This window comes from Eleutherodactylus coqui, chromosome 1, assembly GCF_035609145.1.
Source record: "Eleutherodactylus coqui strain aEleCoq1 chromosome 1, aEleCoq1.hap1, whole genome shotgun sequence".
NCBI classification, from domain to species: domain Eukaryota; kingdom Metazoa; phylum Chordata; class Amphibia; order Anura; family Eleutherodactylidae; genus Eleutherodactylus; species Eleutherodactylus coqui.
The window spans coordinates 506267180-506411358 of NC_089837.1; the positions used below are offsets into that span (position 1 = coordinate 506267180).

The window sequence follows — 144179 nt, forward strand, 5'->3', positions numbered from 1 at the left end:
ACTTGTACCACAGCGAGGCCCCCACACTGCACTTGTACCACAGCGAGGCCAGCACACTACACTTGTACCACAGCGAGGCCAGCACACTACACTTGTACCACAGCGAGGCCCCCACACTACGCTTGTACCACAGCGAGGCCCGGCACACTACGCTTGTACCACAGCGAGGCCCGGCACACTGCAATTGTACCACAGCGAGGCCCGGCACACTACGCTTGTACCACAGCGAGGCCAGCACACTACACTTGTACCACAGCGAGGCCCGGCACACTACACTTGTACCACAGCGAGGCCCAGCACACTACACTTGTACCACAGCGAGGCCCGGCACACTACACTTGTACCACAGCGAGGCACGGCACGCTACACTTGTACCACAGCGAGGTCCGGCACACTACACTTGTACCACAGCGAGGTCCGGCACACTACACTTGTACCACAGCGAGGCCCCCACACTGCACTTGTCCCACAGCGAGGCCAGCACACTACACTTGTACCACAGCGAGGCCCGGCACACTACACTTGTACCACAGCGAGGCCCCCACACTACACTTGTACCACAGCGAGGCCAGCACACTACACTTGTACCACAGCGAGGCCCCCACACTGCACTTGTACCACAGCGAGGCCCCCACACTACACTTGTACCACAGCGAGGCCAGCACACTACACTTGTACCACAGCGAGGTCCGGCACACTACACTTGTACCACAGCGAGGCCCGGCACACTACACTTGTACCACAGCGAGGCCCAGCACACTACACTTGTACCACAGCGAGGCCTCGTGTACGTTGAGATGAATAAATAACTTTGTGCTACATGTACCATGTGAGCTTTCAGGTTTCCTTAGATTGCCCATCAGATGTAGACAGCAGCTGTACAATGTTTGTGCTTCTCACTGAACCTTCAGCGTTTTCCATTTGCACAGCAAATATCTACAGTAGTAAAAATATTGTAATAAAACGGATAATGACGCCGCATCCAGAATGTAACCTTAAAGTCAAGATGTTTTACTTCTGTAACCCTTTTATGACCTGGAGTGCTTTGGACCTTTGTAAATTTTCTTTTGTTTCTTCGGCCTCCGCGACATGAGCTGCTTTTAAGTCTTCTTTCCCATGAGCATATATTGGCTCGTCGTTTTCACGAATGGCCAATATACGCTATGATCTGCTGCATTGGGTTGCAATGCATCAGATCACATGGCCGTATTCCCATGACGCAAAAGCGACCGACCAGCCAATATAGCGCCAGGCGTTTTTACGTTGGGCCCCATAGATAGTCCTGGAACTTTCTTTTGGTTCGGAATACGTTGGCCACTATACGTTGATGCCTACTGTATGACAGCGGCCGGAGAGGGGAGAGAGTTTAGCAGCGTGGCTAAGCTAAGCGTTGCCCCATCCCGCCTCCTCCTATTGGTGTCTGTGGGCAAGAGGTGGGGCGGTGGTGGAGCAGTTTGCAGATGAGACTTATCCATTGAAGTCAACGGCGATACAAAACAAACAGATGGCACGCAGATGTCTTCCGTGTTTTGTCTGTTTTCTTAAGAGATGCAGAATAAGAGAATTGTCCATTTCATTCTTATTTTTTGCAAACATGAAAAACAGATGGCATACTGACCGGAAAATACTGAATGTATGATTATTTAGGTTTAATCTTATTTGAACCCCTTGGTGACCACCCATATGTGTTTTCACAGTAGTCAAAGTAGAAAAAGCGCCCGCACTTGTATGCACTTAGGGTAATGTGAGTGACATAAATCCAATGATAGGTATAACTTACTTTGTAGATGAGCCCTATAGGCATATGGGATTCCTCTCAATCCAGGGACATCCTTACTAAGCCGAAGGAAGCAGTCCTGTGAAATTTCATGTAATGCAGTACCAGCAACTCAGACCACCATATTTGTGCTTGAAAAAGGAGCCTGCTTTGTTCCGTAACACATTGCACTCCATTGTTTTTTCCCCTCTATTTTGTTGCCTGTTTGTCTTTCAATCACTAAATTAGTTGAAATCAAAATCTCACAGGACTCCTTCCTTTGGATGCAACCCTTCTAATTAGCTAATGATGTGACATAAGATGTAGCCCTCAGGCCTCTTTCACACCAGCGTATATCGGCTGCTGTTTTCACAGTCGACTGATATATATGCTACGATCTGATGCATTGGATTCCAATGGATCAGATCACATGGCGGTATTCCCATGGACAATATAGTCCCGGACACTTTCAGGCCGGCCCACAAAGGTAGTCCTGGAACTATCTTTCAGGCCAGAATACATCAGCTGCTGCATGGGTTCCTATGGGAGCCAGTGACAGCAGCCGATGAAGGGAGGTGGGAGGGAGTTTAGCAGCGGGACTGCTAAACTCCCTGCTTCTTCTCTCCTCCTCTCTGGCTGTTTGCAATGGAAGAGGGCAGAGCTAAACTACATTGCGGGCTCGGCCTGTATGTGCCAGCGCCCATGCCATCTGAACGGGCGCACAAACATTAGATTTGTGTGCCCGTTCACGCCTTTTTACGGCGCTGGCTGGCACACGTAGAAAACCCCTACGGCCATATGACAGAGCACTTATATTTACCTATTGATGTAATATAAGATGTTGCCCTTATAATTAGCTAAAGATGTGATATACTGTAAGATGTAACCCCTAGGCCTCATGCCCATAGCTGGGTCCAATTCCTACTGTGAAATCTCACAGCAAAATCAGACCTGGCACCCCCCATAGACACATACTCACCTGTCCGGATCTGCTGCGAGTGTCTCCGCCAGCAAGCCAGTGCACATGGGCAGTGCAGCGCATGATATGCTGTTGCTGGGCTATGATACGGATTGCCGCAATATTTCTGCAGTGCTCACAATGGAAATATTGTGGGATGGACAGCTTGCCTTCCATATTGTCGTACTATTTTTAAAGTGCCATCTGAACCTTAAGTCTTGCTCTTTGCAGCAATACACATACTAAAGTAAAAAAAACGGACACATGGACTGCAGAGAGCTTGTACACATACATAGAATTCAATTAATCGCTAAGCAAAGCCTGTGATTGGCTGAGTGCTCAGGCAATCAGATACAACCCTTTCAGCAGGCTAGAGTTATAAATCTCTGTCTAATAGAGATTTAGAGCAGTGCAGGGAGAAGACAGGCTAGACGGGCCTGAGCCCGGGTAGCTGAGGAGAGGTGAGTATAATTTTTTTAAAATTTTTAACACATCTTAGGGATGATTTTAAGGGAAGAGCTTATATTTAAAGCCCTTCCCCGAAAATCCCTGCAGGGCTTGCCGGCAGCCCATTGCTTTTAATGGGACTGCAGAAGTACCGGTCCCATTGAAAGCAATGGGTGAACATCGCGATCCTCTGCCACTGTGGCAGGGGGTTCTTTACTCCCTGCCGGGAGTCCCCTTATCACTGAACACTGTGACAGTGCTGTCACAGTGCAAAAGAAAAGAGGGCAATACTCATGTATGCTTTTAGCTGTGGTCATAGCAACAACAATGCTGAAAAGAGTGTGGCTACATAATTGTACCGTGTTTATTAGTTCGCATTGAGGTTAGTTCCCTTTATGGTTATATCCACATGGGACAGAATTTTCTGCGGAGTATCTGCAGTTGATCTACAGCACAAAATTCATACTATTGATGCCGACTTTGGTGTAGATTTTACCCCCTCATTTGAAGAGGCAGAATGTGTCCCACAAATCGGCTGCAGCTATTTCATCTGCTGAAGGTTTAACCCTTTCCAATCCACTGTCTGACCTCTGAAGACATTATGATTTAAGCTTGTACAGCTCCAATGTTGGAAGCCGTCCGTCGGGGTTCTCTTACTGTATATTGCCAGCTTCTCTGCTGTTGGAGCCTATCCAACGTCTCACTTCATGCAGTACTGGCTTTAGCCAGCTGATAGCGCCGCTGTATAATGGCAGAAAAAGAGTAAGCCCCCTAGGAAAACCAGGATACAAATTGGATTGGAGAGGGTTAAATTCTGCACTCTTTTAGGGAAATTTTTCCCACAGCAGTAAATGGGATTTTGAGAATCTCCTCCACACCGCTGTGACTAAACCTGCCTTCCTATTCACACATCTGCATGGGTTAACTAACAGACTGTTGGTACTTCTGTGTTTTGGTATATTGGTATATATAATAGCTATTCATGAATGCAACTATAAGTGAGATGACCTAAGGTGCGTTTCAGTCTATAGTGATGCGGGACTCCGAGATTTTGTGATGTGCTGCGGTGAGGCTGCGAGGTTTGTTTTTCCATCAACCTTAATTACCGGTTTGTTTGGTAAAATTTGCAGCCACATCATCCTGAAACTGTCGCATTACGACCCCCGGCACTTGTTTCACACTGCTTTACCATCTTCTGCATTTCTTCCTTCGACTTGCTTTTGGCGCACTTACTGTTTGCTGCCTGTGCTGACCCTCTGCCTGATTTCATGGTTATGCAAGAATTCCACCTGCTCTGACCTCAGCACTCTATTATGATTGACCACGTTTCGCTCCACTCTTTCAGTATTGCATTATGGTAACCCTGACCAGTTAGTATCAGCTACATCCTACAGACACTACTTCTAGCGTGAGAGATTAGGGTTCCATCCAATGAAGGCTCGATCTTGATTGGTGGCATTAAAGGATGAAAACAGAGAACACCGGGTGCTGCCCTTGGGTTTTGTTCTAAGCTAAATTGGTTTTGTGGCCCAGCAGACTCACATCCAGGGTCTTACCAGGGTTAGCTTTTCTGTAGAAGGGTGAGGGCTCAGTCACACAGGCATGTGGGGGCTGCTTTTTACGTGCACATTGTTCAGGCACCTAATACAAACTGTATACAGCAGATATACATGTACATGCATGTTTGCTGCGTATGTTAAATCCGCAGAGCTTATATTGATATGTAATATGCACCAAAAAAGCTGAGTTTTTTTCACGTGCATAAAAAAATGCAGACATGATTGGGCCGATAGAAATCAATGGGCTTTTATCATTGCATATTACTTGCGTAACACTCTGGACGCATACGTTTGTGCGAGTGGGCCCTAACTCGACTGACCCTCCCAACAGTGCAAATATAATAGCAAAAAGATTATTTGAGGACGTGATGATAGTTTGGAACTAAATAAGTGAAGAGTTTTCTTGAGTTCATGAATTATTGAAATAATGTTTGTAGTAACCCCTTAGTGACCAAGCCTGTTTGTGCCTGAATGATCAGGCCAAATTTTGGAAATCAGACGTGTGACACTTTAACATAGAATAGCTCAGTAAAAGTTTTGCATATCCAAGTGATTCTGACATAGTATTTTCGCCACATATTGTACTTCATTTAGGTGGTAAAAATTGACGGATAGAAATTGTGTATATTTATTATAAGTGCTAAAATTGGGACAATTTAAAAAATATATTTTTTCACATTTTCAACTGCAATATCTCAAATATTTGCAAACATACTGTACAAAATTTTAATAAAAAATATATATTTCCATCTGTTTACTTTATTCTGGATGAACATTTGAAAACTTTATTATTATTTTTTTTAACCATTTAGGAGATGTACAAATTTAAAATTAATTATCAATATTTTAAAGGAACACTTTGTTTTTCTACCTCAAGCCAAGATTGCAAAGGTTCATAGGCATCAGAATGATAGTTCTCCCCACAAATGACCCCATTTTAAAAAATACACATCTTAATGTATTCGTTGGGTCATTAGTATTTCGACCCCACAATTTTTTTTAGGAGTTAATGAAATCTAGAGGAGAAAAAATAAAGTTTCATATTTTTGCAAATATGTGATTTTAAAGACAATGTTTTTCTATAGTGCATATGAAAATTAGGATTTTCACCCCAAAATGGATACTCCTGTTTGTCATGTGTGCAGAAACATACCTATTGTGGCCCTAATCTTATGTCTGTATGCACAATGGGTCTGAAACCAAAATGAACATCCAATGGCTTTCAGAACATTTTGCTTGAAGCTGATTTAGGCCCCTTTGCCCACTTGTAGAGCCCTCGAGCGGCCAAAATGATCAAGAACCCCCACAAATGACCCTATTTTGAAAACTTGACTCCTTAACACATTCATCTAGGGGTGTACTGCATATTTAGACCCCATAGTTTTTGAATGAATTTAAGCAAAGCAGAAGGTAAAAAATTATGATCTTCGTTTTTTTGGCAATTGTGTCATTTTTTTAAAACTCTTTTTTATTAGCATTTTAAGAAAGCATACGTTGGTGAATTCCAATTGTTACATAAAATCTTGACAACTTCTGTATGTAACACGGTATTTGTCACACATATATGTCATTCCTTTTTCTTTTATTTATTCCCTTTATCCCCCTCTCCTAAATTCCCCTTTTCTATTATTTATTCCGTTTATACCCCTCCCCTAAATTCCCCTTTTCTTTTATTTATTCCATTTATCCCCCTCCCCTAAATTCCCGTTTTTTTTAATTTATTCCCTTTATCCCCCGTCTCCTAAATTCCCTTTTTCTTTTATTTATTCCATTTATCCCCCTCCCCTAAATTCCCCAAATCTTAATACTTTAATATAGAACTGAAATAAAACATATTTTATTTTGTCATGTGATCTTTAGAACTCCCAAATAGTTAATATAATTTTGTTCATAGTACCATGTCATATTAGTGAATTGTTGCATACATTCCATAATCTCGTTAGGGTCAAGAAATTTTACTATAAACTCTCTCCATTTTTTGAAAAATTTTGGGGCTTGCATCTCCACACATCTCTCTATCTCTACTCTCTCCATTTTCATGAGGTATTTTAACTGTTGGATAATATCTTTTACTCCTGGAGGTTTGGCTAGCAACCAGCTGTTCAGAAGATACCTTTTGCTAATTAGTAGGATGTTATGGGTCATTTTTGCCTTTCTCGGGTTTTCTGGTATTTGATGGAATATGAAAATTTGCGGTATCAGTTGCAAGGCCTGCCCCCCATATCCTGAATCAGCCCCTTCCCAGTATTTCTTAATTTTTGGGCATTGCTAGATGCCATGAAGAAAATAAGAGTTTGTTAGGGAGCATCTGGGCAAGCTTGTAATCTAGCTGGGCCAGCAGGGTTCTGGGGTTTATCAAACCCATATATTGCCCTGTGGATTATTTTGAAATATGTTTCTCGACAACGTTCGTTCAATACTGCCTGCCTCACAGCATTCCAACTCTTAATTATTCCCTCTGGTAGATTTGGATCCTGTAAATCTCGTGCCCACTTTTTGAACAGTCCAGCACCACTTTTCTGTAACCACCCATCTCTAAGTCTGGTATGCTTGAAATTGATTGCTTGCATGTAAGATTTTTAACCAAGAAATCAATCGAATTAACTGCCATTTCTCTTGATATATCAGCTAGTCTTTCCCATAGGAAATTCCGCACTTGGGCAAATGACAAAAAATAGGATGGGGGTAAGTCGTACTTTGCGCACAACTCTCCAAAGGTCTTGTATGTAGGAATCTCTGGGTGAAGAAGATAGTGGACTTTCATAATCCCTCTCTGTCTCCATATTTTGAACATTTTATTTTATCTCCCCTGTTTGAATTCTGGGTGATTCCATATGTCCATGTGTTTGGAGATTTAAAATGACCGACCGCACGTCTTGTAAGTTATTTTCCAAGCAGGTATGGTGTCTTTTGCCATGATAGAGTCTTTACATTCAACCAGGAGATTAGTGTAGGTTGTATGTATGAGGGCATTGAGGCTCCATGGATCAAACAACTTCGCTTTAAGGATAGTATTTGAATAATTGCTGATGCCCCATAGCCAGTCCAAGGAGTGTCTCATGAGACTGGCGACATTGTATAATCGAATGTCTGGGAAGTTGAGTCTTCCTCCGCTCTTGGGAACCATTAGTTTTTTCAAGGCAAGGCGCGGTCTCTTGTGTGACCACACAAAAGCCAAGAATGCCGTTTCGCCAAATCACGTCTTTGGAGCAAAAGTGGTATTGTTTGCAACAGATAAAGGAGTCTTGGAAAGCTAATCATTTTAATTAGGTGGCATCTACCTGAGAGGAGAGTGGAAGATTACTCTATCGGTCTAATTCTTTTGTTATTTTAAATATTGTTTGGAGATAATTTAAAGCGTAAAAAGATTCTGGCCTATTGCCTATGTTTATGCCCAAATACTTGATACAATTTTTTGCTATGGCTACCAGGCAGACCCCCAGGTCTCTGACTATAATTTTACCTCAAGGAGAAATCTCCAGTAGTTCACACTTAGTAGTATTAACTTTGAAACCTGATAGCTTTGCGAAGGCCTCAAGCAAAGCAAAAACTCACGGTAGATCTGATTTTTGTTGGGCGAGCGCCAGTAAAATATCTGCGAATAACATGGTTTTTACCACTTTCCCCCGAACTTTTATGCCTGCGATTTCTGTGTTGCTTTCCAGCACACAAGCCAACAGTTCAATTGCCAAGTTAAATAAAAGTGGGGATAAGGGGCATCCTTGCCTAGTACCTTTTTGTAGGGGGAATCCCAGGGAGAGAAAACACGGAGTATTAATTTGCACCTGGGGGGAGGAGTGAAATTTCCATAAATAAGCGCAGAAGGGGCCCGCAAAACCCATTCTGTCCAATGTTTCCTTCAACCATGACCATGAAACAATGTCGAATGCTTTTTCCGCATCTATCATGAGAAGGGCCGGAGAGGGATGAGCCGCCAGGCGTAGTTTAATGTCGTCGAGGATTTAAAAGTTTTCCTTATATTTATAATGGCAGAGCGTCCCTTTGTAAAACCTATCTGCATTGGTGAAAGCATGTGAAGCATGATATTGGCTAAATGATCTGCCATACTTTTGGCCATCAATTTTAGGTCGGTATTAATTAAGGAAATCGGTCTCCAAGATTTTGCGTCAGCGGTGTCTTTGACAGGTTTGGGTAATAGTTTAATGTATGCTATGTTCTTGTCTAAGGGAATGGGACTTTCTCTCATATATCCATCAAACAAAGTTTCGAGCAATGGAGTAGTCTGGTCTTTTAATACTTTGAAAAATTCACCTGTATATCCATCTGGTCCCGGAACTTTATTTTTTTCTAACCCTTTGATACCGTCTTTAATTTCCATTTGGGAGATTGGCGAGTTTAGCATTATCCGTTGCTCATCCAAGAGTGTAGACAAGGATATATCTGATTGTGTTTGTGAGTAAAGTTTTGAGTAGAACTCAAAGAATATTTGGTTAATTTTTTTTGGTAAGTTTGCAGTAGAGATGAGCGAGCACCAAAATACAAACACAGTCAAACTTTTCGTAATGCTCGAGAGCTCGTTTCAAGTAATGAACCCCATTGAAGTCAATGCACGACTTGAGTATTTTTGTATGAGACCGATGCTCCGCGTAGGTGATGACTTGTCAAACACCAGAAAACATCAGAAAGTCATGAAAAAAACTCCACAGAAATGGATAGGGAAGGGCAAGGGCAGCATGCATGGCTGCATCAGAGGCTCCCAGGTCCCACTATTAAGCCAAAATGGGGGCAAGAGTCTGGCGTCACCCCCCTAACAATTTACTGTGGACAAACCTTCATTGGCAAGGCACATGCGCTGGCACATCTTAGCTAAGCACCACACTATCTGCAACCAAGGACAATCGCTGCCTGCGGGTGACCCCGCTGCCTCTTCTCCTGCGTCCACAGCACACATACAAATTTCCCTGTGCGGCGTTCAGCTGCCCTCAACATAGCCACACCACCCTCATGCCTATTTATAAGTGCGTACTGGATGAGGTGGAACTGGAGGCACACACTGCAGAGGGTTGGCAGGGCAAGGCAGTGACCCTCTGAAAGTTTGGGCGATCTAATTCCGTGCCACCTCCATCACAAAATTGTCAGGAGCCGCAAACGTGGGCATAAAGGGGACTCAGGTGCCAGCACTTCTACACATCTCGACAATGCAGCAATACTCTGTGTGAAAAGCACGTGAGCGGGCCCAGGGTCAGGCCCAGTCCCAGTCTTAGCCTCCACCTTATGTGACCCAAGGTGCCGCAAGTTACATAGCAATGGAAAATCCATGTGTCCCCACACAATTCATTCTGTGTAGGTGTCAGATAGCTTAACACCGCAATAGGAAGTTTTTGATTTCCTTGGGCTCGCCTATGTTGTCGGTGCACAAAGATAGTATTACACAGGAAGAAATCAGAGTGCCCAAACATGACAGAGTTTCACCCCGCCAAGGACCTCGGCCTCGGCTCACACCCTCATTAATGGTGGGCATAAAGTGGACTTGGATGCTAGTGCAGCTGTGACCATCTCATTAATGCAGTAACGCTCCTTGTGGTTGGCCCAAACCACTGTCTCAGATAACTGTGGTAACATGAGAGAAAATACATGTTGCCCAGCGCTGATCCCCAGGCCCCAAGCAGGAGGAGGAGGTGGCATAATAAAGCCGACAAACCATGACCGAGGTAGAACCCGCAATACTCTGTGTGAGAAGTACGTGAGTGAGCCCTGGGTCAGGCTCGGTCCCAGCCTCCACCTTGTGTGACCCAAAGTGCCGTGAGTTAAATAGCTATGGGAAATCCATGTGTCCCCACACAATTCATTCTGTGTAGGTGTCAGATAGCTCAACACCGCAATGGGAAGTCTTTGAGTTCCTTGCGATCGCCTATGCTGTGGGTGCACAAAGATGGTATTACACAGGAAGAAATCAGAGTGCCCAAGCATGGCAGAGTTTCATCCCGCCAAGGACCTCGGCCTTAGCCCACATTTTTGCCCAAGCCAGTCAGTGTATTTGTGCCAGATATGTAAAACACTGCAATGAGAAGTCTTTGTGCACCCACGGCATAGGCAGACCCCAGTAACAATTCTATAGCAAGAGTATAGGTGGACCCCAGTAACATTTCTATAGCAAGAGTATAGGTGGACCCCAGTAACATTTCTATAGTAAGAGTATAGGCGTACCCCTCAAACCATTCAGTAGAAACTGTATAGGGGAACCCCTGTAACATTTCTGTACCAAGTATATAGGTGGATCTCTGTAACATTTCTATAGCAAGAGTATAGAAAGAGCCCTGTAACATTTGTGTAGCAAGAGTATAGGTGAACACCTAAAAAAATATGGTTACCAAGAGTGTAGGCAAAGGCAGGAAAAATTAGTTAGATAACAGTATAGGCGAGGGCCAGAAAAATTGGTGTACCGAGAGTACAAGTGCACCCCTGAAAAATTGCTCAACTGCGAGGGCAGGTGAAACCCATAAACATTTTTTAAAGATACAGCTCGTTGTTGCTTATTTGTAACTGAGCCTGGAGGCTGCCTTGTGAAAAAAATTGTTTTCTGTTAAAGTATATATACTTGTAAAACTTTGAAAAATTGTAAAAAAACTTTAAAACAAAGCCTTTTGGTCTACAGAAAAATTGACAGTTCAGCGTGATGACATGCTGTTTTAGAAGGAGGAGTAGCAGGAGTAATAATATCCGAGAGTGATTGACAAAGCTAATTCCCCCTTTTTTGGGGTGATAGAGGATGCATTTTTCTCCTGTTGCAGCGAAAAGAATCTTTAAGATCCGCTGCTTTTTACCAGTGGAGAAGAGAAGTCTGCGGAAATCCAGCCTTTGTTCATCTTTATGAGGGTAAGCATGTCAGCGCTGTCAGTTGACAGGCGGGTACGCTTATCTGTGATGATCTCCCCAGCAGCACTAAACACCCTCTCTGACAATACGCTAGGGGCAGGGCAGGTCAGCACCTCCATAGCATACAGCGTAAGTTCGTGCCACGTGTCCAGCTTTGACACCCAACAGTTGTATGGAGCAGAGGCATCACGTAGGATGGTGGTACGGTCGGCTACATACTCCCTTACCATCTTTTTACAGTGCTCCCTCCAACTCTGTCTTGACTGGGGAGTGGAGACACAGTCTTACTGGGGAGCCATAAAACTAGCAAAGGCCTTGGAGAGTGTTCCCCTGCCTGAGCTGGACATGCTGTCTGATCCCCATGCCTCCCCTGCTATTTGGCCCTCGGAACTGCGTCTTCTGTTACTAGCGCTGTCAGATGGGAACTTTAGCATCACTTTTTCCACCAGGGCCCTGTGGTATTGCATCACTGTCGTACCCCTTTCCTTTTTGGGAATGAGAGTGGAAAGGTTCTCCTTATACCGTGGGTTGAGAAGGGTGTACACCCAGTAATCCGCGTTGGCCAGAATGCGTCTAACGCGAGAGTCACGGGAAAGGCAGACTAACATGAAGTCAGCCATGTGTGCCAGGGTCCCAGTACGCAACACATGGCTGTCCTCACTAGGAAGATGACTTTCAGGAACCTCCTCCTCCTCTTCAGCCCATATATGCTAAACAGATGAGAGGCAAGCAGCATGGGTACCCTCTGCAGTGTGGCCAGCTGTCTCTTCCTCCTCCCCCCTCCCCTTCTCCTCCTCCTCCAAAACGCACTGAGATATAGACATGAGAGTGGTCTGGCTATCAAGCGATATACTGTCATTCCCCGTCTCCTGTTCCAACTGCAAAGCGTCGGCCTTTATGCTTAGCATCGAACTTCTCAGCAGGCCAAGCAGCGGGAGGGTAATGCTAATGATTGCCACATCGCCGCTCACCATGTGGGTAGACCCCTCCCATGTTCCATGCCCACTTCTCAGTAAAGAATTGCCGAGGTTGACTACCACTCCGCCGCCCATATTGCAGCTGGTATTCTGACTCAGTCCCAGCCTCCACCAAGTTCTCCCAATGTGTCGTCAGGGAGATATAGTGGCCCTGCCCGCCAGTACTTGTCCACGTGTCCGTGGTTAAGTGGACCTTCCCAGCAACCGCATTCGTTGGGGCGCGATTTATGTTGCGGGGGACGTGCTGGTGTAGGGACGGCACACGGGAAAAATAGTGGCGACTGGGGACCGAGTAGCGCGGGACCGCTGCCGCCATCATGTTTTTGAAAGCCTCCATTTCCACAAGCCTGTATGGCAGCATCTCCAGGCTGATTAATTTGGCAATGTGCATGTTAAAGCTTGTGCATGCGGGTGGGTGGCAGTGTATTTGCACTTTCGCTCTAATGCTATATCCACCTTTAGAAGTTTTAAATGACAGAGTATTGCTCACTGTTTCTGGGGTGATCTAAGACCCTTGACATTTCAGGATATTATTTGCATAACAGCTTTGGTTATGAATTCATCTAACACTCAGTATGGGTTGTGCGCCTTAGGGCACCCCCGTGGGTAATCACAAATTTAAATTTTTAACTTTAAACTAAAACCCAATAAATTAGTTGTTATTCCCTTTCCTTGCAACCCATAGCAATTTTGTACGGAATTGGGGGAAGAAACGGGAAAGAAAATGCAGTCTCTTCTAGGATATAATGACAAGCCTCAGCCCAGAAGGAGCGCACATGAGTTGACTTCCCCTCATTCCATTTCGCAAGCAACGTTTGGGAGTGGGATCTAACTGGAGTTGCTTAATTGCGACCAAAGCTGCTCTGCTCCCTTGTGGATTGTGGTATGGAGTTGAGTGAAGCTTTGCTCCATCTCTAGATTTACAAATATTATTTCTCCGCTCCAGAGAATTTCCAGTACAGAAATTCAACAATCATAGTAAGTGTTAAGTAGTGTTTAAATTAAGCGTCCTGCAACAGCCTCTTTTACTATTCTTTCCATACTCACGAGAGTTGTATGGAAGAGTTGTCACGCCAGTTGTCGCGTGCTTCTGAAGGGGTGCAGCCTGCGCTTCTGTCTGGCGAGCCTTTAGGTATCATCGAAGTTAACTCCTGTTCTGCCTTCACCGGATCATGAAAGATAAGGGTGGAAACATTAGAGCAAAATACTTTCAGTCCAATAATATGAAGATTACTGTGTCTGGACCTATTTTCCAGATCCTCTAGACGATCCCAAATCTGTTTATTATCTCGCATCAGTTTTTCTATGCAATTAGTTGTAGAGCAATGCTCCGAGGTTATTGTCTCCATTTCATACTCGATTGAGTCTACCTGCTGGGACACTGTATCACGAAGCTCGCACAGGGAGTCGGCCACTGTGACAGCTAAAGGCTCTTGTAAATCTGGGCTGATAAGCTTTGCTACCTCAGTCACCAATGACCGCTGCATCCTGGGGGGGGGGGGGGGATTTCTTTGGAGATATCTTCCTTTTTGTAGCAGTGTTTTAGCCGTGGCTTTTGCAGGTGTCTTCATTTTTTTCCCTTTGGTGCGACCCATTTTAACGACAAACTCCTCCATGCAGCAATATAACCGTGGTTTGGAATGTGCTCTCTAAAAATCAATTGTTATGAAGATAAGCGGTTTTGAGGATAAATGTTTCTGAAGATGAGCAGCTCGGGAGATAGATGGTTCTGGAGATAAACAGTTCTAAAGATAAACAGATCTGGAGACAAGCGGCTCTGGAAAGAGGCGATTTTGAAGATGAACAGTTCTGGAGTTAGGCCGTTCTGGAGTTAAGCCGTTCTGGAGTTAGGCCGTTCTGGAGTTAGGCCGTTCTGGAGTTAAGCCGTTCTGGAGTTAAGCCGTTCTGGAGTTAAGCCGTTCTGGAGTTAAGCCGTTCTGAGGATAACCGGGTCTGGAGATAAGCAGTTCTGGGAACAAGCAGTTTTGGAGATGAGCGGTTTAGAGATATATGATTTTGAGGATAAGTGGTTCTAATGAGGCCCGCGATAACACTGTCTCCTCCTCAGGTGAGGTCTACCCTACATCAACCTTGAACTTGCACCATGCGCCCTCCAGATCCCTGTGCCTGCAGATGGGAGCAGTGCTAGCAAGATGTCCCAAGATGGTCGCTGTCCCCTCAGGGGGAAGGGGGACCATGTGCTTACCCGTCTCTCTGCACTCAGCCCAGCTCCCCAGCAGCGTTTTCAATGGATACCTGGCTCTCTGAACTGTGAGCTTTCTCCTCAAGACTCTCCTCTCTGTACACAGCAAGAGCTCCCCAACAGGTCAGTCCTCACCCCTGGTTTCCTCTCTCTGCGTCCCGATCGGCGGTCATGGCGGAGCCACAGCGCAGCTGTTTATATGGTTGCTGGGTGATCGCCGCTGCCTCTCCTCCTCACCCCGGAAATTGTGTCATTTTAAAAGCAGGTTGTTTATTTTATAGAACACATATGAATAAAGACTTACACCCCAAAATGGATACCCCTATTTGTCCTGTGCTTAGACACATGCCCATCATTGCCCCAATATTCTGTCTGTATGCCCAACGGGGCCCAAAGTGAAAGGAGAATTAAAATTCAACCCTCTTTAATTTGATTGCTATTAGCCATTGCTCACCGCGGCCGCAGGTCACTGCTCCAGGCTCTCGACTACCTTTTCTAGCCAGAAGCAAGAAGATTTTAAATTTTTCGGGACCTCCCTTTGTACTTGCGTCCACCATTTTGCCGATGGGCATATGTGCCAAAACTGAGGAAAGGTCCATGGATAAAGATCCCGTCCGGGGGCATCACCGGAGGTCTCAGCTTCCGTGACAGGGGGTGAAACTCTAACTTTTTAAAAAATCTTTTATTTGATCACTGGTATTTATTGGATATCAGTGATCATGTGACCAATGACTGCGTATGTTTGGTAGCCAGGAGCAGGGAGATTTTAAATTACCCCGGCAATCCACGGGCCTTAGGTCCGTAATGTCATCGGGGCATGGATGTGATTCATGAGTGGAGATGAAACAAACTTTTTTTTCACTTTACATCATCACCATTTTCCATTGGATAATGGGGTCATGTGACCGGGAACCGCATACAGCACTTTCTGCTTTAATCTTCCTTCTCTCAGCTACTCATACTAGCCGGGAGCTGGGAGTTTTTACATTCCTACACCTCCCGGCCTTCTGCATGTCACATAATGATGTCTGTCACGCATGTACAGACACCGGTGTCAGGTTCTGTAAGAACAGAATGCCATAGGACATTGCTGAGGATGGGGTGAGTATTCTTAGCTGAAGCTTTACCGTTATTTATTTTCTATTTACTTTCCAATGGCCCTGACAATTAAAGCCCAGCCAGCCAGGATGTAAAAACACTATAGGGTGGTCACTAAGGGATTAATCTGGAACACCTTACTTTATGGAAACCGATAAAGGGATGAGAACGAGGGGTTTATATTTTCATTTGAGTGTCGCCCAATAGCAGATTAGATATGATGTGCAATACGAGGGCACCGCCACATGCCAGTCAATGATCAGCACCTGAGAGGGTGGTCCAGAGAGATGATCTAGTGAGAAGTAGATGTAACTGTGGACTACCATCTTGTTGAAGTGACCCTCTGGTTTCGGAACAAAATGCTGTCTGGGGCCTGAAGGGCGGAGGGGTACCTGTGCTTAATCTTTTCTTCCCGAGACGCTAACCAGAGTATTTAGCATTGTATGTGATAGCTATAAGTGATTTTTCAGTTAGCTTACCTTTCCTGGCATCCTGCTATGCTGACAGTATATGTGATCTGACTACACCGGGTCATGAAAATTCACGTGTTTCTGTTTGCCCAGTATAAACATGGACAAAAAAATATATAAACTCTATAAAATGGAAGAGGAGGCGGGATACAGCGTGTGACAGTAAGCTCCAGGCATTTTACTGACATTTATGTGATTGAGGCAGCTATATATCTGCCATCTATACACAGCATTCTCCAGTCCCCCTTCCTCCACCTGCTGGCTCGCTGTGTGAAGGCTCGAGTCGTCTACCATTGGTTCCACCACTACAGATATGGCACAGCACAGCATTATGTCCATCTTGCTGTTTGTGTGCCTATCGCTCAGCTTTGGGGACGCACAGTCGCAATTACGGGTAAAGTGAATTCTGTATATCAGATTATGTATTTTATACATTGTATATTTGCATTTATAAAGATATTTCAGGCTTCTGTATTTAGATTATCTCTGTTAACAATAAGGGAAATATCTTACAATAAGCTAAAAAAAATGCTATTTTATAGATTTCTACTTTACCACGTTTAGCTGGCTGAGCAGGTAAGCATTTTTTGGATCTTTACATATCATTTGCTGATATGGTGCCACTTGGATGGTAGAAATAATATGCTAAAGGGTTCTGGTTGAGAGGTGGATGGCAGCACAGGGGTTAATGAGAGCTTCATGGGGGGGCTTATTGCATTTATACATGTTTGTACAGTTTCTTGGACTCTGTTTCCATGTGGCTAATGATGCGGGGGGTATTATGTCCAATGAGCGCTTCCCTTGGACTAACAGGAAGCAATCACTGGGGAAGGAAGAGTCTCACGGATGCTCCGCACGGGAAATCTGCAACATTTGCAAAAATTGTAAAGCGGATGACATTTTCAAAATCTAGTCCATATACTGTGGAAAAAGTTTGCAACAAACCTGTGAGGAAATTAACACGCTGCAGATTTAAATTCCGCACCACATATCAACTATAGCACTGGGTACAATGTGGAATCCACCTCTACTAACAGGAGGGAGACTTCTGCACCAAAATTCATGTTAAAATCTGCATCAAATTCCTTCCTTACCAATGATGAGGATTATTTTCATTTTTTTGATGCTGATTTTCTGCGGTGGAATGTCTGCTGCATACATTCCCCAACAAATCCACCCCATGTAGATATAGCAATCTATGGAAAAAATAAACTTAAGGGGGCTGTCCATGGGCGATGCGGTATCCCGCGGCGAAGCTCCGCCGCGGAAGCCGCCACCCTGGAGCAGGAGCTGCCGCTGAATCTGCCGTGGACGGGGGGCTAACTTTTAAGGAAAATGGGTTCTGCTTTTATTTAAAGCGTGCCATAAAATCAGGATCTAAGATACAGAGAACGCGTTTCGAGCTCTGAGTTCTTGTTCACCTCAGTAATCCTTACAAACATTGTTTCTTAAATAGACAAACTAAAAACAACTCCTGATTAGTTAACCACCTCAGTGCTGTTGATTACCACCTAGCAAACATATGTTCTGGAGCCAATCTGGTTTCATTTCATCACATGAATGATATACTTATATTTAATAAATAATGATACCATATAAGGTTCTGTAAGTAAACAATACATACAAGCCTAATAAATAATGACATATTATAATAAGTTCATATTGACCCCTAATCTTGATTTTAATTGAAATAAAATAGACAATTTATGATTATAGATCTTTGATATTTCGGTTTTTCATGGTCCTCATTACTTCCCTTTATTATTTGTTATTTAATCTCCAGGCTATAAACATTAATAACGCCAAACACTTAAGCCTAATCCCCATGGCCGGATTCGGACGGATTCTATTGAATCTAATAGCTCAATGTACATGCTGCGGAATTTCACCGTGGAATTCCGCAGCATGAAATTACCCACGGCATGTTCTATTTGCCGCGGGAGAAAGCGCAGACGGCTTCCAAAAAGTATAGCCCATCAGGCTATACTTCCTCTTTAGCACAGCGGAAGTATAGTGTGAATATGCGCCCCGCTCACCTCCAGCCGCGTCATGTGGGACTTCACACAGGAGATCCAGAGGTAAGTATGGGGTCGTTGGCAGGAAGGGGGTGCGCTGTGACTGACTCTGCTGCAGTATTCCGCTTGCCGAGCCCGTCACGGATGTGTTCATAAGGCCTTAGGTGGAAAAGGGTAGATATAACACAATTCATCTACCTTGCATGGATGAATTATTTATAAATCCAATAAAATAAGCTGAATGGAGTATTGAAGTTTCCCTTCCTCATTTTTTATTCATCATTAAATGATTAAAATAATATCAAATATAAAATTGATTAGCAAACATCGTTTTATATTAATATCACAATAAATAAATTTGACCAAAGGTATAAAATTGGCATTTTTATATGGTGAATATTTTTAATAGATATAAAATAGATCCGCTCTGGCATTCGTACCCTAAGCTAACCTTGCTTTTAATTTCATTATCTAAAAAGCCTCCCATTTGAGGATCGTCTTCTGCCTTATTTTGCCTCATGTCCGCAACCATTTCTATTGCATACCATTTGAAATTATATGTGTCTCCATTATGTTTTTCAATAAAATGTTTGGCTGTACCTGAATGAGAGGAAATCTCGGCCTTATTATGCCACCTCCTCCTCCTGTTTGGGGTCAGGGGATCAGCGCTGGGCAACATGTATTTTCTCTCGTGTTACCACAGTTATCTGAGACAGTGGTTTGGGCCAAACAAAAGGAGCGTTACTGCATTATTGAGACGTTCACAGCTGCACTAGCATCCAAGTCCGCTTGAGGCCCACGATTACTGAGGGTGTGGGCAGAGGCCAAGGTCCTGGGGGAAAGAATCAACTGCGCCAGGTTTGGCCTGTGGTTCATCCAGTCCTTGGAGTGATGAAAGCAACCGTAACTGATTTAATGAGACGTTCATAGCTGTACTAGCATCTGAGTCCGCTTTATGCCCACGATTACTGAGGGTGTGAGCCGAGATCCTTGGCAGGGTGAAACTGCCTTGTTTGGGTGCTCTAATTTCTTTATGTCTAATACTGTCTTTGAGTTTCATGGGCTCGCCTATGCTGCGTGTGCATAAAGACTTCCCATTGCGTTGGTTTGCCTGTCTGGCAGAAATACACTAACTTACTTGGTTAGGGTACAGTCGGATTTCCCATTGCGGTGTTTTACCTGTGTGGCACAAATACACTGACTGACTAGGGCAAAAATGTGGACCGACGCTGAGGCCCTTGGCTGGGTGAAACATGTTTGGGACTCTGATTTCTTCATGTGTAATACTTTCCTTGGGTTCCAGGGGCTCGCCTATGCTGTGGGTGCACAAAGACTTCCCATTGCATTGTTTCACCTGTCTGGTACAAATATCCTGACTGACTAGGGCAGAAATGTGTGCCAAGGCCTTTAGGAGGATGAAACGCTGCCATGTTTGGCCACTTTGTTTTCCTCATGTGTAATACCATCTTTCAGTTCCTTGGGCTCGCCTATGCTGTGGAGCACAAAGACTTCCAATTGTGGTGCTTTATCTGTCTGGCACAAATACACTGACTGACTTGGGCAGAAATGTGGGCCGAGGCCGAGGTCCTTGCTGGGGTGAAACTCTGCCATGCTTGGGCACTCTGATTTCTTCCTGTGTAATACCATCTTTGTGCACCCACAGTATAGAGCCCAAGGAACTCAAAGACTTCCCATTGCGGTGTTCAGCTATCTGACACCTACACAGAATGAATTGGGGAAACATGGATTTCCCATTGCTATGTAACTAACGGCACTTTGGGTCACACAAGCTGAAGGCTGGGACCGAGCCCGACCCTGGGTCCGCTCACGTGCTTTCCACACAGAGTATTGCTGCATTGTGGAGATATGGAGATGTGTAGAAGTGCTGGCACTTAAGTACCCTTTAGGCCCACATTTGTGGCTCCTGACAATTTTGTGACGGTGGTGGCATGAAATTGGAATGATGATCGTACGTCAATTCATCATCAATATTCAACAGCATTGTGGGCTATCACTCACACTTTCAAAGAGGGTCGCTGCCTGGTCCTGCCAACCCTCTGCAATGTGTGCCTCCAGTTCCTCCTCATCCAGTATGCACTTATAAATAGACATGAGGGTGGTGTGGCTATCAAGCGAGCGTGTGGCATGAGGGCAGCTGAACGCTGCGAAGGGAAAATTTTGTGTGTGCTGTGGACCCAGCATGTAACCCAGGAGAAGAGGCAGCGGTGTCACCCACAGACAGTGATTGTCCAGGTAGTGTGGTGCTTAGCTAAGATGTGCTAGCGTGTGTGCCTTGCTAATGAGGGTTTGTCCGAAGTAAATTGTTAGTGGAGTGACGCCAGACTCTTGCCCCCATTTTGGCTTAATAGTGGGACCTGAGAGACTCAGATGCAGCCATGCATACTGCCCTGCCCTTCCCTATCCGTTTCTGTGGTGTTTTCTGGTGTTTGACAAGTCATCAGCTTTGCGGAGCATCGGTCCCATACAAAAATGCTCAAGTCCCCCATTGACTTCAATGGAGTTCGTTACTCGAAACGAGCTCTCGAGCATTACGAAAAGTTCGACTCGAGCAACGAGCACCCGAGCATTTTGGTGTTCGCTTATCTCTAATCACAATTGATGTACTTTTTTATTTTATATTGCTTTCTATTGTTACTGTTAGCAAAACATTTTCCTTCTTGACAGTAAAACGCAGGCCCGGCATCTTAAACTACCGCACATAAAAAACCTTTTTTATTTAGCCAATATGTTTTTTATTGGATACAAACAGGCTAGGAGACCAATTATTACCGAAGCTTCTATTTTTTCGTGCAATTACAGAAACTCTGTTTTCAAGGATTTTGTAAATGTGAGCATCTTGTTTTAATATGGGCAGATAGGCATAAAAAAGTTTTTTTTAATCATAGAAACGGTTACTGTACTGAGTTGAAAACACTAGATTGTTATAATGACTATTTTTTTGTAAATTCATAAATACTTAGTGTTTTATTTTTCAGTAACTCCTCTCGGTTGCAGCACTTGACCTTATTACATTCTCTATTTAAAATTTGTTTAGAATAACCACAGTCTGATAATCTTCTACAAAGTGACATTTCAGTTTCCTTGTAGGTAGCTTCCTTAGAACACGCTCGTTTTGCGCTAATGAGCTCACCTACCAGAATTGCTTTTAGAGTATGTTTTGGAAAGTTACTACTAGCGTGCAAAATAGTATTCCTCGCAGAGGGTTTACGATAAAGTACTGTTATAATCTCCCCTGTTTTCCCATCACCACATAGGGTGAGGTCTAAAAATTGTGCTACCTCCTCGTAGTAACCAGAGGTAAATCTAAAGTTGCTTCCATTGTCATTAATATAGTTTTTAAAATGAACTACGATTAGAGATGAGCAAATATACTCTTTTCGAGTAATTACTCGATCGAGCACCGCGATTTTCGAGTACTTCCATACTCGGGTGAAAAGATTCGGGGGGCGCCAGGGGGCGGGGGAAGGCGTGGCGGAGCAGGGGGTAGCAGCGGGGAACAGGGGGGAGCCCTCTCTCTCTCCCTCTCCCCCCCACTCCCCGCTGCAACCCCCCACTCACCCACGGCGCCCCCTGAATCTTTTCACCTGAGTACGGAAGTACTCGAAAATCGCGGCGCTCGGGCGAAAAAGGGTCGTGGCCGAGTAGGTTCGCTCATCTCTAACTACGATGTCCCGATTTTTTTCTCGTTCCTTTTCTAAGTTTTTCTAAATAATAATGATGTCGTCTGTGAATCTAGCATACCACACCATGTGGCCAGCATATGGATAACTGACAGAAAAAAAAAAAACAAGCAAAAAACCCACTTTCCCACCAACTCATACAGTACATAAATTGGCTACTGTAGGTGAAAATCTGTAGATAATATTTAATGTTAAATGAAAAAAAGTTGTTTTTTAGCAAAAAATGCACATTCTGCAATATAAATTCTTAGAGTTCATTAGAATAACAACTGGATTCTTTCAAACGATAACTGACTGCCCCATGGCCACATGGTGAGGTATGCTAGAATAAAGACTCTCTACATCACACAAAACCCACCCAAAATTTTTTTGCCATTTCAAACTTGTCAGCTGCTGAACAACATCTTTGCTAACCTGTATGAAACCGGGAACACGTTTAACGAAAGGTTGCAGGCATTAATCCACCCACGAGCTAAGATGCTCACAGGTTGCTATAGTTGCTCACTGCAACTATAGGTCAGAGTAGAGGGGGGAAAACCCCTTTATGGAGCTTGGGGAGACCATGAAAAATGGGCATAGCTGGAAATTCCAGAAAAAGAAAAATTGCTTTCTTATCATTAAGACCCCATCCTCGTTCCCTCTTCTACTACTTTTTTTTAAATTTAATGAGACAATCTTGCATAGGGTTAAAGGTTAGTCTTCCATACACCATATCAATATCCAGTAAATTCTGAGCCAACTTTGCATATAAAATTGCATCCAATACAACAACATTACCACTCTTGTGGGATTTTTTTATAATTGAATTCTTATTACTTGAAAACTTCCTTAATTCAATGTTTTCCTTCTGGGTTAGTAGTTACTGAATTTATCTTTTTTTTTTTTAAATCAATGTTTATTGTAATTTTCTCAGGGGAAAACAGAAAGAGACTCATACATATAGTCATACACATAAACAGCAGTAACAACAAAGCCTATGAGTCAGTAGTCAGCAATGCAAAGCAATACAATGAGGCATGTACAACCTCTTTGGATTATAGGGAAAGGGCAAGGGGAAAAAAAAAATCCCCTTAAACAAAACCAAGAGGTCCTGACTCGGCTTCAATAATGAGCTATTAATGTAGAGATCAAATCGAGCAAGACAGTCTGTGGGGAGTGGGTGGGTGGGTGGGGGGGGGGGGGAGTAGACGAATGGGAAGGTAAGGGAGGGGAGGGAATGGGAAGGGGTAGGTGAAACTCAGAGCGTGAGGGGGCAAACGCTGTTATTAGGGGTCCTCTCATCCCCAACCCCCCAGCATCCCCAAGCACGGCGCCAGTCCATGCCAGGGGTGGGAGGGAGGAGGGGGGTGCATACAGCCCCCGCTCTGGCCACCAAGGCCAAATTAGGCCAGATTAGGACCAACTCTGTGAGCTGTGGTGAAACTGACTCTGCCCTGCGGGGAGGGAGAGGTGGAGCGAACAGACCCCTAGTGAGCTTTTGTCTCAGACCGATAGCTGCATGTTGCCGGTGTTAGGCAGTGCCCCTTCTATTTCGTTCCTAATAGCACGCCATGGGCTCCAGATTTTTAGGAAATTATCGTGTGTCCCTTTGGACGAGCTGGAGAGCTCTTCCAAATTTGCCAGAAGGTCCACTCTGTCCTTCCAGAGAGTTAGGGTAGGAGCCGCTTGCTGCTTCCACATCAGGGGGGATGTATCGAGTAAGAGGGCTATCAGCTTGTGCTTGCGAGGATGGAAGGCAGGGGATGGCTTCCACAGGAGGACCACCCCAGGTGAGAGAGTCAGGTTGGGAGAGAGTCTCTTCAGCAGCACCCCAATGTCTCTCCAGAAAGGTGTAATGACAGGGCAATCCCACCATATATGCAGAAATGAGCCAGTGGCAGATTCGCATCTCCAGCACCTGTCCTGCGAGGCCAGCTTATGGTCAAACAACCACTGCGGGGTCCTGTACCACCCGCCAGGAGTTTATAATGAGACTCCTCGGAGGTAACACATGGGGACAGACCGAAAGCATAATTAAAGAGGAGTTTAGCTTTGTCCCTGGATAGAGATATACTAAGCTCTCTCTCCCAGGAGGTGAGAAAGGCAGGTTTCGATGTGAGTGGAGGAGAAATATACTGCTTGCGAATATGAGCTATTCTCCTTGAGGCTATGGAGGATCCCTGGATTGCGGATTCAAAGGTGGTCAGAGGCCTGGTTGACTTGTGTGCCTCCAGGAAGTCCCCAAAAAGCCTTACTATATGAGTTGCTACGAGGAGGGGTATATTTCTGTTTGGAAGGAGGTCCTTCAATAAGGAAGAGGGAGGTTTATGGGAGAGGAGAAGAAGGTCTTGGAAGCATTTCCCTTCAAGGATCCTCCAAACTCCGGCTGAGCATGCGTCAAGGGTTATGCCCATGAATTTGTATAGTGCACATAAGGGGGCACTAGGGGAGGGGCCAGGAGCCAATGTCTCTCTCAGGGCCTCCCAGGTCTCAAACGCACCTCTTAATAGGGGGTTGTGTCCCCGACCCCTATGTTTTGTCCTACCTGGAAACCATAAGTCCTCTATAAAAGAGGGGCCGTACGATCTTCTGGCTAGTGTCTGGATGAAAGAGTCCCTGCTTGGGCGAAAAAGCTCCATCCAGTAACCTAATTGGTTGGTGAGGTAGAACTCCCGGACACAAGGGAGGTCCACTCTTCCTTCACTGCACCGTCTGACCAGGAGACAGTGGGCCAATCTCGGTCTCTTCCCCATCCACAGAAATCTAGTAAAGATTGATCTGAGGGTCTTTAAAAAGGAAGTTGGGATGAAGATCGGAAGAAGTCTGATCTTATATAAAATGATGGGGATGACGTAGGATTTTAGAATATTTTTCCTGCCCAGCCAGGAGATAAAGGGCAAATCGTAGGTCCGCTGCAGGTTTTTGATTTTAGTTATTAAAGGGAGGAAGTTCGCCGCGAAGAGGTCTTCCGCTTTTTTGGTGAGACTGATCCCTAGAAAGTCCATGCTAGAGTCGGACCAGGAGAAAGGAGACTTGCTACTAAGAGTCCTGTATCTGGAGGGAGAGATGGAGATATTAAGGACGGTGGACTTACTGAAATTGATCTTAAAATTAGAGATACCCCCATATTCCTCCAGGAGTAAAGTGAGTCTAGGGAGGCACTGTTCAGGATTCGTGATGAGGAATACTATGTCATCCGCGTATGCTGCTGTAGACAGGGTCTCTTTGCCGATTTTCAGACTCAAAATAGAGGGGTCTCTCCTTATCTTTTGAAGGAGCGGTTCTAGTGCGAGATTAAACAGGGTGAGGGATAAGGGGCAACCCTGACGAGTCCCATTGTTGATGTTAAAGGGGGGTGAGAGTGAGTTATTAATTTTAAGTCTGGCATGGGGCATAGCATACAGGGATAAGATTGCAGAAACGAACTTGGGCGGGATATTGAAGTGGAGAAGGACCAGTTCCATGTAGAGCCAGTTCACACGGTCAAACACTTTTTTGGCGTCTGTGCTCACTAGCACCAAGGGAACGTTGTGAGCTTAGGAATATCTAGCAGCATGGAGGAGTCTAAGGCAATTGTCCTTACCTTCCCTTCCCTTCACGAAGCCCGTTTGTTTTGGGTTAACTAGTTTAGTGACATGCTTCTCTAGTCTTTTTGTGAGCAATTTCGCCCAGAGCTTCATGTCAAAATTTATAAGGGAAATGGGACTGTAGCTTCCGCAGGACTCCGGATCCTTGTTTTCCTTATGCACTAGGGTTATATGGGCTTCTTGGGTTTGCTTGGGGAGAGGTACGCCCTGTAAGAGCGAATTGAAAAGTTCCGTGAGATGTGGGACTAAAGTGGCTCTAAATGATTTATAGTAAATTAAAGGGAGGCCATCTGGGCCTGGGCTTTTACCGGGAGGGTAGGAGTTGATGAGGTCCTCTATTTCCTGTGGGGTGATCGGGGACATAAAGTCTGTGGTTTCCTCGTTGTCTATTTTGGGCAGATTCAGTTCTCTGAGAAAGGATTCTATTTGGGTCTTGGCACTAAGTCTCGACTCCGGGGTTAAGGGGTCTCGGAGATTATACAAATGGGAATAAAATTGCTGGAATTCCTTAGCTATCTCCGAAGTGGAAGAAACTTTGGAGCCCGCTTGGGTTTTGATCGAGTTTATGAAATTTCTGGTGCGTGCCTTTTTAATGAGGGAGGACATATACTTGCTACCCTTGTTACCTTGGGCGTACACTATATGCTTAAGGTATAGGTGTTTCTTATTATATTTAGTTTCTAATAGAAGTTTGAGCTCCTTTCTCAGGGATATAAGTTTCTCATTAGATGTTATGCTTTGGGAGAGTTTTGCTATCTGTTCATGTTTGGCAATTTGGGCGAATTTGTCGTCAATCTCTTTCCGTTGTTTCCTCTTGACTCTGGAGCCCAGAGAGATCAAGAGTCCCCTTACAAAGGCCTTATGGGCTTCCCAGATCAAAGGGGTCGCCTGGTCCTCAGATTTGTTCAGTTGGAAGTATTCCTCCAGAAGTTTGTTTATTTGCGATCGCTCGCTTTCAGAGTCTAGAAGGGATGGATTTAATCTCCAGCGCCATTCACGACAGGCGAGGCTGTGTAGGCGTATGTTTAGGTGGACTGGGGCATGGTCAGATATGACCTAATAGGATGAACTAGGACACCACATAAAAGGCCGCAGATACCAGCACCGAGGTAGGACCCGCTATTCTTGGTGAGGGTAGGACGTGAGCGGTCCCAGGCTCTGACTCGGTCCCAGCCTCCACCAAATTCACCCAATGTGCCATCAGGGAGATATAGTGGCCCTGCCCGCCAGTACTTGTCCACTTGTCCATGGTTAAGTGGACCTTCCCAGTAACCGCGTTGGTGAGAGCACGATTTATGTGGCGGGAGATGTACTGGTGTAGGGCTGGGACGGCACACCGGGAAAAATAGTGGCGACTGGGGACCGAGTAGCGCGGGACCGCCGCCATCATTATGTTTTTGAAAGCCTCTGTTTCCACAAGCCTGTACGGCAGCATATCCAGGCTGATTAATTTGGCAATGTGCATGTTTAAAGCTTATGCATGTGGGTGGGAGGCGGCGTAATTCCGCTTTCGCTGCATCGCTTGTGTTAGCGACAGCTGAACGCTGCGCTGAGAGACATTGCTGGATGGAGTGGAGAACCGTGGAGGTGAGGGTGTGGGTGAAGGCTGGGAGGCGCTCGCGCCTGCATCCTGGGGGGGAGGATTGGATCTGTGTGGCAGGTTGGGGCACAGGGGAAGAGGCAATGGTGTGACCTGGAGACGGTGAATGGCCTTCGTTCCACCTTGTGGTGTGCTTGGCCATCATATGCCTGCGCATGCTGGTGGTGGTCAGGCTGGTGATTTCCTCTCATTCAGGTGCAGCCAAACATTTTATAAATAAAAAATGAGGAAGGGAAACTTCAATACTCTATTCAGCTTATTTTATTTGCTATATGAATAATTTATCCATGCAAGGTGGATGAACTGTGTTATATCTACCTTTTTCCACCTAAGTGTTTGGAGTTATTAATGAAAGAGCCGAGGCCACCGGGCGCGGGTGAGTACGAGCTCCTCCCTGCAGGCGCTCGGGTCTGGTCCCGCGGCGAGAATTCTTGCCGCCGGATCCAACCCGCCCGTCTGCAGGTGGCCTAATATGTCATTATTTATTAGGTATTTATGTATTGTTTACTTATAGAACCTTATATTGTATCATTATTTATTAAATATAAGTATATCATTCATGTGATGAAATGAAACCAGCTTGGCTCCAGAACATATGTTTGCTAGGTGGTAATCAACAGCACTGAGGTGGTTAACTAATCAGGAGTTGTTTTCAGTTTGTCTATTTAAGAAACAATGTTTGTAAGGATTACTGAGGTGAACAAGAACTCAGAGTTCGTAACGCGTTCTCTGTATCTTAGATCCTGATTTTATGGCACGCTTTAAATAAAAGCAGAACCCATTTTCCTTAAAAGTTAATCAAGTTGACTTTTTCCATGGATTGCTTTGCTGCCAGGACTGGGTGGGTTGATTTGACGCAAGGAGTGTTGCTGCGGTAGCGGTGTGGTGCAGGTTTTCTGACAGGTGGGCTTCTCTCTATTTTTTCTGTTCCATGTAGATATAGCCCTACTGTAGAGGCAAATGGCACATTGAGGGGAGTGTAAGCGCCGCAGCGGTCCCGAGGAGAGGTGAGGGACAGATATCAGTCAGAAACTACTGGGGAGAATGGGCCAGTTAGGAAGAAATATTAGATACACACATTGAAAAGTGCCCCAAACTGATGTGTATGTCATGCGCCACATTTATTATGTCTTTTAGAAACTTTTTGCACCTCACCGGATAGTGTTTAAAAACTGTAGAAAATAATTGTTAAGTGAGTCAAGAAATGTCTGTAAAGCAAAGTGTCTAACACATCTAGTGATATGCGCCAAATGTCTTATATAGTTTAAATATAATGCCGTTTATCCTCTAGTTTTTTGCTGTCTATCTTCAGGAAATGGGGAGAATTTATCATTAGGGAAAGTTTTGATGCCAGTTTTTTAGTAGCCCTTTTACCCTCTTCAGATAAAAATACAACAAAATGTATCAACGTTCAATGATGTTGTTGATTTGTTGTAGATGTGTAATCACTTTCTGTACCAACCAGATTCTGGAGCAAGAGTGCAACAAACTTTGTGTCTTTTTTTTTTAAACAATAGTTTTCATTAAAAGTTTTTTTTTTATTTTTTAAATCAATAGTTTTTTTATTGTTTTCAGGTAAAGGTTACAGAAATAGAAAGAAAAATCACGTTTCAAGTATTAGCAGTTTACATGAATCTCGTGTACATGGCATACATTTATGCATTTGACAAAGTTAACTATATTCGTAACCATTAGTATGCTAATATAAGTAATCAATACAGAATGAAACGGTTTAGAACTGGTATGCAATATGGTGTGAGTGTGTATTTGGATTGGGGGGGGGAGGGGGTAGGGTTAGGTGTACTGGAGAGAGAAGGGAGTGTAGAAAATGAGATGTTTATTAGATATAGGATGAAAAGAACAAATTCACCAAGAAGATTCTGCTTAAGGGTGGAATGTGTTGGTCCAAGGCTTCCACATTATTTCAAATCTAGTGAGGTCATTATTTCTTAGGGCCAGGATTTTTTCATAAAGGCAGTGTTCCGAAATTAGGCTGATGAGGTCTGGTAGCGTTGGAACAATCGCAGTTTTCCAACGTCTTGCAATGAGAGATTTTGTAGCTAGGAGTATGTGGCCCGCCAATTTTTTGAAATGTGTAGGCATTTTGATTGTGCTAATTAGCATCAGAGCCAGCTCTGGAGAGAAGGGAAGACGGAGGGCTGTGAGTCTATATGTGAGATTATAGACTTCTCTCCAGAATGGGGTCAAGAGAGGGCAAGACCAGAAGATATGAATGAGAGAGCCTTTATTGTTGCATTTTCTCCAACATCTGTCGTTGTCGGAGAGTCCCCTTCTGTTTAAAACCAGAGGTGTGAAATACCATCTTGTAAGAAGTTTCAAGTGGGTTTCGATTAAGTTAGCGCTCTGCGAAGATTGTCTCGCCCATTCAAAGGCCCCGATCCATTTATCTAGAGATATTTCCCTTCCGAAATCTTTATTCCAATTAATGAGGTGGCATTTGCCTGGCGGTTTTAGGGTTCCTGAGAAGATGTCGTAGAATGTTCGAGTGTTCATTTTGGTTTGTGGTTCCTCCAGGAATAGGTCAGTTATTTTATGTATTTTGAGGTTATCTAGTTGGTAGCTATGTAAGAAGGAGGAAATTTGAATGTATTTAAAGATGTCTGAGTTTGGAAGGTGGTATTTGTTGGTCAGGTCTCGAAAGGGGAGGAGTTTATTTGATGAGAAAAGGTCGGATATAAATTCGAGGTTCTGTCTGGGCCAAGACCCTATATTTAGGTTAGGAATTAGGAGTTCTAAGGTTTCTAGCGGTATTTTCAGAAGGGTGGAGGGCGTGGATTTGTTAAGAGTTCGTATTAAGTCGGTCCAGGCCTCTATTGATGCCTTCATAGGGAGAGAGAGGTGAGATCCTATTAAAGGTTTCGATATAGTAGGGTGAATGATGTCTAGGATATATGAGATTAGAAGATGTTTCAAAGGTTTTTGGTTGTTGACTTCCTTTTTCAAGGAGGACCAGCTTATTTTTGAGTTGTGTCTTGTCCATGCTCTCAAGTTATTGAGGATAGTGGATTTGCGGTATGAGTTAAGGTTGGGGAGTCCCAAACCACCTTGGCGCCTGTTTAAGGTTAAGATGGAGAGTGCAATTCTTGGTTTTTTTATTCTGCCACACAAATTTGGAGAGTTGACTTTGGAATCTATTAAGAAGAGTTTTAGGTATCGGTATTGGTAGTGTTCGAAAATAGTGTAGAATTTTGGGTAAAGTCATCATTTTATATATAGTGACACGGCCTAGCCATGAGAGAGGGTACGATTGGTAGGTGTCTAATTCTTTTTGAAGATCGTCTAGGAGCGGGGGGAAATTTGTCCCAACTGGTCGCGATGTGGGGAAACTTAAGTTTATGCCAAGATATGGGATGGAGTTGGGTTGCCATTGAAAGGGGAATTCTTTTTGTATATCTATTTTTTGGGGTTCCTGAATGTTTATGCCTAGGATTTGTGATTTGGTGATGTTTAGTTTATAGTATGATATATCCGAGAATTCTTTTAATATTTTTTGCGTTGTTCTTAGGGATGAGATTGGGTTAGAGAGCGTGAGCAGGATGTCGTCGGCGAAAAGGCTTATTTTATGTTGTCTTGAACTCGCTGCTATTCCCTGAATGTCTGGGCAGGTTCTTATGTACTCCGCCAGGGGTTCCATAACCAGGGTGAATATTAAAGGAGAAAGTGGGCAGCCTTGGCGGGTGCTATTAGTGATTGGGAAGGAAGATGATAGCATGCCGTCTGCAAAAATTTTTGCCGATGGGGTGGTGTACAGGGCTTGAATAGCTTTGAATATGTTGCCGGAAAAACCAAATTTTTTTGAAGTGGCGAAGGCATATTTCCAATGGAGCCTGTCAAAGGCTTTTTCAGCGTCGAGGGCAAGTAGCACTGAGGGGGTATGTGTGATTTCTAGTTTATGAAGGAGGTTTAGTATTCTTCTAGTTCCGTCTGAGGCCTGCCTGTCTTTAATGAAACTGACTTGGTCTGAGTGGATTAGATTTGGTAATATATTTAATAGTCTCAGTGCTAGAGTTTTGGCATATATTTTTAAATCGCAATTTAGTAGGGATATTGGCCTAAAATTGGAGGGTGAGGTGGGGTCTTTCCCTGGCTTGGGGATGGTTATTATTGTAGCTTCTAACATTTCGGGTGGGAAGGAGCCTTTCATGATTCCTTGGTTGCAGGCTTTCGTTAGGTGTGGGGCAAGGTGGGTTGAGAAGACTTTATAATAGTCATTAGAAAACCCGTCAGGGCCTGGGGCTTTGTGTGGTTTTAAAGATTTGATGTTCTCAATTATTTCATTTGATGTTAAGGGAGCGTTAAGATGGTTGAGTTGAGATTCTGAAAGTACGGGAAGATTTATTCCATTAAGGAATTGTTCAATGTTGTGGGTTTGGGGTTGGGGGGTTGAGGGGTCGTCTTTTAAGTTATATAGATCTTTGTAGTATTGGCGGAAGGCTTCTATTATGTGATTAGGGTGCTGAATTTTATTATTGTGGTTATTTGGGTCAAGTAGATATGGTATTTTAGTTCTGAAGATCTTTTTTTTTACCAAGTTTGCCATCATTCGTGTGGGTTTATTGTTTAAGGTGTAGTAGGTTGCTTTGGAGGATCTCATTTCTTTATCGTAGTTGTCTATCAGGAGATTTCTGAGGTTTTGTCTTAATTTGAATAGTTCGTTGTGTAAGGAGTTGGAGGGGGAACTAGACATTTGTTTTTCTTTGTCAGTGATTTGTGATAAGAGTTCGTTTAGTTGGAGGGTTTTTTCTTTTTTGTACCTTGCGCTTATTTTAATTAAGATTTCTCTAATAAAGGCTTTGTGGGCATTCCATATGGTGGTGGGAGAAATATCTGGGGTTGTGTTAATTTTAAAATAGTCTTTTATAGCGGAGGAGATGTCAGCTTGGTTTTTAGGGAGTGTCATGAGGAACACATTGTTTCTCCACGATTTTGGTCTATCGCTTGCTTGACCTAGATCGATTGTTATTGAGACGGGGGCATGGTCGGACCATGTGGCCGTGCCTATCTGAGCTGATTTAATGAAGGGTAGGGATAGTCTATCTGTTAGAATTAGATCGATCCTGGAGAATGACCTATGCCTCGAGGAATAAAAAGTGAATTCTTTTGATGATGAGTTGAGACATCTAAAGGTATCAAATAGGGCATTGTTGTGGAGCCAGGGAAGTAACGGCGGGGTAGATCTCGACGCCCCCTTTGTAGAGTCAAGTATATTGTCTGGTACGGAGTTGAAGTCTCCACAAATTAATAGGGTGCCTTTTTCGCATTTTCTTATCTTTTTTATAATCTTGTTTAGAAAGCGGATTTGGGCAGCATTTGGTGTGTAGATGTTGGCAATGGTGAACGGTTTGCCATTTACATGGTCTGACAGGATTTGGAATCTGCCTTTAGGGTCTACTTCTTGGTGTGTTATATCAACTTGCAACGAGTCTCTAAAAGCTATCAGGACTCCCGCCTGTTTTTTAGTGGCGCAAGCTTTAAAAATTTTGGGAAATTTTTTATTTGCTATTTTTGGGCACGCTGCAGAGGCAAAATGTGTCTCTTGCGCGCATATTATTTCAGCTTTTGAGCTGTTCGCCTCTTTCCAGAAGGAAGATCTTTTAAATGGCGAGTTTAGCCCGTTTACATTTAATGAAAGTATTTTTATGGACATTTTTGTTTACATAGGATTGATTTAATGGTCCGTGGAAGCCTTGTGTTTTTCGGTGAAAAGTAGAAAAAAAGGAAAACCTTAACCTGTAAAGAAGAAACCTCTGTTCTGCAATTGTAAAGGGTTACAAAGACATTTACACAAATGTGTGGGATCTTTAGTAATGCAGAATAGAAATAGAAAATTTTTAAACAGTAAACAAATCTGGATTTAGTAATCTTGAATAGGGTTGGGGTAGACGACATGAAGCACGTCGATTCAGCTGAGTACGTGTGCACGCTGAATAAAAGGGGGGATGAGAAAGTTCGCCTGTTAAGGAGCTTCTCAAGAGCGTAACCACCTTAATGGTTGTTCTGAATGTATGGCAAATCCGCTTGATGATTTACGTCTGGAGCCATTCTTGGGTTTGCTTTCCCTGTTTCCTTGGGGAAGGTTGGGATTGTTGAGGTGTTGGTAACTTAACTCCCCAGGACTTTGGTATTTGTTGGAAGTCCTCTGGTTTTTGGAGGACATGCGTGACGTTGTCCTTACGTATTATTTTTGCTGGGAAGCCCCAGCGGTAGAGGACATTGGCTTGGCGTAGGGCTGCAGTAATTGGTTGGAATTTTTTCCTCTTGTTCATGGTGACCTGTGAGAGATCTGCAAAAAGTCGGATGTTCGAGAAGGGTGTTGGAAGCTGGTTCTTTTTTCTAGCCGCGAGCATCAAGGCCTCCTTAATATGGAAAAAATGGATCCTGGCTATGGTGTCTCTCGGACTAGAATCAGGAAGAAATTTTGGCCTGGGGAGCCTATGTGCTCTGTCGATAGTTAAGTTGTATGGAGTGGCCTCCGGGAGGAGGGTAGACATAATTTTTTTTAGAAAGTTGGACAGTTCAGATGGCGCAATAGCCTCCGGAATACCACGGAATTTTATGTTATTTCGCCTATTCCTGTCCTCTATATCGGCGAGCTTGGTTTTGAGCTGGGATACTTCTTCTACCAGGTCGTAGTGCGCGTTGATTAAAGCATTATGGGATTGTGTTATTTCTCCCATTTTATTTTCGGTATGCGACACTCTACAATAGAATCAATTGTGTTTCTTATGGATGAGTTGAGAGATTTGAAGCTGGCTTAAAAGGAGTCGCTGAGGGCCACTACCATGTTTTTAATAAATGCTTCTGAGGCCGGCTGAGAGGTCGATGGTAGGGACGTTATGAATTTATGTAGTGATTCTGGTTGGTTGTCCGATACGCTCCCTTCGTCTGTTCTAGGGCGCTGTTTCAGTGGACTGTCCGAAGGGGAGTTTATTGTGTAGTGAGATCCCTGCTTTGCAGGCACAGATATGGTAGCAGCCATTTTGTTGTGAGCTTGTGAGGGGTTTTTCTGTCTTTTCCCTCCTGCCAGCATGTGGGATGGAAGAAGAGGGTTGACAGGCATTAAATCGCCTAGATCAGAGTCTAGCAGGCGTGCCTTGACTTGTTCTGGCTGGGACTGCTGTTTGGGTGAAGCAGCTGGAGCTGTTTCAGCATGGTGTAGGTGGCCATGATTTGTGGAGACTGGGGTGTCCGCCGCCATTTTAGTGAGGGGCTGTGATGGAGGGCTCTGTCTCTCCCTGTCTCTCTGGCCATGTGAGGGGGGTGAAGACGCTTCACTCACCAATTCCTGCAGTTCCTGGACCAGGGGCCGCTGATCTGCGTGGTCTGAATCATTGTCGGCGCTCTCCTCCTCTCTGAGCGCCGTTCGTGAGCTGGGAGAAGCCGGGAGGCTGTCGGCTCTCAGGCGCGGGACCTCCGACGGGGGGAAGAATTCCTCCAAGCATCTCGGCTGAGACCGGGATGGACGGCGGCGAGTCATCGCTGTGGCAGGGAGAACCGGAGGCTGCACTGCATAGTGACAGGTGAGCGGAGGGCTGCTGTTTCGGTCAGTTTTGCGGTGGTTACGGCCGGAGCGCAGGGACTATGCTGCCATCTTTCAGCTCGGCTAGGCCACGCCCCTCATTAAAAGTTTTTTGATACATAACAGAATATAGCAGTAGACAAAATGTTTACAGGTATAACACGAGGATATAGTGACAAAGCATTGTATATTCTGGCTAGGCTACGGTTATCAAAATAGCAGCAATCCAGTGTTGTCAGTTTTCTCACCTTACATTACTATTTTTCTTGTAAAAAAGTTTTGCAGTAAAGAATGACCTTCCCAGGGCCGAATCATATATATACTCCCTATGTTTTCCATGGGGCTAGTGCTGCTGCCACTGGCCCCATTTAAAAAACTGAGTGAAATCGCAGCGTTTTTCTTGCTCTGCCATGAATGGGTGTGAGTGAGAGCTGCCTCTGATTGGTCAAGCTGTGACAAATCAGAAGCAGCTCATTCAGCAGGCGGGGATTTTAAATCCCCGGCTGCTGAATACTACTCAGAGCAGTTCAGGAGAACTGAAGCCGGCCGCGGCTGAACTCCGTCTGCCGGGACCAGGGGAGTATATATTTTTTTTTTTTTTTACACAATTCTGGATGAATTGCAGGGAAGGGCTTATATATTTAAGCCCTTCCCGAAAATTCATCGTGAGATCGCCCGCAGCGCATTGCTTTCAATAGAGCCGGCTGTATTGCCGGCTCCATTGAATTCAATGCGCTGGACAGCTCCGGCCCGTTTCTATTTTTTTTTTTACACATTTTAGGATGATTTTCAGGTAAGGGCTTATATTTTTAAGCCCTTCCCGAAAATTCATCCCGCGCTCGCCGGCAGCCCATTGCTTTCAGCCGGCTCCATTGAATTCAATGGTCAGTGCTCGTTTAATCGAGACGAGTACCGCGTGGTGCTCGTCTCGAGTAACGAGCATCTCAAGCACCCTAATACTCGAACGAGCATCAAGCTCGGACGAGTATGCTCGCTCCTCTCTAGTGAACATACATTCACTGTGGAGCCTTGTTAGTAAGAGGGGGAGGTGATGGCACCTGCAGCTGAATATTAGTGCTGAGCATCCCAAAGGAGGGCATATTCCTCAACCCTGTTGTAAAATAATGAGTCCTGGTGAAAAGACCCCAAGTGGGATCATCTGCAGAACACACAGGTTCATATACACAATCGCAAAATCGCAATTTACCGCGAAATCACGATTCTGCGTGATCGCGATTTTAACATTACAAGTCCCATAGACCACTGCAGAAAAAAAATGCTGCGAATTTCGCAGTGAAAAAAACTGTAGTCGGCAGTCACCCTTAGGGTGCATTCAGACGACCGTATATCAGCTGGGTTTTCACGCCCAGCCAATATACAGCATCTATCTCTGCAGGGGGAGGAGGCTGGAAGAGACGGGAGCAGTGCTCTGAGCTCCCGCCCCCTCTCTGCCTCCTCTTCACCCAGCTGCACTATTTGCAATGAGAGGAGGCGGGGCGAGGGCGGGACTAAGTTCCAGGAATTAGCCCTGCCCCAGTCCGGCCTCTCCTCATTGAAGATAATGCAGGGGGGTGGAGAGGAGGCAGAGAGGGGACGGAAGCTCAGTGCACTGCTCCCGGCTCTTCCAGCCTCCTCCCCTGCAAAGAGAGATGCTGTATATCGGCTGGGCGTGAAAACCCAGCCAATATACGGTCATCTGATTGCACCCTCATTATCACTTCAGTGTTTAAGCATTAAAACAACATAATTAACTCAATACACTGCACAGCTCTATTCAACTTAAGCAAGCAGTGTATAGTTCCCACGAGAGACTCATACATCACACTCCCACCACAATATTTCCCCTCCCTTAAGAATGTGGACTCCAGTGTTTCACCAGTGGAAATGTAGTAAAATGTAGATGCATTGTAGGAACTTTTAACTATCTACATACAATAGCCTTTTCAGCACTGCTACATCTGAACAAGCAATTAGAGAGGATACAGAACTGATACAGCAAAAACATTACATGCCATATAACAAATGCAATGACAATGCCAGTTAAAACACATATGTATGTACTCATACACACATATGACTCTGCTCTATCAGTTATTCCAAGTTACCAATTCCAACCCTGCCAACCTTACCATACAGAACAAGGCTTCGCCTTGCGCAATGATGGCTACTAAGAAAAAGTCAGTTTTTAAGAGTTAATCGATCTCTTAATTTTACCGTACCAAACAGTAGGTCCCCTACCTTATACTCTATGATTTCCGTGCCTCTGACGGTTCCTATATGTCGCAGTTACAGTCTGAATCTTTGGGAGTGTGTTTTCCCGCTATGAAGCCAATATCTCCTTGGCACCCAAGTGGATCTTCACTCTCAGTCAATCAGTCTTAAAACCTATGAGATAGCAGGAGGTGAAATCACCCTCTTCTGACCCTCCAAATTCCGGATGATCCCCCAGAAATGTTGAAGAGTCCAATGACACCAGGCTGTTCTTCAGGAGGCATAGACACTTTATTGCATCCATATATATGTGTCCAGTTAGAATAGTTTACAAAAGACTGAACCAAAACAAAAGGAATCCTCAAAAATACATTCTTCTATTATCTAAAAGCAAACTACATTTCACTACAGTATTACACAGGTGCAGTAACTCTTTAACCCTACAATTGCTGTCTCATCTCCTACTCCTAAAATAGGCATACTTGCGCCCTTCTTTTTACAACACCTCCAGCTTACTTGCATTAACTCTTTCTTATCCAAATCCCAGCTATCACAGAAGCTGCCACAGGCTCAGCCAATAGGAAGTGCCGCAGGCTATTTAGTGCCGCTAGATGGAGAATGGAGGTTGTGTCGTTAATGTCACCAGCAGCTGCAGAGTGTGAGAAAAAACACGCAGGGAGCCTCCACTATAGGAGGCCGAGCTCCATGGTCAGGACTCTGAGGGGCTCTGTATCTCCTGTTAGTGTTGGGGAATCAGCCAACCAGGAAGGGGAGCAGGCAGAGAGCCGAGTGGGATCACAGCAGAGAGAGGCAGAGGCGCTTGGTGAGGTCACTTCAGAGTAAAAGACCCCACCACTTCTAGTCCAGAAAATACAGTATATGTCACACACGCATGTATACATATCACACACTGTATATACCATACACACATATATACCAAATAGATGTTGTTAAACAGCACTAAAATTGTATAAAAATTATGTTTCATAGGAGTCATTTACAGTGTTCAACCCCTTCCTAAAGTACATTGAACCCTATTATCAATGGCCGCGTCCCCACACATAAAGATTTAATGTAACTGGGGGGTTGAAACTTATTGACCAGAGGGTCATACTATAGATCTTGTGTTTTATCAACCGCTTTATACATAAATATACTTAACACTAGTATTACGTGCATTTATCATAATATATTACAATACCATACAATAAGTATAAACCAAATATGTAAACTCATCATAAAATGGTACACTATTATAGAGTGTAAGTTTACATATTTGGTTTACCCCCCCCCCTCCCCCACCGGCCACAGGTTTCGCCGCCTGCATCTCCGCTGTGGTTTTCTCTACCGATGGAGAGGAGTGAGGCCGCAGTGGAAAACAATAAAGAAATAACATGCTGCGGCTTGAAATTCTGCGCCGCAACGCCGGTTCCACCCGGTGTTGCCGCAATGAATTGGCCACCCCACGTGGACGATATTTTTGCAAAATCTTGTCATAATGGCTGGCTAATCCTGGGATTAGGAGCCGCAGCTAAATTTGCCGCACAACAATTCTGCACGGAATTACCGTGGCAAATCCATCCCGTGGGAACCCAGCCCAAGGGATTGACACGAATATGATGATTCAACACTGTGAAATATTACGGCTAAAATGTTTTCCGCTCTTTTTGTATTGTAATGTATAAAACGTCCAAATATGGCATTTTTTTTAGAGCCGCGCGTCGATAGAAAACCGAAAGTAGCGAAGACCTCGGGAATTGGCTGCAAGTCTTTTTGTCATTGGCGGACATCACTTGTCATCACCAGCCAGAAAAAGGACCAGAGTTGATGGTATGCATCAACACGATCTTTAGCGCTTGCAAGCTGCACGGGGGTGCGGCTTGGTGGTGTTACAACAAGGACTTTAGGCGGCGTATATCAGGTACTGGACATATCAGCTGGGCTTCCAAAGCAACCGATGTTTGGATCCAGCTTATATTAGCACAAAAAACAGCAAAAGAAGCCGCTTGGCTCCTGTTGGGCATTCAATGAGGGGCACTGTCATTTTTATGACGCTTGCAAATTCAGACATGAGCGCTTCACAAGAAAGCAGAGGCAAACCTGCCCAGGGAGGGGTTTTCGATACCGTTTGTCTACTAGCCATCGTTGAGGTTATGTTTGGACCTAAGATCGGCTGGGTACAACCCGGAAGTGGTTCGGGAAAAGTTAAGTAAGGAGGTGGAGTTGGGTCGCATGGTCGGTCCGTTTCAAGAGCCACCGTTTGAAAACTTGCGGGTTTTCCCATTGGGGCTAGTTCCCAAGAAGAAAGCGGGCAAGATTTGCATGATACATCATCTGTCTTTTCCCAAAGGGGAATCAGTGAATGATGGGTATTCAAAAGAGCAGGCCGCTGTTTCCTACACATCGTTTTATTGGGCGGTTCGAATAGTGCAAGTGGCCGGGGCGGGAGCGCAGCTGGCAAAGGCGGACATAGAGTCGGCCTTTTGGTTGCTGCTGATGCACCCAGAGTGCTTTCATCTATAAGGGCAGTGTTTCCCAACTCTGGTCCTCAAGGCACCCCAACAGGTCATGTTTTCAGGATATTTTATAGTAAGAACACCTGTGGCAATGTCTGAGGCACTGACAATAATTACATCGCCTGTGCAATGCTGAGGAAATCCTGAAAACATGACCTGTTGGTGTGCTTTGAGGACTGGAGCTGGGAAACACTGTATTAGGGTGTTGATTCGACAGTCAATTTTTCATAGATATGTGCCTCCTGATAGGATGCGCTATTATCGTGCTATTGTTTAGTTTGTTCCTGGAATGGATGGTGAAGTACGAGACCGGCATCTCATCGGTAATTCACTATCTAGATGATTTCTTGTTCGTGGGCCCACAGGCTAGTTCAGACTGCTAATTTTTGCTATACTCATTTCAGAGGTTGATGGGTCTTCTGGGAGTGCCAGTTTTGGAGGAAAAAACGGTGGGGCCCGTGACACAACTAGTTTTCCTGGGCATAGAAATTGACACAGGTGACAGTTTTTTGGCTACCAGTGGAGAAAGTGGCGTGCCTGCGACAAACGGTAATAGAGGTTGGAGCATCCAACAAGGTCATGCTCCACTAAATGCATGTTTTTGATGAGATTAATGAATCTAGCGTGCAAGGGGATGCCCATGGGGCGGGCTTTCACCTGGCGCTTATCGTTAGCGACCGCGGGGGTCAAGTCACCGCATCATTTTATTAGAATCACGAGGCAGATGCAAAGCGACCTTCATATGTGGCGAATTTTTATGCAGTCCTTCAATGGGCAGGTTATCTGCCCGAGGGAGGAAGTTTCGACAGGCGCTCAGCATTTCTTCGGACGCGGCAGGAAAATATGGTTTCAAGGTGATTTTTCAGGAGCATTGGTGCAGTGATGGATGGCCTGCAGAGTGGGAGGAGCGTGGTTGGCTGAAGAACGTTACATTGCTGGAGTTCTTTCCTATAGCGGTTGCGCTGGAAATTTGGGGTGAGGTGCTGGGGAATAGGAGGATTTGTTGATGGACAGACAATGAGGCAGTAGTACAGGTTGTCAATCGGCAGACCTTCTCTTCCTCTCCCCCCCCCCCCCACCCCCGGTGTTGGCAGTGCTGCGGCACGTGGTTTTGCAGTTGAATATTGGTTTGAGAGCAAGGCATATCCCTTGTATGGAAAATGGTATGGCTGACCGTCTCATTTCCAGATGGAGGTTTTCAGTGAACTCCACCCGACGGCAGACGCCGAGGGGGTACATTGCCCTTGTTTCTTATGGAGAGTGGCAGAGGAGATATGTTGAAGCTGGTGAGAACGTCGGTGGCTGAGGCCACGTGGAGAAGCTACCATGCAATCTGGAAGTGGTGGTTGAGTCATACGGGAGGAAGTCTGCCAGAAAAAGGAGCCGCTAGGTCGGCAGTTTTGGATATGATGGTGGAACTGCGCAGGGAAGGTGCATCAGTGGGGGTGGCAAAGAGAAACCTAGCCGGGATAGCCCTTCTGCTGAAGCTACATGGAGAGGTCGATGTAACAAAAGCGTTCGTTTTTGGTCAGATTATAAAAGGATTGCAAAAGGAGAGGGGCGAGTTTACAGTCGCCGCCCTATCACGTTTCCGGTGTTGGTGTCAATTTTGCAAGCGCAGGAAGAAGTGTGCAGGGATGCAGTGGAGATGCGACTGTTTTGAGCAGGTTTTTTGCTAGCATTTTTTGCAGCCCTCAGAATCGGCAAGTTGGTGCCAGCGAGCAAGCGAAAGTCAGGTGGCCTGTGCAGTATGGACGTGGTGGTGGAGGAGTTGGCGGTTAGGGTGTGTATCAGAAGGTCAAAAACTGACCTGTACGGCCGTGGTGATTGGGTTTCCATAGTGGCACTGGGGTTCACTTGGTGCCTGGTAGCGCTGGTGAGACAATACGTATCACTGGCAAGAACAGCGGACTATTTTTTTGGCACATGCAACTGGGCCCCCCCTTATGTGATTCCAGTTTGCAGCGATATTGTGCAGAGTATTGGGCAGAGCGGGCTTTCAGTCAAAAGAGTTCGGCACACACTCTTTCCGCACTGCTGCTGCGACGATGGCTTACGATTGCGGGGTTAGCGCAGAAAGCATTAAGAAGTTTTGAAGATGGAAATCAGATGCATATAAGTCATACGTACGGCCGGACCTGGAAGTAGAAGGAAGCATGATGCAACAGGGGAGGTAGGGGGGAATAGTATTAGCAGTAGTAGTATTGGTTAGAAGTTTGCTTTAGCTGTTTTTATCACGGGTTTTTGTTTGCAGCAGAAGACACGTGGCAAATTTGGATGTTGGGACATTATTATATTCATTGGGCGGAGAGACGGGCCCGAATTCGACCAGTCGGATCAGGACTGCGTCTTAAAAGGGCATCTGTACATTGGTGCGGCATCAAAGGTCTTCGGTGGCATAGCTTGCTTCTGGAGGTACTTCGGATTAGCAGACATGCACAACGCCGGGTCATCCTGCTTATTCATGCAGGGAGAAATGACTTGGGCCACAAAAAGATGAATGAGCTTCTAGTTATGATGAAGCAGGATCTACTCCGATTTCAAGAATGTTTTGAAGAGGTGCGTTTCGTGTGGTCGGACATCGTAAAAAGACGGATATCGAAGTTTGGGTGGGATCGCCATTCATCATTGAGAGCTGGAGGATTTGGCATGGAGCGCGCTTAGGGAGGATGGAGTTCATTTGACAGACGTGGGATTGGACATCTTCATTTCCAGACTACAGGACGGGTTAGAGGCAGCTATGGAGAGAGGTAATGGGGTGGGGTGGGATGCGTCATAGGCGGTATGACGCACCCTTAGTGGTGGATAAAATTCTAATGTCAACGGAGCAACGCGGTCTACAGCCCGACTCTAGCGGGGCTTATGTACGCCAATTTTGGGTAAAGAAGTGGAAAGGTGTAGAGAGGCATGGGAAGGGTATATTTGTTTTTGTAAACGTTTAAATGTTTTAAAATTGTTCATAAGGTTATTTAATAAGGCTGCGGCCAATTCCACTTTAATAGCCAGAAATGGTCAAGGGTGGTAATTTTAGATAAGAAAGGGAGTAGGTAACAGTAGAATACCTCCAGTCTATTTATTTCCTCTGTTTTACATTTAGCTGCTGGGAGGTTCATGTATGAATAGTACTGAATGTGAGAGCGGATGTGGCTTCAGACCTGCGATTACTGCCGTAATTTGAACACCACGGTAATTGTGATACAACACTACCATTGATTTCAATGGGGCCTCGCAGACATGCGCTTGAACGCAGCGCTTTCTAAAACGTGATTTTGGAGTGCTGATTGCTCTTTTTGGTGTGTTTTCACTCTTTTTAAACACACCCATCACAATGGCGGGGTGCGTTCAAAAATCACAGTAAAAAAAATGAACGTCATTTTTCCGATGCTGTGTGTAAGAGTGACCTTAAACTGTCAGATTGGTGCCATATTTTCCTCATGGGGCTCTGAACATTTAACCCATGGCAGCACTCAGACTGAGCTCTAGAACTCTGCTGCAGATTTTTGTGCGTGTTCGCACGTGAATGTAACCTCTGTTACGGGACAGATCCATGTGCGGCCGCATGACGTGGTTTCATCACCAAGAATTGACAGTGCGACCTGAAATTTTGCACAAGAAACATCTAAATTGTATGCCCTACAGATGAGATACGCAGAGCGATCAACTAACCCTACAGCTGTTCCTCCTTTACTCCTCCTGGAACTGCAGGAAAATATACAGGAAGAATGCGCCTTATGAAACAATTAAATCTTCATTCAATAGAAACAAAGTTTTGAAGGTGAATGAAAACTCACCTGGGGCTTGAAGGGTTAACCCTGCTCAGGGACGGCCCTTCGGCACCCATTGTCCAGGATAGCGTAAAGAATCACTCTATCCAAAATCCACCTGGTGATGGAGAGACGTCCAGGGTATACTAGCTTCTCTGGGTGACCAGGAGCTCGCCGTGAAGTAACAACCGATGTTGGAAAGACAATGTAGCCGGCGCTGCGGAGGACCACGAGTGAGCGGATCTTCAGTTCATAAAACTATCAGGTTTATTTTAAACGTAGTTTATTTAAACACATTGAATTATGTTTTAGTACATAACTGATTTTATATGCAGAGATTATTTAGTGACTAAGTAATGCACGTAACTGATGAATGATATGTATCCATTCATAAACAAAACGGTAGTAAAACGTAAGCTTCTCTCTGGCAGCTTCCAAGGGCGGAAATTCCCCAGGAAATCCCTCCGCGGAATTTTCGCCCGTCTGCAGGTGGCCGAACTGTATGATAAATACCCCCTCGGTGTGCCTGTACACATAGCAGTAGTGCGCCGCTCTTTACTGTAAACCATGTTTTGATGCAGTTTTGGGACTTCGCCTACACCATCATAATGCACCTGTGAGTGTTGCCCGAGTCTAAGTCCCATTTTAGCACATTGCGCATGTGTGAATCTGCTGTGGGAACTCTCGGACTACAGTTACTTACATCCAAAGTTAAATGTGTTCATCGTTTAGTATATCACCTAATTGACATATCGAGCCCCCTTCCTGGACTTGGGCTTAGTGCAGAAACATCCGTATGTGCCTTTTCTAGGTACATATTATAGACTGCACATACCAGAAATGTAAGAAAATGCTCGGCCCACAGACATAATCCATATACTATTGGCAATCTGTCAGTCATATATTAAGGGCCATATGCCTATACTATATCAGCTGTATGTTTTATTATGAGGCACATAGAAAAGGAGTTAAACCACCCCTAGTATGTTGAGCAGCATATATTACAAAATGACATATTCCCATATCTCTGTTGGTATAACAAACCATGCATTCCAAACCGTCCACATCACGGGAATTGTATATAGGCATATGGACTGCAATCGTGGTTAAAGTGTAGCTGACAATCTGTCAGTCTAATATGATAGATCATATATACTACATAATACAAATGTATATTACAGAGTACTTATATCAGAATTATACCACGAATAGTACATAAATCAACAAGGGCTTAAAGGGATCATACCGACATATCCCAACTGATATCGAAATCTGTTTACCTTAGGCTATATATATATGTGCATACATAAGTAGTAATGATACCAATGGTACCATATCCCATATATTAACAAATGGCCTAAAAAGGACTCCTCACTCCAATTGGCGTGAAAGAATACAATTTTTATTGTGATATCCAAAAAATTCCAAAAGAGGAACAACGGCAGAAAAAAAAAGCAAATCTGAGACACCGGAAGCCAGGGGCACGAGGCATATGCGCAAAACTTCATATCTGTAAGACAAACAAACAAGAATGTGATTAAAAACAAAACTGAGGATGGAATCGCAGTATTCTATTATTCAAGTATAGCATATATCAGATAGTCACAAATACATATCATCCAGCTGACATTGAATCAAAGAAAAGAAGATATTGGATATTCAATGTTAAGGCCTCTAGGGGACAGAGTATCGAGTTCAGAAATCCATTTTATCTCCTTCCGTTTGAGTAGGCCCACCCGATCACCCCCTCGGGGTAGTGGGGCCACCAATCAATGACTTTGAACCTGAGTTGGCTCACAGAATGTCGATGTTCGCAAAAATGTCTAGGAATCGGCGGACCAGTTTTCTTCGTTCGTATAGTACTTTTATGGTTTGTGATGCGGCTACGTACTTCCATCGTTGTTTCGCCAACATATCCTAGCCCACAAGGGCAGGTGATAAGATATATGGCAAAAGACGTGGAACAGGTAAATCTTTCTTTAAGAATATTTTTTTTTCCAGAGGTTGGATGTCTAAAATGGTCCCCCTTGTGCATATTACTGCAACAAGAGCAGGAAAGGCACGGGAAATTACCCTTCCTGCTCTGTGCAAGTGTCCATTGGATAAGTCCCCCAGTCGGGGTAAATAGGGGTCTGACCAATTTATCTCTTATGTTCCTACCCCTTTTGTAGGCTAGCATTGTTGGTTGTGTAAACTCAGGGATATTCTGACAGCAATTACTAACAATGGGCCAGTGTTTAAGGAGAATATTCTTAATCTTGCCACTCAAGGGGCTATAGGTAGAAATAAATGGAATCCTACGTGCCCGTGGTGTACGTTTTTTATCTGCCAAAAATCTCTCCTATCCACATTCCTAATTCTCTCACTTGTGGATTGCAACAAAGAGGGAGGATATCCCCTCTGCAAGAATTTTTATCAACCAGTCTATCATCTGTGATACGGCGGACACGCAATAATTGGGACCAAGGAAGTGAGTCGACCATAGAGCACGGGTGGTTACTACTGTAATAAAGAAAAGAGTTTCTATCCGTATCTTTAACCCTTTCCAATCCACTGTCTGACCTCTGAAGACATTATGATTTAAGGCTGTACAGCTCTGATGTTGGAAGACGTTCGTCAGGGTTCTCTTACTGTATATTGCCAGCCTCTCTGCTGTCTGAGCCTATCCAACCTGTCACCTCATGCAGTACTGGCTTTAGCCAGCATATTGCGCCGTTACATAACAGCAGAAAAAGAATAAGCCCCCTAAGAAAACCAGGATAGAAATTGGATTGGAAAGGGTTAATAAAAAGATCCATACTCAATGTGCAGCCCTCACGTATCACATTGACATCCAAAGAGTTTATACTCTCCCGTGAATAAGTTATGGTAAATTTGATTTCCGCATAGATGTTATTTAAAGTACCTTGGATGCTGTCAGTTCCACCTTAGAACCCTTCCATAATAGAAAAATATCATCACTAAAGCGATACCAACATATCACGTGGCGCCAATAGTCGGAGACATAGATATATTGTTCCTCACATGTACGCATAAATATATTCGCGTACGTGGGCGCCACATTAGATCCCATAGCGGTACCCTGTCGCTGCCGGTAGTACACCCCGAGAACATGAAGTAATTGTTCACAAGGATATACTCCAGCAGCGACAGGGCAAACTGTTGGCTACCCACTGGGAAAGAGGAATTTTTAAGATAGTGCTTTACAGCTGCCAAACCACGTGTATGGGTGATAGAGGTATATGGACTGACCACATTGAATGTAACCAAAATAGTAGCTTCTGTTATAGTACAATCACCGAGTTTCCTCAGCAAGTTCCCAGTATCTTTAGGATACAACTGGGATTTCTCAGCAAAGCATCTGAGAATTTTGTCCAAGAACCTAGCGCAGTTAGAGAAAAGGGAGTCGCAACTGGCTACTAAGGTATAGGCCTCCCGGGGGGGGGGGGGGGGGGGATGTAGATGTTTATGAATCTTTGGCAATGTGTAGAAAGCCGGGACTATTGGGTAAGTCACATCAAGAAATTTATGAAAGGGCTATCAATCACCCCCTCCAATAGTGCATCCTGCAGCATAATTCTCAATTGGACCTGAAATTTGGGGGTGGGGTCTCCCATCAATTTCTCATATACCTGTCGGTCAGCTAGTTGTCTATCCATTTCAGCACAATAGTCTGTGGCATTCATAATGACCACCGCACCCCCTTTGTCCGCGGGTTTTACAATCACAGACTGATCACATGATAGATCATTTAGAGCACGATATTCAGCATTGGTTAGATTGGGTCTACTCTCTATCCGATTTCAAGATGCATCCGATTTTAACTTTGAAATGTCCTTCAGGACCAGAGATGTAAAGGTCTCTATCGCAAAATTAGAGGTCGGTGGCATAAAGTGACTCTTATTGCGTAGGCCCACTCCCGTTAGGGTGAAACTCTCAGGGGGAGTAGCTGCCGACGCAACAGAGGTGACATCCTGCGACCCAAAATATTGTTTTAAACCAAGATTTCTAAAGAATCTACGCAAATCAAGGTCCAGTTCGAACCAATCTGATTGGAGGGGCAAAACGAAAGTCCCTTCGCTAGAACCGTGACCCCAGTATCAGTCAATGTTCTAGAAGAAATATTTACCACAATGTCGCGGTTCACGGCTTCTTCTGTGCTGGTGGTAGTTGCCAATGCGGAGGCCGAGTTGTCAAAGTCGTAGTGATCCAGGTTCCTTTCGTGGCTGGCACTTTACTATATGGTCCCACCTTTTTGGTTTTATGGAGCAGTGCTGTTTTGCATTACTTTTACATCTTTTTGCACACAGATGGATTTATCTCCTGGCGGCCGGACAAATCCGTGTTCGCCAGCAGATCTCGTCTCTGCGGGAATTGTCAGGACAATTATTTTTGCCGCATTAGAGATTTGAGGATCTACATAAAGAAAAATCTATTACATGAGCTACAGCACAGATCTGCGGAGCAGCGATAGAACGCTAAAATGGCGCATTTCACTGCAAAATCGGGTGCGGAATCTGTGCTCAATTTAGTGGCAACATTCTGCCATGAGAAGGAGACCCGAGAGCCGTCCGTCCGTCTGCAGACAGATCTAAGTAACTATTTGTATTGGCCATAAAATAATGATCCTGGAGGATCGTATATGATGATGTTCCTCTATTACTCCTCCTGGAAGTGTATGTATAAGTGTACACTCAGGGTACTTGTACATGTAACATTAGTGTTTGATGCTCTTTTCCTGCATGTCACATTTTCAATGCAGTTTTTGGGCACATGGCTATCACAGATAAAACATGTTATAACCGCGTGTTTCATCTGTACAAGCAATAAGCCGTAGTGTTAGCCAGCAGAGCAAAATGTGCTGCGATGTAACGTCAGGCGGGACATTCTCGGTAACAGGACCCCCGGCCTCACGCTGATATTACATTCTCCAAACAAAAGAAAACAACCAAACGTACTAATCCAGAGATAGAAGGGCGGGGACACCCCAGCTCCCCGCAGCAGGCAGAAATGGTATATGGGGGAGGGACACCGGTGCAGCATACTGATGTATGACCGCTCTTACACCGATCGTACACTGGAGGCCTGCTTAGTATTATACCTGCACATATATAAAGCTTGTATAGGGGGCCAGTCACACAGATTCGTGTAGTGCACCATGCAGGGTTACAACTATTAGTGATGCCCCTACTATTATATCAGGCGGGCTATCCTGTATATTCTAAGTGTACAAAGCACTAACACCCCGGGCCCTCCAGAATTTAAGGGCCAGGCTGCTGCCTGCATGATGCACTACATGTATCTGTGTGACTGGCCCCCTATACAAGCTTCATCTATGTGCAGGTATAATACTGCCCATCATGGCCGACCCCATTGAAAGCAATGGGATAGCATGCTGGACTTCTGCCACAGCTATGACAGCTGTGGCAGAAGTCCACAATATTTTCCCTATGTTTTCAATGGGGCTATCGCTGCTGGCACTGGCCCCATTGAAAACACTGGCGTTATCACAGTGTTTTTCTTGGGCTGCGAGGCGAGTGTTTTCCCTCACTCTCGCAGCACAAGAGAAAAAAAAACACCAGTGGGTGTGAGCCCTAAGACTAAATCTTTGCCCGTTTTCCGTACCAAGGGGCGTTATTGCGTATACATTTTTCTCATATTAAAGAAAAGTTGATGGAAACCGCTAGACTTCCAAACTTTTCGAGTGCAAATTATTGCACTCTTCGTAGACCTATCAGAAGAGACACTTCTGCAAAAAGAAGCATACACTACGAGCAAAAAATCCTCAGAGAACACGGCATCACATACATATGAGGCATCCCAGTGAAACTCATTATCACCGGGAATGGCACAAAATCCTATGCAAAATTCCCATAAGAAGCCTCCCTACCAGGGCTCACCTGGTCCACTAAGCTCTAATGGAAAGTGGAGCTCTCCATCTCGGTGGGAAGAAGCGCACTGAAGAACTTTCTTTGGCCAACTAACATAACTCCCTATGAAAAGACCATTACAAGGCTGGGGACTCTCCTTATTCAGATTTTCTTGTTCTTATTCCTAAAATTGCCATACCTGGCATGCAAACCATTCGTAACCGATAAATCCAGGCCACCTCAAGAACTATGGAAGTATGTGCCCCATTTATCCTGAGGTTTGTTTTCTTGGTCTTATAGGCCCATATTTCTAACCATACTGTTTGGTGTTTTGAGTTTTATTCTGTTCTCATTTACCAATAGGCCTGAGATGAGCTTGCATGTGATGGTGCTGTGGCTATATTGTAATTGGGGGGAGCTCCACAAAATGGAGATAACTCTCCTGGGTCCCCCAGGTCCCTTCCAAGTCGAATGCATCTAGCTTCTTGCATTATGGTAGTTAAAAATACTATCAATCATTGTCAGGGGCCTAAACTCACACTTTAGGTGATCAATGGTCTGCAGAGAGGCTGCATAACTGGTACAGACATACTATGCAATCAGGAAATGCATTTAAACAAAGTAGATGTATTTAAGCTAACACACAAGTGGTTTCCCCATATTTTTCCTCACCTGCCATACATAGAAAATGTGGGGGGCCATAGCTATCAAGGATGCAATTGCAATTTCTGTTCATAAAGCGATCTTGGATGACAATGGACGTTACGCTATACTAATATGTTTTATTAGCAGTAGAGATGAGCAAATATACTCGTTTTGAGTAATTACTCGATCGAGCACCGCGATTTTCGAGTACTTCCGTACTCGGGTGAAAAGATTCGGGGGGCGCTGGGGGGCGGGGGGAGGCGTGGCGGAGCGGGAGGTAGCAGCGGGGAACAGGAGGGAGCCCTCTCTCTCCCTCTCCCCCCCACTTCCGCTGCAACCCCCCACTCATCCACGGCGCCCCCTGAATCTTTTCACCCGAGTACGGAGGTACTCGAAAATCGCTGCGCTCGGGCGAAAAAGGGGCGTGGCCGAGTAGGTTCGCTCATCTCTAATTAGCAGCACTAAATACACTCTAGCCTCAATACATGCCCCTAATTCTAAGCAGCATACTATCATTAAAAACTATAGACCAGGTTAAAGTTAGTCCATTAGGACTATTGGGTGACTTCAATAAAACTCTATGGCCCTTAGTGGACACATCATCCACTACTCAGATTACAGACCAACCTGCTTCCATTGTTCCCCTACTAAACAGTAAGAATCTCTTTGATATTGGGCATCTACAGCATCCAACTAAGAGCAATTATACCTTTTTTAATTTCAATAAATCTTTGGTATGTTGTTGGGTAGCGTAGCATAGTAACAGTTTTACATTGTCATAGAGTTGTAGGCCTAAACATCACATTTTCCTCATTTTCCATACCTAAACATAAACATATCAAACAACATAAGGAGCAGGAAAGTAGGAAAGAGGGGTGGGGCAAGGAGGGAAGTATGTTCTGAGATCTGCATACATTCTAACCCAAGAAAGCTCTCCAATTGCCAAACCTTTATGGAAGCATATTGTAACAGGTCGGGGTTCACTCGCCTCTGGATCACTGTCCACATGGTTAGGAAGTGGCGCACCTCACATGAAAACATGCTCCAGACGTCTAAAATTTCTTTAAATCTGGCTCCTGCCAGCCTTCATTCGAAGCACATCACAAATCATAAACAGTCCATATAGGTGTAGGGTTCACAACCCACAGGGTCCTGTCACTAACCCCGCCTAGGGCATCTTGAGGGCGTCTTCCTCCATCAGACAGAGTGACAGACCCAACTGGTCCACACTGGACCCCAGGCTTCAAGTCCCTGAAGTGGCTCCCTTCACCGCCTCTCTGGCTCTCTCAGCCAACATCACCTTTTTCGCTTCTGGCAGGAACTGGCTTATATGCAACCAATTCCTGCTTCACCTATCAAGTGTTTACCATCTCTTTTTCAGGTATCAGACTGCCTATTTAGCACCCTCTATAGGCCATTCTGATACTGCCTTACTACATATCCCCCCCACCCCCTTGATAAAGGCTGTATCACAGCCTTTGGCCCTCCAGGGTCAAAACTCCTGGCTCGGGGGACTGTCGATAACTGGCACTTTCTCAGCTTCCACATTGGATACTTCAAATTGTACATCACTCATCTATTCAACTGTTGCTGGAGCCATTTCCTCAGTCTGCACTTCAGTGGCGGCATGTGCACTTATTTCCACCTGCGAGCCCTCTATCATAGACACTTTTATTTGTTTGCATAACTTCTTTATCTGGGACAGGAGTAATTTCTGAGGCCTTTTTCCCTTAGTCTCTGCTAGTCTCGTGGCATACACGTCATCACGCATACCACTATGGGTCATGTGATTGTTGGCGTTTGAAACACACCATGACATATGCTGCACGTAGCTACGGACTCTTTGCTCCTATCAGCATGCACGTTGGCTTACACGTCATCAAGTAAGCCGCCGTGGGCCATGTGACCATCGGCCCCGCCTCCTCTTTGCTAGGATCTTGCAGCTACCCTACGTCACTACATGTGACGCTGCTGGCCATGTGACCGCTTGTTCCGCCGACTCAATGCTAGGATTCTGTGGCAATCCTATACTATTGGCACATGCTGGCCAATTGGTACGTTTGCTTAATGTCGTCGGCCAGGCTCATTAAGTGACTTAATGGTAAGTGTATTTGACTTACTATTTAAACTTGGTTGTTATCTGTGATACTATACTTGAAAAAGGCTACATATAGCCGAAACGCATTGTATGTGTTCGGTCCCCCTAAGCAGGGACTTTTTTGTATCTGTAAATAAAAATCCTTTTTCATCATTGTATTGTCACAAAGTAGTTTTGATCCTGGTGGATGTGGATCTGGACTAGTCTTGTTTAAAGCTACCCTGGATTTTGAGAGGGGAGATTTGTTGCCCATTCCTTCTGGGTACCTACCCACCTCTCTTAAGGCCTCATGTCCACGGGGAAAATCAGGCCCGCTACGGATTCTCCATGGAGAATCCGTAGCGGGTCCCTCCTGCCCCGCGGACATGAGTGCTTAAAATAAGAATAAACTTACCTCTCGCCCGCTCCGGATCTTCCCTTCGCCGCGGCGTCATCTTCTCTGCGTCGCGGATGGATCCTCTTTCTTCGGCCCGGCGGATGCGCAGGGTGACGTCGGTGACGTGGCCCGCGCATGTGCCGGCCCGAAGAAAAAAGATCCAGCCGCGACGGAGAGAAGATGGAGCCGCGGCGAAGGGAAGAACCAGAGCGGGTGAGTAAATTCCGATTTTTGGCTCCCGCGGATCCGGACGGCTTCCATAGGCTTCAATAGAAGCCTGTGGGAGCCTTCCCCGCAGGAGACCCGCACAAAAATGGAGCATGGTCCAGATTTTTTCATGCTCCATTTTTTAAAAAAATCACTTTTATTGACCATCCGCGGGTATTTATCTACCCGCGGGTGGTCAATGCATCCCTATGGGATGCGGATCCGCGTGCAGGAGAAGAGTTAAAATCCGCTGCGGATTTTAATTCTTCTTTTGCCCGTGGACATGAGGCCTAAGTGTGTATTCTTTAATCCTGCATGTTCGTAGCGCAGCTTGGTTAGCATTTTTTGTGATTTCTCTGCTACCTTAGTGGCCTTCTCTGCTTCAGCAGTTTCACCTTCTGCCCTCTGTTTGGTAACTTGTACTTCAGATGATTGCTCACCTCCCATCTGTGGCTCAGCTCTGACTTTCTCAATGAATTTCACAATTTTTTTCTCCTTTTTAGAATCCTTTTCCTGTATCAGTGTTCTCTTTTCAGTGTCTGTCTTAGCGCTAAACCAGTCTTGCATTTCAGTGCGCATCCACTTATTAAGCCATTGTTTTGCAACAAAGGACACATTATGCAGCATTTTAACTACTTTGGCATCAATTCGTTCACTGTCAAATCCATACCGCACAGAACCCACAGTCTTTTTAGTGGCTCATCACTCCATGGAGTCTTTTCTGGAGTTCTGTCAAAGTCCTTTGGCGGGACACCTCCTGTTGTGCCCTCAAAGCCTTGCAGTCAGCCTCCAACCCAGACCAGTGGGGTTTTACCAGCCACTTTGCCACTGGACACTCGCACATGTACAAAGCCATTTGTAGACACCCGCGCAACTAAAGTTACTAAGGAAAACTGCAAAGAAACTCCCCCATTTGCTCTCAGCCAACGTCATCTCTTTTGCTTCTGGCAGCAACTGGCTTATATGCAACCAATTCCTGCTACACCCATTAGATGGTAACCCTCTCTTTTTCTTTTCCAGGTATCAAGACTGCATATTTAGCACCCTCTATAGGCCATTCTGATACCGCCTTACTACAATATTTCCTATTGATCCACTATTTATGAAATCAGTCCTTTTTTTACCTGTCTCTCCATGGTTGCCAAGTTTCTTTAAAACTGGATACTCTATCCTGTCTTATTGCAAATAGTTTTTCAAATGAACAATGCTCAGATATCATATTGATAAGCTTTTGAGTGGTAGATACACTAGAGGACTTCCATTCTCTGGCAATCAATAATTTGACACTGAGCAGAATATGAGTGAGAATCTTCCTATTCTGGGTGTGTGTGTGTATGTGTGTGTGTGTGTGGGGGGGGGGGGGATTCTCCCATGCCCATCAATAGCATAGCTGTTTGTGGTTTTAGTTTGAGTTTGATCCTCAACATTTGAAAAGTATTTAGAGAAACCGAGTTCCATAAATGTAAGGACACTCCCAAAATAGTTGCAAACGGGATCCAATTGCTGCACATCCTCTCCAACAAACTCCAGAGGAATGTCGAAAAAGCGTCGCAATGGCGAGTAGTGCCATCTGGTTAATACTTTTTGGTGAACTTCCAAAAATCTAGCACTAACCATACTTTTAAATGCCCATTTGCAGGTATTAGCCCAATAATCCGAATTATGCGAAATTTTCAAATCTCTTTCCCAATTGAGAAAATGTTTTGTTTTTTTCTGCTTATTTACCTCTTCTTCAGCTTCTCCATTGAAAAAATACCAATATTTTAGCTTAAGTTTTGAAGCCTCCTCAGCATATAATAAGTTATACATGTACCATTAATATGGGTTTCATTTTTATCGACAAAAAACTCTTAATTTGTAGATATTGAAAGAGGTTGCCACTAGTAAAGTTCCTTTCTCTACACAGCCTGTCAAAGGGGATGAGCTTGGAATTTTCCTGAATGTCTGATAATATGTCAATTCCTTTTTCCCTCCAACTTTTAACTGATAGGTTGGGGATAAATAGTTCTAATTTATCTATAGTAGAGGGACCTGTCGTCTAAGAGAATGAGAAAGTTTAAGCACATGTAACCATATTTGTATTGAGGCCTTAATGGTCAGGCGGTTGGAAAATTAAGTGTATGGATTAATTGAGGCTGCCAGCAAAGTTGTTTGTAGATTTCTACTGCCTCCTAAGCATTTTTCAATTGCAGGCCAGCTAATGTTATTTTGGGGAACGCACCAAGCTCTTAGTTGAAGTAGTATGGTAGCTCTATAATATGCATAGGCATACTACTAAAGAGAAGGACAATCTTTAAGCCCAGATATGGGATTGGCCCCATTTCCCACAAAAAAGGAAATTCTCTTTTGATCACCTCTTTAAGATTTTTAATTATATTAATTCCCAATAAATGAGAATTGTGGGAGGTAATTTTATAGTATGAAACCTGTCCAAAATTATTTATAATCCTTGTTACAGCCCTAAGAGAAGATATTGGATAGGTCATACCAACAATAATTGAGGTAGTGGCAGCATCAGAGGTGTAATAAAATCAGCTTCTCTTTATTGCTCCATGTTAAAAAGGCAACGTTTCAACACAGATGTCATTATCAAGCCTAAAGGCACCTCACCCATGTTTGGGATCTACTAAGGACTGCTGCAGGACACTTGGAATTTTGATCGGCTAGGTCATAAGCAGCGCAACATCATCACCAGCAAATAAGCTTATTTTATGTTGACGATTAGGGATTCCCCTAATTTCAGTATCTCTTCCTATTTTCTCTGCAAATGGTTCCATTGTTAAAATAAACAATAGAGGTGAAAGGGGGCAGCCCTGGCGAGTACCATTAGTCATCTGGAAAAAACTAGGAAGGGTTCCATTAACTAATAGTCTCGCAGATGGGGAGGAGTATACAGCTTGAATAGTTTTAAGAATCTCTCCCTTGAATCCCAAATTTTTCAAAACCGCAAACGCATAGCCCCAGTGAATCCTATCGAATGCCTTCTCCGCATCCAAAGTAAGGAGCAGAGAAAGTACCCACAAATCCGAGGCCTGAGCCAGCAGGTCTATTATTCTTCTCGTTTTATCTGACACTTGACGGCCCCGAGTGAACCCCACCTGGTCACTATGTACTAGTAATGGGATCATTTCCAGTAATCTTTGGGCTAGGTTTTTTGCATATATTTTTGTGTCACTGTTCAACAGAGAGATTGGCCTAAAATTCGCCGGGGAAGTAAGGTCTTTATCTGGTTTAGGAATTGTTACTACTGTGGCTTGAAGCATTTCCACAGGTAGTTTCCTATCTTTTTAGCTTCGTTAAAAATTTTAGTGAGATTTACCAACAGTTGTTTTCCAGAAATATGGTAGTACACGTAAGAATACCAGTCAGGGCCACGGGGCTTTGTCTTTTATAAGACTATTGATTATTTTTAAGGTCTCCTGTACTGTAATCGGGTTATTAAGTGTCTCTAACTGTTCCTGACTAATTGTCGGGAGATTAATACTGCTCAAAAATTCATTTATACTCCCCTCATTCGGTTGAATTGTTAGAGGTTCATCTTTTAAGTTATAAAGCTTTGCGTAGAGCCGATTAAAAGCTGCTGCTATATGTTTTGGGTTGCAAAGCTTATGCTCTGAGCCTGGTTCTTTTATAAATGGAATCTTGGATTTGATTCTTATTTGTTTTACTCTCTAAACCATATAAAATAAGAATCAAGACAGCGCTCCTCCCAATATTAAAATGACTCCATAAACTGCAAATAGGGTGCGGGTGGGAAAACCCCCCAAAAAAGAGGGGCCCCCACACAACACCTCCATGTCCCAGTAGGCGTGAAATCAATCCAATAGATGGAAATCCAATGTAATGGTTAAGTTGGACCTTGTATATACAGGGGGAGCAAGCCTCAGCCCGTCGTTCCCTAAGGATAGGGCTCGACTTATAAGATAAAGCTGAACAAGGTACAAAAGGAAAGAGGGGGCTCGGCGCTCCGCTAAACTAGTCCGGAAAGGTTATGGAAATGGTCCCAATAGGACCCTTTAATGCAACATGCAACGCATTTCGTCGCGGTAAAGATGTGACTTTTTCAAGCATATTAAATCACACTGACAAAAAGACATATAAGCATAAAATGTGGGACTTACAATGTCCGATGAGCCAATCATGTCGTTCCGCATATGTCGGTCCTCCCCTCACTTGGGGCCGTGCCACCGTGGCCGCCACATGGATGGAATGGAACTTCCGGGTGGTACCTGTGACGTGTCAGCGTCCCACATCAACACGCACTTGGAATGGATCTTCCGGGTAGCGCATGTGACGTGCGACGCATCAGCGCCCCACGTCAACACGTACCAACAAAAACCCGGAAAGATGCGGATACGTGGATGGTGTAACCACGTACCTCTGGACCTCACGGCATAAGGAGGAGGAACGCATACCAGGAAACCTATAATCGGGACATATGACTAAGAATTAAAACCACTTATTGTGTGCATAAATAACATATAAACCTATCAATGACCTAGTAACATATAATATTATAGATTATTTTGAAGAAAGCATATAAAAGAATAAGCTAAAGCTAAAGATCCTCTTTGGCAACAATGTATAAAGAGAAAAAAACAAAATAAACAAACTAAATGTGCACAAAGATAATGCATATAGATTACTGCCTAAAACATGCATGTTGCATTATATTACCTCTCCCTCTTTAGTAATAATTTTTGTTGTACCATGCACAATATGTTTACAACTTTTACACCTCTTTAACCCACATCTAAAAACTCCCCTCTTTTGATAGTTACAATCTTCCTCCAATCCCAGTTTTTTCTCGTTTTTGGGACATGATGGGGCTAAAGAGGGAGAGATTGTTCAAATAAAACAGCACTTAACATGCAAAAGTAGATGTTATTTATTTACTAGAATGTCCGTGCGAAAGGCGGTATATTGGAAGGACAATTAATAATCTTAGTATCATGATTGGCTCATCGGACATTGTAAGTCCCACATTTTATGCTTATATGTCTTTTTGTCAGTGTGATTTAATATGCTTGAAAAAGTTGCGTTTTTACCGCGACGAAACGCGTTGCATGTTGCATTAAGGGGTCCTATTGGGACCATTTCCATAACCTTTCCGGACTGGTTTTGTGGAGCTCTGAGCCCCCTTTCTCTTTTTGTACCCTGTTCAGCTTTCTCTGGACCATATAGCTATTAAATTTGTTGTTAGCTGTATAGTAGGTAGTTTTATAGGCTTTGAGTTGTTTGTCATGTTCCAATAGTAAGTGATCTCTCAGTTATTGTCTTACACAGAGTAGTTTCCTATGTATGCTATCTGTCGGATCTTTCTGTACTTTTAGTTCTAGATTTGATAATTGTGATATCAGGTCATGTAGGATTTCATTTTTTTTTCTTTTTTGTGTGACAATCCCAAGGATAGAAAACCTGGTGCGTGATCCGGCCAGGAGGTAGTTCCAATCGAGGCCTCTTTCACTTTTGGTAACAAAAAAAATCCATGTCAATCCTAGTAAAGGTTCTATGTCTTGTGGAGTAGAATGAGTACTTTTTTTGCATTTTCGTTGATACATCTAAATTTATCATAGAGTTCCTCTTTTAGGAGCCATGAAGCTAATGTAGGTGCTACCGTTCTGCCTCTGCTGTTGGTGTCTATAGTTCTATCAGAAATTACATTAAAGTATCCACATAATAAAAGTGTTAGGGACTGGTGGGGGCAGATGGTCAGGGGATACCTACGCCAGCCCTCTCCCATGTCCCTACCTACTTGCCCCCCTGCAAAACTGGGATTAAAAACCAAAATTACAGAAGAAAGGAGAAATTCCAGAAGCCGAATGTGTGTGGTTATTGATAGCAAATTCAGCCAGCGCTAAATAGTTCACCCAGAGACTCTTACAATTGCTCACATACATTCTGAGGTACTGAACCAGGTCCTGGTTCATACGTTCTGTCTGCCCATTGGACTCAGGGTAGAAGGCAGAGGAAAACGACAACCCAATACCAATAATCTTACAAAAAGCCCTCCAAAACCGGGCAACAAATTTGACTCCCCAGTTGGAAACAATATCCCTGGGAACCCCGTACAGGGGCACAATCTCCTCGATAAATATGGTGGCTAACTCAGGGGCAGACGGAAGCTTCTTAAGAGACGTAAAATGCTCCATCTTGGAAAATCTGCGAACGACCACCAAGATGCCCGAACACCCCTGGGACTCGGGCAAGTCGGTAATAAAATCCATCGACAGATGGGTCCATGGTCTCTGTGGAACAGGAAGGGGAAGAAGCGGACCTTCAGGCCGTCTCCGTACACTCTTTCCTCAGGCACAAATAGGACAGGACTTGACAAATTCCCTGATGTCCCGAGACATTTGTGGCCACCTATATAGGAGGCCACACAGCTCCAGGGTGCTTCGGATTTCTGGATGACCTGCCAAGACCGACAAATGTACTTCCTCCAATATGAGAAGCCGCACTGGGAACAAATAACCTCCTCTCTGGGAGACCTTCGGGAATGGACTGGTGAGCCGCCAGTAGTAAAGCAGAGGTGTCGGACGTAAGGGCAGCTACCACCACGCCCATGCCCAGGACAATCTCCAGCTAAGCCTCGACTACTTCGGGCACCCCGAAGCTACGTGACAAAGCATCAGCCTTGAAATTCTTGGACCCCGGCACATATGTGACTACAAAATTGAAGCTCGAAAAAAACAATGCCCACCTTGCCTGATGAGCGCTTGGCGGACTCCAGATAAACCAAATTCTTATGGTCCGTTAGGACCGTAATAGTAAGACATGCGCCCTCTAAAATATGTCTCCATTCATCAAAGGCCCATTTTATGGCCAATAATTCCCTGTTGCCAATATCATAGTTGCATTCTGCCGGATTAAACTTCCTGGAAAAGAACGCACAGGGTTGGAGACCAGGGCGGCCGGGAGATTCCTTCTAGAGAACTGCCCCCACACCATGCTCAGAGGCATCCACTTTAATGATGAACGGGCGATCTAGATCCAGCTGAGCTAAAACCGATGCTGTGGAAAAAGCCCTCTTGAGAAGTGTGAAGGCCTTAACAGCCTCCTTGCGACCAGAAATCCACCCTAGCTCCCTTTTTAGTCAGGTCAGTCAAGGGTTTGGCCACCACCAAAGTCCGTGATAAATTTCTGGTAAAAGTTTGCAAACCCCAAAAAGCATTGTAACGCCTTTAAGTTGGCAGGTTGCACCCATTTAGTGATGGCCTTGACCTTGTCTGAATCCGTCCGGATGGCTGATTGAGAAATAACATATCCCGGAAAAGCAATATCCTGTACCCTGAAAAGGCATTTCTCAAACTTAGCTTACAAGTGATGGGCTCGAAGGCGAGAAAGAACTGTCTGTAAATGCTTGACATGTCTCTCCCAATATCTGAGAATATCAGAATGTCATCCAAACCATGTATGCTCCTAGGATGTCGTGGAAAATGCTGTTCATAAAACCTTGAAAAATAGCTAGCACGTTACATAACCGGAATGGCATGACTAGACATTAGAGATGAGCGAACGTACTCGTCCGAGCTTGATATTCGTGCGAATATTAGGGTGTTCGGGATGCTCGGTACTCGTAACGAGTACCACGCGATGTTCTGGTTACTTTCAGTTTCCTCTCTGAGACGTTAGCGCGCTTTTCTGGCCAATTGAAAGACAGGGAAGGCATTACAACTTCCCCCTGTGACGTTCAAGCCCTATACCACCCCCCTGCTGTGAGTGGCTGGGGAGATCTGATGTCACCCGAGTATAAAAATCGTCCCCTCCCGCGGCTCGGCTCAGATGCCTTGTGAGTTAGCTGAGGGAAAGTGCTATCGTGCTGGAGCTGCTGTAGGGAGAGCGTTAGGAGTTAGTGTAGGCTTCAAGAACCCCAACGGTCCTTCTCAGAGCCACATCTAATAGTGTGCAGTACTGTGTTAGCACTGTATTTTTTTTTTTTTTCAAAATTGGATCTGCAGAGCATTGCGCCCTGCAATAGGGACAGAAGTGGTGGTTAGGCAGGGAGAGTGTTAGCAGCGAGTGTAGGCTTCAAGAACCCCAACTGTCCTTTCTAGGGCCACATCTATCTGTGTGCAGTACTGTCCAGGCTGCTGTTAGCAGTGTTGCATTTTTTTTTTTTTTCTCAAAACCGGCTGTGCAGACCATTGCACCCGGCATTAATACTACAGGGATAGAATTGTGTAGGCAGGGCCAGAAGACATACATTATTCATTGAATAGACGCAGTGTGGCTTTTCCTTTGAAAAACAAGGGAAAAAATTCTATTTCGCCTGCCTCTGACAGTCCTCAGGGCTCTGGGTACGTGTGTGCTGCGTGCAGAACGTTAAAAAAAATCAGACGCAGCCAGCTACGTTTTACTGCAGGCTTGCGCCAATTTTTTTCCTGCATGGGAAATCCCTGATCTGCTGTAGCGAATAACTTTGCATCACTGCAGTTCTCTGACACATTTGCAGGGCCACAACACAGTTATTAAACTTAGTAGTATTCATTGAATACACGCAGTGTGGCTTGTCCTTTGAAAAACAAGGGAAAAAATTCTATTTTGGCTGCAGGCTTGCGCCAATTTTTTTCCTGGCTTGGAAATCACTGGTAATACAGCATGCTGAGGGGTAGGGGTAGGCCTAGAGGACATGGACGCGGCCGAGGACGCGTAGGCCCAAGTGAGGGTGTGGGCACAGGCCGAGCTCCTGATCCAGGTGTGTTGCAGCCGACTGCTGCGCGATTAGGAGAGAGGCACGTTTCTAGCGTCCCCACATTCATCGCCCAATTAATGGGTCCACGCGGGAGATCTTTATTAGAAAATGAGCAGTGTGAGCAGGTCCTGTCGTGGATGGCAGAAAGTGCTTCGAGCAAGCTATCATCCACCCACAGTTCTGCGCCGTCCAGTGCTGCAAATCCGAATCCTCTGTCTGCTGCTCCTCCTTCCTCCCAGCCTCCTCACTCCATGAAAATGACACATGCTCAGGAGCGGGAAGACTCCCAGGAACTGTTCTCGGGCCCCTGCTCAGATTGGGCAGCAGAGGTTCCTCTCCCACCAGAGGAGTTTATCGTCACTGATGCACAACCATTGGAAAGTTCCCGGGGTCCGGGGGATGAGGCTGGGGACTTCCGGCAACTGTCTCAAGACCTTTCAGTGGGTGAGGAGGACGATGACGATGAGACACAGTTGTCTTGCAGTGAGGTAGTAGTAAGGGCAGTAAGTCCGAGGGAGGAGCGCACAGAGGATTCGGAGGAAGAGCAGCAGGACGATGAGGTGACTGACCCCACCTGGTGTGCAACGCCTACTCAGGACAGGTCTTCAGAGGGGCAGGCAAGGGCAGCAGCAGGGCAGGTTGCAAGAGGCAGTGCGGTGGCCAGGGGTGGAGGCAGGGCCAGACCGAATAATCCACCAACTGTTTCCCAAAGCGCACCCTCGCGCCATGCCACCCTGCAGAGGCCGAGGTGCTCTAAGGTCTGGCAGTTTTTCACAGAGACGCCTGACGACCGACGAACAGTGGTGTGCAACCTTTGTCGCGCCAAGATCAGCCGGGGAGCCACCACCAACAGCCTCACCACCACCAGCATGCGCAGACATATGATGGCCAAGCACCCCACAAGGTGGGACGAAGGCCGTTCACCGCCTCCGGTTTGCACCGCTGCCTCTCCCCCTGTGCCCCAACCTGCCACTGAGATACAACCCCCCTCTCAGGACACAGGCACTACCGTCTCCTGGCCTGCACCCACACCCTCACCTCCGCTGTCTTCGGCCCCATCCACCAATGTCTCGCACCGCACTGTCCAGCCGTCGCTAGCGCATGTGTTGGAGCGCAAGCGCAAGTACGCCGCCACGCACCCGCACGCTCAATCGTTAACCGTCCACATAGCCAAATTTATCAGCCTTGAGATGCTGCCGTATAGGGTTGTGGAAACGGAGGCTTTCAAAGCTATGATGGCGGCGGCCCCGCGCTACTCAGTTCCCAGTCGCCACTACTTTTCCCGATGTGCCGTCCCAGCCCTGCACGACCACGTCTCCCGCAACATTGTACGCGCCCTCACCAATGCGGTTAGTGGCAAGGTCCACTTAACTACGGACACGTGGACAAGCACAGGCGGGCAGGGCCACTACATCTCCCTGACGGCACTTTGGGTGAATTTAGTGGAGGCTGGGACAGAGTCAGAGCCTGGGACCGCTCACGTCCTACCCACCCCCAGAATTGCGGGCCCCAGCTCGGTGGTGGTATGTTCGGCGGTGTATGCTTCCTCCACTAAAGCACCCTCCTCCTCCTCCTCCTCCTCAACCTCTGTCTCGCAATCTAGATGTGTCAGCAGCAGCAGGACGTCGCCAGCAGTCGGTGTCGCGCGGCGTGGCAGCACAGCGGTGGGCAAGCGTCAGCAGGCCGTGCTGAAACTACTCAGCTTAGGAGATAGGAGGCACACGGCCCACGAACTGCTGCAGGGTCTGACAGAGCAGACGGACCGTTGGCTTGCGCCGCTGAGCCTCCAACCGGGCATGGTCGTGTGTGACAACGGCCGTAACCTGGTGGCGGCTCTGCAGCTCGGCAGCCTCACGCACGTGCCATGCCTGGCCCACGTCTTTAATTTGGTGGTTCAGCGCTTTCTGAAAAGCTACCCACGCTTGTCAGACCTGCTCGTAAAGGTGCGCCGGCTCTGCGCACATTTCCGCAAGTCCCACACGGACGCTGCCACCCTGCGCACCCTGCAACATCGGTTTAATCTGCCAGTGCACCGACTGCTGTGCGACGTGCCCACACGGTGGAACCCTATGCTCCACATGTTGGCTAGGCTCTATGAGCAGCATAGAGCTATAGTGGAATACCAACTCCAACATGGGCGGCGCAGTGGGAGTCAGCCTCCTCAATTCTTTTCAGAAGAGTGGGCCTGGTTGGCAGACATCTGCCAGGTCCTTCGAAACTTTGAGCAGTCTACCCAGGTGGTGAGCGGCGATGCTGCAATCATTAGCGTCACCATTCCTCTGCTATGCATCTTGAGAAGTTCCCTGCAAACCATAAAGGCAGCCGCTTTGCGCTCGAAAACAGAGCCGGGGGAAGACAGTATGTCGCTGGATAGTCAGAGCACCCTCCTGTCTATATCTCAGCGCGTTCAGGAGGAGGAGGAGGAGCATGAGGAGGATGAGGAGGAGGGGGAAGAGACAGCTGGGCCCACTGCTGACGGTACCCATGCTGCTTGCCTGTCATCATTTCAGCGTGTATGGCCTGAGGAGGAGGAGGAGGAGGATCCTGAAAGTGATCTTCCTAGTGCGGACAGCCATGTGTTGCGTACAGGTACCCTGGCACACATGGCTAACTTCATGTTAGGATGCCTTTCTCGTGACCCTCGCGTTACATGCATTCTGGCCACTACGGATTACTGGGTGTACACACTGCTCAACCCACGCTATAAGGAGAACCTTCCCACTCTCATTCCCGAAGAGGAAAGGGGTTCGAGAGTGTTGCTATACCACAGGACCCTGGCGGACAAGCTGATGGTAAAATTCCCATCCGACAGCGCTAGTGGCAGAAGGCGCAGTTCCGAGGGCCAGGTAGCAGGGGAGGTGCGGAGATCGAGCAGCATGTACATCCCAGGCAGTGCAACAGTCTTTAAGGGCCTGGACAGCTTTATGGCTCCCCAGCAAGACTGTGTCACCGCTCCCCAGTCAAGGCTGAGTCGGCGGGAGCACTGTAAAAGGATGGTGAGGGAGTACGTAGCCGATCGCACGACCGTCCTCCGTGACGCCTCTGCCACCTACAACTACTGGGTGTCGAAGCTGGACACGTGGCCTGAACTAGCGCTGTATGCCCTGGAGGTGCTTGCTTGTCCTGCGGCTAGCGTCTTGTCGGAGAGGGTGTTTAGTGCGGCTGGGGGAATCATCACAGATAAGCGTACCCGCCTGTCAACCGACAGTGCCGACAGGCTAACACTCATCAAGTTGAACAAAGCCTGGATTTCCCCAGACTTCTCTTCTCCACCAGCGGACAGCAGCGATACCTAAGCAATACGTAGGCTGCACCCGCGGATGGAAGCATAGTTCTCTCTCACCATCCAAAACGGGGACATTTCTGCTTCATCAATCTGTGTATAATATTCCTCCTCCTCCTCCTGCTCCTCCTCCTGAAACCTCACGTAATCACGCTGAACGGGCAATTTTTCTTAGGGCCACAAGGCTCACTCATATAATTTTTCTAAAAATTTTTTATACGTTTCAATGCTCTTAAAAGCGTTGAAACTTTAACTTGAACCAATTTTTCGTTAAACTGGGCTGCCTCCAGGCCTAGTTACCACTTAAGCCACATTAACCAAAGCGATTAATGGGTTTCACCTGCCATCTTGGTTGGGCATGGCCAATTTTTACTGAGGTACATTAGTACTGTTGGTACACCAATTTTTTTGGGCCCTCACCTACAGTGTAATCATAGCAATTTCTATGTTCTTCGCCTGCACTCATGGTACAGAAAGGTGTGTGGGGTTGGCCTACACTTTAGCTACATAAATGTAACTTGGGCCTTGGCTATACTGCAGCTACTGAAATGGAACTAAGACTGCGCTCCCACTATACTGCTGCTTCGGAATTGTTACTGGGGCCTGTCTTGAGTGCTACTATTACTGAAATGGAACTAATACTGTGCTCCCCCTATAATGCTGCTAGTGATATGTTAGTGGGGCCTGTTCTAATGCTACGGCTGAAATGTTACGAATTCTGGGCTCTGCCTATACCGCTGCTAATGGTATGTCTCTGGGGTGTGGAAACAAAGGCTTCCCAAAGACATGATGGCGGCGAGGCCATTTCCCACCAACGCGGTCACTGTTAAGGTGCATATAACCACGGACACGTGGAGAGGACACGTAGTGCCTCAAAAACATCCCCCTCCTCCTCCAACAATGAAAACATTCTTGGCAAATGCCTTTGCATTGGTTCGTCTGGTGGCAGTCCAAGAATTTCACCTTTACCGACACAACAAGAGAGCCCCCCCACCATCCCCCCGCCACGGCCCACTTAATCCTGGCCACATTCCGAAAACCAACAAAATACAACCGTGCTACTAGGTCCGCAGTCACCACCACATTACCACCAACGCGGTTACTGTTAAGGTGCATATAACCACGGACACGTGGAGAGGACACGTAGTGCCTCAAAAACATCCCCCTCCTCCTCCAACAATGAAAACATTATTGGCAAATGCCTTTGCATTGGTTCGTCTGGTGGCAGTCCAAGAATTTCACCTTTACCGACACAACAAGAGAGCCCCCCCACCATCCCCCCCGCCACGGCCCACTTAATCCTGGCCACATTCCGAAAACCAACAAAATACAACCGTGCTACTAGGTCCGCAGTCACCACCACATTACCACCAACGCGGTTACTGTTAAGGTACATATTACCAGTCTGACTGGGGCATACAGACACCTTGACAGAATGAATAGTGTGTGGCACATAGGTTCCCCATTGCTATGCCCACGTGTGCAGCTCCTGATGGAGGTGGCACAGGATTGGATTTCTCATTGCTTCTGTACAGCATTGTGGGCTATCGCCCCGCCCCTTTTAAAGAGGGTCGCTGCCTAGCCGTGCCAACCCTCTGCAGTGTGTGCCTGCTTTTCCTGTGGCAGACGCACTTATAAATAGACATGAGGGTGGCGTGGCATGAGGGCAGCTGAAGGCTGGGCAGGGACAGTTTGGTGTGCGCTGTGGACACTGGGTCGTGGGTGGGGGGGGTTGGGCAGCATGTAACCCAGGAGAAGTGCCATCGGAGTGTCATGCAGGCAGTGATTGTGCTTTGTTGTAGCTAGTGTGGTGCTTAGCTAAGGTATGCCATGCTAATGAGGACTTTTCAGAAGTAAAAGTTGTTGGGAGGGGGGGGGGCCCACTCTTGCCGGTATTGTGGCTTAATAGTGGGACCTGTGAACTTGAGATGCAGCCCAACATGTAGCCCCTCGCCTGCCCTATCCGTTTCTGTGTCAATCCCATCACTTTCTTGAATTGCCTAGATTTTCACACATGAAAACCTTAGCGAGCATCGGCGAAATACAAAAATGCTCCGGTCGCCCATTGACTTCAATGGGGTTCGTTACTCGAAACGAACCCTCGAGCCTCGCGATAAATTCGTCCCGAGTAACGAGCACCCGAGCATTTTGGTGCTCGCTCATCTCTACTAGACATTCAAAATGCCCCAAAGGAGTATTAAACGCTGTTTTCCATTCGTCCCGCTCCCTGATATGGATGAGATTATAGGCTCCCCGAAGATCAAGCTTGGAGAACCGATACGCTCCTACAACCTGGTTGAGGAGGTCAGAAATCAGAGTAGAGATGAGCGAGCATACTCGTCCGAGCTTGATGCTCGTTCAAGTATTAGGGTGTTCGAGATGCTCGTTATTCGAAACGAGCACCTCGCATTACTCGAGTCAATTACATTTACTTCCCTGAAATGTTAGCGCCATTTTCTGGCCAATAGACATGCAGGGTAGGCATTACAACTTCCTCCAGTGAGGTTCCAGCCCTATCCCACCCCCCTGCAGTGAGTGACTGGCGAGATCAGGTGACTGCAGAGTATTTAAATCTTTCCCGCCCGCTGCTCGCCTCAGAAACACGCTGGCAGAGATTAGGGAGGGTGCTGCTGCTATAGTTAGAGTGTTGGCGTCTTCAAGAGCCCCAACGGTCCTTATTAGGGTCACATCTCACTTAGTGCACTACTGTTGTGGGTGCTGGGAGCAGTTTTGCACATTTTTTTTTAAATATCGGACGTGCAGGCTATAGCGTTCTCAGGCTGCAGTCTGTACTACGTAGTATAGGGGCAGTATTGGTCAGGCACGGACAGTGGGTAGTGTACAAGAACCCCAACGGTCTTTCTTAGGGCCACATCTTACCGTGTGAATTACTGTTGTGGCTGCTAGGAGCAGTTTTGCACCAATTTTTTTTTTCATCTTGGGCTCTGCAGACTATTGCGGTTCTCAACCTGCAGCCAATTATACAGAGTATAGGGGCAGTATTGGTGAGGCAGGGACAGTGCTACTGTAGAATCCTGTCAACAAGTACCCCAAAAAAGCACCTGTTTAGGGCTATCTGTGACCGTGTGCATTTAACTCCGTGGCTGCTGGCAGTTGTAGTACCTCACTATTGCACAGCTAGGCCTGCTTGCAGGCTTCTGTATTATTTTTTCCTGGCTGCAGTTTGCGTTACATAAGCGTTGTCTCACTCCAACTGCACGCCAATAATAATTCAAAAAATTTTTTCTGGCGTCAACTGCACGCACGGCGACAGACCCCGATAGAGGGAAGCTTAGCTAGACGCAATATAGCCTGCATTGCATTACCCCCCAAAAAATAAAATACTTCTTACGGCTAGCTGTGACTCCCTGCATTTCACTGCGTGGCTGCTGTGAGGTCAGGTGTATCAGTATTGCATATTGCACAGCTAGGCGTGCTTGCAGGCTTCCGAATTATTTTTTTCCTGGCTGCAGTTTGCTTTACATAAGCCCTTTCTCACTCCAACTGCACGCCAATAATTCTAAAATTTTTTACACCACTGTGTGTCTGCCGTCAACTGCACGCACAGTGGACGGCGACAGCCCCAATAGAGGGAAACTCAGATAAACTGTTGCGTCCTATGGACGTGCAACCTCAAAAACACCAACAAAAAGACACAACTGTGCAAAGAAAACATAACACTATGGGGAATTCTCTCCCTATAGTCCCCCAACCCAGGAAGGGGCCCTGCCTACTCGGTGGACCGATCGCTCTGACAAGTGCGAGCCCGCATGCGTGCCTGGGCCACTGACAAGTCCCTATCCGGGAGCCCTAGCACAGAAGACAGGCAAAACAGAAAACCAAATGAAACAGAAAAGAACTTAGCTCGCATGGAGAACTTCCGCCAAGGTGTGTTCCTCCGTCGCTGTCCAAAGGCAACTGAACTATTGACCAGCACAGGAGATAATGCTGGCACTGTTTAAGTAGGAGCCCTACTACTCAGCACCAGGTGCTGACTGACATTACTCCTGCAACTACCACACCCCTCAGCTCCAGGAGAAGCGAGAGCACACCCAAAACCTGGTCTGGCCTGCAAGCAAGGTGCAGGCCTCAGAATGGCTGCAACAGTACCTCCCCTTCTAGAAGGGGCCCCAGGACCCTTAGGACCAGGACGACCAGGGTTTGATCTGTGAAAATTTTTCACCAGATGATCCGCATGAACATCCACTGCAGGAACCCATGACCTCTCTTCTGGGCCATAACCGCGCCAATGAACCAGGTACTGTAAGGAATTCCTGACTCGGCAGGAGTCCAAAATGCGACTTATTACAAACTGCTCCTCCCCATTCACTAGCACAGGAGTCGGGGGTGGTAAGTTATTCCCCGAATCGATGAATCTTTTGAGCAGAGATTTATGGAAAACATTGTTAATCTTCATCGTGCTGAGAATTTCTAACCTGAAGGCCACCGCGTTAATCTTCTCAATTATTTTAAATGGACCAATAAATCGCGGGCCCAGTTTAGCGAATGGTTGTTTGAGTTTTATATTTCTGGTAGACAACCACACCAAGTCTCCAACACAGAATCCCGCCCCCTCAGAGCGGTGACTGTCTGCAACTCACTTGCTCCGCCGAACGGATCGCTGTAAATTTTTCTGGACCTTTGCCCACCCGGCCTCAATATCAGAGCACAGCTCATTTGCTCCTGGTACCTCAGAAACCCTCTTGGAAAGGGGGCCAAAACATGGGTGAAATCCGTAGTTACAAAAGAATGGTGAAGTCCCCTAGCCTCCAGTGGTCTATTGTTTGGAGCAAACTCGGCTAGTGGTAAGAACTTCGACCAGTCCTCCTGATTTTCTGAGGCATAACAATGTAAATACTGCCCCAGGTTCTGATTACACCGCTCAGTTTGCCCATTGGTCTCAGGATGGTATGCCGAGGAAAATGAAAGCTGGACACCCAAACGAGAGCAGACTATTCGCCAAAAGCTAGAAACAAATTGTACGCCACGATCAGAGACTATATTCTCTGGCAAACCATGTAGTCTCACGATGTGGCAAATGAACAAACTCGCCAACGTCTTGGCATTAGGTAAACCGGGGAGTGCCACAAAATGGCACATTTTACTAAACCGGTCCACTACCACCCACACAACAGTGTTTGCATCGGAAGGTGGTAAATCCGTAATGAAATCCATGGACAAATGCATCTATGGTCTCCTAGGAATAGGCACAGGCAATAACATACCGGCTGGCCGACTGCGGGATGACTTGGTTCTGGCACACACCTCACATGACGACACAAAACTGAACGTATCCTGTCGTAATGACGGCCACCAAAACGTTCTAGAGAGTAGCTTACGGCTATTATTAATCCCCGGATGCCCGGCCAACACCGAACTGTGAATCTCGGCCAGCACCTGTAACCTTAGGTGAACAGGAACAAAAAGCGTCCCAGCCGGAAGCTTTGACGAGGCCAAATTTTGTGCTCTACGGACTTGCTCCTCTAACTCTACTGACACTGCCGACACCACCACCCCTTCAGACAGGATAGGGGCAGGAGGTTCCTCAGAAACTACTGGGAGAAAACTTCTTGAAAGAGCATCGGCCTTCACATTCTTCCAGCCTTGACGATATGTAACCTAAAAATTGAAACGGGAAAAGAAAAGCGACCAGCGTGCCTGTCTGGAGTTAAGTCTCTTGGCAGACTTCAGATATATGAGGTTTTTGTGATCCGTGAAAACCGTTACTTTGTGTCGCGCCCCCTCTAGAAAATGATGCCACTCCTCAAATGCCCATTTAATCGCCAGCAATTCCCTGTCCCCAATGTCATCATTTCGTTCCGAAGATGAAAATTTACGGGAGAAGAATGCACACGGGCGGAGATCTTGCAATGTCTCCGTTCCCTGAGATAGAATTGCTCCAACCCCCACCTCTGAAGCATCGACCACAACAGTAAAGGGCCTAGAAGAATCTGGCTGCACCAGAAACGGAGCAGTAGCAAAACACCTCTTCAATCTCTGAAATGACTGCATAGCTTCCGTCGACCATTTAGTAGGAAAGCACCCCTTCTTAGTCATATCAGTAAGAGGTTTAACTATCACCGAAAAATTCCTAATGAATCTACGGTAATAGTTGGCGAATCCCAAGAACCTTTGTAAGGCTTTCACATTTTCTGGTAGGACCCAATACTGCACAGCTCGGACCTTCTCAGGATCCATCTTGAACCCTTTGTGGGTAATAATATGCCCCAAAAATGTCATCTCTTGTACAGCAAACACACACTTTTCTCTTTTGGCGAACAAGCAATTCTCGCGCAAAACTTGGAGCACTTGGCGAACATGAGAAACATGGGACTCAAAATCCGGTGAAAAGATCAGAATATCATCCAAGTATACTAATACAAATCTGCCCACAAACTGAGAGAGAACCTCATTGATCAAGGACTGGAATACAGCAGGGGCATTAGTGAGACCAAAAGGCATCACCAGACTCTCAAAATGCCCCTCTGGGGTATTAAACGCAGTCTTCCACTCGTCCCCCTCCTTAATCCGGATTAAATTATATGCCACGCGCAAGTCTAGTTTGGAAAACCAGTTGGAGCCATTCAACTGCGAAAACAAATCCGGGATAAGGGGGAGAGGGTATGGATTGCGTTTCGTGATTTTGTTCAATTCCCTAAAGTCAACACAGGGACGTAACCCGCCATCTTTATTCTTTACAAAATAGAAATCAGCTGCTAGTGGGGAATTAGATGGCTGTATATGATTCCTTCTTAAGCTGTCCTGGAGATAGTCTTTGAGCGCAAGTCTCTCAGGGGCCGATATGTTGAGCATGCTACTCTTGGGGAACTTGCAGTCAGGGAGAAGTTCAATTGCACAATCCCCCTTTCTGTGTGGTGGTAATTTGTCTGCCCCCTCTTGGGAAAACACATCAGAGAAGTCAGCTATAAATTCAGGCAACTCCTCTGCCTGTATGGAAGCTATATCAACAGAAATGCAACCGGACAGACAACCCGGGCTCCATTTCACAATGTCCCCCTTTTCCCAGTCCACAACTGGGTTGTGTAAGCGCAGCGAGGGCAACTCCAAGACTACTTGCGTAGGGAGGGATTCCATGACATATAGTGCTATACACTCCATGTGGAACATCCCAATCCTTAAAGGGGTTGTCCCGCGGCAGCAAGTGGGTCTATACACTTCTGTATGGCCATATTAATGCACTTTGTAATGTACATTGTGCATTAATTATGAGCCATACAGAAGTTATAAGAAGTTTTTCACTTACCTGCTCCGTTGCTAGCGTCCTCGTTTCCATGGAGCCGACTAATTTTCGGCGTCTAATGGCCAAATTAGCCGCGCTTGCGCAGTCCGGGTCTTCTTCTTTTCTCAATGGGGCCGCTCGTGCAGGATGCCGGCTCCGTGTAGCTCCGCCCCGTCACGTGCCGATTCCAGCCAATCAGGAGGCTGGAATCGGCAATGGACCGCACAGAAGCCCTGCGGTCCACCGAGAGAGAAGATCCCGGCGGCCATCTTCAGCAGGTAAGTAAGAAGTCACCGGAGCGCGGGGATTCAGGTAAGCGCTGTGCGGTTTTTTTTTTAAGTCCCTGCATCGGGGTTGTCTCGCGCCGAACGGGGGGGGGGGGGGGGGGGGTTAGAAAAAAAAAAAAACAGTTTCGGCGCAGGACAACCCCTTTAAATGGACATTAGGCACACAAAAACTCAGACTTCTCTGAGATAGTGGAGCAGCATCAATGGTGGACACAGGGATGGGACAATCCAAAGCACTCATCTCTAAGCCTAAACGTTTGACTGTCTCCTGATGTATTAAATTAATACTAGCTCCACAATCCAGAAAGAATTGTATGGGACAGTCAACACTGCCACAACGAATTTCAGCGGGAAGTACCAGCCTGGAAGAGGATACCCAAGCAATCTGATGGCCTAGAGGGACCTTCCCTCTATCCTCCAGGCCATCTAGTTTTTCCCACTGAGCATTACGACGTGGGCAAAACTGAGCCATATGACCTGTACGATTACAGACAAAGCATCGGCCATTAAACTGTACCGTTCTTCTCCTCCTAACCTCGCCAGCTAGAAACCCCAGCTGCATGGGCTCTTTCATAGCTGCAGGTAGGAAGCCGGAATCCATAGACAGCTCCTGATGTCTTTCCCTGATCCGTCTCCCAACTTTAATAGCCAGAGACATGGCCTCATCTAGACTGTGAGGTACTGGATGTTCTACCAGTACGTCCTTGATCTTGGTCAGGCCACAATGGAACTGGCTCTTTAAAGCAGGGTCGTTCCACTGAGTTTCTGCTGCCCAACATCGAAACTTAGCACAATAATCTTCAACAGTGGAATCTCTGTCGCAAACGTCTGATATTTCCCTCAACCACCGCTATCTTATGGGGTCGTCATAGATAAGACCCAAAGTAGCAAAAAAGTTATCCACTGAGGTCAGGGCCTCAGACGTCGGGGGTAATGAAAAAGCCCACGCCTGTGGCGCCCCCTGCAGTCTGGACATTACAATGACCACCCTCTGGGCGTCGTCCCCTGAAGAACTAAGACGCAGTCTGAAATAGAGCTTACAGGCCTCTCGAAAGGATCCGAATTTCTGCCTATCACCAGAAAAACGGTCAGGTAGCTCAATTTTTGGTTCCTTGCTGGGAACCTGCAGCGCAAGTTGTCGCTGTTTAATCTCAGCGACCTCGGCAGTCGCTGGTGCGACAAAACCTCAAGGGGATTTATGTTAACTGCACAGAATCTCCCTGAGTAGGTAAGGGCTGGTCAATCTGTTGCATCCTACGGACGTGCAACCTCAAATACACAAACAAAAAAGCACAACTGTGCAAAGAAAACATAACACTATGGGGAATTCTCTCCCTATAGTCCCCCAACCCAGGAGGGGGCCCTGCCTACTCGGCGGACCGATCGCTCTGACAAGTGCGAGCCTGCACTCATGCCTGGGCCACTGACAAGTCCCTATCAGGGAGCCCTAGCACAGAAAACAGGCGAAACAGAAAACCAAATGAAACAGAAAAGAACTTAGCTCGCATGGAGAGCTTCAGCCAAGGTGTGTTCCTGCATCGCTGTCCAAAGGCAACTGAACTATTGACCAGCACAGGAGATAATGCTGGCACTGTTTAAGTAGGAGCCCTGCTACTCAGCACCAGGTGCTGACTGACATTACTCCTGAAACTACCACACCCCTCAGCTCCAGGAGAAGCGAGAGCACACCCAAAACCTGGTCTGGCCTGCAAGCAAGGTGCAGGCCTCAGAACGGCTGCAACATAAACGCAATATAGCCTGCATTGCATTGCCCAAAAAAAAAAAAAAACTTCTTACAGCTAGCTGTGACTCTCTGCATTTCACTGCGTGGCTGCTGTGAGGTCAGGTGTATCAGTATTGCATATTGCACAGCTAGGCATGCTTTCAGGCTTCTGAATTATTTTTTTCCTGGCTGCCGTTTGCGTTACATAAGTGCTGTCCCACTCCAAATGCACGCCAATAATTTAAAAAAATTTTCACCGCTGTGTGTCTGGCGTCAACTGCACGCACGGCGATAGACCCCGATAGAGCGAAACTCAGATAGACGCAATATAGCCTGCATTGCATTGCCACCCCCCCCCCCCAAAAAAAAATACTTCTTGCGGCTAGCTGTGACTCTCTGCATTTCACTGCATGGCTGCTGTGAGGTCAGGTGTATCAGTATTGCATATTGCACAGCTAGGAGTGCTTCCAGGCTTCCGAAAAAATTTTTTCCTGGTTGCAATTTGCGTTACATAAGCCCTGTCTCCCTCCAACTGCACGCCAATAATTCAACAATTTTTACACCACTCTGTGTCTGCTCTATTCGTAATCCACCATGCTGAGAAGTAGAGGACATGGACGTGGACGCGGGCGAGGACGCGGATTTCCAAGTGAGGGTGTGGGCACAAGCCGAGTTCCTGTTCCAGGTGAATCGCAGCCGGCTGCTGCGGGATTATGAGAGAGGAAAGTTTCTGGGGTCCCCAGTTTCATATCACAATTTTTGGGTCCACTTCGTAGACCTTTATTACAAAATGAGCAGTGTGAGCAGGTCCTGTCGTGGATGGCAGAAAGTGCATCCAGCAATGTCTCCAGCAACCTGTCTTCTACGTCGTCCACTGCTGCAACTCTGAATCCTCTCACTGCTGCTCCTCCTTCCTCCCAGCCTCCTCACTCCATGAAAATGACACATTCGGATGAGTAGGCAGACTCCAGGAACTGTTTTCGGGCCCCAGCGCTGATTGGGAAAAAATGGTTCCTCTCCCACCTGAGGAGTTTTTCGTGACCGATGCCCAACCTTTGGAAAGTTCCCGGAGTCCGAGTGATGAGGCTGGGGACTTCCGGCAACTGTCGCAAGAGCTTTCGGTGGGTGAGGAGGTCGATGATTATGATGAGACACAGTTGTCTATCAGTGAGGCAGTAGTAAGGGCAGTAAGTCCGAGGGAGGAGCGCACAGAGGATTTGGAGGAGGAGCCGCTGGACGATGAGGTGACTGACCCCACCTGGTTTGATAAGCCAACTGAGGACAGGTCTTCAGATGGGTAGGCAAGGGCAGCAGCAGGACAGGTTGCAAGAGGCAGTGGGGTGGCCAGGGGTAGAGGCAGGGCAGAGCAAATAATCCCCTAACGGATTCCCAAAGCACCCCCTCGCGCCAAGCCACCATGCAGAGGCCAAGGTGCTCGAAGGTGTGGCAGTTTTTCACTGAGAGCACGGACGACCGACGAACAGTGGTGTGCAACCTGTGTTGCGCCAAGATCAGCCGGGGAGCCACCACTACCAGCCTCACCACCACCAGCATGCGCAGGCAAATGATGGCCAAGCACCCCACAAGGTGGGACGAAGGCCGTTCACCGCCTCCGGGTTGCACCACTGCTTCTCCCCCTGTGCCCCAACCTGTCACTGAAATCCAACCCACCTCTCAGGACACAGGCACAAGCATCTCCTGGCCTGGACCCACACCCTCACCTCCGCTGTCCTCGGCCCCATCGAGCAATGTCTCTCAGCTCTGCGTCCAGCCGTCGCTAGCACAAGCGTTGGAGCGAAAGCGCAAATACGCCGCCATGCACCCGCACGCTCAAGCTTTAAATGTCCACATTGCCAAACTGATCAGCCTGGAGATGCTCCCGTACAGACTTGTGGAAACGGAGGCTTTCAAAAACATGATGGCGGCGGCCCCGCGCTACTCGGTCGCCAGTCGCCACTATTTTTCACGTTGTGCCGTCCCAGCCATGCACGACCACGTTTCCCGCAACATTGTACGCGCCTTCACCAACGCGGTTACTGGGAAGGTCCACTCAACAACGGACACGTGGACAAGCACAGGCGGGCAGGGCCACTATATCTCCCTGACGGCACATTGGGTGAATTTAGTGGAGGCTGGGACCGCTCATGTCCTACCCACCCCCAGAATTGCTGGCCCCAGATCAGTGTGGGTATCTGCGTCGGTGTATTCCACCTCCACTAAACCTTCCTCCTCCTCCTACGCAACCTCTACCTCGCAATCAACACGTGTCAGCAGCAGCACGTCGCCAGCAGTCGGTGTCGTGCGGCGCGACACTACAGTGGTGGGCAAGTGTCAGGAGGCCATGCTGAAACTAATCAGCTTAGGAGAGAAGAGGCACATGGCCCACGAACTGTTGCATGGTCTGACAGAGCAGACCGACCGCTGTCTTTTGCTGCTGAGCCTCCAACCGGGTATAGTCGTGTGTGACAACGGCCGTAACCTAGTGGCAGCTCTGCAGCTCGGCAGCCTCACGCATGTGCCATGCCTGGCCCACATATTTAATTTGGTGGTTCAGCGGTTTATGAAAAGCTACCCACACTTGTCAGACCTCCTCGGCAAGCTGCGCCGGGTCAGTGCACATTTCCGCAAGTCCAACACGGACGCTGCCACCCTGCGGACCCTGCAACATCGCTTTAATCTGCCAGTGCACCGACTGCTTTGCGACGTGCCCCCACGGTGGAACTCTACGCTGCACATGTTGGCCAGGCTGTATGAGCAGCGTAGAGCTATAGTGGAATACCAACTCCAACATGGGCGGCGTAGTGGGGGTCAGCCTCCTCAATTCTTTACAGAGGAGTGGGCCTGGATGGCAGATATCTGCCAGGTCCTTGGAAACTTTGAGGAGTCTACCCAGATGGTGAGCGGCGATACTGCAATCATTAGCGTCACCATTCCTCTGTTATGCCTGCTGAGAAGTGCCCTGCAAAGCATAAAGACTGACGCTTTGCGGTCAGAACAGGAGACGGGGGAAGACAGTATGTGGCTGGATAGTCAGAGCACCCTCATGTCTATATCTCAGTGCGTTTTGGAGGAGGAGGAGGAGGGAGAGGAGCCTCAGGAGGAGGAGGGGGAAGAGACAGCTGGGCCCACTGCAGAGGGTACACATCCTGCTTGCCTCTCATCTGTTCAGCGTGTATGGCCTGAGGAGGAGGAGGAGGACCCTGAAAGTGATCTTCCTAGTGAGGACAGCGATGTGTTGCGTACAGGTACCCTGGCACACATGGCTGACTTCATGTTAGGATGCCTTTCTCGTGACCCTCGCGTTAGACGCATTCTGGCCACTACTTGGTGTACACACTGCTTGACCCACGGTATAAGGAGAACCTTTCCACTCTCATTCCCGAAGAGGAAAGGAGTTCGAGAGTGATGCTATACCACAGGGCCCTGATGGACAGACTGATGGTAAACTTCCCATCTGACAGCGCTAGTGCCAGAAGGCGCAGTTCCGAGGGCCAAGTAGCAGGGGAGGCACGGAGATCAGGCAGCATGTTCAGCGCAGGCAGGGGAACACTCTCCAAGGCCTTTGCCAGCTTTATGGCTCCCCAGCAAGACTGTGTCACCACTCCCCAGTCAAGGCTGAGTCGGAGGGAGCACTGTAAAAGGATGGTGAGGGAGTACGTATCTGATCGTACCACCATCCTCCGTGATGCCTCTGCTCCGTACAACTAATGGGTGTCAAAGCTGGACATGTGGCACGAACTCGCGCTGTATGCCCTGGAGGTGCTTGCTTGCCCTGCTGCTAGCGTCTTGTCAGAGAGGGGTAAGCGTACCCACCTGTGAACTGCCAGTGCCGACATGCTTACACTCGTAAAGATGAACAAAGCCTGGAGTTCCCCAGACTTCTCTTCTCCACCAGCAAAGAGCAGCGTTACCTAAACAATCTTTTCGCTGCAACCGCAGATAAAAGCACTGTTCTCTATCACCGTAAAAAAAGGGACATTTACCTCTGTTAATTTGTCTCTGATATTAGTCCTCCTGCTCCTCCTCCTGAAACATCCTGTCATAACGCTAAACTGCCAATTTTTCTGCTGCCCAAAAGGCTCATATAACTTTTGTCTAACAATATTTCAATGTTTCTAACTGAAGCATTGAAACTTCAACATGAACCAATTTTTTAACAGGGCTGCCTCCAGGCTCTGTTACAAATTAAGACAAATTAAAATATTAATTGGTTTCGCCTGTCCTCTTGGTTGAACAATTTTTCTGGGGTACATTTCTACTGTTGGTACAGCAATTTTTTTGGGCCTCGTCTACATTGTAATCCAAGTAATTTTACTGGCCTTCGCCTATACTCATGGTACACCAATGTGTCCGGGGTTGGCCTACACTCTTGCTTCAGACATGTCACCCGGGTCTGCCTGCCTATACTTCTGCCACAGTAATGCTACAGGGGTCTGCCTATACTTCTGCGATAGAAATGTTACTTCAGTCTGCCTATACTTCTGCTCCTGAAATGTTACTGGGGTCTGCCTACAGTAACATTTCATCTGAAGCAGTATACACAGACCCCAGTAACATTTCATTTGCAGCAGTATAGACAGACCCCAGTAACATTTCAGTAGTAACAGTATTATTTTTTCGGCCTACTGTGTGCGTTACAGTACCCCTGTCAGCCTCCAAGTGCAGGCCAATAATCGCCTAATTTTTACCAACTCTCAGTGTCTGCTGTATTCGTAATCCACCATGCTGAGGGGTAGGGGTAGGCCTAGAGGATGTGGCCGTGGGCGAGGGCGCCGAGGTCCAAGTGAGGGTGTGGGCAAAGACCGAGTACCTGGTCCAGGTGAATCGCAGCCGGCTGCTGAGGGATTAGGAGAGTGGAAAGTTTCTGGGGTCCCCAGCTTCATATCACACTTTTGTTCTGTGGCTTCACTGTTGTCCATTGGCTCTTATTCGTATCTGAAGCTTTGATTTTGCCCATGGAGGCAAAATCCACGGTGGTATCCCGGAACCTAGCCTGAACCTGGGCCCGCTAACATGGTTTCCACAAAGACTATAGCGGGTCCTGGTTATCCTGTATTGGCCTTGTAATGCCACCTCCTTTAAACCCCGCCCCTCCTCCTCCTCCAATGCAAACATTCTTGGCAAATGGTAAAGCTTTGGTCCCTCTTGCGGCAGTCCAAGAATTTCACCTTAACCGGCACAATAGGAATGCACCTCCCCCCCCCCCCCCTCCGTCCCTCTTAATCCTGGGCACAGTTCCGAAAACCAAAGAAATACAACCGGGGTGCTATTCGATTATCCCTCGCTAAAGCATTCAGCCGAGCGGTACAGCATTTGCAGGCTTCCATCTTGTTGTTGCAGATAATAATTACATGGTGTTGTGTCATGCTGAGGTAGGAATAGAGCCGACTCTCGAACACAGCATCCCTACAGGGCTGGGGACAGAGTAGCAGCAGGCACATATCCTTGGTGGAAGCAGGCCAGCTGAAAGCCACATACTCCCAGTCTGATTTTGAACTGATTGAAGAGGCCTTTACTTGTGATCATCTTTGGTAATTCCTGACCAAAGATGAGTGGTATAGCTAGAAACTTGCATTGCTAACACTTCGCAATGGTCAACAGAAAACATATGAATGAAGCCTTTCCATATTTCTGATTGAGATGAGGAGGAGTGCCTACTTTTAGTTCCTATAATATCCTTTTCATTGCTATCAAATGCCCCTCTTGTCTCAGAATATACTAGCTTTTCCACATAGCTGTTGTCACTTCTGCTTTTATTCTGTGGCTTTACTTTTGTCCAGTGGCTCTTAGGTGGATCTGAAGGTTTGATTTTGCCCATGGAGGCAAAATCCACGGTGGAGGCCCGGAACCAAGCCTGAATGTGGGCCCGCTAACGTGGTTCCCACACAGACTATAGCAGGTCCTGGTCATGCTGTCTTGGCCTTGTAATGCCACCTCCTCCTCCCGCTTGGGGTCAGGGGGTCAGCAATGCGCATCATGTATTTTCTCTCGAGTTACCACAGTTATCGGAGAAACTTGCTTGGGCCAAATGAGAGGAGTGTAACTGCATTAACGTTACAGGAGTCTGCCTATACTTCAGCTGCAGGAATGTTACAGGGGTCTGCCAATACCGCAGCTACATAAATGTTACTGGGGTCAGTCTATACTGCTGCAACTAAAATGTTACTGGGGTCTGTCTATACTGTAACTACAGAAATGTTACTGGGGTCTACCTAGACTTCTGCAACATAACTGTTATTGTGGTCAACTCATACGTTTGCTACAGGATTACTACAGGGGTCTGTGCATAGTATGGCTGCACTAAGTTTTCACATTGCGGTGTTCTACCTATCTGCCCCCCCCCCCAAAAAAAAAACAGTCTGACTGGGGCATGCAGTGTGGGCCGAAGCCCACCTGCATTTTATCTGACATTAGCTCTGCTGTCCAGGGCACTGCAATGGGATTTATTTAGGTTCTGCCGGAGGCTTCCTGGGACCCACCCATGCTGTGGGTGCACACGGAATTCCCATTGCGGAGTTGTACCTGCCAGTGACTATTTATAAAAAAACCCAGTCTGACTGGGGAATGCAGAGTGGGCCAAAATCCACTTGTACTTTATCTGACGTTAGCTCTGCTGTGCAGGGCACTGCAATGGGATTTATTTATGTATCGCCGGTGGGTTCCAGGGAGCCACCCATGCTGTGGGTGCACACGGAATTCCCATAGGGAAGTTGTACCTGCCTGTGTCTATTTATAAAAAAAACCCAGTCTGACTGAGGAATGCAGTGTGGGCCAAAGCACACCTGTATTCTATCTCACGTTAGCTCTGCTGTCCGGGGCACTGCAATGGGATTTATATATGAACGGTCGGAGACTTCCTGGGACCCACCCATGCTGTGGGTGCACATGGAATTCCCATTGCGGAGTTGTACCTGCCGGTGACTATTTATAAATAACCCCAGTCTGACTGGGGAATGCAGAGTGGGCCAAAATCCACTTGTACTTTATCTGACGTTAGCTCTGCTGTGCAGGGCACTGCAATGGGATTTATTTATGTATCGCCGGTGGGTTCCAGGGAGCCACCCATGCTGTGGGTGCACACAGAATTCCCATAGGGGAGTTGTACCTGCCTGTGTCTATTTATAAAATAACCCAGTCTGACTGGGGCATGCAGTGTGGGCCAAAACCCACCTGTATTCTATCTCACGTTAGCTCTGCTGTCCGGGGCAGTGCAATGGGATTTATTTATGAACGGGCGGAGGCTTTCTGGGACCCACCCATGCTGTGGGTGCACACGGAATTCCCATTGCGGAGTTGTACCTGCCGGTGACTATTTATAAAAAAAACCAGTCTGACTGGGGAATATAGTGTTGGCCGAAGCCCACCTGTATTTCATCTGACGTTAGCTCAGCTGTGCAGGGCACTGCAATGGGATTTATTTATGTACCGCTGGTGGGTTCCATGGAGCCACCCATGCTGTGAGTGCACACGGAATTCCCATTGCGGAGTTGTACCTGCCTGTGTCTATTTATAAAAAATCCCAGTCTGACTGGGGCATGCAGTGTGGGCCGAAGCCCACCTGTACTTTATCTGACGTTAGCTCAGCTGTGCAGGGCACTGCAATGGGATTTATTGATGTACCGCCGGTGGGCTCCAGGGAGCCACCCATGCAGTGGGTGCACATGGAATTCCAATTGCGGAGTTGTACCTGCCTGTGACTATTTATATAAAGCCCCAGTCTGACTGGGGCATGCAGCATGGGCCAAAGCCCACCTGTATTCTATCTCACATTAGCTCTGTTGTCCGGGGCACTGCAATGGGATTTATTTATGAATGGTCGGTGGCTTCCTGGGACCCACCCATGCTGTGGGTGCACACAGAATTCCCATTGCCGAGTTGTACCTGCCGGTGACTATTTATAAAAAAACCCAGTCTGACTGGGGCATGCAGTGTGGGCCGAAGCCCACCTGCATTTTATCTGACATTAGCTCAGCTATCCGGGGGACTGCAATGGGATTTTTTTATGTACCGTCGGTGGCTTCCTGGGACCCACCCATGCTGTGGGTCCACAAAGACTTCCCTGAGCGGAGTTGTACCTGCCTGTGATTATTACTTTAAAAAACCCAGTCTTACTCGGGCATGCAGTGTGGGCCGAAGCCCACCTGTATTTTATCTGACGTTAGCTCAGCTGTCCGGGGCACTGCAATGGGATTTATTTATGTAGCGCCGGTGGGTTCCAGGGAGCCACCCATGCTGTGGGTGCACACAGAATTCCCATAGCGGAGTTGTACCTGCCTGTGACTATTAATTAAAAAAAAAAAAACAGTCTGACTAGGGCATGCAGTGTTGGCCAAAGCTTACCTGTACTTTATCTGACGTTACCTCATCTATCCGGGGGACTGCAATGGGATTTATTTATGTACCGTTGGTGGCTTCCTGGGACCCACCCATGCAGTGTGTCCCGCAGGCAGTGCTTGTGCTTGGTTGGAGGTAGTGTGGTGCTTAGCTAAAGTGTGCCTTGCTAATGAGGGTTTGTCCGAAGTCTAGCTTGTTAGGGGGGGGGGCACTCTTGACGCTATTGTGGCTTAATAGTGGGACCTGGGAACCTGAAATGAAGCCCAGCATGTTGCCTCTCGCCTGCCCTATCCGTATCTGTGTCGTTTCCATCACATTTGTAGGTTTTGAAGATTTGCACAAATGAAAACCTTAGCGAGCGTCGGCGATATACAAAAATGCTCGAGTCGCCCATTGACTTCAATGGGGTTCGTTACTCGAAACGAACCCTCGAGCATTGCGGAACGTTCGACTCGAGCAACGAGCACCCGAGCATTTTGGTGCTTGCTCATCTCTAGTAAAGAGTACTGATTCTTGATGGTTATCCTGTTCAAGGCTCTATAATCGACACACGGCCGAAAACAGATCAGAAAAATCCTTGCTATAAGGAGGTAACTAGAGATGAGCGAGCACCAAAATGCTCGGGTGCTCGTTACTCGAGACAAACTTTTCGCGATGCTCGAGGGTTCGTTTCGAGTAATGAACCCCATTGAAGTCAATGGGCGACCCAAGCATTTTTGTATATCGCCGATGCTCGCTAAGGTTTTCATTTGTGAAAATCTGGGCAATTCAAGAAAGTGATGAAAACGACACAGCAACGGATAGGGCAGGCGAGGGGCTACATGTTGGGCTGCATCTCAAGTTCACAGGTCCCACTATTAAGCCACAATAGCGGCAAGAGTGCCCCCCCCAACAACTTTTACTTCTGAAAAGCCCTCATTAGCAATGGATACCTTAGCTAAGCACCACACTACCTCCAACAAAGCACAATCACTGCCTGCATGACACTCCGCTGCCACTTCTCCTGGGTTACATGCTGCCCAACCCCCCCCCCCCCCCCGCACGACGCAGTGTCCACAGCGCACACCAAATTGTCCCTGCGCAGCCTTCAGCTGCCCTCATGCCACGCCACACTCATGTCTATTTATAAGTGCGTCTGCCAGAGGACCCGCAGGCACACACTGCAGAGGGTTGGCACGGCTAGGCAGCGACCCTCTTTAAAAGGGGCGGGGCGATAGTCCACAATGCTGTACAGAAGCAATGAGAAATCCAATCCTGTGCCACCTCCATCTGGAGCTGCACACGTGGGCATAGCAATGGGGAACCTATGTGCCACACACTATTCATTCTGTCAAGGTGTCTGCATGCCCCAGTCAAACCGCGTTTTTTTATAAATAGTCACAGGCAGGTACAACTCCGCAATGGGAATTACGTGTGCACCCACAGCATGGCTGGCTCCCTGGAACCCACCGGCGGTACATAAAAATATCCCATTGCATTGCCCATCACAGCTGAGGTAATAATGTCATGTTTAATGCAGGTGGGCTTCGGCCCACACTGCATGCCCCAGTCAGACTGGGGTTCTTTAGAAGTGGACACAGATGCATTTACAACTCCCTGTGGACCCACAGCATGGGTGGGTGCCAGGAAGCCACCGGCGGTACATAAAAATATCCCATTGCATTGCCCATCACAGCTGAGGTAATAATGTCATGTTTAATGCAGGTGGGCTTCGGCCCACACTGCATGCCGCAGTCAGACTGGGGTTCTTTAGAAGTGGACAAAGATGCATTTACAACTCCCTGTGGACCCACAGCATGGGTGGCTCCCTGGAACCCACCGGCGGTACATAAAAATATCCCATTGCATTGCCCATCACAGCTGAGGTAATAATGTCATGTTTAATGCAGGTGGGCTTCGGCGCACACTGCATGCCCCAGTCAGACTGGGGTTCTTTAGAAGTGGACACAGATGCATTTACAACTCCCTGTGGACCCACAGCATGGGTGGCTCCCTGGAACCCACCGGCGGTACATAAATATATCCCGTTGCAGTGCCCAACGTCAGCTGTAATGCAGGTGGGCTAAAAATTAATTTGATTACACTGTAGGCGAGGGCCCCCAAAAATTGGTGTATCAACAGTACTAATGTACAGCAGAAAAATTGCCCATGCCCAACCAAGAGGGCAGGTGAAACCCATTAATCGCTTTGGTTAATGTGGCTTAATTGGTAACTAGGCCAGGAGGCAGCCCAGTTAAAATAAAAATTGGTTGAGGTGAAAGTTTCAACGCTTTAATGAGCATTGAAACGTATAAAAATTGTTTAGAAAAATTATATGACTGAGCCTTGTGGGCCTAAGAAAAATTGCCCGTTCGGCGTGATTATGTGAGGTTTCAGGAGGAGGAGCAGGAGGAGGAGGAGGAATATTATACACAGATTGATGAAGCAAAAAGGTCCCCGTTTTTGATGGGGATACAGAACGATGCTTCCATCCGCGGGTGCAGCCTACGTATTGCTTAGGTATCGCTGCTGTCCGCTGGTGGAGAAGAGAAGTCTGGGGAAATCCAGGCTTTGTTCATCTTGATGAGTGTTAGCCTGTCGGCACTGTCGGTTGACAGGCGGGTACGCTTATCTGTGATGATTCCCCCAGCCGCACTAAACACCCTCTCTGACAAGACGCTAGCCGCAGGACAAGCAAGCACCTCCAGGGCATACAGCGCGAGTTCAGGCCACGTGTCCAGCTTCGACACCCAGTAGTTGTAGGGGGCAGAGGCGTCACGGAGGACAGTCGTGCGATCGGCTACGTACTCCCTCACCATCCTTTTACAGTGCTCCCGCCGACTCAGCCGTGACTGGGGAGCGGTGACACAGTCTTGCTGGGGAGCCATAAAGCAGTCAAGGGCCTTAAAGAGTGTTCCCTGCCTGTGCTGTACATGCTGCCTGATCTACGCGCCTCCCCTGCTACCTGGCCCTCGGAACTGCGCCTTCGGCCACTAGCGCTGTCGTATGGGAAGTTTACCATCAGTTTGTCCGCCAGGGTCCTGTGGTATAGCAACACTCTCGAACCCCTTTCCTCTTCGGGTATGAGAGTGGAAAGGTTCTCCTTATACCGTGGGTCGAGCAGTGTGTACACCCAGTAATCCGTAGTGGCCAGAATGCGTGTAACGCGAGGTTCACGAGAAAGGCATCCTAACATGAAGTCAGCCATGTGTGCCAGGGTACCTGTACGCAACACATGACTGTCCTCACTAGGAAGATCACTTTCAGGATCCTCCTCCTCCTCCGGCCATACACGCTGAAAGGATGACAGGCCAGCAGCATGTGTACCCTCACCAGTGGGCCAAGCTGTCTCTTCCCCCTCCTCCTCATCTTCCTCCTCCTCCTCCTCCTCCTCACCGCGCTGAGATATAAACAGGAGGGTCCTGTGACTATCCAGCGACATACTGTCTTCCCCCGGCTCTGTTTCCGAGCGCAAAGCGTCTGCCTTTATGCTTTGCAGGGAACTTCTCAAGGGGCATAGCAGAGGAATGGTGACGCTAATGATTGCAGCATCGCCGCTCACCACCTGGGTAGACTCCTCAAACTTTCCAAGGACCTGGCAGATGTCTGCCAACCAGGCCCACTCTTCTGAAAATAATTGAGGAGGCTGACTCCCACTGCGCTGCCCAAGTTGGAGTTGGTATTCCACTATAGCTCTACGCTGCTCATAGAGCCTGGCCAACATGTGGAGCGTAGAGTTCCACCGTGTGGGCACGTCGCACAGCAGTCGGTGCACTGGCAGATTAAACCGATGTTGCAGGGTGCGCAGGGTGGCAGCGTCCATGTGGGACTTGCGGAAATGTGCGCAGAGCCAGCGCACCTTTCCGAGCAGGTATGACAAGCGTGGGTAGCTTTTCAGAAAGCGCTGAACGACCAAATTAAAGACGTGGGCCAGGCATGGCACGTGCGTGAGGCTGCCGAGCTGCAGAGCCGCCACCAGGTTACGGCCGTTGTCACACACGACCATGCTCGGTTGGAGGCTCAGCGGCGCAAGCCAGCGGTCGGTCTTCTCTGTCAGACCCTGCAGCAGTTCGTGGGCCGTGTGCCTCTTATCTCCTAAGCTGAGTAGTTTCAGCATGGCCTGCTGACGCTTGCCCACCGCTGTGCTGCCACGACGCGCGACACCGACTGCTGGCGACGTGCTGCTGCTGACACATCTTGATTGCGAGACAGAGGTTGCGTTGGAGGAGGAGGAGGAGGAGGGTGCTTTAGTGGAGGAAGCATACACCGCCGCAGATACCACCACCGAGCTGTGGCCCGCAATTCTGGGGGTGGGTAGGACGTGAGCGGTCCCAGGCTCTGACTCTGTCCCAGCCTCCACTAAATTCACCCAATGTGCCGTCAGGGAGATGTAGTGGCCCTGCCCGCCTGTGCTTGTCCACGTGTCCGTTGTTAAGTGGACCTTGGCAGTAACCGCGTTGGTGAGGGCGTGTACAATGTTGCGGGAGACGTGGTCGTACAGGGCTGGGACGGCACATCGGGAAAAATAGTGGCGACTGGGAACTGAGTAGCGCGGGGCCGCCGCCGCCGCCATCATACTTTTGAAGGACTCCGTTTCCACAACCCTATACGGCAGCATCTCCAGGCTGATAAATTTGGCTACGTGCACGTTTAGCGCTTGAGCGTGCGGGTGCGTGGCGGCGTACTTGCGCTTGCGCTGAAACACTTGCGCTAGCGACGGCTGGACGGTGCGCTGAGAGACATTGGTGGATGGGGCCGAGGACAGCGGAGGTGAGGGTGTGGGTGCAGGCCAGGAGACTGTAATGCCTATGTCCTCACAGCGGGGTTGGATCTCAGTGGCAAGTTGGGGCACAGGGGGAGAGGCAGCGGTGCAAACCAGAGGCGGTGAACGGCCTTCGTCCCACCTTGTGGGGTGCTTGGCCATCATATGTCTGCGCATGCTGGTGGTGGTGAGGCTGGTGGTGGTGGCTCCCCGGCTTATCTTGGTGCGACAAAGGTTGCACACCACTGTTCGTCGGTCGTCTGCACTCTCAGTGAAAAACTGCCAGACCTTTGAGTACCTCGGCCTCTGCAGGGTGGCATGGCGCGAGGGGGTGCTTTGGGAAACAGTTGGTGGATTATTCGGTCTGGCCCTGCCTCTACCCCTGGACACCGCACTGCCTCTTGCAACCTGCCCTGCTGCTGCCCTTGCCTCCCCCTCTGAAGACCTGTCCTCAGTAGGCGTAGCAAACCAGGTGGGGTCAGTCACCTCATTGTCCTGCTGCTCTTCCTCAGAATCCTCGGTGCGCTCCTCCCTCGGACTTAATGCCCTTACTATTACCTCACTGATAGACAACTGTGTCTCATCGTCATCGGCCTCCTTACCCACTAAAAGGTCTTGAGACAGTTGCCGGAAGTCCCCAGCCTCATCCCCCGGACCCCGGGAACTTTGCAATAGTTGGGCATCAGTCACGAGAAACTCCTCTGGTGGGAGAGGAACCACTGCTGCCCAATCTGAGCAGGGGCCCGAGAACAGTTCCTGGGAGTCTGCCCGCTCCTCAGAATGTCTCATTTTCATGGAGTGAGGAGGCTGGGAGGAAGGAGGAGGAGCAGCCAGAGGATTCTGAGTTGCAGCAGTGGACGGCGCAGAACTGTGGGTGGACGATAGATTGCTGGAAGCACTTTCTGCCATCCACGACAGGACCTGCTCACACTGCTCATTTTCTAATAAAGGTCTACCGCGTGGACCCATTAAATGTGCTATGAATGTGGAGACGCCAGAAACGTGCCTCTCTCCTAATCCCGCAGCAGTCGGCTGCGATACACCTGGATCAGGAGCTCGGCCTGTGCCCACACCCGGACTAGGGCCTCCGCGTCCTCGGCCGCGCCCACGTCCTCTAGGCCTACCCCTACCCCTCAGCATGCTGTATTACCAGTAATGCAGAAACAGAACGCTGTAATTAAATGTGCCGCTTATTGGCCTGTGGTTGGAGGCTGACTTCGCTTACGGAACGCCAGGAAATAATTTGGCGCACGCCTGCTGTAACACTTAGCTGGCTGCGTATTTATTTGTAGAACTACTACCCCCAGCACACACGGACCCAGAACACTGAGCCCAGTGACAGGCAGGCCAAATAGATTTTTTGCCCAATATTTTTTTGAAAAGGACCACTGCGTATATTCAATCAATAATATATGTCTTCTGGCCCTGCCTACACAATTCTGTCCCTGGAGTGTGTCATAGAACTGCAGAGTGTTGCACTGTTATTAACTGCAACAGAGCGGTGATTTCACAGCCAGGAAATATTTTGGTGCACGCCTGCTGTAACACTTAGCTGGCTGCGTATTTATTTGTAGAACTACTACCCCCAGGACACACGGACCCAGAACACTGAGCACAGTGACAGGCAGGCCAAATAGATTTTTTGCCCAATATTTTTTTGAAAAGGACCACTGCGTATATTCAATCAATAATATATGTCTTCTGGCCCTGCCTACACACTTCTGTCCCTGGAGTATTACTGCAGGGCGCAATGCTCTGCACGGCCGATATACCAAAAAAAAAAAATGTGCAACACTGCAAAAAGCAGCCTCCACAGTACTGCACACGGTTAGATGTGGCCCTAAGAAGGACCGTTGGGGTTCTTGAAGCCTACACTAATTCCTAACAGTCTCCCTATAGCAGCTCCGGCACCAACAACACTGTCCCTCAGCTATGTCACAACACATCTGAGGCGAGCCGCGGGAGGGGCCGATTTTTATACTCGGGTGACACCTGATCTCGCCAGCCACTCACTGCAGGGGGGTGGTATAGGGCTTGAACGTCGCAGGGGGTAGTAGTAATGCCTTCCCTGTCTTTCAATTGGCCAGAAAAGCGCGCTAACGTCTCAGAGATGAAAGTGAAAGTAACCCGAACACCGCGTGGTGCTCGTTACGAGTAACGAGCATCTCGAACACGCTAATACTCGAACGAGTATCAAGCTCGGACGAGTACGTTCGCTCATCTCTAGAGGTAACCCCTTTGCCTTACACTCAGTGGAATGCCCCTGGACTAAGACCAAATGCTCACTGCAACCTTGCCCCTATTGCACTAGTCCAGAGGTGGACCAATCAAAATGGGGATTGTGAAGCCGGACCCCGGGTAACCCAAGGACTAAATCAATGGAAAGGCTCTCCATCACCAGAAAAGAACACATCTCAGAATGTAGTGCCCCTATGGAAAAAAAACTAGTTCAGGAGTCCTCTTACTGATTAACCCCACTGACAACGGAGTGGAATTGATACAGGAGACCCGGATGGGAGGATTCACCGGTAAAAGACATGCAGACATACACTTGACGAACTCAAAATTACCGAAGTTCGCAGCAACCCCTGAATTAATGAAGGCCCAACTGTGGAGGCGATGAGCATTATACGAAATTGAGAACGGCACAAACAATTTGGAACATTCCGGAAGTACCTGCGCTCGTAGGCAATCCCTCCAGACGGCGTCGGTTTTTAAAGAATTCACATCATTGCACTTTTTCACTGAAGCAATGTCCCGCACACGCTCCCTCATTCTTGTTTTCAGTTTTCTCGAAGTGAGACCTATGTACATTTTGTTGCATGGCCAAGTCACCTGATAGATGACATCGGTAGTACTAGAGCAGATATTTCAAACTGTCTTGTACCATCAGCCGATTGAAATTGTGAAGTGCATGGGAAAGAGCCCGGCCAGGGTTTTGAAGTAAAAGGGTTTCTCGGTTTTGAGATACAGTGGCTATGAACCAAAATATCACGTAGATTTCTACCACGTTTAGCCTTCAATGTAGACCTCATTGGTAAGACCTGTGCAAGAATCTGGTCAGAGCGCAAAATGTGCCAGTGTTCCTGCAGTGCCAATCGCATTGCAGACCATTTGTCATTACACGTTGAAATAAAACGAATGCAGTTCGCAGCCCGTTTTGGTTCCTTATTGGGGTAGAACAGCTCAAATCTAGGGGTACTTTTAGCTCTCAATTAACCCCTTCATATATCTTTTGGACTATATCCCCATTATTTAAATCTATTTGCTGGGTCTCTTGATTGAGACTCAAATTTCGAGTCGCTTGATCTTTTGCCGCATCCTCAGGAACTGTCCAGCTGGGACGGCCCTAATAGTAGATGGAATATGTGAAGATGTAGCATGCAACAGGGAATTGACGGAGGAGGGCTTGGGGTAAACATCCATTTGTATATTATTTTACTTATTTCTCTCCACCACTACAAGAAAGTCGACACGTGAATAACTATGTTGACTTGTTAATTTGACGTCGTAATTATTTGGATTTAGACAATCAATGAAATCCAACAGACTCCCCTCCTTCCCCCACCAAATCAAAAATAAATCATCACGTATGGCTACATTGATGGAAAAATAAGAAAAATTATAGCTCTTAGAATGCGGGGTCAAAACACAAATGAAAAGTCAAAAAGATCTGTACAAACTCTATATCTGAGATCTGACTCTGCACTAAAAGTTTATAATTAGTGTTGACTAATTATTAAAATACAGTCAAGCTTCAAGTTTCGTTGACTTCTAGTTTCGCAGGTTTCCAGTTTTACAGATTTTTCAAGCCAGAATTTTGCCTCTACTTTCGATGGCTGCTTCTAGTTTCGTCAGCTGGCTGTGATTGGCTGAGAGGGCTGTCACTCAGCTGATTCAGCCAATTAGAGCAATCTGTTGCTGGAAGGGGGGGGGGAATTCCATCCCTGTCACTAGCAATAGATGCCTTGCTGGCTTGACAAGAGCCGGGCAACCGGCCAGAAGCTCCGAAAGCTGCGGTAGGGACCCCAAGGGCACCTGAAAGGTGAGTATTAATGCTACCTGCAGTCCTATGTAACATCACAGATAACACACAGTGATAACTCTTAGGACAGATAATGTATTAGATGTGACCTCCAGTCCTATGTAACACCACAGATACATTAGGCTGCTTCTTTTGGTATTAAAAACCATATTTATTTTCTATTAAATGTGGTTTGGTGTGTTTTCTGGAATGTCTAGAACGAATTAATTGGATTTACATTGATTGCTATGGAAATAATTACCTCAAGTTTCATTGGTTTCAAGTTTGGCCAATTGCTTTCAGACGGATTACCAATGAAACTAGAGGTTTGCTGGAATTTGCAGTGACCGACTGACCAGATTTAAAAAAAATAATTGTGAATTGAGACTCCCTTTTCCAACTTCCATTAAAATCAGTAACAGCAAGAATCGGGTTCTCTAATTTGGCCTTCAAAATGTCCCTGAAAAAACAGTGGAGGTGGTGGTGGCCCGGTGGGCAGCACTGCTGATTCACACCTAGATCTCCGCAACTGCAAGGCAAACGCACTGCACCAACACACCCGTCCCCTCTGCTCCAAGTAGGAAGCCAATAGTTTGGCAATTTTTGCAAAAAATCATCCAATCCAATTTAGCAAAAATGGACCCAATTTTATCGCCCAGCCAATCATGATGATTAACAAAAGTTATAGAGGGCATTCCTAAATAACGGTGTGTGCCTGTCAGCCCTGCCTGCTATGAGCTGGACCAAGTGGTAATTAGGGTATATTTACACTTCATCCGGCGGTCTCTAGTGGGCACAGCGCCGCTGGTCAGGTGATGCAGCATTTCCGCTATGTGTAAATGTACCCTCAATGTGCAAAATCCTTTCCCTGGATGAGAATACTCTTCAGCGATGTGAGGGCCCATTCACACCGGCGCTTAGGGCTTCAGTCACAATTCTGTTGTAAGAGCAGAAAAACAGATTGAAAACATAAATAAGTGTTCCCCCTTTTTTCCCCTTTGATTTCAATGGGTTTTCAAAAAGCGGAAAGCAAACGGAAAGCTTTCTATTTGCTTCTGTTCCGTTAAGTTTCTATTTTTCCGCACTGGAACAAGTAGTGCAGCGCTATTAATTCATTAAAAAATGTGAACCTAATGATATGGAGGAAAACAGAGGTTTTTCCGTTTGATTTCTTTTTATTTGAAAACCCAATAAAATTTCCCTTTTCTGCTCCAAAAATGAAAGAGAAACAGAATTGTGGCTGAAGCCCTAAATGCAGGTGTGAATGGGCCCTAAATGGGATTTCATATAGTTTTGTCATTACATATGGACTTGTCAGAAATTTTGATCACTGGAGGTCTGAGTGCCGAGACCCCAACCCATCACTAGAACAAGCCAGCTAAAGCGCTCATCAGTGCTGTCCCTGCTATCTGGCTGAAGACGGGCTCAATATAAAGACTAAGGCCCATCCTCAGCGAACCAGCAGTGACAGCGCTGGGATGAGGCTTCAGCTGCTTCATTCTAGCAATCAGTGGGGTCTCAGCATCTGCACCCCCAGCGATCAAAACTTTTCACGTGTTCCAAAGACATATCAACAGTTTTTAGAAAGCGCACTTCTTTATGTGACATAAATGTGAGACCTTATAAATGGATTCCTAAAACTTTTCTTTCCCCTGTTTTATATTTAGAAAAATGGAGAATTGTGTTATTCTAGTGCTGAATGTGATAGTGGGTGTTGCGCCAGGAGCCGCAATAGTTATAGATAGTTATAGAGCTGCTGAATGTAGACCAAAAGGAGAAGGTCGGAAATGTCTCGGCCAGGTGAGTACCTGTCACCAGCTGCTGTCCTGGTTTCTCCTCCATATTTACAAAAAAGGCCTCATTCACATGAACTTTGAATTGTTATATTTTACACCATATACTTCTGACATGGATTTCACAGCTTAATGCGCCGAGACAAACAACAAAATGACCCCCCCCCCCCCCACACACACACACACACACTTTGAAAAACTTGTACTTATTCTGTCAAGAAAGGCACAGGGTGGCGATATGCCCTGAAACAATGCCCGGGGACACTTCATGGCCTATGATCTAGCTGTGGCTAACGCTCTAACTTGGCATCTGGGACACAGGCAGGATCTATCATACATAACACACGGATATAAAGGTTTTGTTTAGTAGTTCACATCACAAAGAGCAAGTAAAATAAAAGAGTGTTCACTGCTGAGCGGTGGTGAAAGTATGGTAGGCTCTTTTATGCTGCGTAAATACGCATACGTGCACTGATGCATTGTAAACCAATGCATCAGAGGAGCAGCGTATTGCAGACGGGTGTGAACTGATATCGAGGTGTAGCTGATACCATCGTACCATTGTGCCACATTGATAAGCCCTCCCCATAGCGAGCTACACCTCAATAAACCCACCCCATAGCGAACTACACCTTGACAAACCCACCCTATAGTGAGCTATACCTCAATAAACCCACCCCATAGTGAGCTGCACCTCGACAAACCCACTTCGTAGTGAGCTACACCACAATAAACCCACCCAATAATGTGCCAGACCACAATAAACCCACCCAATAATGTGCCAGACCACAATAAACCGCTCGTCATCAATGCTGATTTGTGCCTTGAAAGATCTTTGAACTGCTGACCCCTCTGCATACAGCCACTTCTATCACTATACTATTATATAGCTATAATAACCCCGTAGAACACCAACATAACACACAATACCCCATAATGTACAATAACAGCCCCGCTACAATGTCACCAACTGCAGTCATATAGAGACAAACATGATGCCCCCTGGACCTCATACAATACATAAGGGGGTCACACGGGGCAGAAACCTTCTGAACAACAACCCACATGTAGATTTTCCTGCTCCTTCTGACTTCGGATTCCACTATTATATTACAGTGATTAAATCCGCAGCGCCTTTCCTGCGACAATTACAGCACGCTGCGGATGTGAAGTCTGCGGCGTGACTATTTCCCGCTGTGAGTGAATGGGGTCAGTAACATTACATCACTTATATTGCACAGCGCATTGTTGCAGGATATCTGCGTGCCATCTACAAGTCCGCTGTGTGTGACCCCTCATTGTATCATACAGCATCTGGGGGGTGCTGAACTGTAGAGCGAGTCATACCCCATATAGCTTCTAATATCACCATATGGGGACTAAATAACCCCCATATAGCTTCTAATATCACCATATGGGGACTAAATAACCCCCTATATAGCTCCTAATATCACCATATGGGGACTAAATAACTCCCCATATAGCTTCTAATATCCCCATATGGGGACTAAATAACCCCCATATAGCTTCTAATATCACCATATGGGGACTAAATAACCCCCATATAGCTTCTAATATCCCCATATGGGGACTAAATAACATCCCATATAGCTTCTAATATCACCATATGGGGACTAAATAACCCCCATATAGCTTCTAATATCACCATATGGGGACTAAATAACCCCCATATAGCTTCTAATATCACCATATGGGGACTAAATAACCCCCATATAGCTTCTAATATCCCCATATGGGGACTAAATAACATCCCATATAGCTTCTAATATCACCATATGGGGACTAAATAACCCCCATATAGCTTCTAATATCACCATATGGGGACTAAATAACCCCCATATAGCTTCTAATATCACCATATGGGGACTAAATAACCCCCATATAGCTTCTAATATCACCATATGGGGACTAAATAACCCCCATATAGCTTCTAATATCACCATATGGGGACTAAATAACCCCCATATAGCTTCTAATATCCCCATATGGGGACTAAATAACATCCCATATAGCTTCTAATATCACCATATGGGGACTAAATAACCCCCATATAGCTTCTAATATCACCATATGGGGACTAAATAACCCCCATATAGCTTCTAATATCACCATATGGGGACTAAATAACCCCCCATATAGCTTCTAATATCCCCATATGGGGACTAAATAACATCCCATATAGCTTCTAATATCACCATATGGGGACTAAATAACCCCCATATAGCTTCTAATATCCCCATATGGGGACTAAATAACCCCCATATAGCTTCTAATATCACCATATGGGGACTAAATAACCCCCATATAGCTTCTAATATCACCATATGGGGACTAAATAACCCCCATATAGCTTCTAATATCCCCATATGGGGACTAAATAACCCCCATATAGCTTCTAATATCACCATATGGAGACTAAATAACCCCCCATATAGCTTCTAATATCCCCATATGGGGATTAAACCCCCATATAGCTTCAATATCACCATATGGGGACTAAATAGCCCCCCCTATAGCTTCAATATCACCATATGGGGACTAAGTAACCCCCATATAGCTTCTAATATCACCATATAGGGACTAAATAACCCCCCATATAGCTCCTAATATCACCATATGGGGACTAAATAACCCCCATATAGCTTCCAATATAACCATATGGGGACTAAATAACCCCCCATATAGCTCCTAATATCACCATATGGGGACTAAATAACATCCATATAGCTTCTAATATCACCATATGGGGACTAAATAACCCCCATATAGAGCTGTCAAGGCAACATGAAATGTACTGTTAGTAAAGATTACTCTCGTCGCTCTTTAGGCCCATCCACCCATGTAGCACCGCCATCTCTCAGCGGAGTCATGCAGCAGCGTTCCTCTTATGTTTTACAATGGCGGAGGAGCAGCTGGAGGGAAGCATTACTCCATGACCCCCATATACAGGCATCCCTCCTCCAATCCCATCACGTTATAACTATACACCGAATGGCCTCTTTATTAGAGACCCGTTGCCATTCTTAAACAGCTCCTAGGGTGGTTTTACACAGGCAATAAAAACGTGCGATTTCCACACAATGCGAGAGGGAGTAAAAACAATAAATTATGAAATCAATGATTTTCAATGGTTTCCTTCACACTTGTGATGTTTTCACTCTGCGATGTTGCTGGGAAAAAACGTTGTGTTTTTGATCTCCCATGTTTCCCTATGGAGCTTCCTTTGTATTGCATCGCAAAGAACAAAACTGCAATTTTCGTGCAATGTGTTGGGATCTTTTTGAACAATAATTTTTATTGAGTTTTCATTTATGCATACAAAGGCACAGCAGTATGGAAAGGTTTCCGGTTCTAATACAAGAATGTAGTCACAAGCCTTGTGTCTTCTGAAAGGGAATATAAACGAAACAATAGCATTCCATTGTTATTTTAATTCACAGCTTTCAGTGCTATCTTCAGGAAGAACATTATAAAATGAGCAACCATGGCCTGGCCAGGGCCAATTAGTATTTCAAAGGGGGAGAAAGAAGGGTTGGATGGTGGGGGTTGGGGGGGGGGGGGGGGGGGGTATTCCCTCTTTCTCAAGACCGCCGCCCCTAAGGGCAGAGGCATCAGGTAATCATGTTTAGGTTAATAGGCTCATCCCCGTCGTAGGAAGGGCATCATTTATCCATGGGGTCCATATACTCAGAAATGTATCACTTTATCTTCTGCTATAGAGGTTAGCCTTCCATTTACCGGATCCCAGTTCATGCGGCGTGCAATGTGTTTTTAACGTTAGAAAGTATTATTGACTTTTGCGCTTAAAAATAATCCCCGCAGAGTCCGTGTGATCGCGCCTTATTCCTGTTTATGGAGGCGTTGTTCCCAACAGAACTTCTATAGGAAAAGAAGTCCATAACACTTGAAATTCCGTATGAATGAGGTGTAAGTCTGCGATCAGACGGATGTTTGTGAGTTGTGTGTGAGAATCCAGGGCCCAACTCGCAGCGGACCGCACGTGGATGTACGTCCATGTGATGTCTGAGCGGCGGGTAGCGGACATTACATATCCTGCTCATCCATGACACGGACTGGAACAGGACAGGATCCACGTGAAATAACACTCATGTGAAGGGCCTGATTGTCATATATGGGTCCGTGTGCCGTGAAATACACGGACAGCACAGATGGGGAACAACCGCCTGAACTGTCCCTAACAGCCTCTCCTTCCTGGTGTGAAGTAATAATTGTGGCCGATCTCAGGAAGGAGAACAACGAGACAAAGAGAATTCCAATCACATCACATTTATGTCTCTCTTGCATTTAGAACAATGGAGATCGGTGTGTTAAAAATGCACAATGTAACAGCAGATGTTGTCGTTCGCCACGCACAGGGATCGTTCGTCTGAGACGTAGATGTGAACCAAGAGCAGCAGAAAATGCGCCCTGCAGCCTTCCGGTGAGTATCTGTAAGCAGCTGATGTATTCATTTCTTCCTTCGTTGTGTACAGAATTCCCAGGTGCCACTCCCATCACATGGGCGCCCCATCCGTGTGTTGTGTGATGTGCGGGCACCACAGATTACATGTCCTGTTCTCATGCGACACATAATAGAACATGTGGTGATTCTTCAGCCTCCACTCCTAATAGCACAAATACGGTTATTTCCCTTCATTGTCGGCTTTACTAAATATTTGCATTGCCCACAAAATAAGCCTCCTGCAGCCTCTTATCTTAGAGCTCTACATGCAGTGGTTCCTCTGTTACTCCTCCTGGCAGTGTATGAATACCTACACACTCAGGTACTTGTACCCGCAGCAGTGAGGTGACAGGAGCCTCTACTACAAATTACCACAATCTGTGGCGCCCCCTAAAACCTCGTGTTCCGTCTCTACAAGCTGCGCGGCCAAAACCTGTGCTGAGGAGCCGCGATATTATTCACACGGAGAAGGTTAATGCTCAAGTGTGAAACGGACAGAATTTGGACAAAACTTGGAGCAATCAGGGCCCATTCACACCGCCGTATCCCCTGTCCGCACAACACGGCTGATCTGCATGGGTGGAGTCAGATGTAGACATGTGATGCGGATGTCCTGCTGTCACCCCGATTTACAGACCAAAATCACCAGGAAAGAGCAGATTGGGGAAAAAGCTGAAAATACAAAGTTACATTTTCACCGTGTTTATTACACTTATTGCCAGGAAAAGTGCGGAAAAAAGTGACAACAATTCGTCCTTCTTGGGTTTTTTTTTTGCGCATCTGAAAACCACAGTGAATACAGACGCAATATGCAAGCAGAGAAACGCGCAAAAACATCCAACATACACGGGCGGAAACAACGGTGCGCTCTTCATGGGCTACATTGCGTTCGCAGGTGTGAATGAGCCCTTACAGACCATGTGTTTATATATGTGCTATATATATATATATATATTTTTTATTATTTTCACGGGCCGAATGTCTTTTTGCGTTTTGATTCTTTGACCAGGATCACACATTATAATCAGTGGATGGATGTAAAATATAAAACACTCTTGTTCGGCGTGGGCGTAATGCCTTCTTTATTTACGCACCCCTTGAAATTAATAGGATGTTTAAATTACATCATTTCGTGCGCCTTCCATTCTTTTTCTTTAAAAACCGGATTTCAATCAGATGACATTTCTGTATTAAAAACACAAACCCTTATGTAAAACGCACCGACAAAGGGACCTCAGTCATTGCTTTCTGACTATAATTCCCTTCGTCATGTGAATAAGGACTAATTCAGTGTAAACCGGCGTGCGGTGGGAGACGTAGCGTCAGACGGGACATTCTCTGTAACTGGACCCCCCGCCTCACGCTGCGTCTCCCACCGCTGATCCTACATGTTAGTGACAGATGTGGTTAGGAGTCACAAGTGTCTTCATTAACCCTATCATCTCTTTCTTTAGACTGTTCTTTTGACGTACTTTGACTGCCCGTGTGCGGATGGACTTATATGTCAGAAGGACCAGACGGGCGATTTCACCTGCAAGAAGCCCGACACAGCCAATAACTGAATCTAAGATGAGAAAGTATCCGCCGGATTCTACACGGATCTACAAGAAGTTGTCAGTCTTAGGGTTTCTACCCACTCACATTTTTTTTATGTCAATTGGACTTTCGAATGTTAAAATCGCATCGCACAAAAATCGCAAGTTTGTGCTTTGCGATTTTTAACATTAGAAAATCACATTGACATTTGCATTAAAAAAACACTAGTGTGTAGGAGCCCTTGTGGAAATAAAGCTTCTACAACGTCCTTATATGTTTTGTCTTTCTTCGCTGTTTTCAAGATCTCTGCTTGCTGTCAGTAAATGAAAACATTGACATTCAGAGGCTGAGAAGCCGTCCTCTTGTCTGCCTCACACGGCAGCAGTTTGTTACAATGTAGCAGCCAGGAGTCTAGAACAGGAGTAATAGGAGGACTGCTGATGTATGGAGCTCATAGAGGAATATATAAAGGGCTTATCCAGACAGACTAGTTCTCACATCCGTGTGCTCTGCGTGTTTACAACTGACTTCATACTTACATTACACTGACCTGTTACAGTTAATGTGACTGCAGACAGGTAGAATTTATTATGCTGTTCTCCTTTCCTGTAGTCCTAACAGCAGCACATATAGATATGGGGATTTATTCCCCTACCACATGCTTTGGAGAGTTAATTCAAATTCTGTACAAACCCTATAAGAAGGACTTTAGCTCCTCCCCCTTTTGTCTACAAACAGATGTAGAGAAAAATACTTTATTGGTTGGGTAGATATGTGCTGCTGTTAGATCTGCAGGAAAGAAGTATAGCATAATAACTTCTGGCTTCCTTGGGTATCCTCACACAGCAGCCATATACATACGGGGGGAGAAGGATTTATTAAGGGTGGGAAAGACCAGAAATAAAAACTGAAGAACCGGACTAAAAGTCTTCTCCATAGAGAGGTCCATCTTACACAGAAGGTGTGTTGTGTGCTCCATGTGCCGATGCTCTCAGCCAGATACCGCATCTTCTGCCCCTGATGTTGCTGTGACTCTGGTATAGCGAGTCTGACGTCTTCTGGATGGAGACCTTCACTTTTATATGAAGTGATAACAGGGTCTCTCGGTCACCTAGCTATGGTGGGCTGGGGGGATTTTTCCCTTTCTTTGGGATCTGTGTGAGCACAGACAACTGATCTGTCCAAACTCTCAGCTGGGATAGGTCTATTCTCAGACACTGCCCCTGTATAGTGTCTATGAGCACCTTCCCTAATCCCAGGTAGGTTCAGCGCACAAGGCCGGCAGAACAATTACCTGATTCACATTGGAGAAAAAATATCCATTGCGTCTGAATATCACTTTATCCTCAAGGAAGAATAGATAAGGCTCTTTGACAGTCAAGACCCATAGATCACTGATCTGTTTGGCTGATGTAAGTGACACCAGGAACGCCATCTTTCCGGACAGGAATATCAAGTCCATTTCCTGTAAATATTAGAAGGAGCACTCACATAGCTTTCAATTTTGGGAAAGGGTTGACTTTAGCTGTCTTCAGTCTCTGAATGCCATTATGAACCGCTTTGTCAACCACAAGGGTCTTTCGCTAGAGACTTACCTGAGCCCTTTCTCAAATCTATCCTGTGGAAAATGGAGCATCACTCCTAAATATGGTTCCTCTACTAAAAGCCTTCCTTGTTCACACTATTTATGAAGATGGACACTATACAAGTATAGGCACTTTGAGTTGCATTTCTTAGGTAGCCGAATGGGTTCAGGTTTCTGCCTCTGATTGTTACGTCTGTGCAAGCCGTGGGAACAACAACCTACATGAACACAAGCCAAATAAGACAGGAGGGAAAGAATATGCATTCTGACACCAACAACATACATAAATCAAACATACAAACAACCACAACAGATGCTAAAATACTTACCAATAGTACAAACATAGGCAGCTGGAATTGCTGATAAGTATGAGGTATTGATCTGTATTTTGGCCAGAATACATAAGCTCAAAAGCCCACTTCAAGGGTCTTCGGTGTCTTGTGAGTCCCTATGGAACTCTGCCTACAAGCAGGGTGATTCCCCCAGTAGGGATGGCTCCACACTGGAACCTAGGGGCCCCGGCTAATCCTAAATGGTAACAGACAGGAAGACCATGCAGGGTAGATACAACAAAACACACACTGAGCATGACAATTCACACCAAGTATAGTCAACACCTACAGACATACACAGAACACAACCTTGTTCACACCAAGTGACTGCAACACAGAGGGAACACCACACAGAACAAGTTATTGTACACACCAAGTGCAGTCCACATCTTCAGACATACACTGAACAAGTCGTTACCACGTGAAGTCTGCTCACCTCACAGGCAGAGGGAAGCCCCACTCAGAACCTCATGCATGCAAAAATATCTTACAGAGTGAGTGTGGACCCACTGTGCCAACTTACTGGAGTAGTCCCGGTGTGGTTGGCAGCTGATCCACAGCGGTTAAAGGGACCGATGCAAAGTACCGCGAAACAGGCTGAACAGTAAACAGAATCTGATTCAATGTCTGGTCAGGCAGAGAACAAAAGTAATCCAGGTAAAAGTCCAGAAATCAGGGCAGACACAGAAGTCAGAGACAGAAGACCCCTGCTGAGTGACCGAGGCAAACTCACACCAACATTCACACAAAGGAGGAGGATTCCCAGCTTAGTTAAATAGAAGAGCAATATCCTATTACCCTTCAGCTGAGCGGAGAAAACCTGGGAGGATTAACTTCTTCAGTGCTGATGTAATTACACAGCAAAGAGTCCATTCACACAGAAGGAGTAGAGTGACACCCAAGTCTACCAGGAATAGCAAGAGGGTGGCAGACATGGGTAGCCGGCCTAATAAATAAAACATGAGTTAGTTCAAGTGTCCACACACCAAGAAACGTGCAAGAGCGTTAGAAACCAAACTAACATTAAATGAACATTTTGGTAGATATTACCCACCTGACAATGTATAGGACTTCAGATGTCTGGGGACCGCACCTGACAAAAGGGAAAGGAGGAGGAACCATAGGACTTGCTGACAGGAGATCAGGTGTGCAGACCATCTTCAGGGAAAGCAAATCAAACTAGCAGCATGCATAACACCAAGCACTGAGTTGGAAAAGGATAGTGGATTAATGACCAGAACACTCTAGTAAGAGGAGCTGGTGTTTATGTGCACACCATGATGGTGATTGGTTGGCTGGAGAGCTCCACACCATCAGCCAGCCAAATCACTTATACCTACAGCAGTGTGATCCTAAAAACCCATAATACTACAGGTCCCAGGAGCACAATGTGACACTGATAATCACATTTTTCTTAGCAAAGACCTCTAAACTCTCATGCCAACAGGCTGAATACCTTGAGGCTCTTGAACAGCTGGCCTGAGTGAAAGCCTGCCATGACTAATCCTCCAAAGCAGGAGAAATCACGCTTCCTTTGGCCAGAATGGCAGGCTTAGTCTTGCCTGAGAAAGTCCCAACTCTAGGTTGAGAAAACCTCTCTGGATGAAGAATTGTCTGGAAATGGCTGAAATAATCCGTCCACAAGTTTCTCTGACATTTTTGAGGAAACTCTCACAAGACTTGGAGTACGGTAAGTCGTCTTGTAGGACAGACAGACAGCATAATAGAGACTAACCCGTCCTCTCTGCTATTGAGTCTTGGCATCAGAATTTACCTCGCTTGCCCCTGACACTACATTTCTCCTGGATCATCTGTATGAGTTGCCCTGGAAAGGGGATAGATTATTATTATTATTATTATTTGCCTAATATATTTCCCCTTTGTATTGACATTTGGGGGAAATCCTGAATCCTGCTACTCTATCTATTGAGACTATATGCCTGAAACACGCAGCCTAGTGTGGTGCAGCATGTGAAAGCCCCAGGAATGCGAAGCATTTACACGTGATAAAGGCCCCATATCACTCAGGGAATGAAGGGATCCTTATGACAGCCACGCCAGAGGATCGCAGAGGTCCCCCATTGCTTTCAATGGGGTCAGCGAGATCACGCAGCCAGATAGAATATGCTGTGATTTGTTTCTCCCACAGAATCTCATCACATAGCAGTGCTATGCAGGAAAATATCACTCATGTGTATAAACCCACTCTAAAGAATGGGGTTGATATTTGTTGGTCTCGCAACGCACAAATCTCGTACGATTTTCTCGGCCCTCTGAGTCCCTGAGTCATGCTGCCCAGCCTTTCATCACTGACATCGGCCCAAGGGAGGTGCCGGAATGCTGGAGGGCTGTGATGAAATGCTGCATGACTCGGGGCTCGGGTGGTCCGCCTCCGTGGCTTATACAGAGGGAGTTATTAAAAGTGAGTTTTTACTAAAATACAATGCTTGTTCTTATAAACATGCAGATTTTGTGTAATCTGCCAGAGGGCGCTCATGTAAATTATTCTTAATCCCTTAAGGGTGACTACCCACTACAGTTCTTTTTCACTGGGAAATTTGCTGTGTTTTTTTTCTCCGGGCGTCTATGGGACATGTTAAAATCGCATTGTGCAAAATCACAATTTCGCGGTAAACTGCGATTTTGCTGCGATGCGTTTTTAACATTAGGAAGCCCCATAGACACCTGGAAAAAAAAAGCTGAAAATTCGCAGACGCTAGTGGGTAGTCACCCTAAGGGTTGACACCCAGTGGCGTTTCTTTCTCTATTGCACTGCAAGAGCAAGTAAGAACACTTGCCTCGCAGTGCGAGAAAAAAAACGGGATGACGCCAGGATATCGCCAGTATTTTCAATGGGGCCAGCGACAGCAGTGCTAGCCCCATTGAAAAGATAGGGAGAATACCCCTGTGACAGCTGTGGCATGAGTTTTCTTCATCCCCGCTCAGCCAATTACAGCTAATGCATGAATAGCTAAGTACTAGCTGTAATTGGCTGAGCGCTCAGCCAATAGCTAAGCACTAGCTGTTATTGGCTGAGTGCTCAGCCAATCAGCACAGCCCTTTCAGGAGGCAGGGATTTTTAAATCCCCGCCTGCTGGAAGTGCTGGACAACAGTGTCGGGGAGCCAGCTGGAGGACGCGGTGGAGAGGTGAGTAATTTTTTTTACCACTTACTGATGATTTTCAGGGAAGGGCTTATATTTCAAGCCCTTCCCCGAAAATCATACTGCAGGGTTTGCCACAAACCACTGCTTTCAATGGGGCCGGCAGCAGCGCCGATCCCATTGAAAGCAATGGTATAGTATGCTGCACTTCTGCCACAGCTGTCACAGCTGTGGCAGAAGTCCACGGCATTCTTCCTATCTTTTCAATGGGGCTATCGTTGCTGCCGCTGGCCCCATTGAAAAGACTGGCGATATCCTGGTCTCATCCCGGCATATTCGCTGCAAGGCGAATATTTTCACTTGCTCTCGCAGCGCAAGATAGAAAAAATCGCCAGTGGGTGTCAGCCCTAAGGATGTGGCCCAGTTTGGTGCTTTGGTAGAAAGACCAGTTCCCAGCATGCAGGAGGAAAATGATGTACGGGGGACGTAACAGGGGCAAAATACTGCTGAATAACCACTTCCCCTCGATGTACGGGCGGGGGTCTGCTTAGTATTATACTTATGCACAAATAGGAGCCACTCCTACAAGCACTATAAGATAAAAGGACATTCCTCCATTGTTTTTTGTATTTCATTGTTACAGCATTCAGCATGCAGAATAAACAATGTGATAACCTTATTCTCGGGGGCCGCAGGATTCCAGCGATACCAAGTTTATATAGTTTTGCCATTTGTGTGCACTGAAACAATTTTTATTTAAGATTTGCTTTTGTGTCACCGCATCACAAGAGTCAGAATATTGTTCTTCTCCCATCAATGGAGCTCTAGGAGGGCTTATTTTTTGCAGGATAAGCCCTAGTCTACATTGATGCCATTTTAGGAACATAAAACATTTTCTTCACTTTTCAATCAGTTTTTTTCTTCTAGAGGTAATGCTAACAAAATGTGCAATTCTGACATGTTTTTCTTTATTTTTCACGGTCTTCACAGTGCGGTGTAAATAATATGGTAAATTAATTCTGCAGATCAGTATGATTACAACGATACCAAATGTATATAGTTTTTTTTTTTAACCCCTGGTACCTTTTCTTACAAAAAAATGTATTTTTTTGTATTCTCACACTCAAAGATCCCTAACATTGTTTTTTTTTTCCTCATCCACGATTCTTTTGACGTCTTTTTTTTTTGCAGGACGAATTGTACTTTTTTTTTTCAGCTTTGCTTTATTGATCACAGAATGAATTTGGTATACAAGCACATTCCATGTATCATTGTTGGTATTATGGCAATAAACTATTACACAATTCTTACTATCATTTCCATTCTCTGCTGCATGGATCTCACACTCCGCTGTAATAACAGCAGCATCTTCTCCAATCTTCAGATGATGAATAAACAATAAACTACGAGCGAGTCTGCATTAGTGGTTGTTGGCTTTTTGTGGCTATAAGGTTGCATTAGCGCTAACGTATGGTAGTATAGTGATCTAACCAAAGACCCCGATACGGATAGAGACTCATCAGCCATCCATTTCAGGGCAACTGCTTTCCAAGCCAAAAACAACACCTCCCTTAAAAAGACTCACATGTGATGAGGCCATTGTTGTTCTTCATCTACTAAGCCATCTGATTTTGCTATTTTGGGATCCAAAGTGACTGTCTATGGGGAGGGCACAAGCTCCAATACAAATGCTATCACCTCCATCCAGTAATCCCTGATGTGTGGGCAATCCCATAACATATGCCCAAAGTCAGCATTCATACGGTGACACCTATGACATTTTGATGTCTGAGTTCTGCCCAATCTATGTAATCATATGGGTGTAAGATAAGATTGATGTATTGTATATAATTGTATTCATCTATTATTTGCTGCTGGGGATACCCACAAATGGGACTCTAGTATATTCTGCCAGTCTTCCGATGTTATTTCTGGGAGGAGAGCCTGCCATTTATTTTGAACTGCTGGTCGGTTGTAGCCAATTTTGGCTTACAATAGGTGCGTATATAACACAGAGATCAGTCCTTTAGGGTCTTGGGATTTGAAAATTCCTATGACAGGGTATTTAGAGATTTGGAGCGCAGCAGGAGGGAACTGGGCATTGGCAACATGTCACAGTTGAAAATACCTAAATAGTTTCAGGTGGGGTGTTTGTAGTTCGTCCCGTAATAGAGTATAGGAAATAAACATATTGGTCCTATATATATCTCCCAGCGTTGCTACCACCAAGCCCACCCTGTATTGGGATCTGGTACCAAACCCATGGCCAGGAGAATAGGGTTATTCCATAACGGCATTTCCACTATCGTGTCTGCAAAATGTTGCACAGATTTAGCCGACCACCCAACGCATAAGGCTAATTTATGTAACAGGGCGCATATACGGTACTAATTTGAAGCATTGGTTTCCAATGCAGCCGTTCACACGGGTGAATATATGGTGCCTACATACGCCAGCAGTGCAAAAAATATAAGATATACATGGATGGCATATATACACTCAGCCAAAACATTTGGAAGTTCTGGAAGTATGTTTTAGCCAATATACGCCGGTGGTTCCTATAGTCTCCTATTGGAGCAGGGAAAGAAGAGGGGGGGGGGGGGGAGGCATTTTTGCAACGTCCAATGCTGCTAAAAGCTTACAGGAACTCCTACATCCTGAGGATTTTGGTAGAGCTAAAAACAACGCTCACAGTCATGTGAATGAACAAGAAATGCTGGCCGTGATTGTGGAAAAATGCTCATTTAGGGTCTTATACAGAGCAGGTGTAAAAACGTAAAAACATCGTCGCCAGTTATGCGCTCGTGAGAAAGAGCCCTTAGTGGTCCTTCCAGGTAGCTTACCAAGTTTTTCTTATTTATGGTTTCCGCTAGGAAGTGGTCTGCAATAGGGAGCTCTTCAACAAGGAGTTTGGGGCTCTGCTTGATGATACGATAATTGCATTGGATTAAAAAGATATATTGAGTGGTAGACCAGCATAGGTGTGTGGTGGGAACTACTTGTTCCGGTAGGAGAGCCAAACAGACCATATTTTGAGGTATTGTTTCATTTTTCCTTCCTGAGAATATCTGTTTTTTTTAGGGCTTCTACCCACTAGCGATAATTTTTTCTTGCGATGCAAGAGCGATGATTATGATTAGAGATGAGCGAGCACCAAAATGCTCGGGTGCTCGTTACTCGGAACGAAATTACCACGATGCTCGAGGGTTCGTTTCGAGTAACGAACCCCATTGAAGTCAATGGGCGACCGGAGCATTTTTGTATTTCGCCGATGCTCGCTAAGGTTTTCATGTGTGAAAATCTGGGCAATTCTACAAAGTGATGGGAACGACACAGTGACGGATAGGGCAGGCGAGGGGCTACATGGTGGGCTGCATCTCAAGTTCCCAGGTCCCACTATTAAGCCACAATAGCGGCAAGAGTGCCCCCCCCCCCCCCGCACTGTCAGCGTAAAGATCGTTCTCCTCTGCCATAGCTGTAACAGCTGTAGCAGAGAAGAACGATGTTTGCCCATTGAATTCAATGGAGCCGGCAATACAGCAGGTTCCACTGAATGCAATGGGCTGCCGGCGATCGCAGGATGAATTGTCGGGAAATATATAACCCCTTCCCTGCAATTCATCCAGAAATGTGTTACAATAAAAATATATACCGGCGTATAAGGCGACGGGGCGTATAAGACGACCCCCCAACTGTCACCTTATACGCCGGCAATACAGTGGAGCAAAGAATAAAAAGCATTACTTACTTCTTCAGACGATCTGCGGTGCTGCTGCAGACTGTCGCTCCCTCCTGGTCCACGGCAGACTATTGCTTTCTCTACGAAAGGCTTGAAATCCCCGCCTCCAGAAACACAGCCAATCACAGCCATTCAATGACATCATTGTCATTGGCTGTGATTGGCTGAAGGCACATGTGTTTCTGGAGGCAGGGATTTAAAGCCTTTCGTAGAGAAAGCAATAGTCTGCCGTGGACCAGGAGGGAGCAAGAGCCTGCAAACACCAGGAGGGAGTGACAGCCTGCAGGAGCGAACCCGAACATCACGTGGTGCTCGTTAAGAGTAACGAGCATCCCGAACACCCTAATATTCGCCCGAGCATCAAGCTCGGACGAGTACATTCGCTCATCTCTAATTATGATACCAATTTTTTTTTCAATGGTTTCATACTCATTTGCGTGTTTTTTTTTCTTAAGTCTCGCAGCGCACAGAAAAATCCAAGATATCGCTCAGTGTTCTCAATGGGGCTGGCAGCAGCAGCGCCAGCCCCATTGAGAACATAGGGAGTGCAGCGCGGACTTCTGCCACAGCTGTATCACTGTATGCGATTCCCGGTCACATGATCGGCGTTATTCATCATGTAACTTGGACCTTAACTTGGCATGCGCAAAAGCCATGGATTGTCGGAGTAATTTAAAATCTCCCTGATCCTGGCTACCAAACGTAGCCAAAAGCCTGGAGATTTCAAGCAGGGCCACATTATGCAGTACGCGGACCTTTGTCACGTGATCACCGCTATCCAATGGATAACAGCAATCACGTAAAAGTAAAAAAAGCTAAAGTTCCATCTCCCGTCACAGATCCGAACCCTGAGGGGAGGTGAAATTACTTACCTAAGGCCTCCGGTGATGTCCCTCGATGGGATCCTTATCAACAGACCTTTCTCCATCTTCGGCTTGGTGCATGCGCCCATCTGCAAAATGGCGGACGCAAGCACAGAAGCTGGGGAGGGGTCGGGAAATTTAAAATGTCCTTGCTCCTGGCTACTAAAGGTAGCGGATAGCCTGGGCCAGTGACCGAGGACCATGGTGAATGGTCCCCGGTCACGTGATCGCCGTTATCCAATAGATAATGGCAATCACGTAAAAGTTAAAACTGCTGCTGTAATGCTCCTTTTGGTTTGGGCCCCATTGTGCATAAGGACATAAGATTAGGGCCACAATGGATAGGTCTCTGTGCATAGGACAAACAGGGGTTTGGGGGCGAAAGTCTTCATTCATATATGTTCTTTACAAAAAAAACAGTTTTTAAAATGACTCAATTGCCAAAAAATGAAAATAGTAACTTTTACTTCTGCTTTGCTTGCATTCATTGAAAAATTGTGGTGTCACAACACACAGTACACCCCTAGATGAAATGGTTAAGGGGTCTAGTTTTCAAAATGGGGTTATTGGTGGGGGTTCTCCATAGTTTTGGCCGCTCAAGGGCTCTACAGGTATGCTATGGGGCCTAAAACACCTTTCAGTTTTGGCCCCGTTGTGTACACAGACATAAGATTAGGGCCACATTAGTCTGTTTCTGAACAAAGGACAAATGGGGATATCTATTTTAGGGTGCAAATCCTCGTGTTTATGTGCATTATAGAAAAAAATCCTGTCTTTAAAATGGCATATTTGCAAGAATATAAAATTCTATTTTTTTCTCCTCTAAAATGCATTAACTCGTAAAAAGAAACAGTGGGGTCAAAATACTCTTGACACTCCTCAGTGAATACATTAAGGGGTGTAGTTTTAAAAAATGGGGTATCTATCATTCTGACACCTATGAGCCTTTGCAATCTTGGCTTGTGTAAGTAAACAAAATGTTCCTCAAAATGTTAATAATTAATGTTAAATTTGTACGTCTCCTAAATGGTTAAAAAAACTGTTTTTTTCCAATGTGCATCCAGAATAAAGTAAACAGATGGAAATATATATCTCATCAACAATGTGTACTGTATGTTTGCACATATTTGAGATATTGCTGTTGAAAATGTGAAAAAATGTAAAAAATGTAAAATTTTTCCCAATTTTGGCACTTTTAATATATTTACACAATTTCTATCTGACTATTTTTACGACCTAAATGAAGTACAATATGAGACGAAAAAACAATGTCAGAATCACTTGGATATGCAAAAATTTTATGGAGTCAATCTATGTTAAAGTGACCTGGTCACTTGGCCTGATCACTAAGGGGTTGATTACCAGTTTGTTTGGTAAAGTTTATATATATATATTATAAAACATATGCAAACACCATCTATCATGGCCGTGTCATCCTGAACTTGTGTCACACATGACGCTTGCTTCACTCTCCTTTCCAGTCCTGACTTTGGCTTATTCTTTACCACACTTGGGGCTCATGTCCACAACCGCGTTCTCACCATGTATTAGGCATTTGATGCATGCATGATACTTGGTGAATGGAGGCAATGAAAGTCAATGGACTTAGATTGATCCATGCACCCCGGCGGTGGACACTGCGTATCGATACACAAGAGAAATAAATGACAGCATGCTCTATATCTCTGCATATATACGCAGCGTGAGCCCTATCCACTTGTATAGGTTGTGTGCGATATGTTCTCCATATGCAATAAATGGACAGTGTTTTCATACACGTCCCACTCTGAAACACACAGCCGTACGCAGTCATTGCTGGCTCTCTGCTGGTGGAGTGTATGTCTGCGAAGTGGCTAAAATGCTGTGCAGAGACCCGCAGTACATTACACATACGCCCGTGGGCATGAGCCCTTACTTTGCTGCTTGCTCAGACCTGCCACCTGATTTCACTGTTATGTAAGATTTCCACCTGCTGTCCTCGGCTCTGTCATATGACCACGACTCTGTCTCCTCCAGTATCAAGTTATGGTAACCCTGATCAGTTAGTGTCAGCTGCATCCTAACAGAGACTACTTCTAGGGAAGCAGATTAGGGTTCCCTACAGCAAAGGCTCCATTTTTATTGGTGGAGTGCAACATGTGCAAAACTGAAAACTAGGATAATGAGACATAGATCTGATAATGAACACGCTGGAAGAACGAATGTATCCGGGTGCTGCATCCCATTTCTTTTTAGTTCATAAAGGATATTTTTTCTGTCTACAAGACTGCGGCATTGAAAGAGTTAACCACCCATTACGGGGTGGAGATCATCATAGCAAGCTATTTGCTAAAGGGGCATTTTGGATGCATATTTTGCTATGAACCGCCAGTGGGACTTTCTGTTGCATTATTAGTTATTTTTACTTTGTTTCCTTGTAATTATATGTTGCCCCTGGGGTCATGTGTTCTCGTTCTAAGCACCCCATTGGCTATCTATTGTGATATATGCGTTACTCACATGTGCTTTGGTGTCTATGATTAAGGGAAACATGTTTGCCTGAAACATATACGATGGCACATGTCCTTTGGTCCTCCGTGTCTGTCTGTCTGGATCATCTAATAACGACTGAAAGCTTTTAACCCAACGCTGGACTTTCTCGGTTTTCCTGAGCAACATTTCTAAATGGACCAAATCCCTCCACTTGTGCAGCTCCAGAACATTTCATTTGCTAATATGTGACCAATAGAAAACATGTTATGATGCTAAAAAATAGTACACTGAACGGGAGCTGGGTGAGGGGTAAATAATATCACAGGGGGCAAAAGAGAGTTTCAGGTGGGGGGCTGAGTCTGGAGTCACCCAGATTCTGGAATGAGAGTGCAGCAAACTTTCTGTCTTTTTTAAAAACTTGCAATCCTTAAATCTGTTTAAAAACTTCATTACACTCAAACCCTGCCCCCTTTTCTTTTCTAGATAATTTTGAAAAGTGGAATGTGATTGTTCCCAGCAAGAGAAACCACATAATCTTGTAGATGTGATACCTTTTAATGGCTAACAGTAATACATGATGTTACAGCGAGCTTCCGAACCTCCCGGGCTCTTCGTCAGGATAAAATGGAATAGATCTGAAGGAGCATGGATATTTATACACATTTTCCGAGAAAACTACCCTGGAGGTCCTCGCCCTAATCTACAATTTACTTGTGGAAGTAGTGAAGATAGACTTTCTCACACTCCATACTGCTCACACCTCGCCGCCTGTGTGCAACCGCTCACACGCCGCTGCCCGTGGGCAACCGCTCACACACCACCGCCCGTGGGCAACTGCTCGCATACTTTTTTTTATTTAACTAACGCTCGCACTCTCTCTCAATCCCCTTATCCTGCTTCACTTACTCCTTGCACACGGACACTTACACACTCACACTCTAATACCGCGTCACTTAGTCACAGACACACACTTAGACCCACAGGCACACACACACACAGAATACTTATCGGCTCTGTTGGCAGCTTCCCCGCAGCTTCGGTAACATCACCAGCAGTCTCTCTCCCGGTGGCCACTCGCTCACTCCTCCTACTGCTCCAGGATCCGCTCCTTCTGTCCGCAATTCTCCAGCTGCTCCCTCGCATTTCTGGCGGCCTCCCGGTGCCAGTGTCGGCTCTTGTGCTGCTCCAGTATCCCCTGCTCCTGGCTAGCTTTAAGCTTCTGGTGCTCGTTCCCTGGCGTCTGACGTTACTTCCGTTACTCACCAATTGAGTTGGAGTATAAAGGTTACAGAATAGTACAAAGGTTACTCGTCATAGTGCTTTCAACATGCAACAAGGCTCATCTACTCCCCTTGAACCTGTCAAATCAATACCTTTCTTCCTTTTTCTTTTCTGGCTGTCTTAGACCTTTGTATAAAAAAACTTGAGTTGTTCTTCCCCAACTCTCACATCCTCTGCTAGTAGTCCCCTGTTTTTTTTTTCTTGCTAGGCGAAACCAATTCCCCCCCAACCTTAATGCTCAAAAAATGCCAACATAAAAGCCAAATGGAACAAGACCACCTCGATACCCCCCCACACACAGATTATTTCCAATGCAACCACCACTTCTTCCAATAACTGAAACGACACAGGCCTACATTTATCCATGACCACTTTTATCTTTTGAAAACCTTCCAAGGCCTATCACATCCCAAAACCAAAAGACAGGCTGGCCAAAAATTGATTTAACATAGCCACCGATACACCCGACCTATGCGCATTCCCCAACCACTGCAAAACCACTCCCACTTTATCCTTATTAGTCCTTATGTCACCTAACAACTTGATCCACTGTTTCCACTCCCTCCATGCAACTTTGTATGCTCCCCTTGTACTCTGTGCAAAAATTATCCACTTATCAGGTGCTCCGCTACTTTCTGACCAGTTTCCAAAGACAAGTCGGACACACTTCACCTAGGACCACCTCTCGGAATTGCTCCCACTAAAAACGAGAGAGAGTATCCACTATTGAATTTTGTACGGCTGGTACATGCACCACCACTACCCACATGTTTAATAACAGTGCCTGTAATACCAAATGTCACAGCAAATTCACCATTGGGGAGAAGATGCCGCCAAATTGTTAATAACCCAAATTATTGTAGTGAAAATACACCTTGTTATTTTTCAAAAACTCAACCCACAAGGACACAGCGAAAACAATTGGAAACCGCTCCAAAAACACCAAATCCTTAACCAAATATGATTCTTTCCATTCCACCGGCCAACTCCCTGTACACCATTGCCCTTGAAAATAGGTCCCAAAACTCTTGCTGCCCGCTGCATCCATAAAATGCTCACAATCATTTTCTACTACCCCCGAAATCATCACTGATTTTTGGTTGTACTATTCGAAAAAAGGCAACCAAACTTCCAATTCCTCCTTGTGCTCTCTCCCCAATCGAATAAAATGATGCAGTAATTGTGCTGCTGATGTTGCCGCCACCGCCAGCCTTCTGCAAAGACCCCTACCTATTGGCATGACTCGACATGCAAAATTAAGCAACCGCAATTCTCGCAATGTAACCTATGTTGACCTGCCAAGCCCGCAGTAACTTACGTCGCAAATCCTGTAATTTTGTTACTGGCAGCCTATACTGGATGACCTACAAATCAATGGTAATGCCCAGGAAATCCAAGCAAGTCACCAGTCCATCCATCTTTCCCAGGGATAATGGCAAACCCAAAATGAAGTGCCACCCACTCCACTGTAGCTAACAACGGGGAACACATTGGTAATTTTGTGCATACACAAAAAATCATCTGAATAATGAATAACTGAGTCAATGCCCGCCACCTCCTTTTTCACCTATTACAAAAATGAATGTCTCAAAGTATGCGCATGAGATTGTGCATCCCATCAGCAAACATCTGTCTGCAAAATACCTTCCTTCCCAATAGCACCCCAACAAACGACAGCTGTCAGGATGCACTGGTAAAAGGCGAAAAGCAGACTCAATATAGGTTTTTGCCAACAAAGCCGCCTTTTCATACTTTCTAACCCAATTTACCACCACATAAAATGATGTATAAACCACCGAACAAAGTTCACAATCCATGCCATCATTGACCGACGCTCACTTTGAGTATGACAAATGGTGGATCAACCAAAATCTATTTAGCCCTTTTTAGGTATAACTCCCAATGGTTTGCCATTCGGCCTAAACGCACTTCCTTCCCCAATTTTTCTGAAACAAGCTCAGGATGCATCGTAGCGGACTGCAAATCACAGTAGAAAAAAATAACATGATTAGAGATGAGCGAGCACCAAAATGCTCGGGTGCTCATTACTCGGGACGAAATTATCGCGATGCTCGAGGGTTCGTTTCGAGTAACGAACCCCATTGAAGTCAATGGGCGACCCGAGCATTTTTGTATTTCGCCGATGCTCGCTAAGGTTTTCATGTGTGAAAATCTGGGCAATTAAAGAAAGTGATGGCAACGGATAGGGCAGACGAGGGGCTACATGTTGGGCTGCATCTCAAGTTCACAGGTCCCACTATTAAGCCACAATACCGGCAAGAGTGGGCCCCCCCCCCCCTCCCAACAACTTTTACTTCTGAAAGGCCCTCATTAGCAATGGATACCTTAGCTAAGCACCACACTACCTACAACAAAGCACAATCACTGCCTGCATGACACTCTGCTGCCACTTCTCCTGGGTTACATGCTGCCCAACCCCCCCCCCTTCACGACGCAGTGTCCACAGCGCACACCAAACTGTCCCTGCGCAGCCTTCAGCTGCCCTCATGCCACGCCACCCTCATGTCTATTTATAAGTGCGTCTGCCAGAGGAAAAGCAGGCACACACTGCAGAGGGTTGGCACGGCTAGGCAGCGACCCTCTTTAAAAGCGGTGGGGCGATAGCCCACAATGCTGTACAGAAGCAATGAGAAATATAATCCTGTGCCACCGCCATCAGGAGCTGCACACGTGGGCATAGCAATGGGGAACCTATGTGCCACACACTATTCATTTTGTCAAGGTCTCTGCATGCCCCAGTCAGACCTGGCTTTTTAATTCATAGACACAGGCAGGTACAACTCCCTATTGTGAAGTCCCTGTGGACCCACAGCATGGGTGGGTGCCAGGAAGCCACCGGCGGTACATAAAAATATCCCATTGCATTGCCCAACACAGCTGAGGTAGTAATGTCGTGCTTAATGCAGGTGGGCTTCGGCCCACACTGCATGCCCCAGTCATACTGGGGTTCTTTACAAGTGGACACATGTAGGTTAAACTCCGTGTGCACCTACAGCATGGGTGGCTCCCTGGAACCCACCGGCGGTACATAAAAATATCCCATTGCATTGCCCAACACAGCTGAGGTAGTAATGTTGTGCTTAATGCAGGTGGGCTTCGGCCCACACTGCATGCCCCAGTCTGAATGGGGTTCTTTAGAAGTGGAAACAGATGCATTTATAATTCTCTGTGGACCCACAGCATGGGTGGGTGCCAGGTAGCCACCGGCGGTACATAAAAATATCCCATTGCATTGCCCAACACAGCTGAGGTAGTAATGTTGTGCTTAATGCAGGTGGGCTTCGGCCCACACTGCATGCCGCAGTCTGAATGGGGTTCTTTAGAAGTGGAAACAGATGCATTTATAATTCTCTGTGGACCCACAGCATGGGTGGGTGCCAGGTAGCCACCGGCGGTACATAAAAATATCCCATTGCATTGCCCAACACAGCTGAGGTAGTAATGTTGTGCTTAATGCAGGTGGGCTTCGGCCCACACTGCATGCCCCAGTCTGACTGGGGTTCTTTAGAAGTGGAAACAGATGCATTTATAATTCTCTGTGGACCCACAGCATGGGTGGGTGCCAGGAAGCCACCGGCGGTACATAAAAATATCCCATTGCATTGCCCAACACAGCTGAGGTAGTAATGTTGTGCTTAATGCAGGTGGGCTTCGGCCCACACTGCATGCCCCAGTCTGACTGGGGTTCTTTAGAAGTGGAAACAGATGCATTTATAATTCTCTGTGGACCCACAGCATGGGTGGGTGCCAGGAAGCCACCGGCGGTACATAAAAATATCCCATTGCATTGCCCAACACAGCTGAGGTAGTAATGTTGTGCTTAATGCAGGTGGGCTTCGGCCCACACTGCATGCCCCAGTCTGACTGGGGTTCTTTAGAAGTGGAAACAGATGCATTTATAATTCCCTGTGGACCCACAGCATGGGTGGCTCCCTGGAACCCACCGGCGGTACATAAAAATATCCCATTGCATTGCCCAACACAGCTGAGGTAGTAATGTCGTGCTTAATGCAGGTGGGCTTCGGCCCACACTGCATGCCACAGTCAGACTGGGGTTCTTTACAAGTGGACACATGTAGGTTAAACTCCGTGTGCACCTACAGCATGGGTGGCTCCCTGGAACCCACCGGCGGTACATAAAAATGTCCTATTGCATTGCCCAACACAGCTGAGGTAGTAATGTTGTGCTTAATGCAGGTGGGCTTCGGCCCACACTGCATGCCCCAGTCAGACTGGGGTTCTTTAGAAGTGGAAACAGATGCATTTATAATTCTCTCTGGACCCACAGCATGGGTGGGTGCCAGGAAGCCACTGGCGGTACATAAAATTATCCCATTGCATTGCCCAACACAGCTGAGGTAGTAATGTTGTGCTCAATGCAGGTGGGCTTCGGCCCACACTGCATGCCCCAGTCTGACTGGGGTTCTTTAGAAGTGGAAACAGATGCATTTATAATTCTCTGTGGACCCACAGCATGGGTGGGTGCCAGGAAGCCACCGGCGGTACATAAAAATATCCCATTGCATTGCCCAACAGAGCTGAGGTAGTAATGTTGTGCTTAATGCAGGTGGGCTTCGGCCCACACTGCATGCCCCAGTCTGACTGGGGTTCTTTAGTAGTGGAAACAGATGCATTTATAATTCTCTGTGGACCCACAGCATGGGTGGGTGCCAGGAAGCCACCGGCGGTACATAAAAATATCCCATTGCATTGCCCAACACAGCTGAGGTAGTAATGTTGTGCTTAATGCAGGTGGGCTTCGGCCCACACTGCATGCTCCAGTCTGACTGGGGTTCTTTAGAAGTGGAAACAGATGCATTTATAATTCCCTGTGGACCCACAGCATGGGTGGCTCCCTGGAACCCACCGGCGGTACATAAAAATATCCCATTGCATTGCCCAACACAGCTGAGGTAGTAATGTCGTGCTTAATGCAGGTGGGCTTCGGCCCACACTGCATGCCCCAGTCAGACTGGGGTTCTTTACAAGTGGACACATGTAGGTTAAACTCCGTGTGCACCAACAGCATGGGTGGCTCCCTGGAACCCACCGGCGGTACATAAAAATATCCCATTGCATTGCCCAACATAGCTGAGGTAGTAATGTTGTGCTTAATGCAGGTGGGCTTCGGCCCACACTGCATGCCCCAGTCTGACTGGTAATATGTACCTTAACAGTAACCGCGTTGGTGGTAATGTGGTGGTGACTGCGGACCTAGTAGCGCGGTTTTATTTTGTTGGTTTTCGGAATGTGGCCAGGATTAAGTGGGCTGTGGTGGGGGATGTTTTTAAGGGCACTACGTGTCCTCTCCACGTGTCCGTGGTTATATGCACCTTAACAGTAACAGCGTTGGTGGGAAATGGCCTCGCCGCCATCATGTCTTTGGGAAGCCTCTGTTTCCACACCCCAGAGACATACCATTAGCAGCGGTATAGGCAGAGCCCATAATTAGTAACATTTCAGCCGTAGCATTAGGACAGGCCCCACTAACATATCACTAGCAGCATTATAGGGGGAGCACAGTATTAGTTCCATTTCAGTAATAGTAGCACTCAAGACAGGCCCCAGTAACAATTCCGAAGCAGCAGTATAGTGGGAGCGCAGTCTTCGTTCCATTTCAGTAGCTGCAGTATAGCCAAGACCCAAGTTACATTTATGTAGCTAAAGTGTAGGCCAACCCCACACACCTTTCTGTACCATGAGTGCAGGCGAAGAACATAGAAATTGCTATGATTACACTGTAGGTAAGTGCCCAAAAAAATTGGTGTACCAACAGTACTAATGTACCTCAGTAAAAATTGGCCATGCCCAGCCAAGATGGCAGGTGAAACCCATTAATCGCTTTGGTTAATGTGGCTTAAGTGGTAACTAGGCCTGGAGGCAGCCCAGTTTAACGAAAAATTGTTTCAAGTTAAAGTTCCAACGCTTTTAAGAGCATTGAAATGTATAAAAATGAGCTGGGGCCCGCAATTCTGGGGGTGGGTAGGACGTGAGAGGTCCCAGGCTCTGACTCTGTCCCAGCCTCCACTAAATTCACCCAATGTGCCGTCAGGGAGATGTAGTGGCCCTGTCCGCCTGTGCTTGTCCACGTGTCCGTTTTTAAGTGGACCTTGGCAGTAACCGCGTTGGTGAGGGCGCGTACAATGTTGCGGGAGACATGGTCATGCAGGGCTGGGACGGCACATCGGGAAAAGTAGTGGCGACTGGGAACTGAGTAGCGCGGGGCCGCCGCCGCCATCATACTTTTGAAGGACTCCGTTTCCACAACCCTATACGGCAGCATCTCAAGGCTGATAAATTTGGCTATGTGGACGGTCAACGCTTGAGCGCGCGGGTGCGTGGCGGCGTACTTGCGCTTGCGCTCAAACACTTGCGCTAGCGACGGCTGGACGGTGCGGTGCAAGACATTGCTGGATTGGGCCGAGGACAGCGGAGGTGAGGGTGTGGGTGCAGGCCAGGAGACGGTAGTGCCTGTGTCCTCAGAGGGGGGTTGGATCTCAGTGGCAGGTTGGGGCACAGGGGGAGAGGCAGCGGTGCAAACCGGAGGCGGTGAACGGCCTTCGTCCCACCTTGTGGGGTGCTTGGCCATCATATGTCTGCGCATGCTGGTGGTGGTGAGGCTGTTGGTGGTGGCTCCCCGGCTGATCTTGGCGCGACAAAGGTTGCACACCACTGTTCGTCGGTCGTCAGGCGTCTCTGTGAAAAACTGCCAGACCTTAGAGCACCTTGGCCTCTGCAGGGTGGCATGGCGCGAGGGTGCGCTTTGGGAAACAGTTGGTGGATTATTCGGTCTGGCCCTGCCTCTACCCCTGGCCACCGCACTGCCTCTTGCAACCTGCCCTGCTGCTGCCCTTGCCTCCCCCTCTGAAGACCTGTCCTGAGTAGACGTTGCAAACCAGGTGGGGTCAGTCACCTCATCGTCCTGCTGCTCTTCCTCAGAATCCTCTGTGCGCTCCTCCCTCGGACTTACTGCCCTTACTACTACCTCACCGATAGACAACTGGGTCTCATCGTCATCGTCCTCCTCACCCACTGAAAGGTCTTGAGACAGTTGCCGGAAGTCCCCAGCCTCATCCCCCGGATCCCCGGGAACTTTCCAATGGTTGGGCATCAGTCACGATAAACTCCTCTGGTGGGAGAGGAACCACTGCTGCCCAATCTGAGCAGGGGCCCGAGAACAGTTCCTGGGAGTCTTCCCGCTCCTGAGCATGTGTCATTGTAGTGGAGTGAGGAGGCTGGGAGGAAGGAAGAGCAGCAGACAGAGGATTCGGATTTGCAGCAGTGGACGGCACAGAACTGTGGGTGGACGATAGGTTGCTCGAAGCACTTTCTGCCATCCACGACAGGACCTGCTCACACTGCTCATTTTCTAATAACGGTCTCCCGCGTGGACCCATTAATTGGGCGATGAATGTGGGGACGCCAGAAACGTGCCTCTCTCCTAATCGCGCAGCAGTCGGCTGCGATACACCTGGATCAGGAGTTCGGCCTGTGCCCACACCCTCACTTGGCCCTCCGCGTCCTCGGCCGCGTCCACGTCCTCTAGGCCTACCCCTACCCCTAAGCATGCTGTATTACCAGTGATTTGATTTCCCAGGCAGGAAATAAATTGGCGCAAGCCTGCAGGCCAAATATACTTTTTTCCCTTTTTTTAAAAAGGAAAGGCCCACTGCGTCTATTCAATGAATAATAAGTTTAATAACTGTGTTGTGCCCCTGCAAATGTGTCACAGAACTTTAGTGTTGCAGAGTTATTAACTACAGCTGAGCAAGGAATTTCCCAGGCAGGAAAGAAAGTGGCGCAAGCCTGCTGTTAAACGTAGCTGGTTGCGTCTGATTTTTTAACGTTCTCCACGCAGCACACACGTACCCAGAGCCCCGAGGACTGTCAGAGGCAGGCCAAATATACTTTTTTCTCTTTTTTTTAAAAAGGAAAGGCCCACTGCGTCTATTCAATGAATAATAAGTTTAATAACTGTGTTGTGCCCCTGCAAATGTGTCACAGAACTTTAGTGTTGCAGAGTTATTAACTACAGCTGAGCAAGGAATTTCACAGGCAGGAAAGAAAGTGGCGCAAGCCTGCTGTTAAACGTAGCTGGTTGCGTATGAATGTTTTACTATCTCCACCCACCACACACGTACACAGAACGCTAAGGACAGACAGAGGCAGGGCACATAGAATTTTTCCCTTTTTTTAAAAAGAAAAGGCCCACTGACTATATTCAATCAGATAAGAAATCTGTTCCACAGAAATGCAGTTATATGAAGTGCAGCAGAGCGGTGATTTTTCCCAGGAAGGCAGGAAATAAATTGGCGCAAGCCTGCTGTTAAACGTAGCTGGCTGCGTATGATTTGTTTACTATCTCCACCCACCACACACGTACACAGAACGCTGAGGACTGACAGAGGCAGGGCACATAGAATTTTTCCCTTTTTTTAAAAAAGAAAAGGCCCACTGACTATATTCAATCAGATAAGAAATCTGTTCCACAGAAATGCAGTTATATGAAGTGCAGCAGAGCGGTGATTTTTCCCAGGAAGGCAGGAAATAAATTTGTGCAAGCCTGCTGTTAAACGTAGCTGGCTGCGTATGATTTGTTTACTATCTCCACCCACCACACACGTACACAGAACGCTGAGGACTGACAGAGGCAGGGCACATAGAATTTTTCCCTTTTTTAAAAAAGAAAAGGCCCACTGACTATATTAAATCAATAATATATGTCTTCTGGCCCTGCCTACACAATTCTGTCCCTGTAGTATTACTGCAGGGCGCAATGCTCTGCACAGCCGATTTTGAAAAAAAAAAAATGCAACACTGCTAACAGCAGCCTGCACAGTACTGCACACGTTTAAATGTGGCCCTAAGAAGGACCGTTGGGGTTCTTGAAGCCTACACTCACTCCTAACACTCTCCCTGCCTAACCACCACTTCTGTCCCTGGACTATTACTGCCGGGCGCAATGCTCTGCAGACAGCCGATTTTGAAAAATAAAAAAATTGTGCAACACTGCTAACAGCACCCTCCACAGTACTGCACACGGATAGATGTGGCCCTGAGAAGGACCGTTGGGGTTCTTGAAGCCTACACTCACTCCTAACACTCTCCCTACAGCAGCACCAGCAGCAGCACTTTCCCTCAGCTAACTCAGTCACAAGGCATCTGAGGCGAGCCGCGGGAGGGGCCGACTTTTATACTCGGGTGACATCTGATCGTCCCAGCCACTCACAGCAGGGGGGTGGTATAGGGCTTGAACGTCACAGGGGGAAGTTGTAATGCCTTCCCTGTCTTTCAATTGGCCAGAAAAGCGCGCTAACGTCTCAGAGAGGAAACTGAAAGTAACCGGAACATCGCGTGGTACTCGTTACGAGTAACGAGCATCCCAAACACGCTAATATTCGCCCGAGCATCAAGCTCAGACGAGTACGTTCGCTCATCTCTAAACATGATGTAACTGGGGGGATATAAAAATCTTCACGGAAACCTAACAGTAACAATTCCACTTTAAAGGAGATGTCCCGCGCCGAAACGGGTTTTTTTTTTTTTTAACCCCCCCCCCCGTTCGGCGCGAGACAACCCCGATGCAGGGGTTAAAAAAACCACCCGCACAGCGCTTACCTGAATCCCGGCGGTCCGGTGACTTCAATACTTACCGCTGAAGATGGCCGCCGGGATCTTCTACCTTCGTGGACCGCAGCTCTTCTGTGCGGTCCACTGCCGATTCCAGCCTCCTGATTGGCTGGAATCGGCACGTGACGGGGCGGAGCTACACGGAGCCCCTCTCTGGCACGAGCGGCTCCATAGAAGAAAGCTGAAGACCCGGACTGCGCAAGCGCGGCTAATTTGGCCATCGGAGGCCAAAAATTAGTCGGCTCCATGGAGACGAGGACGCCAGCAACGGAGCAGGTAAGTATAAAACTTCTTATAACTTCTGTATGGCTCATAATTAATGCACAATGTATATTACAAAGTGCATTATTATGGCCATACAGAAGTGTATAGACCCACTTGCTGCCTCGGGACATCTCCTTTAACCGCATCCAGACACCTACTTAGATAAGGCAGCATTTCTGCTAGCCTCATCGCATTATCCCTTTCTTCATTACTTGCTGGCCCTTTTCCCTTTCTTCTTTTAAAACATCTGGCTGCACCATGGGATGTGCCACTGCAATGCGAGCATATATTCTTGAATTTGCAGCTCACTCTGAATTTGCACTGACCCTCATTGAATTACCAGCAGATGCCCAATTTATTCCCTCCCGCTTGTCCATATTGACCCTCTCACTGAGACGTGCTGCTTCATAACAAACATAAACGCTGCCACACACCATCTTTTCTTCTGCCACTGGAACATCTCCCATCTGGATTCCGAAACAGCTGCAACATATCCCCCTCTCCTGGAACTGACATCGATCTCCCTGCAGATGGAACCGACCTCTGCGCTGCTGGACTGACAGGCTGTCATCCAGATGCTGCAGACTCGTCCCCTGGACCCTCTCTCTAGACTTTCATTCCCAGCATCATCCTCAGATAGTGTAGCACCGTGGTGAGGACACTCCCCGACTGGTGTATCTCCAGGTAAGCACCACCCCACACCTAATATTCCTCTCTGGTGTCAGCCCCCAGTTAAGTCCCGCCCATTTTAATGAGTGAGCTCTGGACCGCAGCCCAGGGCCCTGCCATTTAGCGGGTTTCTTCCTAGGCATACCCGCAGCGCTGGCAGGTGAACCAGCAGAAAGCTGACCTAGAGGGGCCGAAGACAGTCTCCCTACATGGTGTCAAAGCCTGGATACAGTGTCGGGGCTCAACTGCAAAGGTGCCCGCAATCTCCTGCCTCTGCTCTCCCTCACCACTAGCCTCTCGGATGCTGTCCTTGGTCCTGATAGGGAGTTCCTCACTGCTCTTCTCCCTGCTCTCTTGCATCAGTGTCTCAGGTGCTGTCCGTGGTCCTGAAAGGGCTCTCCCCATCTCTCTCCCCACTCTGCTCTCACTCATCACTGCCAGAGACTCGGGTGCTGTCCCTGGTGGCGATAAGGCTTCCCTTACTACTTGCTGAAGCCAAACATCATCTCTGACGGCTGCAACAGAATGTAATTCCTCTATCAGATGCTTCATTTAATCGGGTATGAAAAAGCTCCTCTTCATCGATCTTCTGTCTTCTCTTGTTCTTCTTGTCTGCTGTCTGTGATGTCACTTAACTGTTCTTCCCCGTTCCCCCTCTTCTGCTTTTAACCCCTCCTTATTTTCCTTATTAACCCCCTTACATCCCCTCCCTGTTAACCCTGTCGTGTCTGGCCCCCACTTACAGCCATGCAGGCTTAGTTATGGCCCTTACTTTACATGAAGCTTACTAATTGGCCATGGCCAAATATCTAGGATACCAGACATGTGTCATCAAAAACTCAGGAGAACCTATGTTGTGGCCCAATTTTCTACCATGTTATGTTGTCCCACACATTGATAACATGTATGATACGCTAAGGTCCTAGGGTTCACTGGCACTGAGTGACCATTCATGATACATATGACACATCCAATCTCTTTTATCCATTCTTTTTCGCATTGTACTAGACATAATAATAGCATAAAGGTAATCCTCGTTCTTGTGCCGTATGTAGGCTAGTCAACATCTGTAGTGACTAGAGTAGGGCTGAAGATCTACCTCTTCCACCAGTGCAGATCCTCAAGCTTCAGTCATGCATAGAGTGACAAGCTTCCAGAAATATGGCCACAGCAGGGTGGAAGTGTCATCTGTGGCACCCTTCCATCGCCTGGTGGAAGTCCGAGGTCTGTTGTTTGGTTCTTGGGTTATGTATGGTCAGTTTGCTGGGGTTATAAAGGTATAATTCACACTGCCATCAGTAAATTAACTCCTGATATAAAGCACTCACATATAAAGTGAGGTTTTCATGCTGGGAAAGTATAGACCCTACTAAACAAAACTCCATAGGGACTCAACTAAAGGCCTCTTTACACGTAAAGACAATCTTTCAAACAATGGAAAGATTGACAGTTTTAGTGATCGTTTTGCATAAAGTGGTAATGGACACTAATGTCCATTAGCAATTCATTACCTTCATTTGAGTGAAAAAAGTGCATTCAAAGGCTGTTTACAAAGCCTAGTATGTGGGCTGCACTTTGCACACAGCTACATTTTCATGGCATGGGCCACAGACAGAATACAATGTAATCTCCAGCAACCAACTGAGAATATAGTGTGCGGTCTCTGTTATCTATCTACAGCTGAAAGATGGATTTTCAGCTCACCTTAGAATAATCTTGCAGTCGAAAAGTGCACGATGGAAGCGTTTACATGCAACAATTATTACTTATATGCTATCGTTTGAACGAATTTTGAGGGGTAATCGTTTGATGTAAAAGGGCTTTTACTCTTTTGATTAGGCACTGTTCTGACAGACTAAAGGGCTAATGAAATGTGTGTCACTATTATTTTCTATGACTCCTGGTACATCATATTTACAAATAACTTCAGTTAACAATTTCTGGTTTGGGCATTGGCATTTTTTTAAATTTAATTTTACAATCCACACCTCTAGCTGACATGAGAAGAGGTCTATGCAAACCAACACAAACCCCAAAACACCTACCTTTAGTAGCTGTATGCAGTCAATCTGCAGTCACTGAAACTGATAGTCTGGCCCTGAAGTAACAGCAAGGAGGTACTTTGACCAATTGGCCTGGATTGTGATGGGCGCATACCATGGGTCGCAGCAGTGTTAAACCCTGAGATAATCCAAGCAGAAGACTCTATACCACAGAGTACCACCTTGGATTAATGTGTTAGCTCATGGCTCAGGTGTGACATCATGGTGTACAGCGTGTGGGGGAGGCACAGGAGATGATCCTTCCTTCAGACCCCATCAGGGTTCTGTTCTCTCCTTTCATTTGCCAGTCTTCCTTGTCTCCCTTTGAGGCCTATTTCTGCAATTGCAAACAGCAGAGAGATATCCACATCTGCTTCGGGCGCAGCCAGGTTAACAGCCATTACCTCAGTCAAGTAGAGTCAGGCTACTGTGTCTAATCTTTGGTTCTTTAGCGCCTCAGGAGTTACATATCGGTGTGAGCCTAGACCTTGATGACAACTACCTGTGTGGGAAGTGCTAAAACCTTATAAGACATGGCTTCTGAATTGTAGACTGGTTTACCCAATGACCCTACAAAATTTCCACTTCGGCACAGAGGTGCAAAATCAAATGCAATTTCAAAAGCGTACTTCAAGTCGGTGCCAATACTGTCTTACCTTCAAGCCAGTCTACACATTGTAGTGAGCGCCATCAACTCCAGCCTCCTTGGATATAGTCCCTGGAATAGAGTTTTTTTTTTTTCTACGATTAATGCATAACCCGTTCTACTTGTCCATCTTCATGATATCTGGAACAATCTAAGGAAAACTCAAAATCTGCATTAGCAATTGGCTCATCTTTAACATACTGAAATGCAATCATGTTGCCATAAGACATCTTGTTGTTCTGCGGGCTCTAGTGATTTACAATACAGAGTATTTTTAGGCTCCTCAGTGGTTACTGTGGCCATTTCCCCTCCTTTGAATCCAAGCGATAGTAATATAACGGGATTCCATGTAGTTTCTTTTAGGCCCCCGGCCTGTAGTTAGACGTGAGTTGTTACATCAATGGCTGCCTCTTGTGCGGGGCTCGGGGTGTACTGAGGCGTGTGATTGACCAAGACAGATGGGACAAGAAGTTTTCCAATTTCTGTGTTGCGGCTCATACAACAGGGTTGTCCAGTTATGGGCCACTGATGGCTCACCCTCAGGAGAGGCCATTAGTAGCTGTTCGCTGGGCGCTACACTCCGGCGTTCAGCCAGATTACAATGGCCTAGTTTGGGATTGCAGGCCAAGTTCCTATGGACAAAAATGAAAATAGTGCCATATGGCTCATCAGTTTCTAATTGTGTCCCTGCTATTGAGTAACATTATATAACTGGTGAATAGCTAGTTGTGAAGTCTGAATGTGAACTGCAATGTTTATCTATAGAGATCTGTATCGAACCACCAACACTCAGTTTTATGCTTCTTGCTATAAATAAATGCATCGCAGCCCTCCCTTTTCTAGACAAGTCTATAACACTGCTTATCGTAAACTTTGAGTTCATGAATAGAATGCCTGAGCTTCAGTGAAGACTGACACTTAAACAAGCAAAGGCATAAAGAAGAGGGAACAGTAGTAAGGATGAAATTCTGCTAAATAAATGTGATGGGAGCACATGTGTGAACAAATGTGCAGGACTAAATACAGAAAATGTATCCGTCCACCATGTATCCTGGTCAGGAGCGTAACTAAAGGCTCAGGGGCCCTCATGCAAAAGGTGAGCTGCCCCCCCCCCCTCTATCTGTATCTGTACCCATACCTAAACCATGCTGCACAGAGGCATAACCTGAAGCATCCGGGCCCCAATGCAAAACCTATAACAGGGCCCCCAACTATAATGCTTTATTCATAGTACTGGGCTCCTTATATGGAGAAGAGAGGCTTTATGGGCCCCCTAAGGCTCCTGGGCCCGGGTGCAACCGCATCACCTACACCCTCTATAGTTACGCCCCTGATCCTGGTTATCACTTTGTTCCTCCAACAGTTTGTCTCTCCTTTCTGAGATCACTTGAGCACTCGCCCTTACCTGCATATATTCCCTGGATCTATATAATGGCAGCAGGTCGGTCCTATTATCTGACACATCCCACCCGGAGCGCCCATGATGTAGTCTAAGACAATTGTGTGCTGGTTAAGGACAGTTATTATTTGGGCCTGTGTTTGATTAGTCTGATTTACTAGTTCCAGATCTGGTCATCAAGCTAGTTTGTAGCTTCCGCTAGTTTATCATACATTCGCATTAGCATAAGAGAATTGAGAAATATACTGAACACTTTATTTGCTGCACCCATAGATATCACATGGGGTTTGCCATTTGGCCTTGGTCTATTATCCGCTGCCCTCATAAAGGGAGTGTGCTTAGGGCGGCTCATGTATGAGAAACCATCATGTGGAAGCATAAAAGTGGCAGGTGTGAGCGGACAAGAGTACAGAATCCTGTTTTATGCAATGCAAGCCATTTGTAAGCCTTATCTCCGCACACAATGTAGATACCTGGAGGCAGAGCTACAATGCTATTACTCAAGATGTGCATCACCCAATTCATTTGGGCTCCTATTCTTCTGGAAGGATCTATACTCTTGCAAAACATGTAAAATTTATTTTATATGCTATTTCAAGAATGTTCCATAATCCAGAATTAAGAGGCCACATTCACAGGTCTGTAAGTGGAGCACAACCTCCATAGGCGCTACAATAGCTTCCTTTAAGGCTTGTCACTCCTATTACCCAGGAGATTAAGGCAACCTGGAAATAGAATAGAATAACAACAGATGCTATTGTAGATATTTCCGCTATTATTGTACAGTCCCCCTGACAGATCCTCATGTGTGCCCACAAGATCCTATATAGGCCATACGCCCTTATAGCAAGAAAATCAGCTGTTCATCCACCTCAGAGCCCAAGATAACGGCACCGGTGGGGGAGAAGTGGATAGCGGCTTGTAAGGCCTGGAGCACATCTGCAGTGATGCTGACCAGGAATTGTGGTAGAATCTTATGCGCAGGGGAGACGGTCGATTTCTGCATTAGGAATAGGAGTTTAAACACGTTTTCAAGCCCCCTAGTTTCAATTCAATTAATTCTAGACAATCATACGCTTAACCGCTTAAGGATGTGGTCTATTTTGGCCATGAGGACGCAAGGATGTTTGGGGGATTTTTATCTCCACTTTTCATAAGCCGTAACTTTATTTGCCCATCGACATGGCCGTATGAGGGCTTGTTTTTTGTGATGCCAGCTATAGTTTTTTATTAGTACCAATTTTGAGAAAACACTTCATTTCTGCCATTGTTTCAAAAACATTTTTTACTGCGTTAATCAAGCAACATAAATGACACGATACATTCTTTCTGCAGGTTGGTACAATTATGATGATACAAAAATATTATAATTTTTTTAGGTTTTCCCACTTTTGTTTCTCATGAATTTTATTAGATTTTGGGTAGAGTAAAAATATACATTGGAACATCTATAAACAATCCAGTCATTATTCAATGAACATCGGATATAGAATGCCTCACGGAAAATTAGACTCCTGATAGAAAGTCATTCACAGCTGATAAAACTGTAAGAGCAAACTACTTCATTTTACCAATTCAAAAGTGTTATTGAGATATGACTGCCGAAACATAAGCGGGATGGAGTGGGGGGGAGGGGGTTGTCGGGTCAAGACACGAGGGTTGTAGAGAGGGGGAGATGGTTTACAGTTGGGCGTCTTCCTGTCTGGCCTATGGAATTCTTTCAATCTTATGGTTTCTCTTGAGCCGCTTCCTGTTAAACAGGAGGTGTAGAGGAAACACTAAGGCCTCCTTCCCACGAACGGATTTACGCCGCGTAATTTGTGGCGAAAATCCGCAGCGTTGCCCGCTGCTATTAGGTTCTATTGAACCTAATAGCTATGGGCTCACGGTGCGGAATGCCACCGCGGAATTCCGCACCGTGAAATCTCCCGTCCTCACCCGCGGCATGCTCTATTTGCCGCGGGTGTACGCGCTGAAGGCTTCCATTGCAGTCAATGGAAGCCGTCCACTCACGCTATCTCCCGCTGTAACACAGCGGAAGATAGCGTTAAAACGGTTTCCCACCTACCGCCACCGCGTCATATGACGCGGCCGGCGCGTCACGTGACACGGCCGGCTGCGTCATGTGACGCGGTGGGCGTGTCACATGACGCGGCGGCGGTGGGCGGGGAAGCGTCTGCACGCTATCTTCCGCTGGTAAGTATGGGGTCTCTGGGGGGCGCCGTGAGTTTTTCCACTTTTGCACTATAAAAAAAAAAATCTATATATATATTATTTTTCAAACTGAGCTCCTTGTAGGCTTGTTTTTTGCGTGACCAGCTGAAGTTTTTAATTGTACCATTTTAGGTTACATACGGCTTTTTGATCACATTAATTGTGTTTTTTTGTGAGGTAAAACGAACAAAATAAGCATTTTGCTGTCCATGATAAAAAAATGTGTTCAATTTATAGAACAGGTGAATAGGAACATCATAATACCAAATATGTGGGGTTTTTCTTCAATGTTAATTTTTTTTACAACCAGGGAAAATGAGCAAAAAAAGTTTAGTTTTTTTGTTTCTTTTACATGTTTTTTTTAACACTCTATGTCCCTGTAGTGGACCTGAACCATAGCAGCTATGATCGCTATGATAAGGCATTGCAGGATTTCTGTTCTGCAATGCCTTATCGCTTGTAATAGGGATCATAGGCAATGGCAAGCAGGGATGCTAGTATCTAGTGTGCTGTTGCCATGGCAACCCATCAGCCCCCTGCGATTATACCACTAGTGTCCATTGATGCGGCATATGGGGGGTTAACAGCGGGCATCGCTGTCTTCATGTGCAGTGGGAAGCTGGCTATTGGTAACAGCCAGCTCCCGCGGCGGGATGGCACAGGCTCAGCTCCTGAACCAGCGCAATCTACAGGGAGTAAGTTTACGTCCTGTTGTGTTAAGTGCCTCACGGCCAGGACGTAAGCATATGCCCTGTGGCATTAAGGGGTTAATATCTGCACTTACCATCCTTACCTTCCGTCCCACTTTTCCCAATTCAGCGGAAGGAATGAAGCTGTATTTAGCACTATTGTGATTGTGATGGCAGGGTGATAGCGGGGCGGTCTCACACTTAGTGAATCTGCTAGCTGAGGGATTTTCAGTGCAGAGTATCCATGCATTCCATGACATTAAGGCCTCATTCAGACGAGCGTGTGTGATTTAACGCTGGTCGTACGCAGCAAAAAATCATAATAAAGAAGAATAGCCACAATCTAATCCTGAAATTAATTAGTGTTTTCTTGTCCACATCTCTGAGTGTCTGAGTAGCAAGGAAACTATTAACCCTCTCTAGTCAGGGCTCTATACAAGACTGTATTTCCCCCATCTTTGCAAATATACAGTTATTCATTCTTAGACAAAAAAACGTGGTCATCTGCAAAGTTCTCATGAAGGAAAATGTCAAAAATATGACAGACCGATGTATACAATATAGAGGATAGATACAAAATGGATACATATCTGTTGCTCTTCCCTCCCTTTCCTTACATTATCTAGCTCCACCCCTTGGAGTTTGGCTAATTGTTTAAGCATATTATTCATACTTCCGATCAAGAGCTCCCACAGTACACATCTCATATATATATATATACACACACTTGGGTCCCTTCACACTAACGCACACAAAGTCACGAAACTAACTATTACATCCTAATCGTCTTGTGCAGCAAAAAGCACACATTTTCAATTCCCATTGTTTATATACGGACAACTGTTAAATTACTGTACATAAACATCCTTTCAATTCCATTTCCTTGTAGCCTCCATCATACACATGCTGACACTTTAATTCACTGTCTTTTCTCAAACATGCCTCTTTCTTCACCTGATTCATTGTACACCATAAGCTCCCGCTTTTTTGAAATTCTTATGAATTCATTGCAGATTTAGACGGGTTAAGACAAATTCTTCCATGCTTAGTTATAACCCCAAGATATAGACAGAGTAGGGTGTGGTTATGGAAATAATGTAAGAGGGTTCGCAGGGGGGTCCGGAGTGAATATAGACATACAACAACCAGACACAATTGTAACCATAGAATGTCTGTGTTGATAACCCAAGAACAACAGATGTTCCTTATTGCTATGAGAACACAAGACAAAAATAGGAAGACAAACATATCTCTTCTACATAGAAATAACAGTCTTATTATGACATTAGTGTTTAAGCATTAAACCACCACAAGTAACTCAATACACTGCACAGCTCTATTCAACTTAAGCAAGCAGTGTATAGATCCCACGAGAGACTCATACATCACCCTCCCACCACAACATTACTCTTTCCCCTCCCTTAAGAATGTCGACTCCAGTGTTTCACCAGTGGCAGTGTAGTAAAATGTAGATGCATTGCAGGAACTTTTAACTATCTACATACAATAGCCTTTTCAGCACTGCTACATCTGCACAAGCAATTAGAGAGGACACAGAACTGATACAGCAAAAAACATTACATGCCATATAACAAATGCAATGACAATGCCAGTTAAAACACATATATATGTACTTGTACACACATATGACTCTGCTCTATCAGAGTTATTCTAAGTTACTAATTCCAACCCTGCCAACGTTCCCATACAGAACAAGGCTTCGCCAATGAAGGTTACTAAAAGAAGTCAGTTTTTAAAAGATGATCGGTCTCTTACTTCTGCCGTACCAAACAGTAGGTCCCCTACCTTACAATTTGAATCCCCACCTGTTCGTCTATGATTTCCGTGCCTCTGACGGTTCCTGTACGTCGCAGTTACAGTCACAATCTTTGGGAGTGTGTTTTCCCGCTATGAAGCAAATAGCTCTTTGGCACCCAAGTGGATCTTCACTCTCAGTCAATCAGTCTTAAAACCTATAGGATAGCAGGAGGTGAAATCACCCTCTTCTGACCCTCCAAATTCCGATTGATGCCCCACAAATGTTGTAGAGTCCAATGACACCAGGCTGTTTCTTCAGAAAGCATAGACACTTTATTGCATCCATATATATATATGTGTCCAGTTGGAATAGTCTCCAAAAGACTGAACCAAAACAAAAGGAATCCACGCAGAGACATTCTTCCATCTAAAAGCAAACTAATTGGTTACATTTCACTACAGTGTTAAACAGGCGCAGTAATTCTTTAACTATACAATTGCTGTCATCTCCTACTCTAAAATAGGCATACTTCTGCCCTCCTTTTTACAACAGCCCAGCTTACTTGCATTAACTCTGAGCCGCCGTAGCTCAGTCAATCAGAAGTGGCGCAGGCTGCTCAATGCCGCCAGATGGAGAATGGAGGTTGTGCTGTTAATGTCACCAGCAGCTGCAGAGTGTGAGAGAAAACAAACAGGGCGCCTCCACTATAGGAGGCCGAGCTCCATGGTCAGGACTCTGAGGGGGCTCGGTCTCTCATGTTAGTGTTGGGGAATCAGCCGACCAGGATGGGGAGCAGTCAGAGAGCCGAGTGGGATCACAGCAGAGAGAGGCAGAGGAGCTTGGTGAGGTCACTTCAGAGTAAAAGACGCCACCACTTCTAGTCCAGAAAATACAGTGTATGCCACACACGCATGTATACATATCACACACTGTATATACCATCTAAACACATATACCAAATAGATGTTGTTAAACAGCACTAAAATAGTATGAAAATTAAACTTTAGAGAAATGCACACGTTTCATAGGAGTCATTTACAGTATTTAACCCTTTCCTGACATTTACCCTAATGAAAAATGTCAGATTAAAAAAAAAACTGTGCTGTCAATAAGATCAAAGCAAGCTGTGAGAGGAAGGAGTTAAAAGCTAAAAAGAAAAACCTGCAAGAGCGAATAGGCGGCATCACACACCCTTTTTGGAAGCATTTCTGACCCTAAAAACACAGCTAAAAAAGCTTGAAATTTCCTCACTTGTGTTTTTTAGACGGCTTTTTTGGGTGTCTTTTTAAGGTCACATTTTTACATGCTTTTTTTTTTTCTACAGAGAAGCCTACACGAAAAAAGACCAGAAAAATTGTTAAACCTGCAGCCTGCCATGATTGCAAAAAATGCTTCTGACCCCTAAATTAAAAATGAATGGTCACAAAACATGTAGTGTTTGTATTAAATTTCAATATTGACCTACAACTAACAGGTACTGCTGTATCTTGTCTCCACTTGAAATACGGATAGAGATATGGGTTGGGTGACAGGGAATGGGTAGGTAACGCAGATGTGCTTCCCGCCCTTGTCAAGTCTCCCCGCCCATGTTCTGTGTTTCCCCAGCCGGCTTTGCAATCTCCAGTGGCGAGGCCACTGGCAATTTGCCTGGTGATACAGCATAATATCGCCCTTTCCGGCTTCTGTGACTGTCCCCGGGCCTAGGTCTAGCATAATCTCTGTTCCCGACTCCTGTAAATCTTTCCACCGCTCTGCCTTGTGCAGTTGTAGCTCCTGCGATGTTACTGTCCCCATTGCTCTGCGTTGTGCCATTGTGGCTCCTGTGCACTCGCTGTCCTCGCCGCTGTGGTCTGGTCACTCTGCAGTGCCCCATGAGCCCGCCCCGCTGTCACCATTGTTGGATGGATAAACGGCTCCACCAATGTAAACTGCAGGAAGATTAACGGCACTGCGGTCCCCCGCTGTGAATCTCCGCGCCGGCCTCCCTTCTTCCCTGCAATGTGTCCTGTTGCCATTCCCCACTGTCACTCTTGCTGTCACTGTCTAGCTTCCCCTGGACCAGATTACCTTCAAACTCTGGCAGAGCTATGATCTGACATACTGCCACAGGAAGAGATATAGCCGAAAACAGGTTGGGAGCTGAGGGGGGCATTATCAGGGCCGTAACAAGGCATTACCTCTCACTAGGCAGTTCTCCACCCATATTTGTGGTGGAGACCAGATACAACAGTACCCAACTGACTGCTGTCATTCAATAGCTGAGAGCTGCCTCTGATTGGTCCCTGCAATCACCCAATCAGAGGCAGCACTCACCCATTTATGAATTCATGAATGGGTGAGCGAGAGCTGCCTTTGATTGGTGAGGGCTGTGACCAATCAGAGGCAGCCCATTCAGCAGGCGGGGATTTTAAATCCCCTCCTGCTGAATACTACACAGAGCAGTTCAGGAGAACTGCTGGCCGGAGGCAGCTGAACTCCGTCTGCAGGGAAAAGGTGAGTATATATATATATATTTTTTTTACACATTTTAGGATGTTTTTCAGGGAAGGGCTTATATTTTTAAGCCCTTCCCGGAAATTCATCCCGCGCTCGCTGGCAGCCCATTGCTTTCAATGGAGCCGGCTGTATTACCGGCTCCATTGAATTCAATGGGTGAACATCGTTCTTCTCTGCCACAGCTGTAACAGCTGTGGCAGAGGAGGACGATCTTTAAGTATATGTTCTCAATGGGGTCGGCGCTGCTGCCGCCGGCCCCATTGAGCGCATATATAGAACACAGCGATGAGCAGAATGCAGATTGGTGCGTTCTGCGAATCGTTGTGTCCTATAATTGATTGCACATCCGCATAAAAAGCGGAAATGTGACCGATCCCATTGGGATGCATTTGGTCTATAGATCGGACCAAAAAACGGTCGTGTGACCGAGGCCTGAGGGTGACTACCCACTACAATTTTTTTCCCCCCTGCGAAATTAGCAGCATTTTCTTTTCTGCAGGGGTCTATGGTAAATTGCGTTTTGAGCATCACACCAACATATCGCCAGTCTTTTCAATGGGGCCAGCGGCAGCAGCACTAGCCCCATTAAAAAGACATGGAGAATGCCGGGAACTTCTGCCATAGCTGCGAAAGCTGTGGCAGGAGTTTCCTTCATCCCCGCGGGGACCGCGGGGATGAAGGAATCCTCTGCCACAGCTGTCACAGCTGTCACAGCTGTGGCAGAAGTCCCCGGCATTCTATTTCATTGCTTTCAATGGGATCGGCACAGCTGCCGATCCCATTGAAAGCACTGCTTTGGCAAGCCCCGTGGAATGATTATTGGGGAAGGGCTTGAAATATAAGCCCTTCCCCAATAATCATCAATAAGTGTGAAAAAAAATGTAAAAAAATTATAGCCAATCTGCACAGCCCTTTCAGGAGGCGGGGATTTTTAAATCCCCGACTGCTGAAAGAGCTCAGTAGCAGTGCCGGGGAGCCAGCAGGAGGACGCGGCTGAGAGCAGGAGCGGTGAGTATAATTTTTTTACATTTTTTTTTCAAACTTATTGATGATTATTGGGGAAGGGCTTATATTTCAAGCCCTTCCCCGATAATCATTCCGCAGGGCTTTCTGAAACCATTGATTTCAATGGGATCAGCAGCAGTGCCGATCCCATTGAAAGCAATAGAAGAGAATGCCGTGGACTTCTGCCACAGCTGTGACAGCTGTGGCAGAGGATTCCTTCATCCCCGCGGTCCCCACGGGGATGAAGGAAACTCCTGCCACAGCTGTCAGAAGTAAGCGGCATTCTCCCTATGCTTCAATGGGGCTAGTGCTGCTGTTGCTAGCCCCATTGAAACCATTTGCGATATGCCGGTTCTATACTGGCCTCTTTCTTGCGCTATGATGCAAGATTTTTCTCGTGCTCTCGCAGCGCAAGAAAGAAAATATCACCAGTGGGTGGGAGCCCTTACAGGGGAATCATACATCTTGTGAGAAGGAGGCCTAATAGCCCAAACCCTTTCAGAACACTTGGCAATTCTCCAGGGAGTCTGATAGGTCTCCTTTTTTCCAAAGAGCCTCCTGGGTTTTCTGGTAGAGTTGGCGTCTACAGATGTAGCAAAGTTTAACTTGTCTGTAATAACTTTCTGCTACAAGTTATGTTGTTTTCAGCCATTAAAAAGCTATTGTTCTCTTATAGACACCGGCACTTGTGTCAGTTATTATATGTGGCAGCAGCAGCTTCTGTATTGTGTTATTATGGAATGTAATGACCACTTGTCTGTTTGTATGAGTGTGAGTGCTTGGCTCCCTAGCGATTTCATAGCCCCACCCCTGGTGACATCATAGCCTTGCTCCTGGCTACGTCATAGCTTCGCTCCCTGGCGCCATTACGGCAGGTCCTAAAACACTGAGAATACAACTAAGCCACTATTATGTCAGACACAACTCAGCGGTCTTGACAGAACACACTGACCTACCTCCACCACAGGGATCTGGTAGGCTGAAGGACCTGTGGGGATGTCCCTGCTGTATTTGTCCCAGCTGTGTTTGTCTTGTGTGGTAATCAAGCTGCTGTATGTGTGATGTGCCACCAGAAACACTGCTGCTATAATGTCCTAATAATTACTAGTCTATATATATAAAATTGAATGTATGTCTGCGTGTCTGTCTGTCTGTTTGTCCTTTATGCGCTACTACACCATTCATCCGATCACCATGAAACTTTGGGAAGTTGTTGAGTACACTCCTGGGAAGATTATAGGCATAGTACATTTACGCTATGATAAATGGCGTGCGTGCGTCGTCAACAGTTACGCCCCCCCCCCACGTAGATCGTTCAATTTCCATCGTTGCCACTAATTCTCTTACTTCCCGATGAAATTTGGCACGAGCATTGATTATGTCATAAAAAGGAAAAGTTAATAGGAACCCAACTCGATTATTCAATTCTAAGCGCCAAAGAATTAGCGTCCAAATTTTACATACGGAATCTAATTTTCTCGCTTCCCAATGTCATAGAAACTTGAAATTTGGCACAAGCATTGATTATGTCATAAATAGGAAAAGCTAATGGGTCCCAACTCGATTATTCAATTCTAAGCGCCAAAGAATTAGCGTCCAAATTTTACGTATGGAATCTAATTCTCTCACTTCCCAATGTCATAGAAACTTGAAAATTGGCATGAGCATTGATTATGTCATAAATAGGAAAAGTTCAATCGTCCTAATTCGATTATTCAATTCTAAGCGCAAAAGAATTAGTGTCCAAATTTTACGTACGGAATCTAATTCTCTCACTTCCCAATGTAATTTGGCACGAGCATTGATTATGTCATAAATAGGAAAAGCTAATGGGTCGCAACTCGATTATTCAATTCTAAGCGCAAAAGAATTAGCATCCAAATTTTACGTACGAAATCTAATTCTCTCACTTCGTGATGTCATAGAAACTTGAAATTTGGCACGAGCATTGATTATGTGATAAATAGGAAAAGCTAATGGGTCCCAACTCGATTATTCAATTCTAAGCACCAAAGAATTAGCGTCCAAATTTTACGTACGGAATCTAATTTTCTCACTTCCCAATGTCATAGAAACTTGAAATTTGGCAGGAGCATTGATTATGTCATAAATAGGAAACGTTAATGGGTCCCAACTCGATTATTCAATTCTAAGTGCCAAAGAATTAGCGTCCAAATTTTACGTATGGAATCTAACTCTCTCACTTCCCGATGTAATTTGGCACGTACATTGATTATGTCGTAAATAGGAAACGTTAATGGGTCGCAACTCGATTATTCAATTCTAAGCGCAAAAGAATTAGCATCCAAATTTTACGTACAGAATCTAATTTTCTCACTTCCCAATATCATAGAAACTTGAAATTTGGCACGAGCATTGATTATGTCATAAATAGGAAAAGTTAATGTGTCCCAACTTAATTATTCAATTCTAAGCGCAAAAGAATCAGCGTCCAAATTTTACGTACGGAATCTAATTTTCTCACTTCGCGATGTCATAGAAACTTGAAATTTGGCACGAGCATTGATTATGTCATGAATAGGAAAAGTTAATAGGTGCCAACTCGATTATTCAATTCTAAGCACCAAAGAATTAGCATCCAAATTTTACGTACGGAATCTAATTTTCTCACTTCCCAATATCATAGAAACTTGAAATTTGGCACGAGCATTGATTATGTCATAAATAGGAAAAGTTAATAGGTCCCAACTTGAATATTCAATCCTAAGCGCAAAGGAATTAGCATCCAAATTTTACGTACGGAATCTAATTCTCTCACTTCCCAATGTAATTTGGCACGAGCATTGATTATGTCATAAATAGGAAAAGTTAATGGGTCCCAACTCGATTATTCAATTCTAAGCGCAAAAGAATTAGCGTCCAAATTTTACGTACGGAATCTAATTCTCTCACTTCTTGATGTCATCTATATATATAAAAATGAATGTATGTATGTCTATCTCTCTGTCCTTTATGCATTACTACACCATTCATCTAATCACCATGAAACTTTGGGAAGTTGTTGAGTACACTCCTGGGAAGATTATAGGCATAGTACATCTATCCTACGATAGGTTGCGCGTGTGCGAGCATCGTCGACAGTTATGCCCCCCCAGACAAAGATCGTTTGATTTCCATCTCAAGCACGAAAGCAAAAGGCATTACGAGCAACGGGATGCGTGTTCAACTAGAAAATGATGCATCCGCCGAACGTTTCGCAAGACAATTGCTGGATTTTGAGAATGCTGAGGTAACATGAAAGCTGTGCTGTGATTGTTTGCTATTTCTTATACTGCTGAGGTAAAATGAAAGCTGTGCTGTGATTGGTTGCTACTTTTTATACTACTGAGGTTACATGACAGCTGCGCTGCAATTCGTTGTTATATATTATACCACTGAGGTAACATGAAAGCTGCGCTGTGATTGGCTGTTATATATTATACCGCTGAGGTAACTTGAACGCTGCGCTGTGATTGGTTGTTATCTAGATATATAAAAACGAATGTATGTATGTATGTCTGTCTTCACAGCAACGCGCGACGGGTAAGCTAGTGGAAGAATAAAGTTAGGCCTCTGTTTCACCACTATAGGAGGCTGTTTTCTTGGGAACTTAAGTCAAACACTTGATTGAGGATAATGGGTAGCAAGGGGGAAGATTTGACATCAGCGAGAACTTGAATCTGCACCTCCTCCAGATGAGAAAGAGATGGTATGTTAGTGGTGATAGGTGTTGGGTGGCTGAAGCTCTTTGAGGTGGATTGGGGCTATAAGAGATGTTTCTATTTCTACCCATAGAGGAACCCTTAGGCCAGAGGACATGGGGGAATTTGTGACAACTGGGCTGCCAAGAAGTATTTTTGCAGATTAGAGACTGATAGGCCTCCAACACTTTTATGGAAGTGCATAACTTTTTGTTTGATGTGGGGGTCTCTCGTTATACCAAGATTGCCTGTTGCATAAATAGGTAATGTAGTGTGGGGGTGTTTGAAAGCCAAAGTTAAGCTTTATGAGTTTTTGCGTGTGTGAGGGTAGATTATTAAAAAGGGCTTTTGTTTTATCAATACTGACTACTAGGCCAAGAGATATGGGGTCTTTCAGCAGAAATTCGTTGAGCCTCCATCTCCTGGGGAAAAATGGGGTACCTTGGTTCACAAAGTGGGATATGACCATGTCATGATCTGGCCACGCACAGGGAATGTGCACCACTTGTGCTAGTGCTGACAGAAGGTGGGTGAAGGCAAGCGTCCAGTCGATACGAGAATATGATTTAGGTGAGGCTGAGGAAAGGGTATAGCCTCTTTTAAAACCGTGTGCCTCCATACATCAGCCAGAACCAAGTTCCCCAGGATGGAGGCCAGTGTTGCCCTCTGTGATGCACTTAATTTGTCTGGACTGTAAGAGGAACGATCCAGAGCAGGGGAGAGTACTGTGTTAAAATCACCCATCACAGGGTATCTTGTAGGATGATGACTCTGCCATGCGGGTCTATCTCTGCTTTGTTTATGGTGAGGGGGAGTGAGTTGTGTAGGATGATAGAAACAACCTGGTGCTTCTTGGTGGCTACTGATGAGTATGCTCGTGTGTATTGGGAGTGGAAGTATTTAAGGGCTGAAGTGGTGGAGAAGTGGGTCTTCTGTAGACAGATGACATCTGGCTTGTATTTAAGATACTGAAGGAAAGCCTTCCTCCTTTTTAATGGGGAATTAAACCCTTTAACATTATGGGAAAGTATTAAGATCATTGTGGCGGTAAGCTGGGAGCTGAGTAAGCCTAGTTTTCCCAGAGAAGAGGCGAAGGTCGTTCGCTACTTGTGTGGAACCAACATCAAACATAAGTAACTCAGCAGAATGAAATATGTGAGCAAACTTAATAAAAAAACAATATTGGGTCTTTGGACCCAAGGTAGCCCAGGCTAAGTGCACCTCCAAATAAATATGTGAGGCGCATCTAAATTCTAAATGGGAAGGAGCATCAAATCTCTCTGTCCTAGCAAGTTCTTAAAATATGTAAGATTTAAACTAAATAACCAGCTGACCGGAAGAGCTGGTCAGTAAACCATTTAACTATGTCCGGGATTTCGCAAGCCAAGAATTAGAAAACCTTAACCTTTCAGTATTTAAACAAAGTCTGTTCATACGTGTCTTGTTTCAGAGGTTCTGGTTGCGTCGCAGTGGAACTGGCTCATTTCAGGTTGGCCGTTGAGGTCTAGGCGGTGGGTTACTGCCAGGATCGTAGGGAATTCCTTCCTCTTCTAGCATACATTTCCCTTCTTCCAGGTTGATGCGAACAGATAGTGCAAACGGGAAGTTCCATCTATACTTTATGTTCACCTGTTGTAGTGCTGAGGTGATGGGTTTTAGGATCTTCCTTTTTGCAAGGGTAGAGGAAGCAATGTCAGTGTACAACTTGATCGAAGGTGGAACGCCTGGAAGTGAGGGTAGGTTGCGAGCGGCAGATAGGATTTGGTCCTTCATCTCGGAGTAGTGGAGCTTCAAGATAATGTCTCTTGGGAGGTCAGAGTTGGCAGGCTTAGTAAGGTAATGGGGAATTCTGTCCATATGGAGGGTTTCCTTGTCAGCCGGCAGAGGAATTGGAGGTTGGTGGCCACTTCTTTTAAGTTAGTGATGCTCCCGGGGACGCCTCAAATCCTTAAATTTGCACTTCTGCTCCTGTTTTCGAGATCTTTACATTTCAGCTCAAAAGCTTCAACCCTTGTTGATTGTTCATACCATTTGGCTTGCTCTTGGTCCAATGCATCGATTATCTTATCCATTTTTTGTTCAAGGTTGTTTGCACGCTGGCCTAGGTCAGAGATTTGCTTAGAGATATCACGAAATGCTGATTGCAGCTCGCCCTGAAACATTTTTTTTTTACGTGGTTAAAGAGCGTTGAGTCTGCAGTGGAGAGGTCTGTAATTTGGGTGTTTTTCACTGGTTCACTAGCTTGGAATCAGAGTTTTGGGGAGAGAGAGCCATAGCGGTGGAAACAATAGGCTGAGATCCTGAGAAGAGTTCTGGAAGGGTACTTTAAGCTGACGTTGTAAGCAATTTTTTCTGTTTGCTGTTTGTTTTTGTCATTCTGAAGCCATAACCTGGAGGGAATAGCTTGGGGAGTGATGATTGAAATATTCCAGTCAGCTGTCTAGGACAGAGTCAGGGCACAGCTCAAGGGAGGACGGCAGTCATCCCAAAGGCCATGTATGAGCTCATCCCACGGGGTGATGGAGGGGCTCAGGCCAATTACAGCATGGTTTCCTCTATTATTCACAAGATTTTTACTTGTTGCTTTACTGAGTGATGACTGGAGGCGGGAGCCTGATATGTCCATGGTGGTTATTGGATTATGTTTCTGGGGAGGAAGAGAGGAGGGGTCCCACTGCTTTTTCAGGAGGCAGTCCTGCACTGTTTTATTTATTTATGTCCTCTCCTGTACATGCTCGTGTGTCTTGCCAATGATGGAGGTCTATTCTTGCAGGCCACTTCAGTCTAGCAAGAGTATATTGGAAGATGTTGTTCCCTTAGCTGGCACCTGGGTGGTAGCAGAGAGCAACAAAGTCCTGCCAGCTGAAGACCGGGTTTCTATTTCTCCCCTCACTAATGGGGGGAGGCCAGGCAGCTTCACCCCTCTGGGCTATGGGTGTTGTATACCCAGGGGAACTTCACTGAGGACTGCCCTCCTTCCCTAGTTCCTCTCCCTGCTTCTTTCTTTCACTTTTTGTGCCCTCTCTCTACCCCCTGCAGCTGCGGGAGTACAACAGGAGGGACGCTGTCCGCTGTCCCCCGGCTCAAGATTGCGACTGCCTGACGGGGAGGGGGTGGGGAGTGTCTGATTGTCCCACGGTCAGGCTCTTCCTGGGGATGCAGCGACTTAAGGAAAGCCGGTCCCGCTGCAGCAGGGGGCTCACACTAGATGGTGTCTGCTTGGCTGGCGATGATGGTCTTAGCTTCCTGGGGTACAGGGTTGTCCAGGAGGATGCAGTGAACTGCACAGGGGGCCCGCGGTGGCCGAGGACTCACAGGGAAGAAGCTGTCGGATGGAGCTGCCGCTGGCGGCAGTGTCACCCGGCCACGAGGAGCTAGGAGCAGGCTGCAGCTTCAGCAATCTAGGAGCCTCTAGCTGGTCCCCACTCTGGACCACCTGATGAGGAAGGCTTAAGCCGGGTCCTCCTCGGGTGTTAGCACCCGGTGCTCGCCCTTGCGGGGATGTTCGGGCCTTGCGGGCGCAGTGGATCTCCGGTCTGTTTCGTCTCTAAATGTTCCCCTAAGGCCTCATGCCCACGGCCAGGTCGGATCTCGCTGCGAGATTCATGCAGTAGGAGGCGACTCATGCCCTGGCATTGACCTCAAACTCACTCGTCCGGCATCTTCTCCTCCGCTCTGCAGAGCGGAGCCGGCGCATCATCAGTGACATTTTTGTGTGGGCTTCTGCAAAGCCCGCACAGAAATAGATCATGCCTCCATTTGTTTACTGCACAGATTTTCATGCGGTCAAATCAGGGCAGTGAGCATAGGATGGCATTAAATTAATGCCATCCTATGTACAGCGTGCCATGGCGAGATTTCAGTGGGAAAAAATGCTGCAGAATTTCTGTCCATGGGCATTGGGCCTAATGCTGGAGGGTAAGATGCAGGGCTTTGGGAGCCTGGCTCAGGTCCAGCAGAGGCAGGATGCTGATAGATCTTGTAAGGCAGGGACAGAGCTCTTGGAAGCCCAACTGTTCCCATTGAGACTAAGCTCACTTTTAGGACCCAAAAATATAAATTCATAAAAATTAACTTTTAATAAATATTGCTTAAAAACCTTATGGACACACAAACAAAAAAAAAAAATCCACTATCCGGTAGGGAATGTGAAATTGTATCATACAGTAACACTTCAAGATCAGTATCGATCTTGGACGTTTTCTTTATTATGTCTTTTACGTCCAAAAGATAGCTCTTTTTTGGGGGGGTTTCTTGGTTTTAATGTTCCAAAAAACCTATGCATTTTTTCTGAACCTGAACATGATGTCGTAATCAGCCGGAATCTGCATGCAACTCATATAGTCCAATGTATAATAGACATGAGATGTTTTTATGTACAGAATAGACCTTGTAATTGCCCAGATGTTTTTATGTACAAAATAGACCTTGTAATTGCCCTACGCGTTTCGCCCACTGCGTGGGCTCCTCAGGGGCTCAAGTATCTCCTGGGATGATTCCCTGGAGAAAGGGTTATCAGTCATCAACTGAGTATAGAAAATTGTTTATAGATTAGGACTATAATCCATTAGAGGCAATGAGTAAGTATAGGTAAGGTACTGTATTGAATTAGCACCCCACTATGAGGAGTGATCGCTGCAATAATACCTCATAAAATAATAAATCATAAAATAAATAGAACAAGCGGCAGCATGACAGTCCTGGTGGTGGACTGCCATGATTTCATTCTGCTTTATCTGATCCTGATAGGGGGGAAACCTTACAACCCTTCACTAGGCTGAGAATTTGCCTGACTGCAGAAAAACCCTATTTAGTGGGAGCTATACTATTGATAGCTTTTGAGTATATCAAAACTCACCTACTAAAAGGATCTAATAGACAGCGATGTATTACCTGGGGAACTTTTTTTAGTGCGCAGACTATCTGGGTATTGACCAAGACATCACTCTAAGTGATAACTGGGCACTGTTCCTCTAGGAAATATTATTAGGCTATCAAGTACCGCATATCAGCTTAAGAGGTATTATTGCAGCGATCACTCCTCATAGTGGGGTGCTAATTCAATACAGTACCTTACCTATACTTACTCATTGCCTCTAATGGATTATAGTCCTAATCTATAAACAATTTTCTATACTCAGTTGATGACTGATAACTAGAGATGAGCGAACGCGTTCGTCCGAGCTTGATATTCGTGCGAATATTAGGGTGTTCGGGATGTTCGTTATTCGTGACGAACACCATGCGGTGTTCTGGTTACTTTCACTTCCTTCCCTGAGACGTTAGCGCGCTTTTCTGGCCAATTGAAAGACAGGGAAGGCATTACAACTTCCCCCTGCAACGTTTAAGCCCTATACCACCCCCCTGCTGTGAGTGGCTGGCGAGATCAGGTGTTCGCCTAATATAAAAGTCGGCCCCTCCCGCGGCTCGCCTCAGATGCGGTGTGAGTTAGATGAGGGACAGTGCTGTTTATACCGGAGCTGCTGTAGGGAAAGAATTGGTAGTTAGTGTAGGCTTCAAGACCCCCCAAAGGTCCTTATTAGGGCCACTGATAGCTGTGTGTTGGCTGCTGTTAGCAGTGGGATTTTTTTTTTCTCAAAATCGCCTCTGCAGACCGTTGCACCTGGCATTAGGGACAGAAGTGCTGCATAGGCAGGGAGAGTGTTAGGAGTGAGTGTAGCCTTCAAGAACCTCAACGGTCCTTTCTAGGGCCATA

General features: G+C 46.2%; 1 long non-coding RNA gene across 1 annotated transcript; it reads left to right on the forward strand.

The window, feature by feature from the left end:
* Positions 1-16575: 16575 nt before the first annotated feature.
* LOC136614207 (uncharacterized) lies at positions 16576-98711 on the forward strand. The gene is made up of 3 exons (XR_010790948.1): positions 16576-16699; positions 96865-96996; positions 98472-98711. It is a non-coding gene; the product is annotated as an uncharacterized lncRNA (long non-coding RNA).
* The last annotated feature ends 45468 nt before the right edge of the window (positions 98712-144179 follow it).